The sequence below is a fragment of the Mytilus edulis genome, chromosome 8, assembly GCF_963676685.1.
Source record: "Mytilus edulis chromosome 8, xbMytEdul2.2, whole genome shotgun sequence".
NCBI lineage: Eukaryota > Metazoa > Mollusca > Bivalvia > Mytilida > Mytilidae > Mytilus > Mytilus edulis.
In genome coordinates, this window is record NC_092351.1 from 37,146,590 (window position 1) to 37,268,485 (window position 121,896).

At 32.4% G+C, this 121,896-nt stretch overlaps 2 protein-coding genes across 10 annotated transcripts; both read right to left on the bottom strand.

Annotated features, from left to right (window-relative positions):
* Nucleotides 1–7,923: 7,923 nt before the first annotated feature.
* Nucleotides 7,924–117,019, bottom strand: LOC139486791 (E3 ubiquitin-protein ligase MYCBP2-like). 9 transcript variants are annotated; one of them, XM_071271755.1, is made up of 86 exons: nt 116,756–117,019; nt 113,933–113,999; nt 112,655–112,879; nt 111,732–111,885; nt 110,989–111,170; nt 110,122–110,266; nt 109,548–109,654; nt 109,175–109,240; nt 108,531–108,627; nt 107,575–107,645; nt 106,274–106,415; nt 102,242–102,318; nt 101,006–101,216; nt 100,133–100,306; nt 99,340–99,498; nt 98,227–98,292; nt 97,670–97,781; nt 96,595–96,785; nt 94,924–95,031; nt 93,625–93,753; nt 92,991–93,072; nt 92,244–92,358; nt 91,184–91,280; nt 90,601–90,732; nt 89,860–89,938; nt 89,379–89,453; nt 88,608–88,777; nt 86,778–86,903; nt 84,734–84,861; nt 83,277–83,368; nt 82,274–82,408; nt 81,530–81,613; nt 80,723–80,819; nt 79,876–80,068; nt 77,202–77,479; nt 76,286–76,303; nt 74,292–74,522; nt 72,660–72,851; nt 71,302–71,505; nt 70,955–71,089; nt 70,400–70,578; nt 69,128–69,368; nt 68,402–68,590; nt 65,274–65,508; nt 64,764–64,882; nt 64,422–64,509; nt 62,454–62,509; nt 61,710–61,882; nt 60,861–61,194; nt 60,224–60,395; nt 59,645–59,733; nt 59,187–59,303; nt 58,575–58,791; nt 58,014–58,138; nt 57,028–57,304; nt 56,483–56,548; nt 55,509–55,823; nt 52,692–52,802; nt 50,803–51,292; nt 50,422–50,568; nt 47,859–49,467; nt 47,258–47,465; nt 46,525–46,733; nt 44,208–44,381; nt 42,391–42,531; nt 39,664–39,804; nt 36,163–36,253; nt 35,491–35,624; nt 34,325–34,390; nt 33,653–33,892; nt 32,921–33,076; nt 32,372–32,475; nt 31,822–31,972; nt 30,921–31,207; nt 25,659–25,746; nt 25,109–25,228; nt 24,604–24,711; nt 24,148–24,276; nt 23,501–23,627; nt 22,784–22,893; nt 21,667–21,852; nt 21,054–21,161; nt 19,622–19,831; nt 18,095–18,202; nt 16,904–17,069; nt 7,924–8,189 (listed from the first exon to the last, which is right to left on the bottom strand). In XM_071271755.1, exons 1-86 carry the CDS (start codon nt 116,875–116,877, stop codon nt 7,996–7,998), a joined length of 14,373 nt encoding a protein of 4,790 aa, XP_071127856.1. In that variant the 5' UTR covers nt 116,878–117,019; the 3' UTR covers nt 7,924–7,995. The 9 variants fall into 9 exon arrangements, with proteins under 9 accessions (XP_071127856.1, XP_071127860.1, XP_071127857.1 ...); XM_071271759.1 differs by having other exon boundaries at nt 96,610–96,785; nt 109,548–109,651; nt 116,756–117,014; XM_071271756.1 differs by having other exon boundaries at nt 109,548–109,651; nt 116,756–116,996.
* Nucleotides 117,020–120,286: 3,267 nt separating this feature from the next.
* LOC139484068 (uncharacterized) lies at nt 120,287–120,736 on the bottom strand. Its single transcript, XM_071267789.1, has one exon. The coding sequence runs from the start codon at nt 120,734–120,736 to the stop codon at nt 120,287–120,289; it is 450 nt and encodes a 149-aa protein (XP_071123890.1).
* Nucleotides 120,737–121,896: the final 1,160 nt, after the last annotated feature.

Here is a 121,896-nt window from a genome sequence, read left to right on the forward strand (position 1 = left end):
GGGGATTTTGCTTATATTTCAAATTCAGTAACATGGATAATTAGAATTGATTAGGTAAACTGTTATTGTATCATTAATTACATGAGTAATCTACTTTCGAAAACGATGGTGGTGTGTTAGTGTTTTCATATAATTTTTTAAGTAAATTTCTGAACAACCTTATGGGTCAACATTTTTTATAAACTTTTATTCGTTTCATTTTTTTGTCATCCACAACAGTCCCATTTATACAATTGTGTGTATATACATGTAAATGTTTTAATGAGCATTTCTACTAACAATAAAAATGTGTACATAAATCTTGTACATATTTTGATACTCATTAATATTTTTACTAACAAATAATTTTTTTTACATAAATCTTGTTTATATTTTGATATGCATTTTTGTACATAAATCTTGTATATGTTTTGATACACATTTTTACTAACAATTTCAAATTCTTTATTAACTTTGAGCCTTACAGCTTATCAGTATAAACAAGTACATGTACAGTGTATACATATGGCATATTACACACAATATAAACAATATGCATAATAAACAATAGGTGATGTCAGAACGATAAAAATGTGTACATAAATCTTGTATATATATGTTTTGATACGCATTTTTACTAACAATAAAAATGTGTACATAAATCTTGAAAAAGGAAAAAATATTTTCAGAACTTAACTTCCAAATTAATGATAAAGAAGTAGTTGCAGCTATATACACATTAAAAAAATAAGAAGTCAAGTGGCTTTGACATGATCTTAAATGAAATGTTAAAATGTAGCCAGTCATTTCTAATTATCAAGTTTTAAAAATTTATTCAACCATATTCTTTAAACCGGCTTTTTCCCTGCTATATGGGAAAAAGGATTTATAGTGCCAATATTCAAAAGTGGTTCTACCGATGACCCCTCTAATTACAGGGATATAACCATTGGCAGTGCACTAGGAAAAATATTTGCAAAAAGATTAAACATAAGGCTAGAGAACTTTTTTATCAAAAAGAAATACAAGATGTACAGAACAGATTGGTTTTTGCAAAAAAAAAGAATAAGTGACCATATGTTTGTTCTCAAACCATTAATAGAAAAATATACTCAAATGGGTCCTAAGCTTATCTTTTCTTGTTTCATCGATTTCAAAAAGACATTTGATACAGTTTGGCATATAGGTCTCTTCTATAAACTAAGACAATATAGCATAAGTGATTTATATTATAATGTTTTTAAAATCATGTATAAAAAGACTGATTTGAATGTGAGAATTGACAAATCTCACATGACAGACTCCTTCTCATCTAATATAGGGGTTCGCCAAGGGGATAATCTTAGTCCTAACCTTTTTAAATTATTCATTAATGACCTCCCTGAAATATTTGATAAAACTTGTGGCCCAGTTCAACTTGAATCAATTCAGTTGAACTGCTAATTATATGCTGATGATGTAGTTTTGCTGTCTGAAACTGCAGAAGGCTTACAAAATAGTTTAGATAAGTTATGCCTGTACTGTAATCAATATGGATTAGAAATTAACCTTATGAAAACAAAAAGGTTGGTTTTCAATTGTACAGGAAAAATAAATCACTCATCTTTTAAATTAAATAATTGTCCTATTGACAAAGCTAGACATTATACATACTTAGGGATAAACTTCAGTACCTCTGGAGGCTTTACAGATGCAAACATGATCTATATGAAAGAAGAATCAAAGCCTGTTTTAAAAATTTATAAATATTCAAATGTCATAAACCCAAAATTAAAACTTTACTTCATACATTTGACCACACAGTAAAACCAATTTTAACTTATAGAAGTGAAATTTGGGGTGCTTTAGATTAAAAAAAAAGAGCTGAAAAAGGAGATTGTTATTTTGAAAAATTATGTAAAGAACTGCAAACTGAATTAGTTCATTCAAAAATCTGTAAATTTTTATTGTGAGTAGGAAAGAGAAGCACAAATATGGCAGTGATAGGTGAGCTAGGGAGATATCCTTTATTTATTGAAGTTATAGTTTATATGTTTTCATACTTATCTTGTTTAACAAGTACAGAGGACAACTTATTGTCTGAAGCTCTCCTTGTATCAAAATACTTATCAAACCATAGTGAGAAAAGTTGGTTTAATTCTATGAGTTCATTAGCAAAATCCTTAGACATAGATTTATCGCAAGTTTTTAATATGAAATTATATTTGAAAAGATTTATTTTAAACAAACTAATATTAAAGTATAATAAGTTGTGGTATTCATCTTTAAGCGATGACAGAAAAATATGTCATTTGGAAATAAACTTAGAACATACAATTTTTTTAAGAGAAATATAAATTTTGAACCTTATTTGTCTATAGGCAATAGGAATCTGAGAATTTGGATGACAAAATTCAGAATTAGTAACCATGATCTAGACATAAAGAGAGGTAGATACAGGGGACTTCAGGCAATGGATAAAATTTGTAATCTTTTTAAAAAAGAAGTGGAAGATGAACTCCATTTTTTACTACAATGTTCATCTTTAGAAAGTGAGAGAGTTTCCATTTTTTCAAACATAGTTAAAAATTATAAAATATTTCACAATTTAGATTATCAATCACAATTTATTTGGCTAATGTCCAATGAAGATAGTCACAAATTTAAACAAGTAAGCAATTTAATTAATAATTTAAATGTTGTTCGAAAACAACTATAAGAAACTTAGTAAAGTTATATATTTAACTGCCAAAAAGACAGAGGCATATTTAGATATTTGTAATTGTAGCTTCTTATTGTATGATAATAAAAGCACCAGGGGGGAAATAGAATATTTAAATTCAGTTTCCTATAGGTTTTAGGATCACTTTATTTGTTAAAATTGAAACATATTACATGGTTTTATAAATATACATTAATGTGTCTTTCTTTTCTCTTCATTGTAATCATTGATTTAATTATATTCAACTCATTGTAATCATTGATTTATTTATATTCAACTCATTGTAATCATTGATTTAATTATATTCAACTCATTGTAATCATTGATTTATTTATATTCAACTCTTTGTAATCATTGATTTAATTATATTCAACTCATTGTAATCATTGATTTAATTATATTCAACTCATTGTAATCATTGATTTATTTATATTCAACTCATTGTAATCATTGATTTAATTATATTCAACTCATTGTAATCATTGATTTAATTATATTCAACTCATTGTAATCATTTTGTAATCATTTGTATCAAATTTAACTTGTGATTATTCTGCCTGTAATGGGCTTCTTTAATTGACAATAAGATATATTTGATTTGATTTGATTGATTTGTATATGTTTTGATACACATTTTTACTAACAATAAAATTTTGTACATAAGTCTTGTATATGTTTTGAAACTATTTTTTATTAACAATGAAAATCTGTACATAAATCTTATATATGTTTTGATACGCATTTTAATTAATAACAATATAAAAAAAAGAAATATTCAATTGACCAAATAGGTCAAATTTTCGAAATTTTCCATCAAGGTAGAACATTTGACCATTCAATGCAAACGACTTAAATTTTTCCATTGCAGTTACACCCCTCTATTTAAGAATCGACTAAGCTCTCCATCAGAGACTTTTTGTCCTACATTCATTAAAAAATGATTTAATAAAATAATTTATCAATATTGTTATGCTGAATATGGTGGCTCATCATCACCATCATTATTTAAAATAACCTCCCATAAATTATTTCAGTAAAACCCCTTTTTGGCCCCAAAATATAACAGTTTTACAAAATTGTTAAAATGTAAACTTTTAGTTGCTAACTTTAAGTGGCAGTGAATACTCTCAGATCTGTACTTTGTGTCTGTGTTGTTTTATTGGATTTATGTGTGCATAGAATCGATCTGATGAGTGTAGCCCTTTTGAACTGATTTTTATAGATTGTTTGCATGTTGTGCTGTTACACCACTGTCTAATGTTTGTAGAGGTTGCGCAAACATGGTTTTCTCTCCAATTCTGTATGTGCCTGTCCCAAGCAAGGAGCCAGTAAACAGTGGTTACTCTTCTTTGATGTATATCATATTTGTTTTTCATTTATTTTTCATAAATCAGGCCAATAGTTTTCTTTTTTTAAGCGTTTACATATGTTTCTCAAGGGCCTTGAATACCTTTATAGCTTGCTTTCTAGTATAGGTTTATGTCATTTTTGACGGCCTCATAGTGACCTATAGTTGCTTACTTCTATCAGTAACTTCAAGTATTCTTAGATTTGAAAGGAGTAGGTCCGGTAAGACCCCTTTTTGGCCCCAAAATATAACAGTTTTACAAAATTGTTAAAATGTAAACTTTTAGTTATTTATTGGACAGTTGAATGCTTCTGCTACATAAATATGGGCTGTTTTTGACAATACAATGCACATATATCGGGTTGTAGCACCATTAAGTCATGCTAAATTACTGAAATCTTCAAAATTCTATCATTTTAGTTAAATTGTAGACAGTTTCCTTGTAAAACGAAAGTGGCCGCATTCGTGTTCATCCTTAATATTGAAATGTAACTTGTATTTTATGATAATACATAACATATATAAAGGTTGTGGATGAACACGGATGCGGCCACTTTCATTTTTGACAAAAACCATCTGAAAAGTGACGTGTTTTGGCATATTTGAGAGATTTTTCATATTTGAGCTTGAATCGGATCGTTTTTAATGACTAAATCAGTTAAAATCTTTCACTTATACTAATTAAATCAAGTGAAATAGACACTTAAGTCTTTAAAAAGTGGTCAAAATCTTTCGTCAGATGAAACTGAAATTTGAGGCCAAAATGAGTCCTTACCGGACCTACTCCTTTGTGTCTTTTGTCTTTATGTTAGGTATAGCCCTTTCCAGAATGATTTTACAGATTTTTCTTATTTTGGAATGTAATATTACTGTCTCAGGTTAGTGGAGGTTAAGCTCAAAAACTTGTTACACCATGCCTCATTCTTGAGAAGACTGGAAATGAGTGGCTGTAACTTGTTGCTGCCTGTCATATTTGATTAATTGGTTTTCCATTTTTGTCATGTCAGCACCTTTTATAGCTGACTATATGGTTAATGTTTTACTCATTTCTGAAGGCTATAAAGTGACTTATTGGTTGCTTACACCCATGCCATTTTGACTCTGGTGGAGAGTTCTCTAATTGGCAGTCATACCAAATCTCCTAACTTTTATACTGTAGAACATTATTGCCCCTATGTTTGTAACAAAATAATCAAAGGGTCTGCACTAATCATCCTTCGAGTTTCGAACAAGATAATCATGCCCAATGACATAAATTGCATCTAATTCCAAAAAGAAAACTAGACAAATAAAATATTATATTTAATAGCACAGATCAAACAAAGTAATTATTAATATGGCACTAAGTTACACATTTAAAACATTCATTAACAAACAAAATATGGTTTTCTGGAACATGCTTTAAATTGTATTTTGTCTAAACTGATTCAGACTGTTCAGGTCATATATTCCAAAAAATTGAATAAGTGTATAGCTCCTAACTCTGCTTTCATTTGTATTTTGTTTCATAATAAGGGAGCTTATAATCAATCAAAATTTAAAATAGAAAGTATTTCAATGTTTTTCAAAATGCTTAAAAATGCTTCTTAAACTTGATATCCTAATCATACCAGTTTCAGGTAAATATCGGTCTGAATTATTTGAAGTTTATGATTAATGCTGGTTTCAGCAGGTATTACAGTGAGTTGACTGTTAGTGTTGCTCTCCACCAATTGCAACTCATTCAAAATTTTGACCAAATTGCAATTTGTTTTATTAAACCAAATTGTTCAACTGGTCAGAAAATTGAACAAATTGTTCAGTCAAAATGTGAAAGTGCAAGGTGATAAAATAAAATATACTTACAATCCTATAAGACTTTAACGCCACTTTAATGATGTTGTGACAAAAATAAGTTTATCAGTTTGTATAGTTATATTATATTCATTTCCATGCTGAAGGGGAAATGTTTATTTTGAATTGCTATTAAATTGTCCAAACTAAGCTTTCATATAGTTTTTCTTTCTAAAAGTCTTCTATATTTATAAGAATCAGATATCATTTTAAATAAAACATCATATATTCAGTAAAATATGTGTGAAATAACAATATGCTATTGATAAATTTTCAGGGGAGATAACATAAAATATTATTCTTTTGAATAAAGACTTTTTGAAAGAAAAGTTATTATCTCCCCCATGGAAACTTCCTACAAACATATATTGCAATTTTACACATATTTTACTGAATATGAAATGTTTTAATTCACATAATGTCTGATTCTTATAAATATAGAATACTTTTTTGAATTGCTATTAAATTGTCCAAACTAAGCTTTCGTATAGTTTTTCTTTCTAAAAGTATTCTATCTATAATACTAAAATTACGAGGTCCAATTTGTCAGCCGTCATCACGTAAAAACGACGAATAAAAAAATTCAACTTTATATATAACTAATATAGTACAAAGGTGTAGATTAAAAATTACACCACTCCAAGACCTTTTGTTTTCCACGTAATTAATATTGCCAATAATTAAGAAGTTCCGGGTCGAGTCCGATACCGATACCAATAGTATATTCACCTGTTACCGATTACCTTATCTGTACGTTCCGCATCTGACAGGCGCACCACCAAAAGGTGTATTCAGGATTAATATGTTATATAGTATTACACGGGTCATAATCACAGGGTTGACACTACTTAATTGTCAAATTGTTACCTATTGTAGTATTTTAATCAGTTAGACTTTCTAAGATAACAGTACGAATACTAAAAATCTGGACTAAAATAAGGCGCATATATATATATATATATATATATAGGTACAGTTTTTAATTTGTTAGCGGGCATGACGTAAAACAGCGAATCAAAGAATTCAACTTTATTTATGACTAATATAGGACAATGCTGTTGATTAAAAAGTACTACATTCCAGGACCTTTTGTTTTCCAAATAATTAATATTATCAATAATTGATAAGTTCCAGTTCGACGGGTTCAAACAGAAAGATTTGAAAGCAGAGAAAACTGTGTATCTTATAATCGGCATGACTTTATCAAATGACAATACTAATACTAAAATAAGGCTTGCGCATAGTTATATACTTTAATTCAGTCACGGACCTGCGATATCACGGGTGTGTTCTAGTATTAATAAGAATCAGACATTATGTGAATTAAAACATTTCATTTTCAGTAAAATATGTGTAAAATTGCAATATATGTTTGTAGGAAGTTTCCATGGGGGAGATAATAACTTTTCTTTCAAAAAGTCTTTATTCAAAAGAATAATATTTTAGGTTATCTCCCCTGAAAATTTATAAATAGCATATTGTTATTTCACACATATTTTACTGAATATATGATGTTTTATTTAAAATGATATCTGATTCTTATAAATATAGAAGACTTTTAGAAAGAAAAACTATATGAAAGCTTAGTTTGGACAATTTAATAGTAATTCAAAATAAACAGTTCCCCTTCAGCATGGAAATGAATATAATATAACTATACAAACTGATAAACTAATTTTGTCACAACATCATTGAAGTGGAGTTAAAGTCTTATAGGATTGTAAGTATGTTTTATTTTATCACCTTGCACTTTCACGACTTGACTGTGGTTTTCTACAGCAGTTGGTTCAAATTTCTGACCAGTTGAACAATTTGATTTTAAAAAACAAATTGCAATTTGGTCAAAATTTTGAATGAGTTGCAATTGGTGGAGAACAACACTAACAGTCAACTCACTGTAAGCAGAACAATAAATATATAAAATAACATTTTATAAACTACAACTTGATTGTTCCTATAAAAGAGAAAACATCGCTTGTACTTTTCACCAATAACGAATGCTAATTTCAAGATACTGTGATCAAATATTTTTGTTACATAATTTTCAATAAACAAGAAATTTCTCTACATCGTAATTATAGACGAACTGTGTCTAAACATTAAAATTTCTTTCAGTACCAATACAACTTGCATATCAAAATTCATTTAAATCTTGTAAAACATAATTATTGTCCACATATATGCCATCATATACTGATTTAGTTACTGCACAACTAAAATGTATGTGCATTCCTACAGACTCCACACCCGAGGGCAAATTCTTCTCCAGGAGGGGGGTGTTAACATGTAAGGGACACTCATCTCCATCCATAAGTTTACCTCTAGGCCCTGAAATGAAATAAAAAATTCTTTATTTCCATCAACATTTTAGAATGTTTGCAGATGTTCTACAAATAACACATGTTTCAGACAAAAATTCTCTACTGTAAAGTTTTTCTAATTTGCAGAATCTGTGCTTTGCAAAATGTGGTCATATGCAGTAATGAAAAACTTGGATATTAAGTGTTTTTATTTATCAATTAAACTGCTGCACAGTGAGTGTTGTATTGTGCATATTGAAAAAGTTGGAAGAATAAAACTAAATTTGGTAGAAAGCATTATAACAAAATGATAGTATAATGTCCCTGCAGATAAATTTGCTGACTGTGACTTTGAGATGAAGAACAGCAATAAAAGTGCTCTTCCTTTGCTTCTTCTGTGTTATTTTTACTGTGCATGTACTGATTTCATGCCATGGATTGATAAACCATATTTTTGGTTTTTCTATCATATCCCAAATGGACATAAAATTTGCCATGAATTTCACCGTTAAAGTCCTGTTTATTTAAACCTGTTGTATGTATAATCAGTCTGTATTATAGTCTTATATTGTAATTTTCTGTAGTCTCGTTATCTTTCTAAAATCTCATATTCTCTAAATATTCCCTGTAGTTTAATGAGGTGGTTGTTTGTTATTCGTGTCTGAGTGGTATGCAAAGACTTTTGTAAATGTATAGTGTCAGTGAACAAAACATTGTAGGTCACTAATGGCAGGCTTACTAAATATTTGAGTTATTTATATTTTCCTATCCCAAAGAGCAAAGGTTTCATAATGTAAGCCTTCCATTGATGAAATGAAAAGTTTAATGATCACATCAACCTGTTTTTTACAGCTGTAATTTAGGTAAATTATTTTCTGTGTGTATCGATAAGAAGTCCTGATTATTTCCTGTGTGTATTGATGATTAGTCCTATATGTCCAATATTTAGTACAAGTAACTCTCCTGGTTGAGCAAATCTCAATTAAAGTCAAGACAGCAACCCACATATTTTAGCATTGTAATCAATGACCAAATCCAAAACATAATACTTGCAAATCACACTGGATAAAGCAGGGAGATATGTTAAAATAATAATTTTATTATAAAATAATCAAATCAGTATTGGCCCTTGAGAAACACTCAGCATACAAAATAAAATTTTGAGTTCCTGCCTGAGTAGGTCAGCTTGCAACCTTCATTGAAAGGAAGAACCCGCCTGCCCGACAATGCGCCAGCCAGGAAGTGGAGTGTCTCCACAGAGAGGATGAGAATAGACATCTCATCTGCAGCCGGGTTTTGCAAGGTCTGCATCAGGGGATAGCCCATGTGGTGCTATTACAATTAGTAAGTAGCATGGTCTATCAAACTGGCGCTGGAATAATTTTGATCAAATTAGTCCCCGAAATGCTTGGGGATGAATGAAATTTTAGAAATGACCAGTGATAAAATTCCATCAAGGTCCAACAAGAGGCTGTCACAACGACAGCAAACCGGATTTATTAACATTTATTTGTGTCCTGGCAATATCACAAGAACCATAACTGATGAATGCTGAAAGTGAAAATCGTCAATATCAAATTTGACCTCCATTTTGTAGTCAGTATCAACATATTAAAATTTGAAAAGCTTAGATTGAATGGTTCATTAGTAAATGCAACAACGTGAATGGAAACACCATTTTACGATCTTTCAAGAACCATAACTCCTGAACGGTAAGAGTCAAAATCGTCATTATTGAACTTGACCTCTATTTTGTCATCAGTAACAACATATAAAAATTTCAAAAGCTTTGGTCGAATGGTTTATGAGAAAATGCACGGACACGACTGGAAACACCATTTTTTCAATCTTTCAAGAACCATAACTCCTGAACGGTAAAAGTCAAAATCGTCATTATTGAACTTGACCTCCATTTTGTCATCAGTAACAATATATTAAAATTTGGGAAGCTTAGGTAGAAAAGTTCATGCGTAAATGCACGGACACGACTGGAAACTCCATTTTTCAATCTTTCAAGAACCATAACTCCTGAACGGTAAAAGTCAAAATCGCCATTATTGAACTTGACCTTCATTTAGTTGTCAGTAACAAGATATTAAAATTTTAAAAGCTTTGGTTGAACGGTTCATGAGTTAATGCACGGACAACACTTGATTGCCGCCCGCCCGACAGACCGACAGCACGGCCGCCCGCCGTACATCCCCAAATCAATAACCGACATTTTTGTCACAAAAATCCGGTTAAAAACACAGATGGAACAGCTGAGTGCCCCAAAGGATTTAGGAGAGTGGACTTATTCACCTTCAATAAAGTCAGGAGAAAAAGAATGATAATAATAAAATAATGATAAAATACACATATTGACATATAAAATCATAATAATAAAATATACATTTTGCAATGATATCATAATGCTTTGTGTTAAGAATTACCTAACAAATCTTGTGCATACTTAATTGAAGAAGATGACACTCTTATATACCTGCAGTAACTATCAGAGGACCAGCGTCCTAGTACTTTGACCAAATGGTCTTCAATATGTGCTTTATCTGCAGTGGTGGCAGCTCCAATGCGTAGGCTATGACCATTATAGTGATCGGGATTGAAGCTACATAAACTAAGTACATGTTTAATGCAATTAATGAAATAATTTCTTTCTTAAGCTGAAGAATTTTGTGAGATAAAAAATGGATCAGAAGGGAGATTAGGAATTAGATTTTTTCGAGTTCGAAAATATTTGATTAAAATTTTATAAGGACAATTCTGATTTTGTACTTTATGAAGTTGAATATCTATACCCTTCCTGAAGGGATCTGTTTTTGACTGTTTCAGTTTCAAAACGGTCATATCTTTATGAAATGTAATATGTTAGAGTGAGTAGACCATATTCGCTGCATAATTCGTTCATATCCGCTTACATCCAACCTATATTCGAAGATTTGATATTTTTAATGTAGGTTTCAGAAATTTTAGTATATGAAAAAATTGTTTGATAAAGGAATTAAGTATTGTTTTAAAAATTGAAGCAAACTAAGAAGGAAATATAAGTTGTTCATGTACCATGGGGGACACATTTTCACCGCAATGTATGATATGACCATCCTCATTATCCTGGTATATTATAAAAATAAATATATGTAATTTCATGAATAAGCTTCAGGCATTTTCATGAATAAGCTTCAGGCATCATTCCCATGAGATTTTTCTCACAAATATTTACTTTGAGACTGCACACGATTGCCATATAAATCTTGCAGACAGCCAAACATTGTTTAAAGCACCTGCATATTTCTTTATATGTGCCAATAACCTTGAAAATGGGGCAAAGATGAATATCAACTGTTCGAATATTACAAGCAGCCTTTATCGTCTATTTAGGCAAGAAAATGGCAAAAAATGTGTCAATGGCAAATATGAACCACCCACTCTACTCTGGAAAAACAGTTTTGAAAGTGTTTAAAATCAGACTAGAGCTAACAATCACAAATGCCAGCAATGATATAAAATTTGTAGAAATGGATTCATGTATAAAATAAAGGATTTCAAACTTCAGGTCAACACCTTTCCTTTCATGGGGGATATCACATATTGAAAGTTGGCAGGTCTGGAAGTCATATTATTTCTTTCTCTTTACAGAGAAAAACTCGTATATCTCTTAAAACGTGATATGAATAAACAGCTGCGCCATGAGTGCATGATACGCCAGTCGTCTTGTGTGAAAGTTTTATGCAACAATCATAAATAGTTTCTGAGAAAGTTTTAAGCAATAGCCATATATTATTTTTGAGATACGGCGGGACATATGACACCACCCCCACCCCCCCTTCCCTCTTTTTGTTTACAAAAAATCTAAATATCACTAAAACAAAATTTTGAATCAAAACCAAAAAGTATACAGATCTTTAGATTAATATAGCAAACAAGTGTGTAAAGTGTTAAGCAATAATCATAAATTGTTTTTGAGATACGGTGCGACATGTAAAAAAAACTCCCCCTTTTTTACAAAATACTCAATAACTCAAAAATAAAATGTTGAATCATCACTAAACAGTGTACAGATCTTAAGATTAATATAACTAAGTAGTGTGTAAAGTTTTATGCAATAATCAACCAGATGCTCCGCAGGGCGCAGCTCTATACGACCGCTGAGGTCGCACCCTGAACGGTTAGGGCTAGTATGGACACAACATTCAAACTGGATACAGCTCTGAATTTGGATTGTCATTAAATAGTTGACACAGCATAGGTTTCTGACACAGAATGAATGTGGTCTAATGAACTTGAAATGGTTTTTTTTTTGCTTTTGAGCAATTCACTATGCTGTTGAATATTAATCCTTTGAAATTTGAAGAAATTTTCTGAAATCTGAAATAAGAAAAATTGAACCCCACCAATTTTTTTTTCACCTCCACCTTTCCTTTATTCCAAAAATGATCTCAATTCAAATTTCTAATGGAGTTTTCAACAATAACAACTCATTTATATACATTTTAAAATATAAAATGTTATATAGTCATGATTTAAGTTGATTTGACTACTATTCTGGACAAAGAAAGATAACTCCAATGCAACATTTTATATTGGCAAATTTCCAATGAAGTTCATTAAACTAAAGTTTTTTTAGCACTATGCATAAAGATAGAATTTGGAGGCACAAGGTAATGATTTCTATTGGTTACTTCCAGTTCCTGCTTCACAAAATTTGTAAACATTAAATACAACCTTTTTTTACACGCCAACATTCAAGAGAATTCGAGTACTGCAATTGGTCATAAATGATAATGTTGGAATGGGTGCGACATCAAACATTTTTTATAGATTTATGTCTCTTGGAAATATTGGTTATATAGAAAAATACATTATTAGCTCTCATGTGTAAAATTCTTGCCAGAATTTTATGAAAATTATAGCATAGGTTTATATCGGTATTTGTTTATGACACTTTCAAAATTAAGTGCAGATCAAATATTTTTAATGAGGTTACTGGTATGGAAATCAAATTCCATTTGCTTTGAAGCCTTCATTTCTCTATTATTTTTATAAATTTTTTAAAAATAAATCTTTCTTTCAGCTTTTGGCCATGGATAGATAAAATATGTGCAACAGAGACATTGGAATTTTTATTGATTTGCATTTACTATTTTGTTTATAAATCAGACAGCTAGTTTTCTTTTTTTAATAATTTTTCATTTTTCGTTTTAGGGAGCATGCTTTGTGGTGAGGTTTTAACTCATTATTGAAGGCCTTACAGAGGCCTATATTTTCTAACTTCTATCAGTAACTATGAGTATTCTTAGAACAGTACTTTTTGCCTTATGTCTATGATGTTTTTTTAGACTTCATGCAATTCTTATTAGTCAAACCCTTTCCAAATAACTTTTACAGATTGTTCTAATTTTGGGATGTATTAGTACTGTTCCAAGTTAGTAGAGGGTTTATGTTAAACCTTGTCTCATCCCTAAGAAGCATATAAATGAGAAGTTATAGATTGTCACAACTTGTCACATGTGATTTGATTTTATTATTTGGTCACACATCAAGCCATTGGTTTTCCATTTTGTCATGTCAGCATCTTTTATAGCTCAGAATATGGTACAAGTTTTGCTTATTGCTGAAGGTTTTACAGTGACCAATGGTTGCTTACATCTATGACATTTTATCTCTGGTGGAGAGTTGTCTCATTAGCAATCCTACAAAATCTCTCCAATTTCATAATGTAGAACATCATTGCCACTTTTTGTGTTACAAAATAATCAAAAATATGGGAATGTCTGCAAAGGGTCTGCAATTATCATTTGAGTTTCAAACTATATAATCATTCCAAATGACATAAATTGCATCTAATACCAAGAAGAAAACCAGACAAATAAAATATTATATTTAATATCACAGATCAAACAAAGTAATTATTAATATAGCACTAAATTACACATTTAAAACATTCATTAACAAACAAAATATGGTTCTTAGGAACATGTTTCACATTGTATTTTGTCTATACTGATTCAGACTGTTTAGGTCTTATATTCCTATAAATTGAATAAGTGCATAGCTCCTAACTCTGCTTTCATTAGATTTTGTTTCACAATAAGGGAGCTTAATCAATCAAAATTAAGAATAGAAAGTATTTCAATATTTTTCAAAATGCTTAAAAATGCTTCTTAAACTAGATATTCTAATCATACCAGTTTCAGGTAAATATCTGTCTGAATTACTTCAAATTCATGATTAATGCTAGTTAATGTCTTTCAGCCTTAATTAAGCAGAGCAATAAATATATAAAATAATGTTTTATAAACTACAACTTGATTGTTCCTATAAAAGAGAAAACATCGCTTGTACTTTTCACCAATAACGAATGCTAATTTCAAGATACTGTGATCAAATATTTTTTTACATAATTTTCAATGAACAAGAAATTTCTATACATAATAATAAAAGAAGAACTGTGTCTAAACATTAAAATTTCTTTCAGTACCAATACAACTTGCATATCAAAATTCATTTAAATCTTGTAAAACATAATTATTGTCCACATATATGCCATCATATACTGATTCAGCTGCTAAATAATTAAAACGTATGTGCATTCCTACAGACTCCACATCCGAGGGCAAATTCTTCTCCAGTAGGGGGATGTTTAACATGTAAGGGACACTCCTCTCCATCCATAAGTTTACCTCTAGGCCCTGAAATGAAATAAATAATTTTATATTTCCAATTATTTTAGGATGATTGCAGATGTTCTACATAAACACATGTTGTAGACAAAAATTCTCCACTATTGAGTTTTTTTTAAATCTGAAGAATCTGTGTTTTTAAAAATGTGGTCACATGCAGAGTAATGAAAAACTTGGAAATTAAGTGTTTTTATTTATCAAATAAACAGCTGCACAGTGAGTTTTGTATTGTGCATATTGAAAAAGTTAAAATTTTAGTTGAAAGCATTATAACAAAATGATAGTATAATGACCCTTCAGATAAATTTGCTGACTGTGACTTTGAGATGAAGAACAGCAATAAAAGTGCTCTTCCTTTGCTTCTTCTGTGTTATTTTTGCTGTGCATGTACTGATTTCATGCCATGGATTGATAAACCATATTTTTAGTTTTTCTATCATATCTGGACATAAAATTTGCCATGAATTTCACCATTAAAGTCCTGTTAGAGTGAGTGGACCATATTCGCTGCATAATTCTTCGTTTCCACTTACATCTGACCTACATTCGAATATTTGAAATTTTTTATGTAGGTTTCAGAAATTTTAGTATATGAAAAAAATGTTTGATAAAGGAATTAGTTAATTGTTTTAAAAATGAATGCAAACTAAGGAGGAAATATAAGTTGTTCGTGTACCATGGGGGACACATTTTCACCGCAATGTATGATATGACCATCCTCATTATCCTGGTATATTATAAAAATAAATGTATGTAATTTCATGAATGAGCTTCAGGCATCATTCCAATGAGATTTTTCTCACAAATATTTACTTTGAGACTGCACATGATTGTCATATAAATCTTGCAGACTAGCCAAACATTGTTTAAAACACCTGCATATTTCTTTATATGTGCCAATAACCTAGAAAATGGGGCAAAGAGGAATATTACAAGCAACCTTTATCATCTATTTAGGCAAGTACTGGGTAAAGGCACACAAATTTTACAGAAAAAATTGCAAAATGGCAAAAAATGTGTCAATGGAAAGTATGCACCACCCACTCTACTCTGGAAAAACAATTTTGAAAGTGTTTAAAATCAAACTAGAGCTAACAATCACAAATGCAAGCAATGATATAAAGTTTGTTGTAATTGATTCATGTATAAAATAAAGGATTTCAAACTTCAGGTCAACACCTTTCCTTTCATGGGGGATATCACCCATAAATATGGAAAGTTGGCAGGTCTGGAAGTCATATAATTTCTTTCGCTTTACAGAGAAAAACTAATATCTTAAAACGTGATATGAATAAACAGCTGCACCATGAGTGCATGATACGCCCGTCATCTTGTGTGAAAGTTTTATGCAACAATCATAAATAGTTTCTGAGAAAGTTTTAAGCAATAACCATATATTGTTTTTGAGATACGTGAGACATATGACACCCCCTCCCCCCTCTTTTTTTTTAACAAAAAATCTAAATATCACTAAAATAAAATTTTGAATCAAAACCAAAAAGTATACAGACCTTCAGATTAATATAACAAAGAAGTGTGTAAAGTTATAAGCAATAATCATAAATTGTTTTTGAGATACGGCGCAACATGTATAAAAACCCTCCCCCTATTTTACAAAATACTCAATAACTCACAAATAAAATTTTGAATCATCACCAAATAGTATACAGATCTTAAGATTAATATATTAACTAAGAAGTGCGTAAAGTTTTAAGCAATAATCAAAAATTGTTTTTGATATATGGTGCAACATGTGAAAAAAACCACCCCTGTTTTAGTTACAAAGTGCCGTAACTAAAAAAGTTTTAATCTTATTTTCACCAAAAAGTATACAGATCATTTGACCATCATAAGAACTATAATAAGTTTCATGAAATTTGGATAAGTCGTTCTCAAGTTACAGTGCGACATGTTAACACCGGACAGACAGACGGACAAACACCGGACAGTTGTATAACATAATACGTCCCTATAAATTTTGACGGGTGTATAAAAATTATCACAATAATAGATCAAAGGAAAAATTGAGAAATAGCAATAAATGCTTTCATTGCATACTTACCAGCTGGGCATCTTGGAAGTTCTAGTTTAGGTATGTTTGTGATACGTTGGAAGTCGTCATGACAGGCATTACAGAAATGTGTTGTACCAAAACAGAAGAATACAGCCACGGAACAGCAGTAACGACATTTGTATTCCAGGAAATCTGTTCCATGCTTTGGACAGACCTGAAAAAAAAAAGATTGTAATTTATTAATACGTGTATTGCTGCAACTTTCATAATTTCCATACTGTGAAAGTACTTTTATTGGTGGATACCAATTTATGTGGTTTTCATGGATGGCTTTACCCATAAATTTTAGTGTCCAAAGAATTAAAACAACTGTTGTCCAAATCAAGACATGGAAATAACTCCATGCAGGTTTGACTACTTAGGAACAGGCATGTAATCAAGAGCAGCAAACACACTATGAATTTCATTTACAACTTCAGATTTATCCATTTCATCTTTTAAAAAATACACCTTTGACTTTTAATTGTCATGAAGAATTACGTTTATATATGCTTCAGACAAAAGTTTTCATTGTGTGTTTATTTTGTAGATGTATCATTATTTACTATATGGTTTCATGGATTTAATTTTCAATCCATATGGAATCATAGATTGGTCTGAACTGACCTCCAAACCTTTAATGATTCTGTAATGAGGAGTACCCAAATTGCATCCATGCTTAAATTCACATCATCAAAAGTCTAATAACAGAGCTTTTGTTTAATTTCTTCAAATATTTTGAACAATTGGATATTAGTCCATGCTTACTCTTCATATTTTAAGAAATGGATACTTGTAACATATTGTATTTGCTAATTATAAAAAGATCATGTTTTGATGACGTTGCATGGTGACTTTTCTGTACATTTTGATTTTTCAGTAAACAGCCAATCTGTTGATAAATACTGTGAACGTTTGTGTGTATCTAAATATTTTTACCTCTGTTGAAAGACGTGCATAGTATTAACTCATACAAAAACAAATTGTTTAGTCTCTAGGAAATCTTGTAAGATTTCCGTTGCTATTTTTGCTAAATAGGTGCAATTTGGGTACCCTCACTTTATAAGATGAAATTTACTTGGGTACCAGTAGGTAAACAAAACAAATTATCTAAGAATATTAATTATCTTCCCAAAAGAGGCATGGTTTGTGAATCAGCTGTATAAATAAAGTGCCAACATATAAGTTAAATAAACTAACCTGAGCCCTAGAGACATCAGAACATCCCCCACACACTAACTCCTGGGGATCATACTCCTCTACAGCTCCTGCCTGCTCTTCACATCTAGCCTCTCCACCATAGTATGCCTATAATTATCAAACATCATGTTAGTTTTAACAAATGAGTACAGTGTTTTCCATTCGGCATTTAAGCCGGGTGTGCCGACCACCTTCTTTTGAAAGCCGACCACCTTTCGATTTTAGGAGGTGGTCGGTTTTTTTTTCAAATTTCGGATTTTTTTCGGTTCCGTACCGTTAAAATTTGAATACTAATCGCGCCTCGCTGATTTGTTTTCATTGACAAAGATGGCGTCCAATCGTCAAATTTCAATGTTTTCATTTATCAATCGGGGTACAAGAAAGGCAGATGACGATGATGATAAAGAAAATACTCGACCAAATAAGTTAAATAAAATTAATAGTTATGTTGAAGTTGTGGAAATTGAACAAAAATCAACCAAACAACGGAAAAGACACGCAAGTGAAGACAAATATGAGCAAGACTTCAAATGGCTTATAGTCACAGAGGAAGGATACTACTGTTCTATGGGCCAAAAATACGGCACAAAAGCAAGAAACAGGACATAAAATTGTAAATGAAAGAAGAGAGAAAAGAGATAAATTGTTGAATAAATCAAATCAAAGAATATTTGACAATTAATATGACTACGTCTATTTATGTTTGTTCAACTCCATTAAATGTGAATATTATACTAATCTTTATTTTTGTGACCCCCACGTGCACCCACAGTAAATTAAAAAAAAACGGGTGGACATTTAAAAAAAAAAAAAACCACCCGGTTGCAAGTGATTTTTTTAAAACACCCACCTTCCCTTAGTGAAAAAAGGAAAACACTGGAGTAAACTACATGCATGCACAGCTAATAAGTATTTTTTACAAATGCCATAATTCTTTCAAGGGTCAAATTTGAAATATGTTAATATCTCATTATGCAATTACATTGCAAATTTCCTGCCAAATACCAGCATGTAATATAAAAATGTCTTGAAAACTTTACATTATAAAATTACAGAGGGACAGAACCTGTCAAAAATCAAATTATATGATCTGACCACTTAGTGACAGAGGTATAAAACCTAGAAGGATTGATAGTATATAGAAAACTGGCAACCAATTCAATACTAATTCTACTAAGAATCAGATGTAATAACATATCAACTTCTTCTGTCTCTATACAGTATATTTTCTCTGATAGTCATTTGCTTTTTCTTGTTTTCATTTTGATTTTTGCTTTTGTGGCAATATAGATATATTGCAAAAAAAAACCAAAACAAAATGGAAAAAACAAAATGACAATCAGGAAAAAATGCTTTATAGAGACAGAAGAAGTTGGTTTTGTGTAATGGCTGTTTTATTAAATTTTCTGTCATTATGACCCACTGAAGTATTCAGGTAAGCAACTATAAAGCCTTAATCCAGATACTACAGTAAAAGTTACTTCTGTACAATGAAGAATGTATGAGTTATAAGGATCTAATACTTACTTTGTTACACTTATAACAGACATAGTATGCATATCTATCCATAGCAAATCCTGCAGGATCTTGATAGAATCTTGCCCCTAGTGTGGTAATAGCCTCTGCCTTGTGTAGACCTTCATATTCCAGCCTCATCATGGCCTTCCTTCTGACATCCTCAAATAATTCCTGGATTGGCTTTAGTAAATCTCTTAACACAGGATGGTCAATTGTTGCCTAAAATGTGTGATAGACATTTTTCATTTAAAGAACCGATACTTTGTTTATTATTATATTGCATCAGTATCCATCCAATTAAAATTATTATATGCCTACGTTAGATTTTTAATTTGAAACTTTTAAATAAAAGAAACTATTTCAGTAGGTAAAATAAACATTTTTAAAGAAAATTAAGCCTTCAAGATATACGTGTACTAGTACATGCATGGTGCCTTTCTATACATCATATATTTTGCATGTATTGACCAGATATATTCTTTTTGAAATTTGTATTTTTTGTTTAGCTTTTTCAATTATAAATTCATATTGATTGCCATAGCGCACATCTACAAAGATTTTAATATTTACACATAAAACAATCAATATCCAGCCATAAAAATCCAACTTGTGAGAATTTAACAAATTGAAAATAATTCTTTCAATGCATCCGTCCTTAAAAATCAAAACTTGACATTTAATCCTTGTATACTTAAGTTTAAAACCATTTACTGTAAATTCATTTAATTTCACGGGTACCATATTTCATGAGTTGTAAAAATTGTTACATTCTTGATATCATGGTTTGCCAAATGTTTGTAAACAAGCCTATAGACAATTCATTCTTCATTCAACATGTAACTTTGTGGTTTCCTTATTCAAACAAAAACAACAAAATTGGTTTCTTCCAAATGATAAGGAATCCACAGTAAGTTAAAACTGTCAAGAACATATTTTGAAAGAGAAAAAAAAACTAAGGCAGAGCTACCACAAATCTAATTTAAAGTTACAAATACTGATTTACACATTCCATTCAATTGAAATATTGCAAAAAATTTATTAAGTCAGACTAAGCCGCTTCAAAAATAGTTCCAATGTCCCATTGCACATCTTTTATATGTACACAGGCTACAACTAAAAAAAGTACTCTATTTTTGTTCTTTAAAACAATTTATAAATAATTAATTATCTTGATAAAGAAAATAAATTACATTTCAAACAGACATTCAAAGGGCATTACTTAAAGTATACTATAAGTTCGATAAAAATCTGGCAAGAGTTGTACCCATGAGAGAGCCAATGAGGCCATTTTCCATTAATTTAAATTTCCAAGGGGCATAACTCTTTTTAAAAAGTTGATTGCCCGGTATTTCTATGTCCTTGCAATGCATTCACAAGGGACTAAAATATATAAGCTACTCTTACTTTCAAATTTATACACTACTTAAATTGGAATACATACCTTACAAATTGGACAAAGTGAGAAACCAAATGTTATCCTTGGTCCAACCCATCTCTTACTTAACACATTTCTCACACAGTGCGAGTGGAAGACATGGTGACATTTCAACTGAAAAAGTAAATATATTATCTGTCTGATAAAATACTGAGAATAAATGTATTTTTACTTAAAATGACAATAATTCTATTATTGCTATAAAATTTCAAATGACAGTCACAGGATTTGATGATTTCCAATTTTTTATTCTATGCAATCTACTTTTACTTGAATCAATGATTGAAGAATTATCTAATAGATCATTGGACAGACTTCCAAGATTACTATATTCTGCCCACTTTAGAAAGCAGGGGGTTTATCATACTAAAGCCATATCACAGTTACTGAAAGTAATTTGTTTGATAATATTTAAATCAAGTCTTCTTTGACTCACATATATATATATATATATATATATATATCAGCTCCTCTTAGGCTCTACTTCTAAATAGATTTAATACAGTAATGTCATGAATGCAAACTTCATAACAAATTTGTGCAAAGATTTTCAATATTGAAAGAAAATGATCAACAAAAATTCTTGTTTCAAAAATGTTTTGGATATCAATATCAATACCTGTATAGCTGGAGCAGCTTCAAGAGCTTCAGTGAAGCAGATCATGCACATGTCGTCTGCATCCTGTTTGAGAGAGTCCTGTTTACCACACCTATGTAAACATGGCAGGCATGGATCTTCATCTTTTATACCTCGACATGGATGACCACATTTCAATGTTTTTATGCATGCTGTCTTAGCATATTCCTATAACCAATAGAATAAAATTACAGTAATTTAACAAGAATGTGTCCATAGTACACAGATGCCACACTTGCACTTTCATTTTCTATGTTTAGTGGACTGTGAAATAGGGCTCAAAACTTTAATATGACATTAAAATTAAAAAGATCATATTTTAGAGAACATGTGTACTAAATTTCAAGTTGATTGGACTTCAACTTCATCAAAAAATACCTTGACCAAAAACTTTAACCTGACGCGGGACAATGGATGAACAGACCGAAAAAACAACATAATGCCCATTAATTAGGCATAACAAGAATGTCTTCAAAGTACATGGATGCCCCACTCACACTATCATTTTCCATGATCAATAAACCATGAAATTGGGGTCAAAACTTTAATTTGGCATTTAAATTAGAAAGGTCATATCATGGGGAACATGTGTACTAAGTTTCAAGTTGATTGGACTTCAACTTCATCAAAAACTACCTTGACCAAAAACTTTAACCTGAAGCAGGACGAACAGACGCATGGACGAATGAACGAACGAATGAATGGACAGACAGACGGATGGACAAATGGACACACAGACCAGAAAACATAATGCCCCTCTACTATTGTATCGTAGGTGGGGCATTAAAAGTGTTATGTATAAACCTCAATTATTTGGTATACATTGGAATCATTATAAGATATAAATCTAACAATACTGTTAGAGAAAATAATTACTCACAGAAAACCCATAAACTGTTTGTATTCAATATGGAGTGCAAATTTTTTAAAACGTAAGTCCCAAAATCTCATATATATGAAGTTTAGCTGCATTCCTATTTGCGGTTCTTGATCACATATATAGAGTAAAATTTGCATGTTCCTCAGAAAACGGAAGTTAATTTTGTTCAATTTTTTGAACTTATTACAAAATTTTAATAATTTTTAAATCATATTATACCTGACACTCTGGATCTACACAGACATTTCCTATAGCTAGTAAACCTGTATTACTGGTAGTGCCGCAGAATCTACACACACCAAGACCTGATTTTGCTGTTGACTGTTTACCTGTCAGAGAGTTTACAACTCATTACTTTATTTAGATGGTTCTAAAAAAATCTATATAGAAACATATTTCTTACTTATAACCAGCATTATTATTTTGAACGAAATGGATTTAAATAAGACTTAAAGAGTACACTAGTTTTCTTTTTGTATCAGAACACATCTCTCCCATTTAAAAAAAATCAAAATGGACTGTGGATTCATTTTTAATTTTAATTTTTTTTGGGGGGGGGGGGTACCAAATTTTGGTGGATTGAGGAAAAAAATATAATTTCATGGATATTTGATTTCATGGTTTTGGCAAAGTCTCCATACAAAGCTAAGGAAAATTTGTACTTTGTTGCAAACTTAAATCTGTGGTTATCCTTGACCAACGAAGTCCACGAAAATTGATATTCCACTAATTAAAATGGATCCGCAGTATTATAAACTTATTATTGTAATTGACTTCATGGTACAGGTAACTATAAAACTTTCAACCCAACACAACACAACTTACCTTGAAAAATTAATAAACAGTAAATACAACAAAACTATAAAAACAGTTAATACAAAATGCATGTAAAAATGCTGTGACAACTTAAACTGCATAAAGCTCCTTAAAACTTACCCTCTCTGAATTCCACCATAGCTTTGAGTGTCCTGGAATCAGCTAAAGCCATCAACCAGAATAACTTAGTCCGACCACATCCTTCATGGAGGTCAACTTTAATGGCTTCTTCTTCTTCCTTAAATACCTGTAAAGTAACAGAATATGTGGTAATTTCTTATAAATTCTACCCTTAAATTTATAGTAAGAATAAATATGATCACTCTTTTGATTCTTGTTTATTCAACAGCAATCAAACAGTTCATGTATCATAGGTGGGTCCAGGGGGCCCCCCTTTTGTGGGAAAAATTTGGTTGATTATATAGGGAATCACTGAAGCATGACTGGAGCCCCCCCCCCTATAAAATGTTCTAAACTCTTTAGATGATTTTATTCTTTTTTATAGATACAACCGTGCAAGGACTGTTAAGCCAGTCAAGGTCATTCAAAACTTCTATCTTCTTTTATAGATATTATAATGTAATAATTTTAAACTTACCAATATTACTGCAACAGATACACATTTCGACAATTAATGTCTTTTCAGTGATATTGATGCCAAAGTAGTTTGAAAAAAAAATAATAATAAAACTTTCATTAACTAATGTAACTGCAAAAAGAATGTGTAGCCAAAGTGCCTTAACCTGGTACCCATTACTGGTACTAACCTGTCTCTGATGATTTCTGTTTTTCCTTGGTAAATGTAAATATCTATCACAGTCAGCACACAAATTACCACATTCTGTACATAGTATGATGGCTTGTGTCTCTCCGTCATCATGATTGTCACAGGTTGGCTGAAATAAAATGAAATTTGGCAATAATAATAACATTTCCCAAAATGCAGCAATGAAACCTGTATCAGTTTTATTTTTCAGAGCAGTAATTAGCAGATGTGGAATTCTGATTCCCTTTAAAATATTTGAATGTCAGAAACAGCAAGATATGTTATAAATAATTCAAGAGTAAAGGCAAAAAAAACAACAATAAAAACAGATAAGAAGGTACATGATATGCTTTAATGTTCTGCAAAAACATTTTATTCAAAGGGCCATAACTCTACACCAGAAATTGATATGATCAATTCATTTAGAAAAGGTATCAAAATTTAAAGAACTACTTACCCTAGGCTGACCATGTTGACCATTAGGACTACTAACCCACTGACCAGAGGTCAAACGTTCTACATGGTCTTGGTCTAGTACACAGAGAGATGACAAGGACAACCACATCTGTAAAACAATCAGAATGAGTTACTATTTGAATTAGGAATCTCAAGGTATGATAAATTGATTTATTTTACATGGAATTAAAATTTTACTTTTTCTATGGCCATATCTGTTCGCAATGTTTTATTTACCCATTTTTTCTTATCCTAAATTCTAATCTTTTGTAAATTTACAGGTAGAAATTTTTCATAACTTCATCTCAATCCAGAAATTTACAAAATTAAACCCCCAAAATTCCTGACTTTACAGAAATGTGACAGATTTTTAATAAAACAAAGGAAGTTTTAAACAACACCTACTTACCAATATAACAAGATAAGAAGAAAAAGGCCAAATATATCTTTTCATTATTTTAATTAAATATTCATTGAATACTTGTAAAATATCCTATACAACTTACAGTGGGTGTTTTAACACATGCTTGAGGAGCTCTAACATTTTCATCTAACTTAGTCAATGCTAATATAGCTTCAGCTACTGCTGCCTTGGTAACTGTTGCCCAGGTTTCTGACAATAATCCCTGAAATAATACAATAAATCATTTTAAATTGAAGTACACACATCTTATATTTTAAATTTAAAAGAAATTAAGCTATTCTTTTTTTTATTCATTTTGAATATCGATTTGTTTTGGCATTAAGCATCACTGAATAGACATTTATAGTTAAAATTCACATCTGGTGCAGTAAAATTGGTACCTTTAATGTTATTTGCATATCAAGATATAAATACCAAGAAAGTTAAGATAACCCTACTACATCATTAATTCCCCCACATGAAATTTCGTAATAAACTCCAGTTAAAACTTTCACATAAAATTTGAATTAAGTTCAAATGAATCCTTTTCAAAAATTGCAGATTTTCACTATTACTAACTTTGTCACAAGTACCACATTATTACAAACAATCAGTCTACCCTTGGAAAATAAAACAGTGAATAATGATCTTACAGAAGCCATATCCTGTATAAGACTGATAATCTTATTTGCCATGGCGGAATCCATCTTCCCTCTCATCCACCATCTTGATCCAGTAGAACTATAAAACATAATTTTATGAATTTCATGTTTTGTACATGGCTTCATTCTGAAGTTGTTTTCTCCATAAAATACACTTGCTTTTCATTTTGTGTTTGCTGATTTGATTTTGTGTCATTGCATATACCACATATTCACTGTGCTTAAACGGCTGTGGGTAACTTAAGTTACCCACAGCCCAAGATGGCGGACTCTAAACTTGTTGATATTTAATTCATACAAAATGTACCTTTTGCGACGTTTTTCATGCAGAATGTAAATATTTATAGGATTATTGAATAAAGAAATGACTAACAATTACCATTAATTTGTTAATATAGAGTTCACTAAAGCGCAAGGTCAACTTTAAAAAATGCATAAGATGTCCGTAACTTTTTTATTGAAACTAGGCAGACTGTCCGTAACTTTATTTTTAGATGTGGGTAACTTTTGATTTAAAATTTTAAGAATTATAATTTCAACAATTGGAAGACAATTAACATCATATTTGTAACATTCGCGGCCGTTTATACTACTCATTCACCACCAAATGTGATTTTATTAACGCATCATACTTACACCACAGAAGTTTTATGTGGGGTTTGTGGTACTCCATCCTGGTTATGGTTTGAACTTTTATTTACTGATGTGCGTCTTATCGACGTTTTTCGCTTGTCAGACCAAGGCTTTTCCATACTCTTTAATGTTTTGAGTTTAATTATATGTTTGCGTTTTACCTTCACCTCTGTTTCTTTCTATGTGTATTTTGATGAATACTCTTTGACGCGGCTCGGTATTTATACATCCCACCAGTTAGTTTTAGTGTTATGATTTTTTGAATACGTTTGCTAGTATGTTTTTTTTCTCTCTTTGTACGTTATCAGGGGTTGTTAGACTATTAAATTACCCTGTTGTCCTACGTAGTTATTTATATTTTTATATACTGTGTCGAATTGTTACACTATGTTGACTGCTCTTTTCCTTTTAATGTCACTGACTTTTACCTATTGTGTCTTTTAGTTTTATTCAGTTTAATGAGATTTAATGCAACTTGCATACAAATGAAATATGCAGCTAGCTGTAAAACTAGGTTTATTCATTTATACAAAATGTCCTTTCTTTAAGTTTTCCCATTTACTGTAAATCTTGGCCAGAGTGCCGCAATATCACCGTGCGCAACGTCCCAGTGTGTCCAGATTGACACCCCTTTTATTTTACTGTCAATGCAGATGGGATTTGTTTTTGTGGGGATGAGAGAAAAGTATTTTTGGCTTTTTCAAAAAAGACGGAAAAATTTTGTGCACTTAAGTCTCATATAGTCTATCCACTGCATGCCTGTGCAATTTGGGTTCCCCTCCAAAATCCTGGATTCACGCTACCCTTGTCGTTGCTGGCAGAAAATCAGTAAGTGTATACATGCTACATGTATGTGTAAAAAATACTTGTGTAGTCTACTTGTTCAAAAATAAAAACGAACTAGAGGCTCTCAAGAGCCTGTATCGCACACCTGATTCTACTTGGGTTTTTGAAATCATATAAAAAAATATAAAATTTGGCTAAAAGTGACAACACAACCTCATTTATAAGGAAAGGAACATGTTTAATTTCATTCAAAAGTCCCTAACTGGCGGCCATCTTGGATGACGGATCGGCTACAAAGTAACAACACTTGGTCAGCACCTCATAAGGAACATTCATGCCATGTTTGGTTTTATTCCATTCAGTGGTTCTCTAAAAGAAGTCATTTGTATGCATTTCCCATAGGGTCCTATGTTAAACTAAGTCCCCTGCTGACGGCCATCTTGGATGATGGATCGACTACAAAGTAACAACACTTGGTCAGCACCTCATAAGGAACATTCATGCAATGTTTGGTTTTATTCCATTCAGTGGTTCTCTAAAAGAAGTCATTTGTATGCATTTCCCATAGGGTCCTATGTTAAACTAAGTCCCCCGCTGGCGGTAATCTTGGATAATGGATCGGCTACAAAGTAACAACACTTGGTCAGCACCACATTAGGAACATTCATGCCATGTTTGATTTCATTCCATTCAGTGGTTCTCTAAAAGAAGTCATTTGTATGCATTTCCCATAGGGTCCTATGTTAAACTAAGTCCCACGCTGGCGGCCATCTTGGATGATGGATCAGCTACAAAGTAACAACACTTGGTCAGCACCACATAAGGAACATTCATGCCATGTTTGGTTTCATTCCATTCAGTGATTCACTAAAAGAAGTGATTTGTATCCATTTCCAATAGGGTCATATGTTAAACTAAGTCCCCTGCTGGCGGCCATCTTGGATGATGGATCGGCTACAAAGTAACAACACTTGGTCAGCATCCCATAAGGAACATTCATGCTATGTTTGGTTTCATTCCATTCAGTGGTTCTCTAAAAGAAGTCATTTGTATGCATTTCCCATAGGGTCCTATGTTAAACTAAGTCCCTGGCTGGCGGCCATCTTGGATGATGGATCGGCTACAAAGTAACAACACTTGGTCAGCACCCCATAAGGAACATTCATGCTATGTTTGGTTTTATTCCATTCAATGGTTCTCTAAAAGAAGTCATTTGTATGCATTTCCCTTAGGGTCCTATGTTAAACTAAGTCCCCTGCTGGCGGCCATCTTTGATGATGGATCGGCTACAAAGTAACAACACTTGGTTAGCACCACATAAGGAACATTCATGCCATGTTTGGTTTCATTCCATTCAGTGGTTCACTAGAAGAAGTCATTTGTATGCATTTCCCATAGGGTCCTATGTTAAACTAAGTCCCCGCTGGTGGCCATCTTGGATGATGGATCAGCTACAAAGTAAAAACACTTGGTCAGCACCACATAAGGAACATTCATGCCATGTCTGGTTTCATTCCATTCAGTGATTCACTAAAAGAAGTGATTTGTATGCATTTCCAATAGTGTCCTATGTTAAACTAAGTCCCCTGCTGGCGGCCATCTTGGATGATGGATCGGCTACAAAGTAACAACACTTGGTCAGCATCCCATAAGGAACATTCATGCTATGTTTGGTTTCATTCCATTCAGTGGTTCTCTAAAAGAAGTCATTTGTATGCATTTCCCATAGGGTCCTATGTTAAACTAAGTCCCCGGCTGGCGGCCATCTTGGATGATGGATCAGCAACAAAGTAACAACACTTGGTCAGCACCTCATAAGGAACATTCATGCCATGTTTGGTTTCATTCCATTCAGTGGTTCTCTAAAAGAAGTCATTTGTATGCATTTCCCATAGGGTCCTATGTTAAACTAAGTCCCCCGCTGGCGGCCATCTTGGATGATGGATCGGCTACAAAGTAACAACACTTGGTCAGCAACCCATAAGGAACATTCATGCTATGTTTGGTTTTATTCCATTCAGTGGTTCTCTAAAAGAAGTCATTTGTATGCATTTCCCTTAGGGTCCTATGTTAAACTAAGTCCCCTGCTGGCGGCCATCTTTGATGATGGATCGGCTACAAAGTAACAACACTTGGTTAGCACCACATAAGGAACATTCATGCCATGTTTGGTTTCATTCCATTCAGTGGTTCACTAGAAGAAGTCATTTGTATGCATTTCCCATAGGGTCCTATGTTAAACTAAGTCCCCGCTGGTGGCCATCTTGGATAATGGATCGGCTACAAAGTAACAACACTTGGTCAGCACTCCATAAGGAACATTCATGCTATGTTTTGTTTCATTCCATTTAGTGGTTCTCTAGAAGAAATCATTTGTATGCATTTCCCATAGGGTCCTATGTTAAACTAAGTCCCCCGCTGGCGGCCATCTTGGATGATGGATCAGCTACAAAGTAACAACATTTGGTCAGCACCCCATAAGGATAATTCATGCTATGTTTGGTTTTATTCCATTCAGTGGTTCTCTAAAAGAAGTCATTTGTATGCATTTCCCATAGGGTCCTATGTTAAACTAAGTCCCTGGCTGGCGACCATCTTGGATAATGGATCGGCAACAAAGTAACAACACTTGGTCAGCACCTCATAAGGAACATTCATGCCATGTTTGGTTTCATTCCATTCAATGGTTCTCTAAAAGAAGTCATTTGTATGCATTTCCCATAGCGTCCTATGTTAAACTAAGTCCCCCGCTGGCGGCCATCTTGGATGATGGATCGGCTACAAAGTAACAACACTTGGTCAGCACCTCATAAGGAACATTCATGCCATGTTTGGTTCCATTCCATTAAGTGGTTCTCTAGAAGAAGTTCAAAATGTAAATTGTTAACGACGAAGACGACGGACGACGACGACGGACGCCGGACGCCAAGTGGTGAGAAAAGCTCACTTGGCCCTTCGGGCCAGGTGAGCTAACAATGATGTTTCAACAGTTTATCTGCTATGATCGGAAACAACCCTCCGAACTAGGCGATTCGGGTACCCCGACGTTATAAAAAAATGAGACCCGAGTTTTGCGGATTTATCGTGATTTTTTTCATATTTTTCCCAATTTTGTCTTCCATCGATACAATGAATTATATCATACTAGACATCTACTTCGTTTTGTGAATATGTATTCGATGCAATCTCTATCATCAGTTTAAACATTACATCCGCGTATGTCGATTCTTTGAAAGTTACGGACATCTCTAATGGTATGATGAAAAAAGTTACGGACAAGTTGTTTTGAAGTTACGGACAGCCTAAGTGTTTTTTAAAATCGTGCTGTGATCGTTTATTTTGTAGAATTTAATCACCTTTCCAGTTTAGGGGTTTCCCTAAACGATTAATACAACTTTTAAATTCAGTTGTTTAATTGATGCATTCGTGGTATTGTTATTCTATAGAAGAAAAGTATCTAACCGACGCAAGGCGGCTCCATCTTGGGCTGTGGGTAACTTAAGTTACCCACAGCCGTTTAAGCACAGTGATATTATTTGTTTATCTATTTAATATGTATTTCAGTGTGAATTCATTATGTCTATTTGTAATAAATTCCATGGCTTAACAATCCCTTATTCTCAAGGTAAAACTATCATATTTGATGAACAAACTAACCATGAGATAGAAAGTACTCTAAAATTTCTCTGATTTGCAGAATTAAACTGTTAAATTGAAGAGCTCCAATGCAAAATGTGAAATTTGATATCATGAAGTTGTAAGCAAAAAAAAGTTCATGGGAGATTCTATGATGTCCTGTAATGGTGGACAAAACAAAAATAAGATGTAATTTACCTTGCAGATTTACTATCTAGTTGACATTCAGACAAGGTCATACTAGTAACCCCTTTCTGTGGACCACTGGCTTTGATCTTGGTCTGGACAGTCAAAGCTTTACCGATACAAGCCAGTAAAACATCTAGGATTCCTGGTTTGTTGACATCATAGACCTCGTTCTCATCTTCCCTACTAGCCAGACTAACAATACTATACTCTGATGGGGGAAGGTTAGGGACAGACAGAATACTGGCTAAGGTAAGTGGTTTGGCTTCTGGCAAGACTCTACGCAAGACTGATATAACCTGAAATATTGAAGATATTTTGTTATCTGCCACAGTTATTTACATAATCAATTTAATGAAGTCCGTACTGGTAGTGATTCATTAAACTATCTCATTTGAAATCATTGAAACGTTTTCATTAATTCTAATAATGCTACTGGGTGATTATCACAAAATTAAGAACTCACATTCTGAATTTGATAGATATTTTTTTTCTTCAATGGTATTAATTCACCATGCATTTTTGTCCATTTTTCAAAAATCCCAATAACTTCTGAATTTACAGCATACTTCTTAGTCCTTTGACCCTAATTTGGTACCCCTCTTTCAGTTTTTTTATTCTTTTTTTATTTGATTATATGAAATTTAAATATTTTACCTATGTCATATGTCATAAGATATCTCATAAAAGCTGCTTTCCCATTCCTTTAACTATTTATTTTGACCTTTAATATCAAATCTTGAAGTCCAATACACAGTTGAGTATGTTTGTTTTTATGATAAAGCTGTCAATATTATCAGAGTATGGTTATGATACCATATTACTTTTCAGTTACCGGTTAAAACAACATTTAACTTTTTTTCATTTCAATATACGAAATACATGTACATTTACAAATTTTGTTTTCACTTACTTGTCTCTGTATCCTAGGAGTTCCAGTGTGTAACAAGCTGAACAGATCCTGTAACAGGGGATACTGTTGTGCCAGATAGGTTCTTCCTACTCCTGAACCACTTAAAGCTAATACCATGGATAACAGCTCAAAACAATAGGCATCCTGGTCACTGTCAAATGAAACATTTAATTAAGTTATGTACATATATTTAAATCTCAAATATAAACATAAACTTCTTAATACGTTCATATCTATAAAAGTATTTGGGTTTATGGTTTGTGGTGAAAAAATATAACTGCTTATATAAAACCTTTTTAGATACAAAAACTGTATATTTTATTCATTAAGAATTCCAATAATATCCAATGATTGATCAAATTTTGACCAATTCATAGCTTTAACATGCTTTTATATAAATTAAACCTTAACTTAGAAAGAAGTCAATTTTATCATGGAGATAAGAACTATTGCTTTAACATGTTTCAATTTACCAGATTCCTCTCCATAATAGTGAGATATGTGTGATAAATAATTAGAAAACTGTTTTAACACTGTTACACTAACATACCTGTTTTCAGAAAGTGTAGGAGTTTTACCAGTCAGTGAGCTCTCCCATTCTTCTCTTATCTTGGAAGTTTCCTTTCTTATTCCTTGTACTATGTGTGAGCAAACCTTTCGAGTAAAAAAAACATATTTATAAAAGATAAGATATTTGAATTTTTAATAAATATCTACTGTAACAATCATTAATCGAAGTTAAAACTACACTAAACAATGAAATTAACTTTCACTGTTGCAGCTGATTCAGCCATTTACAGTATTTTGTTGTATTCATGTAGTGAGAAGTTAAGATAGCTATAAAACCCTTTTCTACAGAAGAAAATGTCTGTACCACGTCAGGAATATAACAGTTGTTATCAGTTTGGTTGATGTGTTTAAGCTTTTGAATTTGCCATTTGATGCATGACTTTCTGTTTTGAATTTTCCTCGGAATTCGGTATTTATGTTGTTTACTTTATACTGATGTCATCAGTTCATTGAATATTTTAATGTTGTGTTTTTTTCTGATTTAGAAAAGTGTTTTTGTTTGAAATACTCATTGAGATCATGGTCATACCTGTTTCTGTAGGTGTGACAGTTTACTTCTAGAGAACAGTATTCCCACCATGTGTTCTTTTAGGTCATGGTCACCATCCATACTGTCTGCAGGTTCTAATGATTTCTTCCTTTCTTCACTGTCAGCTTCTTTGTCAACTATTAGTTTGCCAAATACCTAAAAATATTATAATAGATATTTAAGTGTTTCTGTAACATAATGTGTATTTTTTATCCATTTATCAATTTGGTGCACTCTAAAATGCTGTGTATTTTTCTAGAAAACAGTGTAGGGTTTTACAATGTGCATCTGTTATCTCAAAAAGAATATTAATATTGTACATCATACATGTAAAAGATTTACAAAAAGAAAAATGGGGGTTACCGGGCAAATTTTTTCAAGGCATTCAAATGGATAAAACCAGAGGATTCCGAAAATCTGACAAACTATCCAAAACATGACAAGCCAGCTTCCTTAATTTTAAACAGTTTATATATCTAAAGTAGTAAAAAGTTTAATAAGGAGTTTTTTGAGCCACTTGATTTCATTTTCATATTATGTGAAACCACCCTTAAGCATTATGAATATATTTATTTGTGAGTTCTAATAAGAATCTCTACAGCAAATATTTTACAATTTTTTTCTTTCTTTCTTTGTTGTCTACATTGGCTTGTTTTCAAATCAAAGAATATTTGTACTCTTTATACAAATATCTCACTTTAAAACCATCTGCTTTAAACCATGATTCCATACCTGTGATGTCAGCATTCTGAAAACCCGAAGTGTTTCAGTCTCACAGTTCTCCTGTTGTAAATCTAGTGCACTCTTCTTTACAGAGAGGTAAATATTCTCCCCTTCCATCTCACCAAGGACCTTCACCTGACGGACCCTTAGATTATGGTCTGGACCTTTCAACTCAAGGTGGACACATCTACATTTGGGTTCTGGTATGTGACAACTGAGCCACCCTGTAAATCGTGTGTCCACATCAACCTAAGACATTGTAATGAATATTTCATTTATGTTCAAACAGATTAACTTTTTTTATTTTTCAATAAACATAAAAATCACACACGACTCTTGAACATATTTTAACTGATTTTGTCTCCCAATGACCTTAGTTCTTTGAATAACCTTTTGACGTCAAGCAACAATCACTTTTTAATTACCAAATAAATTTTTTTAAATTATGATGTTATATTTTAAGTGAACTTGTGTGATTTTAAAGTAATGACGGACAAGTGTAAATATGTCTATTGCCAAGCATATTTTATTTCATCCTAAAATACTTCCCATCTGGTTTTCAAAAGAAAAAAGTAGTTAAGTGCTTTCATTACTGTTGAATGAAAGGCACATTTAGAATTTTTTTATCAGCACACATACACGTTTTCTGTGCCAAAATCAATAATGTAAAAAAAACTTTACCTGTTCAAGTTTTGTTAAATCATCTGCACTAGGTCCTGCATTAATTGTTATTGATGCTACTTTATTCTGGAAAAGAAAATAAGCTGTCTCTTTGAGTAAAAGTTATATGGGCATAAAACCCTAAAAATTAAAGAGTGTTTGGCTAAGAAATAAAATTTATCATTCATACACAAATCCATAAAAGTTACAGTTTTTAATAAATGTCTTAGTCAGTTATGAAGTATTTTACATTACCTGGCAATGGAGTATAATCAAAATGTAAAATTATTCATAAAATGATATAAATTTGATATCAAAATACTGAGATATCTGTAATTATATAATTGTGCAAGTATGTGACTTAAATGCAACAACTAATTAAACAACTGGATCATGATATCTTGAACTATTGCTGCCTTTTTGTTCTTTTTCATGTATTGCCATGGCATTGTCAGTTTGTTTTTAACTTATAAGTTTCAATATCCCTCTACCATCTTTCAGCTGTTTTATTTGAAGTAATTTATACAAAATTAAAGGACTTCTTTGTATGCCACAATATTCCAATAATACTTTCATTCTATATCTCTGTAATTAAATCCACTATAACAGGGTAAGTTCAGTGATGATTTTGTTCATTTGTTGGTAGGTATGTATGTCAGCTCTGTGTTTCTGATAATTCTCTTTAACCAGTATTAACTTTCAATGATGCTTTCAGAAAATTGTTAAAATTTACTAAAGGTATTGTACCATTGTATATTTTTTATCCAGATGATTTTGAGGTGTCCTAAAGCAAAATAAGTTTCAAGTTCATTTGGACTTCAACTTCATTAAAAACTACCTCGACCAAAAACTTTAACCTGAAGCGGGACTGACAGACGAACTAACGGACAGATGAACGAACGGACGCACAGACCAGAAACATAATGCCCCTCTACTATCATAGGTGGGGCATAATAATACTTTGTATAATTTCTATAAATAGGGAGAAAAGATACAAATTTGTGAGCTCTATGATATCACAGATTTCAAATTGCCTTCCACTCAAACCTTCATCAAACATATGGTGGTTGTCTGACTTTAAATAAAAAAAAATATCAAATAAAAGTCTGTATCCTTTGCTTTGGACATTATGTAAGAAATTTGTGCCATAAATTTCTATACCATATCCATTTTCCATTCGTACTTACTGCTAAATCTCTGGTGTTGTCTATGTGAATATAGATTACTTTTGGGAAGGCCTTCATAAAACATGTGATGGTAACTGATTTAGTTTTATTCCTGTCCTCGTCTCCACTCTCCCAGAATGTTTCAGTTGAGTTATCTAAATAAAAAAAAGGAAACATTAAGAAAATAAATGGGGAATGTGTCCATGCTATACAGGTGATGCCCCTGCTTGCATATCATATAAAGTTATAAAGGGACATTACTGAAGAACAGCAAAAGTGATGCTACCAAAATTTGTAAAGGGGCATAACTCTAGAACAGTAAAAGTGACACCATCAAAAATCAAACTTGATCTGTATATTATGGTAATAAGCATTTTGTATAAATTTCATAACATTTGGTAGTGGCAAACTAAAGTTAGAAAAAATGTTAAAAGTTCACATAGTTATCTTCCTTATTTAAAAAGGGGCACTACTGTAAACTAACTAATTTTGGGAGTGATTTATTTTCGCGACTTTCACGAGTAGAAACATAACAGGAAAATAAATTGCCACAAATATGTATTTTTCCTTATCTATCTATTGAGACAATTTTAGAATCGCGAAATTGAATTGACGCAAAATGGATTAGGATAAACTTAACACGAAATAAAGTTTCCACGAAAATAAATTGGTTGACAGTATATAATAACTTACCTGTAAGACTTGATATCATTGCCTGTCTACTAGAAACCTTGATATCTGCTGAAGGTGTCAAATCTTTTAGGTTACAGATGGTGTAAGTAGCCTATAAAATACAAAATATATAATTGTAAAATCAAATATTTATATTGATTTGATGCTTGATTGATTGGTGTTAAACACCACTTTCATCACTATTGTGTTATTTTGTTGCAGTTAATTTTTATTGGTGGAGGAAGCAAGAGTGCTCAGAGAGAACCATCTGCCTGCAGTAGTAATACTGACAATCTTAGTCAATTAAGATTAGAGTTATGCACCTACAACCAGCCAGATTTGAACTCAAAACCTTAATGTAGCCAGGCTAGTGATACAGTAGTTAAACTGGTAAGATCACTTGGCCACTGAGGCCACAAAACAAGAATCTTAATAGTATATGTAATAAAACTTTTAGAAATATTTCTGATTTTACTCAGATTATTCAAAGCCTATGATGGTAACCTAGTCACTTAGTTGGTCATATTATAATTAAAGTGTTGAATTATTGTTGTGGAGAGAAAAAAATATATATATTTTTGTACATTTCTGAATGAACAACATATATCATAGGTCATTATTTTTTTTTTATCTTCCTTTGATATCAATGAAATTTGAATAAAATATAGGAAGCAAATACGATTTGATTGTCAATAACTGACTTATTAAAAAAAAGACAAACAGAATAAACTCTTGCTACAGCTAAAAACAAAGCATTGTTTGGTTGTTTTTATGCCCCACCTACGATAGTAGAGGGGCATTATGTTTTCTTGTCTGTGCCTCCGTTCGTCCGTCCGTTCGTCCGTCCGTCCGCTTCAGGTTAAAGTTTTTGGTCAAGGTAGTTTTTGAAGAAGTAAGTCCAATCAACTTGAAACTTAGTAGACTTGTTCCCCATGATATGATCTTTCTAATTTTAATGCCAAATTATAGTTTTGAACCCAATTTCATGGTCCACTGAACTTAGAAAATTATAGTGGGAAGTTCAGGTTAAAGTTTTTGGTCAAGGTAGTTTTTGATGAAGTTAAAGTTACATCAACTTGAAACTTAGTACACATTTTCCCTATGATATGATCTTTCTAATTTTAATTCCAAATTAAAGTTTTGACCCCAATTTCACGGTCCACTGAACATGGAAAATGATAGTGCGAGTGGGGCATTCGTGTACTGAGGACACATTCTTGTTTGTATTTGTTTTGGGTAGCTGTCAAACTGATATATACGACATACATCATCTTTGATACATTATTAGTAAATTTGTATTTTATACAAGTTAAACACATTATGATTTTATATGTCATTTGACCATGATCTTCCATGTTAAAGACATTCCATTGCCACTCAGGTATATAAGTACAGATATATAAGTGTATGCATGCCAACACCACAAAGGTAAATAACTATTATCAAACACTGGTTCTATAAAATCTCCTTTCCCAATTTTTGAAATCCAATATAATAAAAAGCACCACTAAGTATTTCACTTGTTTAATTAAATTCTTAAAATCTTATATTATTTGTCATTTCAGAGTTTAATATCAATAAAGAAACTTTTTTTTTAAATGATGAAACAACTATACATAATATTCTATAAGCTGTATTGCTTCTGAATGAAGTATTATTATTGTATTTTAATAGGAAGAAGAGCTAGGTGCATTATTATGTTGCTGAGTATATATCGACTTAAATTTACTAGACAAAAAAGAATAAGTATGATAAGAACTTTAATCTCAAAGTTTTAATAATCTAGATCTACATCTGTTAAATATTTCATTTTGCTTAATAAGTGTATCCACTAATGCAAATTCATGATCCACACATTCAAAAAAAATTGCTAATTATATATATATTTTTCAATTTAATTCATACCAAAATATGTAAAGAAATGTAGCACTTTGAGGCTAACAATTCCATATTTATGCAAATGTTTACAAATTTTTCTAATATCAAAGATAGACCCAAAATTGCCCTGGACTATTCTGTACAAGAAAAACATTAAGATTAAATATCACTGATATATCCACAATTCCATACAATTGTATATATGCCTTTCACTTACTGGTAGGAGGTACTCATCAGAAGTAAGAGTAAGAGGACCATATTTTGACCAAAAAATTGACTGTAATTTAGCCTATAGATTACATTTATTTTAGTTGGGGCCAGGTTTGGGAGTGCTGGGTGCACCCTTGTATCAATCCACAACCAGAGCAGAATAATGATACATTCATGAAAACATTAATATGAAATTAAAATACAAAGCATTAGTATTATCAGTATAGTTATGAGTTGCATTTAGTTTTCAAATATCAGAAACTTTCATTAATATACCTAAATCTAAAACTTTATAACTGCTCATTTAATTTTCAGTTGAAAGAGCAAAATTAATGTGACCTATAGTTGCTTGAATTGGCTTCATTTGGACTCTGTTAGATAGCTCTCTCATTGGCAATCGCACAACATTAATATTGATGGGACATAATCTCATTTTATACAAGAAATAAACTGCTTTTTCAAACCTGAACAAGAAAACTTTGAAATAACAGTCTAAATTTGTGTTCTGCAATGGAATCCATCAAAGCACTAACCATCAAATTATTATCATAAGTCTCCACCATGGAAAAAGTAACCAATTACAAAACTTCTGTGAAACTGATGTAAGCCAGACAATGACAAAAAACTTACAGATACCGTGTTGAACATTTAAATAAATCACACTTAAAGATTAAATATTGCACACAGAAAAAACTTACCACCCAAGATACAATTCTACTCTTAGCAATTTAAGTTTGAATAAATAAAAGATGCATGTACAAGAAGATCAAAATACTTACACGTATCTTAGTCTGTTTAAATTATAATGCAAACTTTCAAATTAGTACTGTAATGCGTTCAATGGTGAAGAACAAAAATACTTTCTATGTGATTTGAAAAATGCAGAGGTGGATTTGTAGAAACTAAGTAAAAAATACATAACAGTTGCAGGATCTATCCTATCTAATGTAAAATGCATGTACTAGGGGAGTGATTGATACAGGCTTCTTTGGACTCAATATCAAGGACTTATGCCCTATTCATGTTTTAATTCTAATTCTTTGCAGAATAAATCTAGTAGAGAACCAATTCAAAAGAATATATATATATTTTGGTTCTCTCTATATACAAACAATACCACAGTGTGTTTAACTAGGCTGAAAATACCCCCCAAAAAAAGATTTGTTTGGTTGTGGCTGTTTTATCTCTGCTGAGTATATCCAATAATATCTGTAAGGCTGTTAATAAACTTTACATGAATGAATCAAAATAATTGCATGCAAGATTAAAAGTCAAAACCAACTACCTAAAGCACACAACTAACAAATGAAAATAAAAACAACATAAAAATAGGGGTAATCCAATTCATTTAGCTTTAAAAAGGTAAAAAACACCTTACAAAATTAAAACACCTTATTAAATCACTTATCACCACCAAATAATAAATGATCTTACCTGTGCTGAGTCTGCAGTTTCTTCACTCTCCTCCTCAGATTTACTGAGTATTCTACTGATGTTACTGAAAACATGACTTTCATGTAGGAACTGATGATCTGAGGGTCGGAAGTTCAAACAGAAACAATGGACGGCCATTTGCTGAAATGATAAACTAGAGGCTCTAAAGAGCCTGTGTCGCTCACCTTGGTCTATGTGCATATTAAACAAAGGACACAAATGGATTCATGACAAAATTGTATTTTGGTGATGGTGATGTGTTTGAAGTTCTTACTTTACTGAACGATTTTGCTTCTTACAATTATATCTATAATGAACTTTGCCCATTAGTAACAGAGAACTATATTTGGTAAAAATTTACATAAATTTACCAAATTAATGAAAATTGTTAAAAATTGACTATAAAGGGCAATAACTCCTTAAGGGGTCAATTGACCATTTAGGTCATGTTGACTTATTTGTAGATCTTACTTTGCTGAACATTATTGCTGTTTACAGTTTATCGCTATCTATAATAGTATTCAAGATAACCAAAAACGGCAAAATTTCTTTAAAAATTACCAATTGGAGGGCAGCAACCCAACAACCAGTTGTCCAATTCATCTGAAAAATTCAGGGCAGATAGATATTGACTTGATTAACAATTTAACTTCTTGTCAGATTTGCTCTAGATGCTTTGGTTTCATAGTTATAAGCCAGAAACTGCATTTTACCCCTATGTTCTATTTTTAGCCGTGGCGGCCATCTTGGTTGAATGGCCAGGTCATCGGACACATTTTTCAAACTAGATACCCCAAAGATGATTGTGGCCTAGTAGTTTCAGTGGAGATTTTGTAAAAGATTACTTAGATTTATGAAAAATGGTTAAAGATTGACTATAAAGGGCAATAACTCCTAAACGGGTCAACTGACCATTTTGGTCATGCTGACTTATTTGTAGATCTTACTTTGCTGAACATTATTGCTGTTTACAATTTATCTCTATCTATAATAATATTCAAGATAATAACAAAAACCAGCAAAATTTCCTCAAAATTACCAATTCAGGGGCAGCAACCCAACAACCGATTGACCGATTGATCTGAAAATTTCAGGGCAGATAGATCTTGACCTGATAAACATTTATATCCCCATGTCAGATTTCCTCAAAATGCTTTGGTTTTTGAGTTATAAGCCAAAAACTGCATTTTACCCCTATGTTCTATTTTTAGCGGTGGCGGCCATCTTGGTTGGTTGACCAGGTCACGCCACACATTTTTTAAACTAGATACTCCAAAGATGATTGTGGCCAAGTTTGAATTAATTTAACCCAGTAGTTTCAGAGGAGAAGCTTTTTGTAAAAGATTACTTTAATTTACGAAAAATGGTTAAAAATTGACTATAAAGGGCAATAACTCCTAAACCGGTCAACTGACCATTTTGGTCATGTTGACTTATTTGTAGATCTTACTTTGCTGAACATTATTGCTGTTTACAGTTTATCTCTATCTATAATAATATTCAAGATAATAACCAAAAACAGCAAAATTTCCTCAAAATTACCAATTCAGGGGCAGCAACCCAACAACCCATTGACCGATTCATCTGAAAATTTCAGAGAAGATAGATCTTGACCTGATAAACATTTTTATCCCATGTCAGATTTCCTCAAAATGCTTTGTTTTTTGAGTTATAAGCCAAAAACTGCATTTTACCCCTATGTTCTATTTTTAGCAGTGGTGGCCATCTTGGTTGGTTGACCAGGTCACGCCACACATTTTTTAAACTAGATACCCCAAAGATGATTGTGGCCAAGTTTGAATTAATTTGGCCCAGTAGTTTCAGAGGAGAAGATTTTTGTAAAAGATTACTTTAATTTACGAAAAATGGTTAAAAATTGACTATAAAGGGCAATAACTCCTAAACCGGTCAACTGACCATTTTGGTCATGTTGACTTATTTGTAGATCTTACTTTGCTGAACATTATTGCTGTTTACAGTTTATCTCTATCTATAATAATATTCAAGATAATAACAAAAAACAGCAAAATTTCCTCAAAATTACCAATTCAGGGGCAGCAACCCAACAACCGATTGACCGATTCATCTGAAAATTTCAGGGCAGATAGATCTTGACCTGATAAACATTTTTACCCCATGTCAGATTTGCTCTAAATGCTTTGGTTTTTGAGTTATAAGCCAAAAACTGCATTTTACCCCTATGTTCTATTTTTAGCCGTGGCGGCCATCTTGGTTGGTTGACCGGGTCACGCCACACATTTTTTAAACTAGATACCCCAATAATGATTGTGGCCAAGTTTGGTTTGATTTGGCCCAGTAGTTTCAGAGGAGAAGATTTTTGTAAAAGTTAACGACGACGGACGCCGGACGCAAAGTGATGGGAATAGCTCACTTGGCCCTTCGGGCCAGGTGAGCTAAAAAAGCTGCATTTTATTCCCTGGATAATTATAATCAGCTGCTAAAAACTATATTAAATCTTATTTCTTTGAAGAAATGCAATAAGTCATTTAATTTGTGCAGATTAACATTTTTTTCAAATAATCAAATCTGTGCTTCTGAGGTTGTTTGCTAACATTTTAATTATAAGACCCTCAACAGTTTAAATACAATATATATGTACACAAACAAATTGATATACTAGTTTATTTTATAACAATAAAAGAGATGCTATATGGAACACTTCTTTTCCAAATATTACACACAAGAAAGCATACATTTAAAACATACCTGTATAGGTGATCCCCATGGTAACTGCATCATGACATCAGCAGTCGTCTGCAGTAATGTATGGAACACTTCCAACAATGGTTCAACTGCTTGGCCTGCTACAGTAACATCTTGTAATGGATGTTCACATACTGGTGCGTCCTGGAATATTCAAAATGAAATGTTTACATCAATTAAATAATGGGCAATCATTCTCAAATAATCAAAATTTGCAAATGAAGTTTGTATCATAAAAAGTCACATGAAGAAAAAAAATATATTATAAATTAGAGTTGCATATCATAGTAAAGTGAAGCTGACAGAAGAGAAGAAATCAAAATAAAATATTTGTTCTAAGAATTTAGATATCTATTTGGCTATTGTTTGCTGAAGATATATATTCAGCTAACAATAGATATAATTATATTCAATATACTGTGGATTCATTATTATTCTTGGATATTAATTTTCGTGGATTTCGTGGGTACATGGAAACCACAAATTTAAATGTTTAATGGATTATAAATTTGCTGCATGATTATATGCAGACTTTTGAAAACCCACTAAATCAAATATTTCCTTAACCCATGAAAATTGGTACCCATGAAAAATGGTACCCATGAAAAATAAAGGGCTGCGCTTAGGCGCATGATACGCCCGTTGCTCTTTTAACTTGTCTTTTATGCTTTAAATGAATTTATATGATCAACTAGAAATAGTGTGAGCCCTGTCAAATACAATAAAATGCACAAAAAAATTGGCACTATTAAGGCTACCTCAAATTTAACTAAGTTTGTTTTCTTAATTTTTCATCCATACATAAAATTTTGTGAAAGTGTTAGTTATAGTCCCAAAATTGGAAAAATCCCCCCTTTTTTAAGCATAAAAATTCATAACACAGAAATGTAAAATCTGAAATTTATAAAAATTGAAAGGGAGCTTACATTAATAGATATAAACAATTCACCAAAGTTTCATGGACATTAGTGAAAGCATTTTTGAGTTATTGTCCGAAGTGTTAAAAATCACCCTTTTTTTTATGAATAAAGCCCCATAAATCCAAAACTTAAAATCTGAAATTTATAAAAATTGAAAGGGAGCTTACATCAATAGATATAAACAATTCACCAAAGTTTCATGGACATTGGTGAAAGCCTTTTTGAGTAATTGTCCGAAGTGTTAAAAATCCCCCTTTATTTATGTATAAAGCCCCATAAATCCAAAACTTAAAATCTGAAATTAAAAAAAAACGAAAGGGAGCTTACATCAATAGATATAAACAATTCACCAAAGTTTCATGGACATTGGTGAAAGCCTTTTTGAGTTATTGTCCGAAGTGTTGAAAATCCCCCCTTTTTTATGAATAAAGCCCCATAAATCCAAAACTTAAAATCTGAAATTAAAAAAAAACGAAAGGGAGCTTACATCAATAGATATAAACAATTCACCAAAGTTTCATGGACATTGGTGAAAGCCTTTTTGAGTTATTGTCCGAAGTGTTGAAAATTCCCCCTTTTTTTATGAATAAAGCCCCATAAATCAAAAACTTAAAATCTGAAATTAAAAAAAACCGAAAGGGAGCTTACGTCAATAGATATAAACAATTCACTTAAGTTTCATGGAAATTGATGAAGGTGTTTTTGAGTTATTGTCCGAAGTGTGGACGACGGACGGACGGACGGACAGACGGACGGACGGACGGACGGACGGACAACGGTATACCATAATACGTCCCGTCCCGGGCGTATAATAAATGAATCCATAGTACGATTCTATTTGCAATCAAAATGATGTTATATATCATAATTCTTTCTTTATAGTAAACCAACAACACTTACCTCTTGATCTTTCTTGGGTTCTTTCTTCTTTTTTTCTTTCTCTTTCCCTTTCTCCGGTTCTTCTTCCTCTTCCTCTTCTTCCTCAGAGGGAGGTGTAAGTGAGGCCACGAAAAACCACATCAAATCATGTAAACAAACAATCTGTGTCACACTTCTCAGTAACCAGTTCAATGCCTGTAATAGTGTAAGTGATATAATAGAAAAAGCTCTAAGAAACTAATTTTGTTTGACCTGATATCACAGACTTTTGCATTCCTACACTTTATTCAAGGCTCTTTAACACTAGAGGAAGCATGGTTTTATTTCTCTAAAACTTATATTCATAACAATTTGATTTAATACAAATAGTAATAAGATTTAAATCCTTCACAATTTTAGTTTTAAATTTTCCTCCTAAACTGTTTACATGAAACTTTATTCATGTGATCTTTTATATGATACATTTTTGTGTTATAAATAATAAAGAGCAAGAATGTGTCAATGGTACATGGATGCACCACATGCACAATCATTTCATATGTTCAGTAAACTGTTAAATTGGGGTAGAAACTATAATTTGGCATTAACATTAGAAAGATCATATCATAAGGAACATGTGTAGTAAGTTTCAAGTTGATTGGACTTCAACTTCATCAAAAACTACCTTGACCATTAGAATCATTAATACAAAAATGGATTCTCTCTGATAAAATGGAATCCTCCAAACCTATGCATTCTTTTCTTCTCTACTTGCTGTAACCTCACCATGTTTTATAGTATTATTATGTATGTCTATGTATTTCTGTATACCATTGTATCAACATAGGTTCTTCAGAATAAAATATATATATATATAACCAAAAACTTTAACCTGAAAAGCAACAGATGGACAAAAAAATTAACAGACAGACAGACGTACAAACAAATGCACAGACCAAACTAGAGGCTCTAAAGAGCCTGTGTCGCTCACCTTGGTCTATGTGAATATTAAAGGAAGCAGATGGATTCATGACAAAATTGTGTTTTGGTGATGGTGATGTGTTTGTACATCTTACTTTACTGAACATTCTTGCTGCTTAAAATTATCTCTATCTATAATGAACTTGGCCCATTAGTTTCAGTGGAAAATGTTAGTAAAAATTTACAAATTTTATGAAAATTGTTAAAAATTGACTATAAAGAACAATAACTCCTAAGGGGGTCAATTGACCATTTCAGTCATGTTGACTTATTTGTAAATCTTACTTTGCTGAACATTATTGTTGTTTACAGTTTATCTCTATCAATAATAATATTCAAGATAATGACCAAAAACAGCAAAATTTCCTTAAAACTAACAATTCAGGGTCAGCAACCCAACAACGGGTTGTCCGATTCATCTAAAAATTTCAGAGCAGATAAATGTTGACCTGATAAACAATTTTACCCCATGTCAGATTTGCTCTAAATGCTTTGGGTTTTGAGTTATAAGCCAAAAACTGCATTTTACCCCATGTTCTATTTTTAGCAATGGCCGGGTCACCGGACACATTTTTCAAACTACTAACCCAAAAGATGATTGTGGCCAAGTAGTTTCAGAGGAGAAGATTTTTGTAAAAGATTAGTAAGATTTACGAAAAATGGTTAAAAATTTACTATAAAGGGCAATAACTCCTAAAGGGGTCAACTGACCATTTCAGTCATGTTGACTTATTTGTAAATCTTACTTTGCTGAACATTATTGCTGTTTACTGTTTCTCTCTACCTATAATAATATTCAAGATAATAACCAAAAACAGCAAAATTTCCTTAAAATTACTAATTCAGGGGCAGCAACCCAACAATGGGTTATCCGATTCATCTGAAAATTTCAGAGCAGATAGATCTTCACCTGTTTAACAATTCTACACATTCAGATTTGCTCTAAATGCTTTGGTTTTTGAGTTATAAGCCAAAAACTGCATTTTACCCCTATGTTCTATTTTTAGCCATGGCGGCCATTTTGGAAGGTTGGCCGGGTCACCAGACATATTTTTTAAACTAGATACCCCAATGATGATTGTTGCCAAGTTTAGTTTAATTTGGCCCAGTAGTTTCAGAGGAGAAGATTTTTGTAAAAGTTAACGACGACGACAGACGACGGACGACGGACTACGACGCCAAGTGATGAGAAAAGCTCACTTGGCCTTTTAGGCCAGGTGAGCTAAAAACATAATGCTCCTAAGTGGGACATGAAAAAGAATACTTTACACGAACGGTTTCAGTGTAGGTATTAGTTACATCTATTTTTCTTTAAATTATTTGGTTATTTTTCAATCAATTTTCATATTTTTGTTCTACAGTACTTATAGTTCCTTACCTGCATGCCAAATACTCTACAAGCTGCCTTCCTAAGTGCTTGTCTCATGGCGAGTTGTAACCCATCAAGGTCATGTCTCTGGACTATGAAGGACATCACAGGTCTCTGTAATGTTCTGTCACCATCATTTTCTGAACCGCCCTTGTCTACAGATTTTATAAGTGCAGACATGGCAGCTGAGGGGTGCTTTAACAGGGACATCCCACCATCTACAAAAATAGAAAAGTGTGTTGAATAATAAACCTAAAACTTTCACGCTATGTACAAGCAGCAACTAAGCTTTGCATCTTTATGTACATGTTGTAGAATCTCTCTTTTAAATTGTTGTAGAAAAATATAATTACATTTTATTAAACTGAATTAAATACCCCAGCAATAATTTATTTGCCCTGATGATATCAGTTTTATTCTCTTTGGCACACCAATCCATTAATTCATTAAAATTATAAATATTCAACATATGTTCAACAAATTGTGCAATATTATCACATGAAATGTTTCAATTACAGATGTTTTTGAGGAGTAGGTTTCAGGGATAAAATTTAAGAGTTCTACTATTGATGCTAGAAAGTTTCATGTGAAATTGAACTTAGCCTCTATTTCCTGATCCCAGTACAATTTTCCAAAGCATTCAAATGCAAAACAGTTTTGACAGGCAGATGGCCTACTGGTTCCATTTTTTATTACTTTCCCAAATATTTAAAGAAGAAAAAATGATTGTGTATTACAATACCTGTGACACCTCCACTATTATTCCTTCGTCTACCAGAAAACTTATTTCTATCATTATTATCATCATTATCAGATACATATTCTGATATACTTCTTTGGAAGGCTGTTTTCTTAGGAGCTTGATCTTGTTCTGATTCTGGACTGGTACCAGCACTTCTGGGGGTCAGTTTGTTGTCAGAAGCATTGCTGTTGTTTTCTATATTAAAGTCCTTTTAAAAAAATAAAGTTATTAATGCAACTTTGTTGTAACAGTTGTATAATGATTTGGTGTATTAAAATTTTCTTTCAGACTTAGTTTACACTATCTAAAATTCCATGTTGTATTCCTTTTCTTTTATCAAGTATCAAGAGGTCTCATTAAATCACTGCAGACAGAAAAGCTAGTGGCAATTTTAGAGTATTCAAAGCAATAATTCATTAGCAGTACATTTATGAAGATTTTTCATAAGGATTTTCTTTTAAAAGAAAGTATCAGTACAGCCATTCAAATGTAAATAAAAAACATACAGGTATATTAATTTTGTTTTAGATTTGAAGTATTATTGCCTCAAAAAAAAGCTTTCAGAAAAAAATATACAATAGAAGATACACAACAACTATACCTTAGGACTAAGTGGTGATATATGTGACAGAGCTGGTCTCATATCCTGTCCCAGTGACCCTGACCTAGCTAATGGGCTGTGTCTAGGTTCTGTAGGTAGTCTAGGTCTGGTGAATGACACATTTTTAGTTGCTATACTCATAGAACCAGATCTTACAAATACTCTCTCGTCAGCATCAATGTAGAAATCATCAGCAAAAGCCGAGTCAGAGTTCTGTGCCCCTTGTCGTACAAGAAATGTGAAGGGAACAGGTGGAAATGGATTTAGTTCTTGTCCATACTCTTCATTCACACTAGGAAGCAGTAAATCAGAGTTGTGTTGGTTATTATGTTTTTTATGTGACTGGACTGGTAATGTGAAACCTGATGCACTAGCTAAATCTAATAAAAACATGGCATTAGCTTTCAATACCACATGTGGATCCTGAGGACTCAGAATTGCTTGAGCTCTAGACTGTGCATTTTTCTTCTTTAATTTCTTAGCTTTGTCCTTTTCTTTCTGTTGTTGTTTTTTATCCTTCAGATATTTGTCTCTACATGTTTCACATATCAAATACCATCCACTTCCTCCATAACCCCCTTCCCCACAGTTTCCAGCCCATCCACCACAGAAGTTTCCACTACTGTTGTATCCCTTGCCTCCTGCATGTCGGCCACATCCAGGGTGGGCCTGTCGCATATGGTATGTCACAGGATGTGGGAAAGTCCCACCACATAATTCACACCAGGTGTCGCCTTTATATGCAGCTCCGCCTCCTCCTCCACCACCAAAGATTCCAACCATTGCTTCTCCAATAGCATTTCCTCTCATTACTTGTTTGTGCTCTTTCTTTTTCTTATTTTTCTTTTCCTTCTCCTTCTCTTTGTCTTTCTTTTCTCCTTTCTTAGCTTTCAATGTCACAGCAGCACTTGGGTAGACCAAATCTTGTAAAATTACTCGTAATATTCCACATGACAATTCTTCCCAGAAATACACCAAATGTTGTAGAGTAAGGGGAAGGGCTGATGATTTATCCTTGTCCTTGTCAAGGTCATCTTGTCCAAAATGGCTGACACTTCCTTCAGACTTATGTCTTTCTACTGGTTTCTTGTTATATTTCAATTCTTTGGCCAACACAGGTGAGTCAGCCTTGTCACTTTTGTCTGATTTGTCTGACTTATCTGACTTCTCAGAATCACTCCTTAAAAACTGGGGTTCTAAATTAAAACGAACTCTTGCCTCATTGATATTAATATTTTCTCTTGTTTTATTAAGATCTTTGCTTGAATCAGTAGCATGCCTGACTCGAATATTTTTCTCCTGTTTTTTCTTAGTGGCAAATTTTGACATTTCTTTCTTCAAATCAGGATGAAATTTCAAGAACGAGGCACACGCCATAGCGTCATGGACAATACCTTCATGCCAAAGGAAGGCAGCAAATACAGCTCTCAAACATTCTGCTACAGATGGGGATAAGGCCTCTTTCACTGGCTCTTTAGGTTTTTCAAGGATGGTTGAAGTGGAGGAAGATCTATTTCTGGCTACAGGAGCTACATCTTGGATAGAAGGTGAATTTGGACGTTTTGACCGTAGTTGTCTTCTATCTTTTCGCCCTGGTTTAGGAGACATCCTAAAAATATATCATGGTATAAATAACTTTTGATTATTTCTGTATTCAATTTGGATTCATTTATATTTTGTTGATTGAGGAAAATGGTATTTTTGTTGATTTTGAATTTTGTGGTTTGTCAAAGCCTACATACAAACCAAAAGAAAATGTGTACTTCCTTCAAAAGGACAAGGTACGATAAGGCCTGTTTTTGGCCCCCCTTTTTCTCATTTTTCAAATTCGCAAGTGGGTGAGGTGAGGGGGGGTAACTTTCTGTTTTTATTCAAATATTGTAATTATAATTCATTTTGTGGGTGATTTTACAACAAATATAAATTTTTTAGTGCCTGCGCCAACGTGACCCAGGATTTTTTTATTCCAATGTCATGAGAACTGTTTTTGCTGTCTAAATCACCATAATTTTTCCCAGGTCACGTAGGCGCACGCTATTGAATTTTAAGAAACAATAGCCAAAAATCGTTATTTTTCCTTCTTTCAACATTTTTGATGCCCTTTTACCCCCCTTACCTCACCCACTTTCTAAAATTAATGGTTTTGAAGTTCATCCAAACAAACTTCAAACCTAAGGGAATATTTTAATGTGATAAGTAGCTTTCCAAAACAAAATTAAGAAAATGAGAAAATAGGGGGGCCAAAAACGGGCCTTATCGTACCTTATCCTTTAAATTTGTGGTTTACCCATGAAATCCACACCAACTGATTCAAAAGAATAATAATAAATCCACAGTATAACAAGAATGTCATTACCCTTAAAAAAAATCCTAAAGCCTCATTTTGAAAGTCAACAAGCAGCTTAATAAGGTAATGAAAATTTCAAATCCATTGTCCATTTATTCAGAACCATATTGAAATCATTATCATACTCTGTTCTAATTTAATCAAAATCATACTGAATGTATGGTTAATATGGAACTAATCTTTTTGATCATATAGAAAAGTGGATAAAAATTCTACCTTGGTGATTCATCTTTAGCTGATCCAGTTCCTATGTTGAAGTATTTATCAGCAGCAGTCTGGTCTGACCCTAGTACAGGAGATGACCTTGGGGAATTGTGATACAGCAAAGGACTGCTCCCTCTCCTAGGACTTCCTCTCTGTGGACTGAAATCAAGAAGAAAGACATTTTAAAGACAAGTAATGAATCAAGTTGAATCAGATACAACTATGTATAATGTGTTATCGGATAAAACAATTTGATTGAAAAGTTACTCATGTTGTATAATTATATTGAAATTAAAAGTATTAATTCTAAATAAATCAATTCAGCAAGAAACAAGTCTTTTTTATTTTTAAAGGAAATTGCACAGTAGTTTTCAAAAAAGTTTAATAGCATACCTTATGGTTCTAACAGGAGAAGTGTGCCTAGGACTTCCAAAACTTTCTCTTCTTTGTGGTACAGGACTTCCCATACTATCCTTCCTCCCAGAGAGTGTCGGAGGACTTCCAAAACTGTCTCTTCTAGCAGGTACTGAACCATGGCTGGTACTCAGTAGACTCTCCCTCAGAGGAGATGACCTGCCATCTCTTGCAGCATCTGACAATCTCCCCTTCATTTGAGGAGAGCCAGGAGGTGATTGGGAGAAACGATCAAACGATGGTTCCTTCTTTAAATTCTTTTTTCTTATAGGTATAGGACTATTTGGGGGTGTTGTAAAAAGTTCCTCTTTCAGTGAAGCTTGTGATGAAGATTCAGACACCACAGTCTTAGAATCTGATTTAGAAAGTCTGGGACTGAGGCTCCTAATCGGGGAGCCTGTTCTTGGGGAATCTGATTTTGAATGTTTAGGACTGACGCTCCTAATAGGTGAGCCTGTTCTTGGAGAATCTGAAATAAGAAGATATAAACATTTTTCATGAATTTATGACAATAGCAATGGGTTTCTCTCCATATTAATGCATCTTTGACCCTCAAAATTGAAATACCCTTGAGCAAAATTTTCTTATTTTTTACGCCTGAAATGTACCTGATGAAAGTTATTCCAGAACAACTGAAGTGTTAATTAACCCATTCCTCCATAATGACGCTTTTTGACGCCACCCCCTTTACTTCATAATGACGCCTTTTGACGCCTGTGCAGTACCTCAGTTGAAACGCTTTGATTACAAAATGTCTGCATCAGACTTAAAAAAGTTTGTATCCAATATGAAAAGAATATTCATGAGAATATCTGACTTGAATTTCATTGATGAAATATTCGTTTTTCACAATGCATTATAACTTTAAACCTGATGATTTTTTTTTATTGAAAAAATCCTATGCAAATCAAGTATGTGAGAGAAAAAAATCCATGGAGGAAAGGGTTAATTGTAATACGGGTGCTGGATTTTCTAGCTGTGTTGAAGACCAATTTGTGGCCTTTGGCTGTTTTCTGCTCTTTGGTCAGGTTGTTGTTTCTTTGAAACATTCCCCATTTCTATTCTCAATTTCCAATAATGATTTCTTTTCATTTTTCTTGTTACGTTAAAAATAAGACTACATGAAGATGCATTTGACTTAGTTTAGAGGTGAAATTTTCCACATTGAATACAGCTAATTTTTTAAAGTCATAAGAAACCTCAAATTAAAAAAAATAATGCATATGTTTTTTTATAACTCAATGGATAGTTTTCATTATAAAACTTATGTACATATACTTTTTTCTGAAGAAAATTCTTTAATTTACTCATATTTAGAAGAAGTTTACTTTATTTTATTTTTATTTCCCCAACATTTTCTGTATGCAAAGTGACCTCAGTGTGACCCATCTCGTAAAAATCCGGTGATCGCAATACGCATGGATGTCCTTAAAATAAACTATTATTTGAATTTACATGTTAAACACGTGCTCAATTTCCATGCTTTTTTGTTTATTTTTTGTCAATTGTTGACAAACAGGTGACAATTAATAAACTTCGGCTTCAAAACATGAACTTTAATTACCTGCCATATTTTCACAATAACACTGACCGATTGAAAAAAAAATTGACGATTATACGAAATTTACATGAAAAAAAAACATAAATTCATGCACAGAAGACTAAGTTTATGATGTTTGTATGCATTGGTTAAAGAATTGTAAGAACTTTATTTTTCACCGGTCACTCATTTCTTATGACTTTAAATCAAAATGCTTTTAACTTAGTCTTGACCAGCTTAACAAATTTTTTGAATACCTCACATTTTTAAATTAAATAAATGGAAATAAACTATAATTATTAATGACAAGCTAATAAAAGCTCATTACCTGCCACATCAGGTGCTAAGTGAGGACTAGAACTTCTTGATCCAGATTTTTTAGGGGTCCCTGGAGGGGATGGTACTGGTGTTGGACCATTTCCATTGGCTCTACTCTCACCTGGAAAGATAAATTGGTAAATATTTATCTGTATTTCTATATTTGAGAAAGTAATCTTAGGCTATGAAATCTATTAACAAAGCATCATAAATCAAGTTTAATACAGTTAATTCTGATATTTTAGTTGTGTTTTTATGAAGGTGAAAATTAAAACAGGACATGTTTCGTTTTTTTTCAATTTTGACCATTACTTTTAGCAGTATTTCCTGAAATATCAATAACTATCTTTTTAATTTTTGTCCATTCCAACACACTTTTTGGGGAATTTACAGTGAAACTGATACATAAATACCGAGTTAAATAAATTCCAATGGTAAAGAAAACCAGAAAGTGTATAAAGATTCCTAAAAGATTTCTTCTGATCTTATAAATTAACCATTACATATACATGTATACTATATTGTGAATATATTACTAAAATTGAAATCAAAAAGTTTGAATAGCATGAAATAAGAGAATAAAAATCTAGAAAACAAATTTAACATGCCCACTTCTCTACAGTGTTTTAAATCAAAGTTACTGTTGCTTTAAATAATTAAATAAGTGACACTTTATTAACTCCCCTGAATGTATGTTTTCAGCTCATATAATGATGAGCTTGCAAGTCAGATTAAGGTTGAGTACAGTGAACGGGTTATGTCACAGAATTTGGTACTTTGGCCCATTGAACTATTACTGAAAATCCAAAAAATTAAAGCATTTATCTCTTATATTTTCTAAATCATTACTCTTTTAATTCTTTTAAAGTAGGTGACAATATGATTATTTCATATCATCAAAACAGAAATGTATGTATCAACAACATTATTCAAAAAAAATAATTATAGATTTGAAATCGGAGATTTGATATGCTTTTAAAACATATTTTAGATTCCATGTGCTTTCTATACAAATGCATGCCTTTTTTGAAAGAATTTAATCAGTAATATATCAGAAAATAAAAGAGATAAATGCACCATTTTTTTTTAGAATAATCAGTTATAGTTCAACAAGTCAAAGTTGTATGCGAATTTTCACCAAAATCTCTGACATAGCCCATTTACTTGTACCTTGATCTTAACTCTTTTCATGGAGTAAATATATCATGAATCTGAGAAATTGGCAGGTCAATAAATTGACTTGCATCATCAATTATCCAATTATTTAAAAATCTGTGATTGATCAATCTTTTATTCTTATTTTGTCTTTCTTTGGTTATGCCTTTTTTTGCAGATTTAGGTGAAAATTCACTACTAGCTATGGTAGCTAAATCAGTAAGTGAAACTTTATTTGTGCTCTGCTATGGACAAAGAACAATAAAAATAAAAATAGTTTAACAAAAATATAAGCTACAACACACAATATTCAACTAAATAATCTCCATAAAATGACATCCTACAAAACAACATTTATGTTACCATGACAACATCAATAAGCACTATCAGCCTTGTTACCTATAATGGCCGCCAGCCTTTTTATAGATGTACTCCTAATAACATCTAACTCTTCATGCCTAAACCATGTGGACACTTGCTTATAATTTTTACTTGAAGGTGAACACGACTTCACTGAGCAGCAAAACAAAAATTAAAAACAGGCAAAATCATTAATTATTGGTCAAAGCACCATGCTAACTTAAACAAAGCATAGTTTAACATGACTGGTATACAAAAAAAAAAATTGCAACTGAAAATGAACTGGATACGTAAAAATCTAAACTCAAATATCATGTTCAATTTTGTTCCTGGGCACAAAACTGAAGCTGTACATTATTTAAATGTTGAACCACTGCACATTAAAGCGAATTACACGGAATGAATATCATGCTGTGGAGTGTGGAGAGCAAATCATGTTTTTAAAGCCAAAATGTGTGCTTATAAAATATCCTGCATAAAGTAACCAGACAACATTACAGGACTCATTCCACAAGAACCACTCACCAACTAGGTGACTTAGTTTCATAATATCCTTGCAGCTACATACTAAAGTTTTATTAAGATTATATAACACCATGCTAAGCCATTATGATATCCCTTAATCCTTGATTAAACAGTTAACATTGTCTGGGGTTGTTAATTTCAATTTGTCTTTGAATCATTTAAGTTAAATTTCAATCAAAGTAATAAATTAAACTGCTGTTTGTTGGTCATGATGTCCCAGAAAAGAGAAAATTTCATAATTCTGAAAATGCTTTCCCTGACCTGTTATGTAAAATTGTACTATATAAAAATTAAGTTAAATTGCTATTCAATTTAATAGTAGTCTTCAGGTAGCATTTGCTCAAAAAATCTTGAATTCCAAATGCAGTTGACCTTGTTAACGTAAATATAAATGAAAATAAAGGTAAACAAAATATTCTACCATCCGTTTGAGCATAATCAATTTTGTTTTGATCTACAAAAAGTCAACATAAAGATAGTCATCTCAAAATCTTCCATAATGTCAAGGACAAATTATTCAAACCTCACTAAATTCTAGCTCTTAAACAATTGAATTATGCTCATATACATTAATATTATTTATATACAATAATATTATTCATATACATATGCATACATGTATATTATGTTCATATACAGTACATGTACATTACACTCATATACATTTACATTAGGTTCTTACACATTTACATTACACTCATATACATTTACATTAGGCTCTTACACATGTGCACGACTTATCTTACAAGCTTTAAGTTAAAACCTTCTAACTAAACATAATACAAACCTAAAGCCTTGACTAAATCTTTCACTGATACGCCCTGTAACTCTGGTGGTATTCCTGGGTCACGTCTGGATGATTTAGGTGACCCTGATACAGGTGACCTTGTCGTTGACATCGGTGACTTTGATCGTACTGAAGTGTCCATCTTGGCAAATGAAGCAGAGCTAGGGGTGAAGGGTGATTCTGATCCAAATGAAGGATGTGATGTGGTATGCGTCATGTCTGATGATTGGAAGGAGCTGTCGAAACTGGCTCTTCCTGCATACCCTTCACTGATTGGTCTCTGTCCAAATGTAGGGGCTGGGGATGGAGTACTTCCTATAGATGAAAAGAAACATAGTGATATTACATTTAATTCTATTAGCTAACAGACTTACAAGAATAATGGATCAGACAAATATATAATAAGATTCTGTCAATTTTGGTTGGATTTATATATAATTTCAAGCCAAATTAGCTTGTGAAGCTATTTTCTTTATTGATTAATGCATTTTGATTTGGTGATCAAGAATTGCATCAATAATTGCACAGCAATTCAAGGACCCATAGTTTTACTGGCTTTCTTAAGCAATTCAACTGACTCAACTCTCATTGTGCAGTAAAATTCAACTGACTCAACTCTCATTGTGCAGTAAAATTCCACTGACTCAACTCTCATTGTGCAGTAAAATTCAACTGACTCAACTCTCATAGTGCAGTAAAATTCAACTGACTCAACTCTCATTGTGCAGTAAAATTCCATCAATCATACAAACTCAACCAAAACAAAATTCAGAAAATTTGGGCTGTCTGTTTTGAAAGCGAAAATATCTAAAGATTTTGTAATTTATTTTACCCCATAATTACCATGCTTGTGTGTAATTTTTTTAACAATAATCATAGTTTTTTTCATCTTTTATCGTACATGCTAGCCCTCTTGTTTGTATCTAAGTGTTGTATTTTATAATGTAAAGCTAATCTTTCCTACTAAATTTTACCTTGGAATCCAAAGGAAAATACATTTGTTGGTAGACTGGCACTTCTTCCAAATCCTCCAGATGGTGCTAAAAACAAAATAAAAAGAATACTTAAATCTATATCAATGTAAATATAATACCTAGGATGACATTGACTTGATAGTTTCCATATCTTTTCTGCATAGCATGAACTTATTTTCAATTTAACATTTTGTCTTCATTTCCAAGCTCAAACTCAACATTACAGTGTCAAGTATTGAAAGGATTTTTGTGTAAAATATGGTATAATTTTTTAGCTTTTATTTTCCTAAATTGATGTCAGCCTTTGATTTAGGTTCATGAAAAAAAGTTATTAAATCTATAAAAATCTATTTAATAAAATAACAATTATTGTACAAAATCCAAATCAGATGAACATAGAAATAAAGCATATGAAAAATATGTCATATAAATTCAGTTCATATTTCAAGGCAAACAGGCACTTAAAAAAGAATGAATATTTTTGAGGTGCTGCTGAAATACTGTTTCCTTGCGATTAAAAAACAATAAATGTAAAAAATAAATACCTGGACCTAACAAAGAGCCAAATACAGAGTTAACAGATGGAATCTGAGTTGATGCTCCAAAATTAAACCCTCCTGTGGCCCCATTAGGAGGGGAACTAAAGGAAAAGGGTTCATTCTCTACAGGAGTGATGCCTTCTTTAACATCACTTTCATGCTGGAGATAGACTATCCCTTCTTTGCCCTGAACCAAGGTCCAGAACTCTCCTTTCTTTGTCTGACAGAAATTCTCAGCACTCTCTGGATCAAGTTTTATCCAATAACCATCTTGATTAGTTTTCTACAAAACAAAACACAAGGGTCATATATATTTATGTCGAAGAATAAAATTGCTTGTTCATAACTTTCAAAACAAGTGAAACTGCGAGCTACTGCTCACTGATGATACCCCTGCCGCAAGTGGATAATATTAATAGTGTAAAAATATGCAAGTGTTCAGTAAACAGGAAGTTGTTGAGTGATGAATCTGAAAACACATCATATGGTATAGCTGACTTATATAAACCTTAAAACCAAATTTCAGAAATCCTGGTATTGTAGTTCCTGAGAAAAATGCGATGAAAAATATTCATGGGACGGACGAACAGAGGTAAAACAGTATAACCCCCCCCCCTCTTTTTTAAAGCGGCCTTTTTTAAAGCGGGGGTATAATAAAACAGACAAGTTTTGTTTTAACCAGCAACTGATAACATCAGTCTCAAATTATTATTCATAAAAAAAAGTTATCTCCCTTGAATTATAAAGATCAAGATTTAATTATTTATAAATTGTGAAGAAGGAATATTGAATGGATAAATTTTGCTGAGACTTACAATATCAACAGGGTTTACTTTAGTCATTGTAATTCAACTTTTTTTGTCCAAAAAATTATGAATCATAAAATCCTAGGTCCCCGAGTCCCTGAGAAATTCAGAATTTTGTAACAGGTGCCATTTAATTTCCATTACAAAAATTTCTCTGTAAAACAAAAGTTTCTGTTTACTACTTACATCTGCAATGGCTAAAACTTTATCTTCTAATGTAAACATTCCAACAGGTGTAGATTTCAGTCCTGCTCCACATCGAATGTTGTGTCCAAAGGAGCCACATTTTATAACTTGATAAACACCAGGACCTATAGTAAAAATTTAAGACAAGATTTAATCTTGCATGTTTGACTGAATGATTGGATTAATAAATGCATTTATTTATGGACCGTTTTCTAAGTTCTTTAATCAATAAAACTGACTTACAGGATGTATCTAAATCCATATATCATATAAACAAATACAACCATAATTTCAACAATAAGGCTATTTTTAATGTGAAAATTACCTTTGCTATAAAATGACAATGATTGTGTGTAGCCTTTTAAAAAATGACAGGAGAACATTGCTAACTTATTGCTGACATGGAGCAAAAACAACTATTAAATTGATGATACAGTCCCATTTAGGCAGTTGTAGAAACTAAAGCTTCAAGAACTATTTTTTTTATAACTTTGAAACTTTTTGTTCAATAACCCCCCCCTCCCCCCCATTCCCTTCTCCTTTGTGTTATCTTTTACTTACCTCTTCTATGTTTAGTAGCCTCAGCTTTGAGATTTCTCCTGATAGTTTCCTTGATCATTTCCTTTGCTATAGACTTTGGTTCCTCCACTGGTACCAGTAGAGTTTTGCCGAGATGTTGGTTATACTGTAGAACCCAGCCTTCAATGTGACCATTTGTACAGTGCTCTCTGATAGACTCCTGGCTAAGTCTCAGCCATACACCATCATCATTGTGGATCTAAATTAGTTAACATTATAAATAATTTAGTCCTTCCAATTAAGTTATTAAATTTTTACAATACTAACAATGTTAAAGTTACAAAGATAAACAAGTTCAGAGTCTTTCAAATTCAATGCTTAAAGTTTTTCCATATGCTACTGATACACAAGCATTTACCCTTAAACATAATCCATTTCATTTTTACTCAAAAGTTAGACATCAGAAACATTTATTTCAATTATTTAATGTGTGTCTGCTGTTGTACTGGTGTATAGGTTCTAAGCTGTCTTGTAAAATATCTAAATACGGATTTGAATGTCATGTCACATCATTTTCACTTGTGTCCTTTAAACGAATTCAATTTACTATGATGTCATGACACAAAAAATTCCAAACTTGTCCGTATCACTTACCTCATCAACAAATGCAATTATTCCTTCAGGGGGAATAACTCCTATCTGTTCACTTTGCAGTGATGGGTTAGTTCTAGCTCTCAACCCAGAACTATATTTCTGTACAAACTTTCTCAACTGAAAATAATGAATATTATATCATAAAAGGAGAGAGTGCAGTGAGCCATCATTACCTGTAACCACAAAAATACAAGAGGATTTAAAATGCATTTGGATACTATGTCTAATTCAACAAATGTGGTATGTTGTACTGTCCAACAGTTCTGGCAATTCCTGTGATCCTTTTAATGTATTATTAGCTATCTTGATAATGTTTGCAAGAATGAGCAATACCAAAAATGATTTTGTTTTGTAAAGGTTATAGGAAACCTGTCACAGCATCATATACCTTAAATCTCTCTTTTATTAATACTGAAAGTAAATTAATTACTTTTGATGCATTACTCTTATATACATACTTTGTTAGTGTGATGTGGTTTCTTCTCAGTCTGACTGGGTGGTGTAATGCCCTGTGGTGGATCTTTTACGTCTACTTTGTACACCTCGCCTTGAAATAGTAATACAAAAAAGTTTATAAATGTCATCCTCTGAAATATCTGTACATAACATCATTGTCATTTTTATTCAAGAAAAAATATAAATGAAGAAAGAATAATTATTACAAGTTCTGCCTGTAATACGTTTTTATGGCTCTAATAGTTTCCTCATACATTAAGAAGTTAGTCGTTGATTGGTAATAGCTAAAATGCTTCACTAAAAAGTAAACTAGATGTATTGACAAGACTATTTTGAAAAATATATTGAAAAATAAATTTTTAAGTGAAGTAATTTATTTAGAGTTTGCTAGAATATGACGAATATTTTCCCTATGTTAACCATGTCTGTTGTAAAAGATTAACAGAAAAATCCAAAATATCTATGTTTAAAATTAACAAAAAGTCAAAAATTCACTAAAAAGTCCACAACTTCAACAGTTGCCAAATATGAGTAATTGTCTTGCAATAAATTGGCTGAGGGCCTATCATGCTCTTTCTTACCCGTATCAAACCCATCAATGGTGACATGTATACTGTAGAGTCCAACACTTCCTGGAGTCCAGTTTACTAAATATGTCCCATCATTATTACTTCTAACTAACATGTTCTCACTTGGACGTGGCACAGCTGGGGCTGCCACCCGTAATTCTTCAAAGGAATAGTTTTCATATGGCTGAAAAAAATCATTTGAAGTAAAACTAAGCATGATTATTATAAAGAAAAATAAAGTTACTTTCTTCTTAACTGCAGGTGATATAAAAAGAACTGATTGTCACTTTATATCAAGGTTATACTAAATTTCCCATTTTTTTATTTCTCATTTAATGAATGCACACAATATGTCTGAGGGCCTCTGTGGCCGAGTGGTCTAAGTAGTTACTACTGTAATCACTAGCCAGTCAACACTGAGGTTGTGAGTTCCAACCCCGCTCGTGCAGGTGCACTTGACTCCAATCTTAATTGACTAGGATTGTCAGTTTTCCTATCGAAGGTTTTCTCCGGGCACTCCAGCTTCCTCCACCTATAAAAACTGACGGCCAAAAAATAGCCTAAATGATGTGCTTAAAATTGGTGTTAAAACACCAAAAATCAATATGTCTGAATTTACATTATTTACATACTACATGTATAATCTTACCTTCATCATACAGATAGCATGAAATATATCCTTTTTGTCTTTAATTGTAGGTTCATAGGGCACATCTAAACAAGGAGGAGGGTGACCTCCAAAGGTCATATTACTGTTGTCAGGACGACTCAGGCGTCTCATTTTTTTACTGTCATCTCCCATAATTCCTTGATCGACAGGTATAGCTTTGACCTCAACCTTTAGATTACTGACTTGCACAAGATTTCCATACTGGTCTTTGGTGTTCACTGTGAGAAGAGCTGGCCAGCTACATCGTAGGTCTTCCTTATTATATACAAGTTCACATTGGCTTGGGTCTAGATATGAGTCTGGTTGAAGCCATCTAGAAAAAAAATGACTATCAGTTATTTTCCTATATAGCTAAGATGGTCATAAGTCTGATTATTTTTTGAGGAGAATGACTTAAATATAAGATTAAATACCAAGAAACTAATTTTTAACACACCAGCAAGATTTACAATAGCACGTTGGAGTGGGCTAAGTACTAACAAGAAATGTATGACATCAAGAAGAACTTTAGTTTGATGGTGTTTAACTGAAATGCAATTTTCTTATAACTTTTACTTATAGAGAAATCTGTGTACTAGGTGTATTCCAGTTATTCAAATATAAATAACTATTAGATTGAACCTAGAAACCTTTTCACTCTATATCAAAGCTTACTTTCTATTTTAATGACCTTCAATTCAAAACATTGGCTTTTAAAAGTCAAATTGCAAATTCCCTTTTAACCTGTTTAGTAGTAAGACACCTTCAAAGTAAACACAATGTCTATCTGACAGTACATGCACAACTGGTTCCTGAATAGTTTAAATACAAAGTCAGCTCATTACTTACCTGGCTATTCGCCCACCACTGGTTCCTGGATTACAGGCAATAAAATCCTTCAGGAAAGATCTTTCATTGGACTGCCAACAGAATGGTAGATTGCCTTCTAGTGCCTGCATGATTGATGGTGGGTGTGACAAGGCAAATCCTTTACCTAACAACTTTGAATGTTCATTGAATACCTGTAAGGGAAGAAAAAGTGACATATCCATCTTTAATCATGAAAAATCAACTTCGGCTATTTATATATGTGTTTACTCATCCCATTTTGTGTCTATATTGTATTCAATTCGATTCAAGATTTCGTAAACTTAGTATTTGTTTTTTGTTTATCTACAGAACTTTCTAGTTTGTGTTTGTCGTCTTTTACATTTTTCTAACTATAAACATTGTCTCAAGGAACAGTTATAGTTATTAAGAAAGAATGCAGTTCAAGTCTATCTGAACACAACTTATCATTTAATAAACAAAATAATGCTTAATCTCTTCATAAACCTCACTCCTTAAAATTATCAATTACTTAGATCAATTGGCATATTTTATCTTCTTAATAATTTCCACCCTGATTAATTATTGATTAATTGAACAGAAATTCTTGAAATAGATGTACCAGTAGAAAGGGCATTTTATCATTTTCCCTATGGTTATGGCCAATAGAGACACTTGTTTTCAAAGTAATGCATCATGACAAGCCATATCAGTTGCAATAAAATACTTATTACACAAAAAAAACAGACAAACAGATAGACATACCATCAATGAACCTTCTTCTATGTATTCCATGTCTTCTTCTAACTCCTCAACTGTTACTATGAATAGACAAGTAATTGTACAAAGATCAAACTATATATATATAGATTCTATCAAACCACTCCCTCGATAACGATATTTATTTACTCTATGTAGGCAATTTTTCAAAACTTTAAATTTGGAATCTGTTTCTCTATTGATTTAAGGGAAAATGCTATGTGCAATGATCCAAGCATGATCCAAGCAAATATGGTAGGAAATTAATCAAGTTGAATTCAATTGTGAAGTTCATCACAAATTAACAACAAGAGGCTCTCAAGAGCCTGAATCGCTCACCTGAATTTTTTTGGTTTAATCTCTCATCAATGATTATTTTGGCTTTTCAATTTATTTAAATGTTCTTTGAATCGTCCTATTTTCTTCAAAAGCAAAAAAAAAATCATTTTCTCCTGTTCTATTTTAGCCATAGGAGCTATGTTTCTTGACATACAAGGAAATGAAATATAAAATTTATACTAGATACTCTGAAACTCTAAAACTCATTTAGCCTAAGTTTGGCTGAAATTGATACAGCAGTTTCAAAGGAGAAGATTTTTTAAAGTAAGTCAACATGATGAACAAATTGTGAAAAAAAGTCTTTAAAGGACAATAACTCCTTAAGAGGTCAATTGACAATTTTGGTCAAATTGACTTATTTGTAGATCTTACTTTGCTTAACATTTTTGCTATTAACAGTTTATCTGTATCTATAATAATATTCAAGATAATGACCAAAAACTGCAAAATTTCCTTAAAATTACCAATTAAGTGGCAGCAACCCAACAATGGTTTGTTTGATTCATCTGAAAATTTCAGGGCTGATAGATCTTGACCTAATGAACATTTTTACCCATTTCAGATTTGCTCTAAATGCTTTCGTTTTTGAGATATAAGCCAAAAACTGCATTTGACCCCTATGTTCTATTTTAAGTAACGGCGGCCATGTTTTTTGACGGATCAAAATTCGAAGCACACACTTTGTGCAGGATAATCTAAGGAACAATCATGCTAAGTTTCATCCAAACCCATTCAGCAGTTTCAGAGGAGAAGATTTTTTAAAGTTAGCAAATATGATGAACAAATTGTGAAAAATTGTCATTAAAGGACAATAACCCCTTAAGGGTCAATTGACAATTTTGGTCATATTGACTTATTTGTAGATCTTACTTTGCTGATCATTTTTGCTGTTTACAGTTTATCTTTATCTATAATAATATTCAAGATAATGACCAAAAACTGCAAAATTTCCTTAAAATTACCAATTAAGTGGCAGCAACCCAACAATGGTTTGTTTGATTCATCTGAAAATTTCAGGGCTGATAGATCTTGACCTAATGAACATTTTTACCCCACGTCAGATTTGCTCTAAATGCTTTCGTTTTTGAGATATAAGCCAAAAACTGCATTTGACCCCTATGTTCTATTTTAAGTAACGGCGGCCATGTTTTTTGACGGATCAAAAATCGAAGCACACACTTTGTGCAGGATACTCTAAGGAACAATCATGCTAAGTTTCATTCAAATCCATTCAGTAGTTTCAGAGGAGAAGATGTTTGAAAAATTGTTAACGACGACGACGTCGACGACGACGACGACGACGGATGCCAAGTGATGAGAAAAGCTCACATGGCCTTTTAGGTTAGTGTTAAACATGGCCTTTTAGGCCAGGTGAGCTAAAAATGGCCAGGATGCAAATGCCATCAAAATAAAGAAATGGAAATATTCATGCAATTCAAATAATTTATAACAGTGATTTGTAAAATTCATGTGTTAAATATAAGATCCTGAGTTATATTTGAAATTTCAGAATATGTTCTACATTATCTGAAAAAAACTTATTCCACATAAAATGGTATTTAAATTTTCAGATTCAGGTTTCTTTATATTAAAACTATGACCATTTATTCAAATTATCCTTTACAATGTATTTACCTGGAGGTAACAAGATGTCTTTTTTTATCAAAGATCCTGCACACATTCCACCAAGATAAGAAAGTTCTCTTTCCAACTGAGCAATTATCTGAAAATATAAGAAATTGTCTTCTTTAATAGCAAGTCTATGGTACTTTAATCCAAGATCCGTCACTAGCACACATTTGTAAGAAGCAAAATAAATCTACTACTATTGATGTACATAAATGAGCAGCTAACTATTTTTTTTTTCAAACTATAACAAAAATCATTAAAAAAAACATTTTTTCTAAGATACAAACTTCATGGACAATGTCATGGTATAAGATTGAATGTTTTTACTTCCTGGTTACTGTGTCTTACCTCTTCTGGTCTTGTTTTCCATTCATAACCAACAACAACACATTTAAATCCAAAGAAACAAGCTTTCTCATCTTTAACATAGTCTGATGCTGTCTCTAGTGAAAACACAACTTTGTTACCTGAAAAATACACATTTTCTTGAATATAGTAACACAAAAAGCTTGTATTTAACCTGAAAATTCTGATATTTATGCAGCAAACTGCTATTAAAACAGCAATGTTATAAAATTCTTTGATCCATAACCTTAAAATTTATTTTCATTCTAAGATATAACTATCATTGTCCAAAATAAAGTGTCATTGCCGAACACATGAACATTCATATTTCTACTGGTTTAGATTTTTCAGGTGTCAACTCTCTCAGGCAGCACTGAAATTAGTTTATTTTTGCCTATTCTTTTTAGGACTCTTTGGTCATCTAGCTCAACAAGCAAATAAATCTTTGGCATTCAAATGTTTGGTTTTAAGACATCTGATTTCAATGTAAGGGTAATAATCAAAAGATCATACCTGGCAGAATAAGTGCCTGTTTAGGCCAATTGTCAGCTCCAGAAAACTTTTTAAATACAGAACAGTATTTCCTATTGGTTTTAGTTTCTTCATTTCTATTAGCAGGTGGTGATGAAACCTCCTCAGGACCTAGCCTGGTAGGAATCAACAGCTGTAAGACATCCTCAGTCTGTGCTGTTCCACACCCAGGATCAAACTCCACTGCCATCCATTTTACTTGTTCAGGAAAGGTCACCTTGAAAAAGTTATATAATTTATTATTGTTATCTCGAATAAATAAATAACTAGAGGCTCTAAAGAGCCTGTGTCGCTCACCTTGGTCTATGTGAATATTAAACAAAGGACGCAGATTGATTCATGACAAAATTGTGTTTTGGTGATGGTGATGTGTTTGTACATCTTAATTTACTGAATATTCTAGCTGCTTACAATTATCTCTATCTATAATTAACTTGGCCCAGTTGTTTCAGAGGAGAAGATTTTTGTAAAAGATTACTAAGATTTACGAAAAATGGTTAAAAATTGACTATAAAGGGCAATAACTCTTAAATGGGTCAACTGACCATTTCGGTCATGTGACTTATTTGTAAATCTTACTTTGCTGAACATTATTGCTGTTTACAGTTTATCTCTATCTATAATAATATTCAAGATAATAACCAAAAACAGCAAAATTTCCTTAAAATTACCAATTCAGGGGCAGCAACCCAACAACGGGTTGTCCGATTCATCTGAAAATTTCAGGGCAGATAGATCTTGACCTGATGAACAATTTTACTCATGTGAGATTTGCTCTAAATGCTTTGGTTTTTGAGTTATAAGCTAAAAACTGCATTTTACCCCTATGTTCTATTTTAAGCTGTTGCGGCCATCTTGGTTGGATGGGTGGGTCACGCCACACATTTTTTAAACTAGATACCAAAATGATAGTTGTGGCCAAGTTTGGTTTAATTTGGCACAGTTGTTTCAGAGGAGAAGATTTTTGTAAAAGATTACTAAGATTTACGAAAAATGGTTAAAAATTGACTATAAAGGGCAATAACTCTTAAACGGGTCAACTGACCATTTCGGTCATGTTGACTTATTTGTAGATCTTACTTTGCTGAACATTATTGCTGTTTACAGTTTATCTCTATCTATAATAATATTCAAGATAATAACCAAAAACAGCAAAATTTCCTTAAAATTACCAATTCAGGGGCAGCAACCCAACAACTGGTTGTCCGATTCATCTGAAAATTTCAGGGCAGATAGATCTTGACCTGATGAACAATTTTACTCATGTGAGATTTGCTCTTAATGCTTTGGTTTTTGAGTTATAAGCCAAAAACTGCATTTTACCCCTATGTTCTATTTTTAGCCATGGCGGCCATCTTGGTTGGTTGGCCAGGTCACGCTACACATTTTTTAAACTAGATATCCCAAAGATGATTTTGGCCGAGTTTGGATTAATTTGGCCCAGTTGTTTCAGAGGAGAAGATTTTTGTAAAAGATTTCTAAGATTTACGAAAAATGGTTAAAAATTGACTATAAAGGGCAATAACTCTTAAATGGGTCAACTGACCATTTCGGTCATGTGACTTATTTGTAAATCTTACTTTGCTGAACATTATTGCTGTTTACAGTTTATCTCTATCTATAATAATATTCAAGATGATAACCAAAAACAGCAAAATTTCCTTAAAATTACCAATTCAGGGGCAGCAACCCAACAACGGGTTGTCCGATTCATCTGAAAATTTCAGGGCAGATAGATCTTGACCTGATGAACAATTTTACTCATGTGAGATTTGCTCTAAATGCTTTGGTTTTTGAGTTATAAGCCAAAAACTGCATTTTACCCCTATGTTCTATTTTAAGCTGTTGCGGCCATCTTGGTTGGGTGCATGGGTCACGCCACACATTTTTTAAACTAGATACCAAAATGATAGTTGTGGCCAAGTTTGGTTTAATTTGGCACAGTTGTTTCAGAGGAGAAGATTTTTGTAAAAGATTACTAAGATTTACGAAAAATGGTTAAAAATTGACTATAAAGGGCAATAACTCTTAAACGGGTCAACTGACCATTTCGGTCATGTTGACTTATTTGTAAATCTTACTTTGCTGAACATTATTGCTGTTTACAGTTTATCTCTATCTATAATAATATTCAAGATAATAACCAAAAACAGCAAAATTTCCTTAAAATTACCAATTCAGGGGCAGCAACCCAACAACGGGTTGTCCGATTCATCTGAAAATTTCAGGGCAGATAGATCTTGACCTGATGAACAATTTTACCCGTGTCAGATTTGCTCTAAATGCTTTGGTTTTTGAGTTATAAGCCAAAAACTGCATTTTACCCCTATGTTCTATTTTTAGCCATGGCGGCCATCTTGGAAGGTTGGGCAGGTCACCGGACACAATTTTTAAACTAGATACCCTAATAATGATTATGGCCAAGTTTGGTTTAATTTGGCCCAGCAGTTTCAGAGGAGAAGATTTTTGTAAAAGTTAACGACGCCGGACGCCAAGTGATGAGAAAAGCTCACTTGGCCCTTCGGGCCAGGTGAGCTAAAAAAGCAGTGAAAAGGAAATCATTTTAATAAAAACTACACTGTTTTAAAAATAGATTATTTCTTGGTTTTTTTATATAGATTAGACCATTAGTTTTCCCCTTTGAATGATTTTACACTTGTAATTTTTGGGGCCCTTTTAAGCTTGCTGTTCGATGTGAGCCAAGGCTCCATGTTGAAGGCAGTACCTTGACCTATAATGGTTTACTTTTATAAATTGTTACTTGGATGGAGAGTTGTCTCATTGGCACTCATACCACATTTTCCTATATCTATATACATAAAATAGTTTCTCTGACCATTATGAAAAGCAACAACCACTCAATTTATATTTAGTTTTGAAGATTTGATAGAAGAAATTTTGCATATTTTTGCCATATTTGGGCCACTAAATGTACCAATGATGAAAAACTTCATTTAAATTTAAAGTATAAAAATATTTTGAGATATCATCATAACAAGGCCATTCTGGTCATATGAAATACCCTTCCTGGATTTCTTACAAGTAATACTGGTACAACTTGATGGTTAGATGAAGTTTCTTAAAATATTTATATACTTTTGATCCTTTACCTTATAGTGTGACACTGTAGCTGGTTTGTATGGGTGTTCACTCTCAACAATAGCATAATGTTGTGATGTTGTCCCACCATTTATTTCTGTGGCAGGTTCGTCCATTTCTGGGGCAGGAGATATGTGGTTGTTTAGTGAGGCTACAGCTGGTAATATTTCCTGAATCATTCCAAGGACCTGCACTGATCCCTGCAAAAAAAAAAAAAATTAAATTAAATGTTTTCAATATCTAAAACATTTTTTACCAGGCCTTGAAGGCATAAAACTTTGCTCAGTGCTCGGAGCACAAAAATCATGCGCGAAACACGAAATCCAGCAATTTGATTGCTTGATTTTTGAGTCTGAGTACAAAAATCATGCTCAAAAGTTTTATGACCGTGAGGCCAGGTTTGATTTAAAAAAAAATTCTTTTCTATTTTTTCTAAAAATATTTAATAGTACTTATGGGTGTATTGACATAAAAGGTTCAATGCAAATTGAATGCTCTGGGAAAGAAAAAGAGATGTTTTACAAACTATCTTTTATAGTTTGTGAGAGAATTTTTTCTTTTTGGTAAGTTGTACTTTTTGTGGATTGGTGAAAAAATTTACATCTGTGAACTCTTTTTTTCATCTTTAATGTTTTTCGAACAATTTTTTTAGGTGTAAACATTTCAAATTTTTATTTCAAATTTAATTATTGTAAATTTTCTATGATAAACCGCACATTGTCATTATATAAACATACCCTTGGGTCTTGTGAAGCAACAGGTCCTATGTGTGCCAGAATCATTGGTATCAGGGAAGAGAAAAGATGTGAATTGCCAAGAATCCTGGTAACAATTTCTGGTGGTAGACTATTGGCTCTGTGTAACATATCTGTAGCCATTCTACATATAGCCCCTACAATATCTATGGCATTCTTCCTAGCTTGTAGCTCTGCTAAGGTCTTGTTGCTTTGTTGTTGATTTTCACCATCTTGAGGAGCACTGCATATGAAAATGATTATTTAAGGAAAGTTGGTAAGATAACCATTTCAAACTCTGGATGCATAAAAACTAATAATCTTCCATTGATAATTATGGTTACATAGACGGCTTTTATGAAATCTTTCTCTATAATGCATTGGTGTTACATGGGCATTTACAAAGGGAATTGTAACAATTCAAGGGTCCTGAAATGGTTATATTTGCCAGTCATGTCCTAAGATGGTAGCTATATGTCCTAAACGAGTAATTGGGATTTAGGCAAATCTTATTTTTTAACAGAAATAATTTCTGCATTTCATTGACTCAATGTTTGAAATAATTTTTCTTGATCACCTATTTGCACTTGTGATCACTTCATTTTATTTATAATCCCTTTCCTGTAATAAAACTGGCACTCCAGTAGTTTGATAATTCTGTTATACTGTAAACCAACTTATTTTCGCCGATTCTTTATTTCACGTTTTACCCTTTCTAGACCACTTCGCGGCTATTTAATTTCGCGATTTAATGACTTTCTTGATGAAGTTTAATAAGGAATGATCCAAATTTCACATATTCGTGATGATTTATATTCGCATTATTTTTCTACTCGCTAAAATAAATTGCTTGTGAAAATTAGTTGGTTTACAGTATTCAAACACTTTTAAAGTAATAAAACAAAAAAGACAGTGATTTTCGGTCAATATGATAAACAAATGAAACCAAGAAATACGGGAATTAACCATTCTTTAATATTATTGAAACTTTTCAATCATCTCATAATGGCTGAAATTGTGTGAAAAAAATTGTGGATCCTTGGAACTGTTCCAGTGAATAAATACAATAACTATTTAATTCAATTCACAGTAGTATAATAAAGACATACAATATTAATACTGATCTTACAAATAAGACAGAAAGTGTCAAATATATCAGAATGAGTCTTACAAGGCAAAGTAAGATCAAAGGTTGATAATTAACCAATAAAATTAAGTCTTAACAACATTGTCAAATTTGCTTTACATGTAAAGCTATAGTACATTTATACATACCTGTAGTACAAAATTTGTGGTATTTGTCCCCTCATATGGTTAGTACCATTACTACTCAGAGAACATGCTGAGAAAGTGAAGATGGTACCATCTGGACATTTAACCTTGTTCATACCTCCATCACCGTTCAATGTCTTTGGACCATGATTTTTCAACCTCAGTGTATACTTTAATCCTTCCTGAGGACATAACATAATAAAAAAAAAATCAAAACAATACAGTGAGAACTATTTTATTTAAATTTATTGCAAAAAACATTCAGTTTTGTATAGAGGTGTTTCATGTGCTTTTTAATAGTTATTTCTCAAAGAAAATAAAGAAGTAGATATCCATTATAGGAATATATGGTAATTTGGACATTTATCAGTGATCAAAGGATTCATTCTTTATTGTTCTATTGTGTGCATGTATCTCTATGACTTAAGTTACTTCTGTATTTTGAGTTAGAGTATCAGACTAAAAAATCCCCCCTTCACCTGTTTATATACTACATATACATCTAAATTCTTATGGTCTTGCAAAAAATTCTGTATATTTAAAAAAAAAATCACTAACCTTAATAGATACTGGTCTATCAAACTTGATTTCAGCTATATCATTGACACAATCTTCAGGACCATAACAACCTTTTACTAACTCTAAACTATTCCATCTCTGTGCTGGAGAAGTCTCACTCTGTCCTCCAGATATCTGTCATATATATTTAGTTTCTGTTTTACAAATATCTTGCATATTCATTCTCAAAGGTTTTGATCATCAATTATATTAGTATAAAAATTATTCAAGATAATTAATTTTCATAGATTTTGGGCTCATTCAAAGTAAATCATGTTGTTTAAATCAAGTTTAATTCTTTTATTCACATAACTATATCCATATTATAATATCAATGGCAAACTTACATCATCTAAGAGTTCCAGTTCATACTGGTATTGTCCAGCTCCCCCATAGATACACACTCCAGCAATAACAATCCCAGACTTATCCACAGAGAAAGCTATAGCATCAGGACTACCGTTCCCTGTGTTCCAACTAGCACTCTGACTGGTTCTGGTAAAACGGTTTGGTGTTACTAGTAGTGGTGTGGGTGTACTGGATAAATCCATCTACAAAATATTTGCAATTACATACTGTAAATTCATAAATTATAGCAATGTTTTCATCATAACAAAAATGCAACATGATATGCTTCACACAAAAGACTCCTTTTATTATCATTGCAATGGCATGATTTGTATGCAGAATTTCCTTAAGATGGTACCCAACACCTTGACTAAAATTTATTTGGCTTGTTTAATTTTCATAAAATTTTGACAAAATATTTACTTTGACCCTTTGACAAAAATATAAAAATTTCAAAAAAATTGAACCAACCAATTTATTAGAAAAATTACACTGGTTATATAGCGGTTTGACAAACACTGATTTTGATCATTGAGAAGCTTAATATTCCCTTAACAACGACAACATAATTAAAACGTTTAGCTGATTTTACAGAGTTATCTCCCTGTAGTGTTAGGTACCACCTTAAATCCCAATAATTAATCACCTATGAAAATGAGATCAAACCTTTAACTTAATCCACTCTAACTGCATAGTAGACAGAATATTCCAAATAAAATGTATATGTGTAACACATAAATTCCAACACTGCAACATAGACATTTTATGACATTTGTCAACTCAAGACAATTGAATTCTGATATATAAAGTGCAAGGCTTGCCGAGCATTTTAAATTATTAAGATTTAACTGTTGAGAGTTGAGAAATATGTAATAAAAAAAAAGAGTCATACTGGTGGAATCTGTTTCTCTAATGATTTTTATCATCACTTTTCAAAGATTTGCAGAACGTCGTGTTCTTTATATGTGACGAGATCAGGCATGGTCGCCTTTTTGCATAACGGCACAAAAATCAGAAGAAACCAAGAAAAATTTTACATCATAATTAAATTTCAACTTATCATTTGCCGAGACGATTTCTTACTAGTGAGGAGAAACTTTTTCTCACACTGATCAATAAATGTGAAAATAGCTCACAAATTAAGAGAAGTAAGTTGAAGTAGATTTCTTCAATTATCCATCTTTTTTTCTACTTTGGTTGAATTTAATTCCTCTTGATATATCTTTTGTACCATACAACTCAAAATATTAACAGTTTATTTGTTAATGCGCACCAATATTTTTTCTCAGCAGAAAAAAATGGTACATTTGGAATTAACATGCTAAATAATTTGAATAACATTGACCTATAACCTTACCTCTAAACCAATGGAAGTAGCTGACAGTTCACTGATAATAGTAGACAGTAAAGCACATGTATTATCCACTAATACTGAAGGGTAGGAGGGTTTATCCCTGTCCAGCTCTTGTCTCACAGGTAACGTTATAACTGTCAATAGTTTATCTAACACTTCACGAAATGATACCTGGTTACCACCTAATCCAGCCATCTGAAATGAAAACAAAATTTTTGGAATTTCTAAATTGACAAACTTGCATTGTTAGAGTGGGGTGCTCATTTTCGCCGGGGACACAATTTCGCCGTTTAAGGATTTTGAGGTGTAAAAACTTCAAAGGATGGCTAAAATGGAAGAAATGTACCCGTAAATTATATTTTCATAACAAATATAATATTTTTTTAAACTGAGACAAAATTGCGGCTCCTACCAAAAATGACCGAAAAACGGACAACGATTTTCGGACAATTTCCTGAATAAAAAACACGATTTCAAAGAAGTATTCCTAAGTAAATATTTGACTGAATGCCCTAATTTTGAATTCTTTATACCTTTGAAATGTCTGCTATTCATCTATAATGCAATTGATTTGATAAAAATTGTTAAAAACTGCGGTTATTTGGTTTTAAATAGATGTGTAAAAACGGCGAATATGTGTCCCCCATGGACAAAACATCCGGAAATTTCAAACACCCTTTGATCTAACTTTTCAGATGATTTTCTTACAACAAACCGCTTTTCAAGCTTCAGTATATTTTGCATTTGAAGTTATCTTCATATAAAAATATTAGTATACTTCAAAAACATTTAGACCTGAACATAAACTGTAGAAAACAGGGAAAGATGTGGCGAAAATGAGCACCCCACTCTAATTATTTTTTTTAAACATGATTGTTCAGATTTATTTTTTTTGCCTCTTTCATAGATTAAATAGTCTACTGATCTGAAATGTGAATCTATTATTATAGTTTTCCTTTCTAATATTGTCAAAAGTCCATAGGCTTTACCCAATTTTTTGGAAATTTATGCCTATAATGTCTGCTTGTTTTGCTCTCCCAGTGTTGTCAATATAATGGAATTCTGTGTAACTGTCATACAAGTGAGAAGTTGAGCAACATATAAAACCAGGTTTAAAGCACCATTTTCTATGTAAGGAAATGACTGTACCATGCCAGGAATATGAAAGTTGATATCCATTCGTTTCATGTGTTTGAGGGTTTGTTTTGGAATTTGATAATTGATAAAGTACTTTCCGTCTTAAATTTTCCTTGGAGTTCCATATTTTTTTTAATTTAATTTTTTATTTCATGAATTGTTTGCAATCAGGATTTTTGTTAAGGGGTGCAGTAAATGTGTAATAGCATTTTTTTCAACATAAAGTTTAGTGCAAATCTTTTTCAAACTAAATTTCTATTGTATTTCATATTTTATTTTTCATAGTTTTACACAATCACATACATAAGCCTATAAATATAATGGTATTTCAAAATATTTTTCCAATCAAATGATGTTGTAATTATTTGGCTTTGAGCATTCATGATGAAGGTAAATCAAGAGAAGCGCTTTGGAAGCATGAAATTCATAACATGTTGTTTATATTTTATTGTATTATTTCATATATTTTCATGCTTGTTGACATTTTTGGACACAAACCTCCATTCTGTATGTCATATGTGAAACCAGTAGAGGAAATCTATGTTGATCATGGATTCTTGCCATACTGTTTGTATTGTCATCCATGACAACGGACTGCCGTCTAAGAATCTCCTCCGTCATCGGTTCACTGTTGATTGGCATTATGTTGGTAAGTCGGATGGTTGGATGGCACATAGCTTCCATTACAGCAGCAAGCAATCTACCATAACCATTTATGTTCAGCATTTCCTACAATAATGGTAATATGAACTATCATAGTTTTATTTGTAACTGCAATTATTAAGATAAGGTTTAACTTTTGGAATTTTTTTATCAATAAGTTACAGAATTGATGTTAAAAAGATGTCTATTTAATGTTAAAGTGTCATTTTCATTAAAAAAAAAAAAAAAAGACCAGTATCAAAATGATGACATTGTACAAAAGAATGAACTTAAAAATCATAAATTAGTGTAAAAAAATTCTACAATCAACCATGATTATCACGATACTGCATTTTTTAAAATTATTTTATATACATTTGAGTTAAAGGAAGTAAACTGCTTTTTATTTCTGATATAAATATGAGTTAAAAGGAAACATATTGTTATCATCTGTGGAATAACTACGGATCATTGGGACTGGAACATAAACAGATGATGGGGATTGCGTTAATTGTTATTTTTTTTAAATGAGATATTTTGATATAATGATAATAGGTACTACATGAGTCAAATTAGTTTTACGTAAAAGTTTAAAAATAAGGGTGTTACTTCTTTTTGTCCTTAAACTTTCTTACTCATGATTCAGATGTACTCACTTAGAAAAAGCACACATGGAAATGGACTTTTTTTAATACTATGTATCTAAAGATCTAAAAATCATTTTGTGCCTGTATCAAGTCAGTCTGTCTTAACCATTTGTTGTTTTTTGTTCATACATCAATTTTCCGGAGGAGTCAAATGTTTATTGTTGGTGTAGTATGTTGTATTGTGCAGTATTTTTGGTGGCCATGTTATCTCATCATACATAATTACATGTCTTGGAAATATACTCATATGAAATTATTATTGCAAATGAATGAGCTATCAAAAGTAGTGTTTAATGCTATTATTAATTTCTGTTATGTACCTATATATTTCAGAGGTAGTTTAATATAATTAATGTTTATTGAAATCCACTGTCCCTCGACAGAAAATGAAATGATGATTACATGCTCAATGTATAGGCTATTATTTTTGAGGCTCAAGGAAAAAATAATACAACTAGGTATAAACTAGGATCAGAGATACATGAGTGCTATTACATGGATGTTCTTTAACAACCAATGTATTAAATTAAATGTCATGACAGCAATTCCTTAAATTTTTTAACTTTCATCATATCTAAATTAAATACCAGAACTCTACTTTTACAATCTCTGGAAAGGCTTTTCTTTAAATCATTCAATAAATATGTATGTGTGTGGTACACACATTAATGACACATAATTTGATATTTTTTAATTCCTGATACAATTATAATACTTTTTGAATTGAACAAACTTTTCCAGTTCCATTTGTCTGTATTTGAGAATTACTGCTTAGTTTTAAACTAAACTACATATAATTCTATTTGTTCCTAAAAAAATATCAACTAATGAATTCTGGAAACAATACAAAAGCAAAACTATTTCTAGACTATAACCAATATCACTATTTGGCTCTTTTCATTTTTGCCTTTTATATGTGTAAATGACAGCCTCAAAAGTACACTAAACAAAAAGTTAAATTCCTATTTTGTGGATCATTTTAAAAATAAACCTAAAAGTTTATTCAGTTGCTAATAACTGGCTACCGTATTTAAATGAAGCATAGCACAGAAGGTTAAGCATGGCATTAAGAATTTAAGCATGGCATCCCTCCCAAAATATGTCATGATCCCAAAACATCCATTTAATATCACTATAACAATATATGTCAATTAAATAATAATAATGCTGAAACAGTTTAATGATATAACTAAGAACATATACCATATGTTTGAAGTGCCCCTGGAAAAGAAGATATTGACAATAAATTCACAAGTAAAATAATTTCAGTATTTACATTTAAATAAATAGTTGTTGCCTAAATTATCTTACAGCCGATGTCAATGAGTGTGTAGGTAAAGGTAATTTCTTTGGCTAGCTTGCTTGCTAGCTGAACGGTGAAGTCATTGTTAGGTAATGTATACTACCCTTCTTTCGAAGTAACCTAGTCCTACAGACAGATAGATTGGTTATCTGTCGGACTAGTCTACTCTTAAAGGAGGGTAGTTTACCTAACCGAACAATGACTTCACGGTTCAGCTAGCAAGCAAGCTAACCAAAGAAATTACCTTTGCCTACACATTCATTTAGATCAGATGTAACTTCATTGTAAAATTGCTAGGGACAATTTTTGTCATTTTGACTGAAATACAGGTTCTGAGATCTTACTCTACTTACAGGCATCTAAATTGCTCCATACATTTTTTTTAAAGATAATTCTTAAATGTCTGCATCCAAAATTTGAAGGTATGTATCATTACCACAAATAACTCTTAAAATCAAAATGAAGAACTGAGCATTGTAAAATTTTTGTGATTGAAGCCTGGTCATGGCTCCTGTATTTTACTCATATTACATTTTTTTTTCATTGTCCTTGATAAAGAGTACAGTATTGAAATACTGATGAAACGCATCAATCCATAAGACCCTTTTTGTGTAAAAATTTACGAATGTTATTTTCAAATAGTATGTAGAATCTAATCACACTAAGCGAAGAAATTTTCAAAACTTTTGTTTACAAATTAAACACTTTCGTCATAATCTTTTTGGCTTGGGTTACCTTCTTTGTTAGATGTAAAACTTCAGCCATAATATGTACAACATATTTAACTTTGCATTTTAGGTTATAAATTGTACTTACAGGGTCCAACATTCCAAGGAGATCACACAAACATAACCACTTCAGATTTCCCGTGGGATAAAATGCATGGAAACAGGCTCTGAATGTGATGTGGCATTCATTGAGTACTTCCTCTTCTAACTGATGGAACAAGGAATGACTGCCTGGCTCAGAGAGGTACACTCTGACCTTCGTTGAAGGTTGAACTTCCTCCGCTAAAATTGTTCTAAGTAAGTCTTGTGTTTTGCCTATACATTCTGCTAATTTCTCTGATTCGGTCACTGTTCTATGTGAAGTTGCTGAAGAAAGGGAAGTTACAAATTTAAATGAAAATAAAAACAGATTTTTATCAACACATATTAGTTAATTGATAGTTGTTGTTAAACATTCAGTATTATCAACATATAAAACAGACTATCATTATACTTAATCAGACTCAGGGTATTTAAAAAAGAGAATATCATCTGATATGGTCAATATCACCTATATCAACTAGATACACTAATATAACCACAAGAGCTCAGCTCGAGGGATTATATAGACTGAGATTTTTGTTGCTGTAAACATGTTCACTTTAAAGTAGTCAGTAATATGATTTATTCTTTGAGAATCACATAGATTTGAACAATCTCAAAATTGTCATATTTTGTAACCTGATATTTTCAAGCTAAATGACCCTTTAGGCCTAAAATAAAATTTCATTTGTTTGGCATTGCCGCCCGACCCACTGAAAAACTTGCCGCCCAAATAGTTTTATTTGCGTTTCAGAAATTATTTTTTTTTATTTAAAAAAGCTCGAAATTGTGCCGGAATTTGATCGTATCCGCCGAGTTTGTTCCTGGCTTTACTTATTTCAAATCACGATCTTAAAAGCGCTTGCCTTACACTGTATTGGGAGCAAACATTTAAATGACATGGAATAGAAAAAGTCTGCCAAAGTAATGTCAAAGAGGCCGGCAGGGGAAAGCATGTCTCTATGCTGCAATGCATTTGTTAAGGGAGATGGATTTTATCAAAAATCAAATTTTCAGCTATTCTTTGAAAGAAATTGTCTGAAAGACCTTATAGAGGACTCAAATTTTATCTTTTGTAAAGCAGAAACAGATGATTTCTGCTAGAATTTGTCGCTTCATGCGATAGAAGTTTTTCACAGGGACATCACAGAACAAAAATTATGCGTGGCTCTTACATTTGTTGAACTTATTAAATATTTGAAATTAAAATATCATTGACAAATTTTCCCTTGAACCAGAGAACAAAGTATTCACTATAGTCAGAACCACATTCAAGATAATTATGGCTGTAAGCACCAAAGCTTAAAGACCAAAATGGTCCCAGATTTATAGTGTTTTGTACCAGTAGATGCTAGCCTGGTACAAAACATACATATTTTAAAGACTAGCATCTTGTGTCAATTGAAGTACTTCCCCCTTTCCAGTCTTGCCTTTCTTCTTAGGTAGCAACCATTTGATTTTCGGGGGGGGGGGGGGGCTATATATGTTTTTTTTGGAAAAAAAAGTTTGTTTCCAGTTTTTGGAGAAAAAAATAATTTGTTTTTGATTCTGAGAAAAAAACATTTTTGTTTCACCCTCAGCTGCCACTATATGTAATGCTAAAATTGAAGAAAAAAAATGTTTTTGACTTGTCGCGAAAAAAATAGATTGTTTTTCGCCGCAGGCTAAAAATATTTGTCCAGAAAAAAAAACCATCCTCTGCATATTTCCATTTTGAATTTATCATACGTTTTAAACCTAGCCCTGAAAAACCTTTCACTTGGATAATATTAGTAAAAACACCATGTCTATTTGTGCCAACCTTCCAAATTTTTAATATTTTGCTATCCTAATTTGGTACAGATCCTTTATCCTCAAAACTTATCAGGGGCAGTAGGCGTGTTTGTATGGTAGTTCGTCACACCATACATGTTTGATTACTAGCCTCTAGGTATTGGTTTGAGCCCTAGTTGGGCAGTTGCAAAATTAAGGTTTGATCTTCATGTCATATGTGATAAGGTTAGTCAGTTTCCTCCCGCAGGTTGGCGTACGCCACTAAAACTGACTGCCATGAAATTACCCATATGGTGTAGAAAGTGATGTTAATATAAAACCAAAGCAAACAATCAAAGTTTTAAATCTGTGTCCATTTGTACAAGGAGCCGTAGTGGTTGAACCATTTAACTTATGGTAATTTTACCAAACTGTGACCACAACTTCAAGATGTGACATCAGGCCTCTGTTCAATGGGCAGTCCCACAATAAAAGTTCAATTTTCACGTCATACATTTTATATGGTTAATTTGTCAGTTTCCTGCCTCAGTTCTGTGTTTTTATCTGGGTACTTTGGTTAACTCTGCCAATAAAACTGACTGTCTTACATGAAATTATTCATATGATGTAGAATGTGACATTGACGGTTGACCCCTTTCAAAGAAACCACCAGCATGTACACACAACAATGCTGCAATGCTTTAGACAACATTGATCTAGAGACTTCATGATTTACATGTATAAAGCTTTTAAATGTAAAAAAAAAAAAAAAATCCCTACCTACCTACCCACCTGCTGATAGTGTGGGTCGGCAATGCCAAACAAACAATTTTTTAAGGGTGGCCTTATATTTTATTACAAGAGAAATGTTTACAGCAGCAAAATAACTTTTGAACAATCAAAATTTGTTCAGCAGTACGTAGACTTACTTCCATCAGGGTAGATTTGTCCTACATAAGTTCTAATCAATCGTAGACAGGCCTTGTTGACGTAGACTAATTGTTTGATGTCTGACAAAGCAGCGTTGTAATTATCTCCCTTTATGCCGTCTGCTTCAATAATGGAAGAATTAAATGTAGTCCACGACCATTGGATCAATGAGAGAAGAGCTTCAAAACATTCCTGAAAATAAAGCAGAAAAAACCTCATATAAACCTTTAATACATTAAATGAACTGAATGTATTATGATTCCTCAAAATTAATTTGGAGATATGTTAGACTTAAAAACCAAAAAAAAAAATCATTTTCATTTTTTTATTTTCATGATAGAGAATACATAAAATTCAAGGTTAAAATAAAAGAAATATAAAAGCATTCCAATGCCCAATTATGCACATATCATATTCATCTGTTAAATTAGTTGAATAGCATTAATAAATGACTCATTTAAATTTCAAAAAGTTCTGATTTGTAGATATAAATTCCTTTATTCATAGCCCCATTACCCTTATGTTAAATTCTGCAATTTCCAGCATTTATGACTATTTTGTCACAAGTTTAATTAAAGTGGCAGTCATTTCATATCAAATCTATACCTTATCCTGACTATGCTGAAAGATCAAGCATACCTTTAAAATTTAATTACATTGGCAATCGCACCCCATCATCATATATTTTTTATGCGTTATCATTTTCATTTTGCCTTAAATGGAAATTTTATACAAGATGGACAAGTGGATAGATCATTGGACTAATAGATGGACATATAACTTAATGCCTAATGGATGAGTATCTCACACTATGATAAATATACACTGGTAATAACACCAACTTACAGGGGTTACTGAGCAAGAGAAGTCCTGACCAAGGATATGTGCTGGTTCAACATAATCTACTTTTCTGACAACACCACTGTTCTCTCTAGATGGTAATCTGTAAAGATGTAAGCATTTTTAATTATAAATGTTCTAATCTGTTAGATAAGAAAGGACATGGGGTAACTTTCCATGACAAAATATCTGGATGTGCACAGTAAAAAGCACAAAAAAGCAAAGGAACAGTGCTTTTATTGCTGATCTTCATCTCAAAGTTACAGGGAGGACTTGTGAATTGCATGTTCATAAATCCATAGCCCTATGCATATCACAATTTCAATTTGTTAAAAAATATGACACCCCTTATGTATTGGTGGCATATGTACATACTAGCCACAAATTAGTATCAATATCTCTAATGGGACTTTTACTGTCAAAAGTTTGTTGCAACGGTCTATTGTATTCGTCCTCCTTAGGGTCAATGTTGATGGCAGGAGGTGAAACTATATTTTGGACATGGGTAAATGACATTTATTGTTATCTGTCCTTTTGATGAAAGCAAATTGGTTGTTGGAGGATTATGTAAAATGTTAACTTACAATTGAACAGGCAAAACATGACAATTGGTAAACTGTAAAGGACTTCTTTGCACAAATTCTTTCTCTTTTTTTTGTATTGATAATTGTCTTTTTTTGTATGAAAAGAAATTTTACCATGGTCCATAATTCAGCTCTATTATAATATTTTTTGCCGTTGTTCCCTGAAAGTTACTATACAATACTTGTCTTTCCAGTGTTCACAAATATTAATGCAATACTTCAACCTTACCTGTATAATAATTGTGGTATTTGTCCAGCATTCACATCTGTTCCATTGTTGGACTTTTTAGAACTCTTAAATTTAAATACAACTCTGAAAATAAATCAAAGAATATCCAATTCAAAATAAATCTTTATCCTCATATTTACCTTACAAAGTTAACCTTTAAATGCTAACATTCTTCTTCTTTTTGCATGTTAAAATGTCAGCAACTTCACCAATTAAAGGTCTTAGTACATTAACACATAATTATCACTATTTTAAAGAAGCATTCACTTATTTAAAATTTATTTTAACCTGGTAACTAAAGGTAATTTAAGTCCTGTTAGTATCAGGAGCTACTTTACTGTAGTTTAAACTTTAAAAAAATCTGCAATAAAAAGACCAAAAATAAGAAAATATGAATTAGGTAATGTCAAATCATTTTTTTTTGAAAATGGTTAGTTTTTCTATCCTCATGCATAGATGACCTTAACAACATTTGGCACAACCTTTTGGATTTTTTAATTTCAATAATCTTCCATAATCATTTTGATTTGAGATTCTATTCTTGAATTTGAGAAAAACTAATAATGAATTCCATATTGTCAATATGACAATAGAAAAATACAACACAAGTCATTTATTAAAACAAACAAAACTTACTATAAGTTGATCTTTTTAAATACTGTAATTTTATTGTAAAGGATCTAAGCATTATATTTACTTCTATTTGTAATTTTAATTCTGTGGCAAATAAGTCTCATAACTTACTGGTCATCAGTGGAAATAACTGGCTGACCATTGGATCCACAGTCACTGCTTGGACCAGAAATTCTGGCCCAGGCCACATACCAACATTGGGCCTGTATCTGGATGGGTTCATCAAACATCATTGCATATTTTTCCCTAAAAAAATAAAAAATAACTAAAAGGTTTGCGCATCATTCTAAAAGCAAGTGACTGCTATAAATTTGTCACTGCATGAAATGCATTTTTTTTAATTGAAGGTGATCAAAATCAAGTGATGTGTAAGAAGTATTGTTAATTCAAAATTGCAAATTAAAATTTCACTAACTATGCCATATACAGGTTTCTTATTAAAATTAAACCCAGGTGTTCCGCAGGTCACAGCTTTATACGACCGCAGAGGTCGAACCCTGAACAGTTGGGGCAAGTATGGACACAACATTCAAGCTTGATACAGCTCTGAATTTGGATTATGATCAAATTTTTAACATAATATGAGTTTCTGACACAAAACAAATGTCAAGATCTTAGAAATCTATTGCGCAATATTGTGCAATTAAAGATTTTTTTCTCCAAACTTTTCAAAAATTTGATATTTGAGAAATTTGGAAATTTTCATATACTTAAACACAAGTTATTGTTTGAAAACTACAAAAATGCTTATTTTGGGCCGCCCTTTTTGGTCCCTTATTCCTAAACTATTGGGACCATAACCCCCAAAATCAATCCCAACCTTCTTTAGTGGTATTGAACCTTCCGGTAAAAATTTATAGAGATCCATTCACTAAAACTATAATTATTGTCCGGAAACTAATGCGTCTTCAGACGACGCAGAAGATGACTTCATGATAGCATTATACGACGCAAAAAATTAAATGAACTCCTTTTTCATTTTTACCTGATATTGAAAATGTGCAAGCGTTAGATTATTTAAATTATGAAAGCTACTCCTAGCATCAAATGATTTTTTTTAATCTTTTTTTAATGTAATCTATAGACCTACTGGTATCTGACAAGAATGCCCTACCTGGCTCCACACTCATATACCACCTCATCAGATTCACCAAGCATTTCTCCATCTGTCTCATTGTCCCCTCCGTCTGGGCCCAGTTCAAACAACTAGAAAATAAACATTCTTTTGCTAGAATCATACATAATGCAAAATAAACTTGTTTATTTGCTTTTATTTTGGTTATGTAAACCTGAATCATCTGTTTTAACCCTTTCAACGCTATACACGGCATATGCCGCGATGACATACGCTGTCTGCCACTGCTATTCGCGGCATATGCCGCGATGACAACGGATTTTTCATAAGGACTCTTAAACCATTAGGTTTTCATTCAGGTCCTCTCTAATTTTTCCTAGTATGAATCGAGGATATGCAAGGTCTCATTTGCGCTTGAAATCCCGCCAATTTTTATTGTAAAATCATGCAGTAGAAGGAAAATTGAAGGAAAATAAAAACAAATATTTTGACAAATACAAATGGCGGAAATCGGAAACTAAGCTGTAAATATGGAAATATTTCAGCATTTCTATGGCGAAACTGATGACGTGGATTAGTTAAAAGGTTTCTTGTTATCTCAATGTGTTTATTACATTCAATTCGTGTGGTAAATATGATTAGATCGATCATTAGGAGACGTAGAAAAAGGTGGGAAAACGGAGGTTGACTGAAAATTTTGAGGACGGAGCCACTGATTTGTGCCATGATTACATAATATGTTGTGTATGGTGCAATACGCTACGGAATCAAGCAATTGGTGTCTTCTTTATTATATGGCAGATAAAAAACAAAATAGATGAAGACGAAAAGTAGTTTTTATTCAAAATTCAACACAAATGTAACAAATTACACCTTTTACCTGTTAATTACCTGAAAATGCAGGTAACCTGATAAAAATTTTACTGAAATAACTGCCTAACATTACAGTTCATACTCTCCTGAGCATTTTTCATGCAATAACTTTTTCTGTATCTCTTATAATAAAAAAGATACAGCAGTCTGAAAAGGAATATACTGTTCTAATGAATGAACACAAAAAAAAATGCAGCAGCAGCAGCCATTTTTCTATTTTTTTGTGTAGCGTTGAAAGGGTTAAGATTGTCAATAAAAACAAGAGTGAATGTTTTATTGTGCCAAGCAGACCTCCAACTTTCATTCATAATATTGGAAAAACAAAATGAAAAGAGAGTTTGTGGAAAAACATTCTAACTCTGAGCTGACCAGTCTTTGCTCTTTTCTAAAATGCTGTGTGCTAAGCAGAAAAGCAGTAAATATTAATTTTGTAATGTTGGCTAGTCTCTACCAGGGTTTAACCCACAACCTCCATTACATAAGACAAGCACTCAAGAAAATCAGATACAGATATAACTTTTAGAAAATTACAAATCAAACCTCTAAAATGTATATTTTCAGATCATAACTTGCCTTCACAACAATAAAAGTCATAAATGTGATGTCATGTATATTTTTCTTACCTTGATTCTGCCATAGTATTCACCACGTCCTCCGAAAAGACCAAATCCTCCCAACAAGACATCAGTATCACACATAAATCTGACAGCCTCCATTGAATGACCTGAGTATCCCCACCCTCCTCCATGACCTGCAAGAAAAAATTAAACTGAATGTATCCATGAAATATAAATAAATGACATACAAAGGAGTTTTATAGTGGTAATATATTGCTGATTTTTTTTTACAATTCCATAAAGAATGGAAATAAAACAGAGAACCAACAATACAAAGACCAAAATAAATTTGATGATCTGTTTTGAATTTAAATTTTTGTTTCAACAATGTCATTAAACTAAGTTTCATATCTTAAAAGACTAAATTTGGTGTGTATACACTAATTCTACCAGGCTTCGTTAACATAATGATGATGGAAATTTTTAACGACCTTGACTGGCTATACAACCCTTGCACAGTCAGGGGTTAACATATACAACTACAGCTGGACATAGAATCAGACACAAGTAGTAATAAATGGGGACTGTGTCCAATCAAATGATTGAACATTGCATTTAATGTTTTAAATAAACATAACTCAAGAATGATAACTAGAGGCTCTAAAGAGCCTGTGTCGCTCACCTTGGTCTATGTGAATATTAAACAAAGGAAGCAGATGAATTCATGACAAAATTGTGTTTTGGTGATGGTGATGTGTTTGTAGATCTTACTTTACTGAACATTCTTGCTGCTTACAATTATCTGTATCTATAATGAACTTGGCCCAGTTAAGTTTCAGTGTGGAAAATGTTAGTAAAAATTTACTAATTTTATGAAAATTGTTAGAAATTGACTATAAAGGACAATAACTCCTTAGGGGTCAATTGACCATTTTGGTCATGTTGACTTATTTTTAGGTCTTACTTTGCTGTACATTATTGCTGTTTACAGTTTATCTCTATCTATAATAATATTCAAGATAATAACAAAAAACGGCAAAATTTCCTTTAAATTACCAATTTAGGGGCAGCAACCCAACAACCGGTAGTCGGATCCATCTAAAATCTAAAATTTTCAGGGCAGATAGATCCAGACCATATAAACAATTTTCCATCATGACAGATTTTCTCTAAATGCTTTGGTTTTTGAGTTATAAGCCAAAAACTGCATTTTACCCCTATGTTTTATGTTTCGCCATGGCAGCCATCTTGGTTGGTTGGCTAGGTCATCGGACACATTTTTTAAACTAGATACCCCAATGATGATTGTGGCCAAGTTTGGTTTAATTTTACCCAGTAGTTTCAAAGGAGAAAATTTTTGTAAAAGATTACTAAGATTTATGAAAACTGATTAAAAATTGACTATAAACGGCAATAACTCCTAAAGGGGTAAACTGACCATTTCAGTCATGTTGACTTATTTGTAAATCTTACTTTGCAGAATATTATTGCTGTTTACAGTTTATCTCTATCTATAATAATATTCAAGATAACTAAAAACAGCAAAATTTCCTTATAACTACCAATTCAGGGGCAGCAACCCAACAATGGGTTGTCCGATTCATCTAAAAATTTCAGGGCAGATAGATCTTGACCTGATAAACAATTTTACCCCATGTCAGATTTGCTCTAAATGCTTTGGTTTTTGAGTTATAAGCCAAAAACTGCATATTACCCCTATGTTCTATTTTTAGCCATGGTGGCCATCTTGGTTGGTTGGCCGGGTCACCGGACACATTTTTTGAACAAGATACCCTAATGATGATTGAGGCCAAGTTTGGTTTAATTTGGCCCAGTAGTTTCAGAGGAGAACATTTTTGTAAAAGTTAACGGGGCCAGGTGAGCTAAAAAGGATGCGACCCAAACTCATACTTTTTTTTATAACTAGCATCTTGTACCATTTTCTATAGCATTTGGTTGAGGCAAACTAAAATAAGAGAAGGGAAACCAATTTCGGGACATGGATATTGACAGACAGACATACAGATGGACAAGGATGAAACTAAATGCCCTCTCCGCTATGACAGGGGCATAATAAAATGTTCTAGAATGAACTTATAATTATACTTACTAGCAAATCTATTGACAACAGCATAGTCCTCTTTGGAGTAAACTTTAGCTGTAGACTGTTTCTCCTTAGCCTCTTCTTTCACTGTTAGATTTAATTGCTGGGCTAGATTCAGAGTGTCTAAACAACCTGTTGGTAAAAGTTACTACACATTACACATATAGTTGAGCAAATGAATCATGTACTTTTTGGATAGTGTGTAATATTTGATAATATCAAGTCTTCAAAATGAGTTTGTGTGTGGTAGCATGCTAACTTGTAACCTGGCACATATCTTATCCAATTTAGTGCAATAAGCGGATTTATACTGCAACTAGTTGTGTTTATTTTCTAAATATAGGTACATAGCTATATTTTGTATATTGTCAATTTCATCATGGAACCCTTTCTCCACAATCAGAGGTCCATTAAGGGATGAAAATAAGTTTGACATTTGTTTTACGATTAACAAGAATGTGTCCAAAGTACACGGATGCCCCACTCGCACTATCATTTTTCATGTTCAATGGACCGTGAAATTGGGTGAAAAATCTAATTTGGCATTAAAATTATAAAGATCATATCATATGGAACATGTGTACTAAGTTTCAAGTTGATTGGACTTCAACTTCATCAAAAACTACCTTGACCAAAAACTTTAACCTGAAACTCCCACTTTCATTTATTATGTTCAGTGGACCGTGAAATTTGGGTCAAAAAACTAATTTGGCATTAAAATTAAAAAGATCATATCATAAGCAACAAGTGTACTAAGTTTCAAGTTGATTGGACTTCAGCTTCATCAAAAACTACCTTGACCAAAAACTTTAACCTGAAACTCCCACTTTCATTTTCTATGTTCAGTGGACTGTGAAATTGGGGTCAAAAGTCTAATTTTGCTTTAGAATTAGAAAGATCATATCATAAGCAACAAGTGTACTAAGTTTCAAGTTGATTGGACTTCAGCTTCATCAAAAACTACCTTGACCAAAAACTTTAACCTGAATGGACGGACGCACAGACGGACGCACAGACGGACGCACAGACGAACGGAGCCACAGACCAGAAAACATAATGCCCCTCTACTATCGTAGGTGGGGCATAAAAAAGCTATCATTTCATTAATTTAAGTTGCAGTATAAAAACAATATTAGGTCAATATCATAAAAATAAATTTTGGACTCAGCGCAAAACCTCTCCCTTCCCCAGTTTCTCAGCCTCATACAAAAAAGTTTATATTTTCCTGACATTGACCTAATATTGTATATCAATTCATACTACATCAAATAAAATAAAACTTTATCAATTGAGTGCTTCTGAAGCTATCTTCTGGTATACCTTCATCAGAAAGACTTGCCCAAACATTTGAAAGCCAAGGATGCACAAGGCTAAAACACATGAAGAGCTATATGACCAAAAGGGGCATAACAATAATCAAAGTCATCTGAAGTCCACTTTGCCTGATAAAGTTAGAACCTTACTTCCTTTAAAACTTCTCAACAGAGATGTTACAAAAAGTTTGTTACCACAAATCATGTCAGTATCCACGTGCCTTTCAAAACAATGACTTAAAGAAAACCACTAAACATCTTTCAACCATAAGTTAATATACTTTTGACAACTTCTTGGAATAATACATGAGTGTTTGCTCATATACAGCCAGATTTTGTTTTATTTATTTCCTTTTTTTCATATTTTTCAATCAGAAAAACAAAAGAAATTTAAATAGTGTAAACATATTATAAGGCAATGAGATTATTCAGTACATTTTTCAGATACAATTGTTAAAACTTAAAAACTGGAATGAAATGTGCAAAGTTATAAAGTTAAAATTACAATAAATCTATTTCATACCTAAAACATGCAATGCACAATGTGACCTTGTAGCTTTATGACCCATTTTAACAGGAACAGCTAATTCTGGTTTAAATAAACCACATTGTTGGTGACCTTGTGAGGTCAAAGGTCGTGCTTCTGTCACCAAACTGTTAAAACAGCTTACTTCCCTGTTTTCTGGACTGTAACTATAATGAAAATAAAATTTATATATATTTCAAACTTTTAATATATGTGAAACATCAGAATATAATATGAGTTGCACTATGTTGAGGCAAATGTGTTATTCTTGCAAGTCTCATACATGTGTGATACATATAAGTATTGAACAGTATAATTTTATTTGCTTATGTCATGTATGTGCTTTTAATATCCTGCTATAATGTATGTATGTTTTGTTTGCATGTTATTTGCATGTGTGTAATTTATTATAATGTCGATTTTAAAAGCTCACTAGAGCTTGTGTTACTTTTTTTACTATGTATCGACAATAAATAAAATTTTGATTTGATTTGATTTGATCAGTAAAAATAGAAGTCAACCCCACTTTGAAAACAAATAAGCACTGTTAAAGTTGTTTTTTTACTTTCAAAGTTGAAATTTTGTTTAAACTGTTAGTCACTGTAACAATCTGAAATGAACCAAAAATGTTTGATTTTGTGATATGCATCTGTTGTTCAAAAATATTATATATTTTTAATTATCCATTTATAAATTGTAATAAGATTGTCAAATCTACTTGACTTTTACTATCCAATCTTTATTAATGTGCATCTATAAATAACTTGCCTCCATAAAACATCATACACAGGATCTAGACATACAGCTTGTTTAGAAAGATCTATCTGGTCAATGCCTCCAAAACTGAAATAAAATGAGTGAGACTTTTTAGCCAAACAATTTTTAGATTGATATACAAGATACAAAGGAGTTGGCTCACTGATCATTATTTTGGCCATAAAAATCTGGGGTTTTGTCACTGCGAAAATGATGTAAAAATTTACTTTTGCTAAAATGTCCAATACTTTTGCAGGTAACAAATCTTTTCAACAATTGCATCATAAGTGATATATTTGTGACGACATAGAGATGAATTTTGTAAAATCTTGACTTTTGGCAAAACTCTGCAAAATTTATAACAGTTTTCTTTCAAATTAGCTGTGACGCAACCCTTTGAAACCTTTTTCCTTCAAATTTTGTAGTGAACCTTATAATTCTAACCTTTTGAAGTCAATATTGACTGTACCCAAAAACCAGACATAAGACTTACCTTCTACAGCTGCCATCCACTTTGTTGATCATCAGACATTTCATAACAGCTCTATTCTCTTCTCCAGTTGGTATCAGACCTGGCGAAGTAATATAAATCAAATGAAATATTATAATTCAAACTTTTTTAACAAATTAATAAATTAACTAAAACCAAAGTAAAACAGCTTTTAATATTCAGCAAACAGGAAGTTGATCGATGTAAAATAATATTTATTCCAAAATTCCGATAGCCTTGAGTAAATAAAAGTGATGAAATTTTTAACTATTGAGTTCAAAGCGAACATTTATATTATACTCTCCAAAAGTAAAAGGATCTTGGGGAAATCTGGGTGCTTTACATCAGCCAAGCTTATAACTTTAACCCTTTCCTCCATAATGACGCATGTGTAGTGCCTCATTTGATACTTTTCACTTGATCAGACTTAATAAAATTTGTATCTAATATAAAAAGGATATTCATGAGAATCTATGACTTAAATTTCATTGATGAAATATTTGTTTTTGGTAATGCATTAATACTTCAAACCTGATGATTTTTTTTTATTGAGAAAATCCTATGCGAATCAAGTATTTAAAAAAAAATGTATCCATGGAGGAAAGGGATAATGTAATTATTACTAAGGATACATTTTAGCCGTTTACATACTTTGGTTTTCTGCCAAACCAACTTATTTAGTATGAAGTAAATACAAATTTGTAGAGAGAAAACAAAATGATCTATTATTGTTTCAATTCTTACCAATACTAGTTTGATTGGCAAAGACTTTGGAAGCAGCCAGTATATGAGCATTAATCAGGGACTCATCAATTCTCATAAATGTCTGGTCACCACTTGCTCCAATCCATGTAGCTCTTCTACCATATCTAGCTCCTGTAGGACATACAAAATTATTTTTTAAGTCACTTTAACATTAGAGTTTTATCCTTAAGCATTTTTTTTATCCTATAATACTGCACAATATAAATTTCACAATCAATGTACTGTGAGGGAAAATGCAGATAATTTAAATTTTTATGCTACATTTAGTCTAAGTTCAACATCCTAATAGAACTTTTAGTCATTCAAAAGTTGTCTTTTTGGGCCTCTGTAGTTATATCTGATTGATAGACTTTCAATTATAGCAAAATACAAATTTGTAAAGGTTTGAATGCCATTTGTACAAAACAAACTCATTGAGTCGTGTCTTGTTTATTTTTTTTCATTTCCTTCATCTTCTCATCTTGCCATTTTTTAGTCAATAAGGTTATCAAATAAAAATTCCACATAAATGGCCTTGCCCTTGCCACATGTGATGATTTTTGGTAATAAAATCAACACTTACCAATGCCTGGTATGGGGCCTGGTAATGCATACCATGATGTTTTTTTATTCTTAACCCCTCCGGCTTCATCATGACCTATTCTTCCTAATGCTCCAGACTAAAATAGAAAACGTATCACATTCATAATGATGAAAGAGGAATGTCATGACTGTCATGAATCTAACATCTCGGTTGATATTAAAATTCAAATGATCTGAAAATTCTGAAGAAAAAAAATTGTATTACATATGTAGTGACAGTATAAAATATCATTATTTTTTTTCAAAGATTTTTCAGTAGTCAGCCAATCATGCCAAATATATCTACAGAAAAGTATTGGAAATTAGGACTTCAATCTTACAATACAAAATTTATTCTTTAAATCTTCTTTTAAAGTATTTGAACTAGATATCATTGAGATGGGAGCCATCTCTGTGGGCCCTGCTGTGAATAATGTGCATTAAAAAATTGTATCTTTACCATAGGACATGGGTTTGTCAACTGAAATCAAAGTTTTTGACCTTGACCTTTGACCTAGGAAGTTGTAAATAAATTATGACACACCCTTTGGTGTTGGTTTATAAACATGTCAAGTATAAACTTTGAAATGATAACGGTTCTCAAGATATAGAGCGGACACGATCTTTACCATAGGACATGGGGTTGTCAACTGAAACCAAAGTTTTTGACCTTGACCTTTGACCTAGGAATTTGCACATAAATTATGACACACCCTTTGGTGTTGGTTTATATATATGTCAAGTATAAACTTTGAAATCATAACGGTTCTCAAGATATAGAGCGGACACGATCTTCACCACAGGACACAGGGTTCTCAACTGAAACCAAGTTTTTTGACCTTGACCTTTGACCTAGGAAGTTGTACATACATCATGACACACCCTCTGGTAGCGGTTAATAAACCTGTAAAGTATAAAGTATGAAATCATAATGGTTCTCTAAATATGGAGCGGACACAAAGTGTTACGGACGGACGGACGGACAGACGGACGGACGGACGGACAGACTGATCACTATAGGGGACCCGCCTTTGGCGGGGCCCTAACTAATCCATACATACCTTATGGTTACCAAATGTATAGACTTGACCATTGGACAAAAGAGCAACTGTATGCTGTGCTCCTGCTGCTACTTGTGTAGCTCCCATAGGTAGCTCTACCTTAACTGGTGCCCCTCTGTCAAATATAACAAATGATACTAAGTTGTGTCAATTTTTCTTTGTGTTTCATGTATTTACAAATATACAGTACACTATTATCAATATTTGAGTAATGTAGACACTGATTGATGACATTAATAAATATAAAATTGTCAATTTTGCAAATGCTCAAACATTCATACATTACAAGCTTTCAATTGATCACAAGCAAGTATTTTCTTTATCTATTTCAGGATTGTGTTAGGAAATGGTATTTTTTTTTATATTTGCTAGCGTTATATTTTAATAATTCCCAACATAACAAATTATTAAAGATTAAATATTTCAAGATTACCATTTAAGTATTTAAATATTGCAAGCATATAGTTCTTTCCAGCAAATGCAAATTACAGTTATGTCTAATAACACATAAATATGTTAAAAAGAGATCCAAGACTCAATGGCAATAAACTGCAAACATCTTTGCCAAACAAATAAAAATCATTAAATCATGTATTTCTTTCTTTTTTTTTTGAAAATAACAGAGACATGCCCTTATAATGTTGATATATAAGTGCCTTTGCGTTTTTCTATATTTTGAATAATTTTTTTCTACATTCAGTCATGGTATTATTTTCCTTATATGTAGCATTTAACAAACAAATGTACCTTATGGTTGTATCTCCTTGCCCAAGCTGACCATGGTTATTATTACCAAACACATAAACCTCTCCATTCTGCAACAGTGCAACTGTAAATAAATAACAAAAATACTATGTCTGTGATAGAAAGGTTTTTTCAATTTATTTCAACGAAAAAAAGAAAATTTATTGAGCACGCCCAGAACCTTCTCAATGTATTAACAGTAATCATAATAAACGAAAATCAAATTTTGTCCAGAGCCACTGATATTCACAAATCTAAGTGTAAAATTAAACCCTTCAACTAGAAATAATTAGGATGACTTGTAATGTATGTTCGAAAAAACAGGATTATTGATTACATGTAAATATACAGGGGCGGATGCAGGAATTTCGAAAGGGGGGTGCTAACCCAGGGCACCCAGGGCAAAGGGGGGGGTGCAAAACATATGTCCCGATACAAATGCATTGATCGGCAAAAATAAAGGGGGGGTGCGCACCCCCGGAACCCCCCCCCTGGATCCGCCACTGATATATTGCAATATGTATAAGATTACAGCTGATTACAAATATCTGCATAGAAGGTTCCTCTTCTAGGACAAATGCAGAAATGTTTTAATTATACATGTATCAAGACAGGGAAAAGGACATTGTAAGAATACCTGTATGATGTTGTCCACAAGATATCTGTGTAACAGTGATCTCCCCAGTACCAATACAGATTTCTTGTGGGGGCAGACTGACTACTTTGTTATAGTCCCCTTCTGGGTCATTTCCTTGAGGTTCAGCTGCTGTAAATAAAAAGCAAACATTGTCATAAGGACTAAAGTAGACATGGATATGTGTCGAGACAGCAAACCAAAAGATACAAATCATAAACAGGAAGTGAACAAACAGTCATTAATTATGTTTTCTTCCTTGAGCTTAATCAAAACTTTTATGGAGAACTATACGGTATGTTGTTTTTTTCATTGTTGACGGCCAGACAGTTGCCTATAAATGCTTAATAACGTATAGCAGGTTATTTTGGCGGGTGTAAAATTTCACGATTTTCATTTAAAAAAGGTTTGCGAAATATTTTGGCGTTTATTATTTTGGCGCTTTTTATCAATACCTTTGCACGCATACTTTAAAATTGGTGGAAGTTATTTTCACGATTTTGTTCTATTTCGACAATAAGTGAAATTTTCAACCTGCGAAAAATAACTCGCTATACCACTTGTATTAAGACTGTGATTCACATCATATCTCCTCATTTTTATTATCAAAATAAAAAATTTAATAAAAATACTGTTCATATTCAAATGGACTATTGCCTAACCAGTTGTGAATAACTTTTAAATCACAGATATTTCATTAAAGGTATGCTATAAATCATGATCTGCAAAAGCAAAAAGTTGTGATAAAACAGTCTTCATAAAGACTAAAACTCAAAATTTGTAAGGGTTCTGCAGAACCTAGTGTCTCGCCTACTTTTGCTGTTAATCACAGACTCAACAAAAATGAGTACGGAAAAAAATAATAATATTTCTCTTGATACTTCTCTTGTCTTTTGATTGAAATAAGCTTCTGTCCAAGTTTGGTAGAATTCCAGGATAGTTTAAGAAAGTTATTAAAACTTTAAAAACTTTAACCACAGAGTGAATGTTATGTTTCCTGCAGAAAGTCCATTTATAAGTAAAATACGGAAGAAGTGGATTTTTTTTTTTTTAATTTACTTCTGGATACTATCTTATGACCATAAACAAGCTTCTGTCCAAGTTTGGTAGAAATCTAGGATATTTTAAGAAAGTAATTAAAATTTCAAAAACTTTAACAACAGAGTGAATATTTGTGGACACTGCTGATGGAATGTAGGATCGCTATGTCTCGCTTTTTCGACAAAAGTCGAAGGCTCAACAATAATTCTTTGAAATGTACATTTCTTTTTACTTGATTCACAGGTGAAACTAATAGGTTACCTTTAGGTTGATTTTTGGCAGCATCTTTCTTCTTGGGTTCTTTTTTGGAAAGGAGTCGTTTAAAGAACTGAGCCAAAGGACTGTCAGGCAGATCTGGTACATGGTTCACTGTATGTCAAAAAAATCAGAAAACTATTAGTCAAGAAAAGGACTATACAATGCATGATTAAATGCACATAATGGTTTACTTTTATAAATTGTTACTTGGATGGAGAGTTGTGTCATTGGCACTCATACCACATCTTCCTATATCTATGAAAAAGACTGAAGTCCCAAATCTATACCCATTTAGAGATTAATGAACTATATGGAAGTATACTGAAATTAATTCAATCTTAATTGCCTTTATACAAACTTTGTCAGTAACAAAAGAATACAGATGATAACAATAGCACGTTTATCTTTTCATGTGTTATCATATTAGCCAAATCTGAGAATTAAGGCAGATTTTTCAAGTTTTAACTACCTAAAGTTTGCCAAAACACATGCATTGTTTATCCCAAAACTAATGCTATTGTAAGTAACAAAAATCAAGAACAAATGTGAAAAAATAATACAAAATTTTTTGCTAAGTTATACTAGAATAAAAATGACTATTTTCTAGTGTTGTCAAATCGTACGCTTTTGCCTAACCAGTTACTCGGATAATCGTTCGACCGATTAACCGGTTAACCGGTAATTTAAGTTGGTGTTTGAAAGCCTTATCAATGGAACCCTACACATAGATATAAGATGTGGTATGAGTGTCAATTCGACAGCAAGTCATAAATACGCTTTTAGAATTGAAGTTTTTCCTTAGCATTATAAGGCTTGTCTGTGAGGATTCCTGGCGAAGTTTGACTTTTAATAATCAAATACACCGTATCAACTATAGCGTTTGTACCAACTTCAGATTAAAAAATCCAAAAAAAAATCTTAATCTCGTAGAATTGAATATGTCATATGTCTGAAACTGATTATTCTTTCCTTTTCTCTTGTTGTGTCCGAAAATTATGGGGTGTGTTTCAATTTGAAATGATTAATTATAAAAAAAGAAGATGTGGTATGATTGCCAATGAGACAATTCTTCACAAGAGACCAAAATGACACAGAAATTAACAACTATAGGTCATTGTACATGCTGTACGACCTGTTTCTTCACTGTGTTTGCTTTTTTCTTTAAGCATGTTACTCGTACGTATACATTGAGTACATTCACATTGGTTTGCATTTCACAATTTTTGAATTCAACGCAAGACTAACCCTTGCACTACGGAGGTTGTACACTTAAATGTAGGTTTACACAATATTAGATCGAAAACGAAATAATGAAGTAATTAGTAAAATTAAATCTCATTACTGATTTAAAGTTACTGTTAAAAAAACATGTTTACTAATTATGTTTCTTAAAGATCCTGCCCCAAACTCTAATTAATTTATGTTTTTAGGATTAACAACAGCAATCAATATACTGGACAATTGGTCTGTCAAACTAATTACCACCATTTTTAAATAAAACAACTATTTAATGATTTGATTTTTAACACAAATTTATATCAAATCTATCGAAATTGAAAAAAAAGTCCGGTTAAACGGTTAGCGTTTTTGGTATTCGGTATTCGGTCGTTCGACCGATTAACCGGACAACACTACTATTTTCCCCTTTCTACATCTAAGACTTATATCAATTACCTATAAAACCCTTACGTTTTTCATTTCCACCAAGTAACTGTTCTACATCAAAAGGTAGATAATCTTTATGACGAGCCAACAATTCTAGTTGTTTCCCATGATCCTCCATTTCTAACACCTGTTCCCCTGCACATGTTCTACAGATACCACATTCTGAACATCCTGATTCACCTGCACCACACCCACAAAGCCTGAAAGATGAATGTGTATAAAAGTCATTACCAAAAGTTATACTTATTCTAATAGAATTTAAATCGAACAAAGCTTTGTGTGAGCTGCCTCGGATAGAAATAGACCTTATGAAATTACATGTATACATTAACATTTATAGGAATACTATTGATTTTGGAACATTCAACTACAAAATAAAGATGGTTATTCATCTGTTTCGTAAGGATCTTATAACAACTAAATTTCAAGCAGTTACAAACATTCTGTAGAGATTTTTTCAACCCAAAATAGATTAACAGATGTATTGATATTCATTTGGATTAGGTCGATTTCTATCCGACGCAGTTTATGTATATTATTGTATTACTATAGTTTCATTTATTTTCATAGGTATCAATTTCGTGGATTGATAAAAATAATTGTATTTTTGCAGACATTTGATTTTCAGCTTTTGTCAGAGTCTGTGAAGAAACTTTTAGAAAATTTATACTTCTATGATCTTTTACATTTGTGGTTCGTTTTTACCAATGAAATCAAAGGAAATTGATATCAATGGATAATAACCAATTCTCAGTACATCAATATTAGACATTTTATTTTATCTGCATTTAACATGTTCAGTAAATTTTTGAATTCAGTCTTCTGTTTCAAAATTGTTGAAAGACAACCAACAATACAAGTAGTGACGGCCTGCTTGAATTGATTGGAGTGTCATACTCATAAATGTAATTTTCTTTCTTGAACAAAAATTATAACAAAGAGTTATAAACATTATTTTCAAACATAAGTTGTTTTGATCAATCCTCAAAAACTATACTGGCAACCTTATCCAAAATCGTAATTGGTCATAAAAGTGAATGATGCCCACAAATCAAGTGATATTCTTAAGTCGGCTGGTACTTACATTGCAGATTGTCTTTCCTTATCTCCACTGTTGCAGCAGTTCAGACTGTAACCAGTACACTCCCCACATACAGTACAAACCATGCACTGGTCTCTCTTCCATTTATGTTTACCTATAGAAGACAGCAATTGCATAAACAGTTTCTATAATTCTTTAGCATTTAAACCTGTCATAACAACTATGGTAAATTTATAAACCACACATTGATCAAATTTGTCTCTTATTTTTTCCCACCATATTCGGATCATTGAACTTAGGATTTTCTATTAAATTATTAGAGAAAACGGTTCTTCCACTTTGTTAACAATAAGAACAACTGTTTATATAGTCCAATGAGGTAGCAAATTTGACCAAAAAAATGGAAATTCACAAATATTACCTATGCTTTTATAAATTACTTCTATTAAGGTCAATTTGGCTTTTGAAGCAATCAACCATGTTATATGTTTGGCCTTCTAAATTGTTGGTCTAAAGTTTGTTTGAGAAAGGTTTTCTAAACATTATAATATCACTTGTTTTTTTCAATTTCTGAAAATGAAACATTTTTTTTTACATACCATCAGGACATATGCCATCTTCTACCTCTGTTTCTTCTTCTTCCTCTGCCATGGTTACATTATTAGCTACAAAATATAAAAGTTTTATTTGTCAATTCATATATAATTAATTCGTTTATCTACAGTGATCATTAGCCTGTCATTCTAAGATTGTGAGTTTCAACATTGCTTGGATGGTGTCGTATTTCTAACTCCTATCTTAATGGACATGGATTGTCAGGTTTTTTTTTACAAGGTACTCAGGCTACTTTTGCAATAAAACCAAGGACAATAGTCCGTTTGCCAATTACCGATTTGATTCTGTTATTAATCACTTTTTAAACAAATTACTTCCCTTTGTCAATCGTAGACTGGTTCCAAACCAGACAAAATTAGATTTTGCCAATGCAAAGCATGATGAATTGAAAGTGATGTATCGGCGGTTTAACTTATTTTTCATGAAAAATAATTTCAGATGTCATAAGTATTTAGCTTAACAACAAATAAATGTGGTTAAAAGATTTGAAAACCTTAAAGATAACTCACATAACGCACAGGTAAATTTGCTCTTTCTGCTAGCTCTCCATTGTAAATAAAAATTAATGTCCCTCATAAGGGAGACAACTAAAAAATGGATTACTAACACAGGGTCAATTACAGGAATTGGCAAATAGCCTATTATAACCTTTAGTGGTATTTGATACCAAGGAGTAGAAAGACAAAGTTAATTAACATGGCTTTGATCATTCATTTATACATTTATATATGTGTGCAATACGTGTAATGTTTGTGTATTTTGTTTCAAATATTAAATATCTTATGAGTCATTTTCCTAAATATAAACATTGAGATTATAAGTGTGAATTCGAAACCACTAAAAATGTATTGTTCTTGCTAATTATTTTTAAAATATAACTTCCATGGACAGACCAACAAACTGAGTCAAGAAGTAACTAGACCTGCTTCTGTCTTTGGTGACGCAGGTAAATATCTATGACTTGGGAGTTGGTTAGAAATATGCAACAAAAATGTGTTAAAGACAGGGTGATGTAGAAAAGGTGGACAGAGATAAACCAGTATAGCCAAAAAAATTGGGTATAATAGCAATTTACAGATGATTGTTGTTAGATTTACCTTCTTTAACAGCTCCTCCTGGTAAGAAGTCTCTACCACACTGGCCTTTATTGTTGATACCAAATGTATACACCTGTCCTCTATCTGTCAGTACTACTGCATGGGCCTTTCCTAAAGCTATTTGTGTAGCTACTGTGTCTTTCAAATCTGTTACTTGACCTTTAATAAATATTTATATAAAGCCAATATCTTTGATTGAAAGAAAATTGAAAAATAAAAGACTTAAATAAATCTTAACCAACTGTATTCCATTTGTTTAAATGCACATTCATATCAAAACATTTTGAAAGGCAAAACGTATAAATGTTTAATTTCTTCTAGCTTTCTCTATTCCATATATAAAGTAACAGTTACATAGTTTTATTTATTAATGGTTCAATTTTGCAAGGTTAGTTTTCTCAAATTGTTTAGTTTTAATAAAGTAATTTCAGCAATCACAATGATTATTGTACAAATGAAACAAACAATGAATAATTTAGATTATGTGATAACTCATGATGAATGTTATAAGGTTTTGTTTTTAACATATTTATATTTTGTAGAGAGTCTTATATTTTATGTTCTTTATCATAACGACCCTGCATATCAGAGGTATCCACTTTAGGGACTCTACCGTACTACAGATTCACCAGGCGTTGGTTCACTTTCGTTTTTAATATATATATTTTGTTTTGAGGAGATTTTTGTTTGAAGGAACAGATTAAAGACCTACTCATAAAACATAAATGCATGTTTGTATTTTACAATGTACAATATTCCTCCCCTTGTAAATAAATTATGTCCTCAAAATTACCTGTGGCATGGTCGCAATGTGTTGTATCTTTTCCAAAAATATAGACTTCTCCTTCTTTAGTCAATATACCACTACTCCCATTATTACATGCTGTATATACCACATGCTTTGACATAGACTCCATCCGGATTATCTTTTTCGGTTTCATAGCTTTAGGTTGTCTCCTAGCCTTAGCTGTAAAAAGATAACAGCGATAGTTTAATGAATGTAAATAAATCAGAACTGAATATGAACGTTTCTTTTTTATCTACTAGTAGGAAAATTCCTATTTTGTTTCCTTAATTTTTTCAAAATTCAAATACTTGACTAAATACATTTTATTGTTCTTTTAATAGAAGAAAATAATTAAGGAAGTTCGCTACTCAGTTTCAAAATAACAAGCTTTTTATAACACAAGTATATATTGATAGGGGTTTAATAAAGGAACCAAAAGAGCAAAGTAAAATATAGGTCTATGTGCTTGTTTTTGAGATATTAGCCTTTGAACTTTATGCAGGAAAATGTTCTCTCTTGATTTTTCATAGCTTTATCATTGACAAGTTTAAGTTCTCAAAAACTATTAAAAAAAAACAAAGATTTATAAGACTTTTACAGATGGCTTTTAATTATACATGTGAAAGATTTATAAAAAGAAAAATAGAGGTCAATGGGCAAATTTTTTTCAGATGGATAAAACCAGAGGATTTCGAAAATCTGACAAAAATTCCAAAACTTGACAAGCAAACATCCTTAAAAGAGGAAATGAGGTACACTAGAAATAATAGTGAAACCACAAAATTTGATATCAAACAAAAGAGATGAATTATCAGTAGCATTCAAATCATAAATATCGAAACATTTAACTAAATAATAAATATTTTTCCAATGCCTTACAAGAGCTAGCATCTCCATCTTCTCCTCTTTTAGGAGTACCAACAAAGAACAAACTGCCATCTTCCGACACTAATAATGCATGTTGACCCTCGTGACCAGTAGAAATCTGTACAATCTTTGGTGACTTAGTAATAGGAAGCTCTCCCCATTTCCCTTGGGAAGGTCCTCCCTGCTTGATTCCTAAAGCTTGAGATCTTCCTGTGTATAGTACCTAAAATATTGAGTCATCATACATTTAATAGCATTATAAGAATGACATTTATCAAAATCTACATAAATTTATAAATTTTCAAGAATGTCATATTGGTACTTGTTTGACTGTCCCTCTGGTCTCTTACCCCGTCTTTTGGTCTTTAAGAAAAGCTTCAATACTCAATTATGGTAGAGTGGGGCGCTCATATTTGCCGTGGACACAATTTCGCCGTTTTATGATTTTGAGGTGTAAAAACTTCAAAGGATGGTTGAAATGGAAGAAATATGCCGTTTAATTATATTTTTATAACAAATATGATTATTTTTGAAAATTAGACTAAATTTCGGCACTTACGGCAAAGGACCAAAAATGAACAACGATTTTCAGCCATTTTCCTGAATGAAAAAAAAACATTTCAAAGAAGCATTCCTTAGTAATTCTTTGACTGATTGCCCTAAATTTCAGTTTTTTACACTTTTCAAATGTCTGTTATTTGTCTATAATGAAATTTATTTGATAAATATTGTTAAAAGCTGCAGTTATTTGGTTTTAAATAGATATGTATAAACGGCGAATATGTGTCACCCGTTGACAAAAAATTAGGAAATTTCAAACATCCTTTAATCCAACTTTTCAGATGATTTTACTCAAAACAAACACGTTTTCAAGCTAAGAATATTTTGCATTTGAAGTTGTCTTCATATATAGAAATATCAGTATACTTCAAAAACATAAAGACCTGAACATAAACTGAAGAAAACATGGAAAGATATGGCGAAAATGATCACCCTACTCTAAATACTTTTCATTAAAAGTCGTTTGTCCTGTTTCTGATTTGTAAAGATTAGTTAGTACATTTTCCTCAACTGAGCTACATAAAATACATCTGTTATCTGTTAACCAACTTATCATTGCTATAATAAACCTTAAATTTTCTAAAGTAAAAAAGCATCACTTTTTCATAAATCATGCTGTTATTTTCTCACTTAAATTATTTTATTGCACCTGACAAATGCATTTCAATATCAAATCAGTTCATATACCTTGTTTCCTGATGTTCTAACCAAGGCAAATTCTTTTCCTGATACAATAAACACAGAATCTTCATCAAAACCTGTATCTGAAAAAATCAAAACATAAATGAGAGAGACAGATTTATCAAAGTTTTTCCAAAAACAAAAATTCCATATTTGAACTTTATGTAACATTGTAATATATATCTTGTAATTTTTCATTAATAAATACTGTTTAAACTAAAACTAAATGTATACGTAAGTCCTGTAAATTTAAGATTCCTTGACATAATCATTACTTCTATATTTGGCATTAAGCAGAGATAAGTTTTTCAAAGTAACTGAGTAATAACATTCTTTAAGGATGAACTTAGGTGAGGTAAGGTGAAAAATAATAAATTAAGAATTTAAAATTGATACTATATGCTGGTAGAGCATCCATTAAGGATAAAGATAAGCTAAAAATATTGATAGGTCATGGACTTCCTTTTCGAGATATTTGAGATTTAAATTAAAGAACCTTAGTGAGCACGCTCACATACCCCACGTCCCCACATTGTCATTGGAGATAAGAAAAAAAAATTGTATAAGAAAAAATATTGAATAATAATTTCCTGTCAATATACATAGTATGTCCTTATTATCTACAAAATTTCATGAAATTCTGTTGTGTGTTTTCAGAGGAGTTGAGATAACAAACTGTTGCAGAAGTACATTGAAGCAAATAAGTTCAAAGGGGCATAACTCCTAGAAAAAAAATTGAACCGTAATTTCCTGTTGACATGCACATCTACATAGTATGTCCTTATTATCTACAAAGTTTCATGAAATTCTGTTGTGTGGTTTGAGAGGAGTTGTGATGACAAACTGTTGCAGTAGTACATTAAAGTAAATAAGTTCAAAGGGGCGTAACTCCTAGAAAAAATAAAGGGCTGCGCTTTAGCGCATGATACGCCCGTTGCTCTTTTAACTTGTCTTTTATGCTTTAAATGAATTTATATGATCAACTAGAAATATATATACAAATCAAAAGGGATGTTACATTAATATATTCACCAAAGTTTCATAAAAGTTTCCCCCTTTTTAAAGTATAAAAATTCATTACTTAAGAAAACGTAAAATCTAAAATTTATAAAAATGAAAAGGGAGCTTATGTCAATAGATATATAAACAATTTATCAAAGTTGCATAAAATTTTGTGAAAGTGTTAGTTATTGTCCCAAAATTGGAAAATCCCCCTCTTTTTTAAGCATAAAAATTCATAACACGGAAATGTAAAATCTGAAATTTATAAAAATTGAAAGGGAGCTTACATCAATAGATATAAACAATTCACCAAAGTTTCATGGACATTGGTGAAAGCCTTTTTGAGTTATTGTCCGAAGTGTTGAAAATCCCCCTTTTTTTTATGAATATAGCCCCATAAATCCAAAACTTAAAATTTGAAATTTATAAAAATTGAAAGGGAGTTTACATCAATAGATATAAACAATTCACCAAAGTTTCATGGACATTGGTGAAAGCCTTTTTGAGTTATTGTCCGAAGTGTTGAAAATCCCCCTTTTTTTATGAATAAAGCCCCATAAATCCAAAACTTAAAATCTGAAATTTATAAAAATTGAAAGGGAGCTTACATCAATAGATATAAACAATTCACCAAAGTTTCATGGACATTGGTGAAAGCCTTTTTGAGTTATTGTCCGAAGTGTTGAAAATCCCCCTTTTTTTTATGAATAAAGCCCCATAAATCCAAAACTTAAAATCTGAAATTTATCAAAATTGAAAGGGAGCTTACATCAATAGATATAAACAATTCACCAAAGTTTCATGGACATTGGTGAAAGCCTTTTTGAGTTATTGTCCGAAGTGTTGAAAATCCCCCCTTTTTTATAAATAAAGCCCCATAAATCCAAAACTTAAAATCTGAAATTTATCAAAATTGAAAGGGAGCTTACATCAATAGATATAAACAATTCACCAAAGTTTCATGGACATTGGTGAAAGCCTTTTTGAGTTATTGTCCGAAGTGTTGAAAATCCCCCCTTTTTTATGAATAAAGCCCCATAAATCCAAAACTTAAAATCTGAAATTCAAAAAAAACGAAAGGGAGCTTACGTCAATAGATATAAACAATTCACTTAAGTTTCATGGAAATTGGTGAAAGCGTTTTTGAGTTATTGTCCGAAGTGTGGACGACGGACGGACGGACGGACGGACGGACGGACAGACGGACAGACGGACAACGGTATACCATAATACGTCCCGTCTAAAAGACGACGGGCGTATAAAAATTGAATCCCAATTTCCCGTCGATATGCACAACTACATAGTATGTCCTTATTATCTGAAAAGGTTTCGTGAAACTCTGTTGTGTGGTTTGAGAGGAGTTGCGATGACAAACTGTTGCAGTAGTACATTAAAGTAAATAAGTTCAAAGGGGTGTAACTCCTAGAAAAAAAATTGAATCGCAATTTCCCATCGATATGCACAACTACATAGTATGTCCTTATTATCTGAAAAGGTTTCGTGAAATTCTGTTGTGTGGTTTGAGAGGAGTTGCGATGACAAACTGTTGCAGTAGTACATTAAAGTAAATAAGTTCAAAGGGGCATAACTCCTAGAAAAAAAATTGAATCGCAATTTCCAGTCGATATGCACAACTACAGAGTATGTCCTTATTATCTGAAAAGGTTTCGTGAAATTCTGTTGTGTGGTTTGAGAGGAGTTGCGATGACAAGAAACAGGACTGACGGACGGACGGACTGACTGACAGACGGACTGACGGACGGACGGATGGGTCAAAAACATTATACCCTCCCCAACTTCGTTGCGTGGGGTATAAATATGGCGGGTAAAGGCTGACCTTGACTTTTACCTTATTTTGCATTGGTATTATTTGGGTCTCAAAACAAAAGAAAGAAAATCCAGAATCTAGCAGTTCTAGCAATGATTTCATTAAAACAAGTTTATAAATTTAGATATTGGTTTAAACAAATATCTATATGGACCAATTCAAGTACACCTTCTAGGGTGCGCTCGAATTTCATGACTTCAGACGAATTTTTTTAATTTACATTAACGGTTGTCTAGGACTTTTTGTAAACAATAAACGCAAGCACATCATAGAAAATCCAGTGAGTAATCTATGCTTAAAATTTTATAACAAAAATATCTGTGGATTTTCTACAAAAAATCTTGGTTTATTTGCCACAAAATCCCGTTTAACTTTTAAATGCAATAAAACTACAAATAATAATGCTTGATCAAAGTTTCCTCATTGTAAATGTACAAAATGGCCAATCTCTACTATTCATTATCTTTGCTGTTTTTATATTATTGCAGTATGAAACATTCGTAATTCAAAGGCTACAGAAGAGGTCATAAACCTTATACATACACATAACTGGATTTATAAATGAACAGAGTAATTGACTGAAATAAAATTGGCAAATCAAACACACCTACAACATGCTTGTAAATGATCTTATACTTATCAATAAATTTTAAATTTAGATTGAAAACTTATTTTTAAACTGACTTGTAAAACAAGTTTTACAATGTTTATATTCTGTCACTTGTTCTGATTGGTTCTCTGTTTAACTATTGACTCCACCCAAAGGCTTGTGTACCTTACCTAATAATGATTTCATGGTTGAGCTAGCAAGGAAGCTAACCAAATAATCTACATTTAGCTTCATACTCATTGGAATCTGCTGTAAGTCTCATATGAAAAAATAAATGGGTGTTATGGGGCAAAATATTTTACATTGTATTGTATGGAAAAACACCAAGGAGTCCGAACATTTGACACAAATTCCAAAACCTCACCTAAGTACATCCTTAAAACATCCACATACTATTCAGAGAACAAAGGGAGTTAAACTGATAATGGTTTAATTTAGGAATACATTTTGTCCTCCCTCAAAAAAGGACAGCAAACAAATTGAAATGGTCAAATATTTTTATTATTTTTCAGTATATTGTAAAAAGCATGCCTTTTTTCCCTGAAAAATGAAGCAGTATTTAAATGACAATTTCACATGGTATAATAAAATTTCTTACTGATAGATCTTTTCTCTGTTTCAGGATCATATTGAGCTGATCCAAACACATCCATACATTTCCTGGTCAATTTGAGTGGTAACTCACTAACTACTGACATTGGAGAAACTGATGGATTATACAATCTTACTACAAAACTATCCTGTGGGAAAAGCAAATATTTGTTACTAAATGTGCTGTGTTTTCATTCATGAATTAAGTATGTGAGATGTAAAATTTGAAAGGTTATGCTAAATTTTATGACTTTTATTCAAGGCAGTTTCATATGAAAATTTTAAATTTATTAATATTAATTTGATATTGAATAATATTATTAATTCGTATATTTTAACAAATTTGATTCGTTTAGGGATAGTCACATGTTAAACGATATTTTCGAAGGTAGAGAGAAAACGGCGGATAGCAAAACGCATATTGACCTGCAAAAAGCATATTGCATGGTTATTTTTAGAATATCTAAAAACCAATATACTTTGTGACGTCATGTAATGAATTTCAAGATATTGTTTAACGTTTGGAACACGTGATCGATTATTTGACGAAAAAAATCTTCAAATACATAAGATGTCCAAAAAAAAGAGTAAATGAAATAACAACTAATATGTTGTTATTGTCAAGGAGACAATGTAATATCTATAAAATTCCAACAAACCTAAATGACGATTTTTATACAAGTAAGGTCAGAAATTAATAATATAACATATATAGCCTTTGTATGAGGTCAATACAGGATATATCGACCCAAAGAAGAATATCGACCTTGGACTTCGTCCTCAGTCAATATACTTCTTTCAGGTCAATATCTCCTTGTATCGACCTCATACAAAGGCTATATTTGTATAATAATAACTTATGAATATGGATGAGGTATAAATATTTTTTGAAAAATGATAAGAGCGCCCTCTACAATATCAATAACAAACCTCAGGAAATTTGATTTTTGGCTCTTATTTCTTGCTTATTGTACTCTATAGTTCACACCCCTGCTGGCAGGGCCAATTTTGGAGAATAAAAACCGTAGACAATACAAGCCTTTTAGTGGTATTTTGAATTCTTTGATTTTTTTTTTTATAGAATTGAAAATAGTTTCCTCTTTTTTTTTTAATTACTTATTTATTTGATACTCTTGGGGAAAGGATTATATGAAAACAATCCATATGTTGTTTGTATGTATTAATTATTTTTTTGAAGAGTTGTTGGTGGTGAAAGTGGTGTGTTGTTACTATCCTGTATTTTGGGGTATTTCTATTATTGCTTTTTTGTAATCTTCTTATTAGAGACAAGTGTAAATACCAACTTACATCTTTAGCTGAAGCTATCTGACCTATGTAATCTCCATCACTGAACAAGGCACAAGGACCATGACCTTTACCTAGGGAGAAAAAATGGTATTAATTTTAAATATTGTGTTTTTTTTTTATATCATATGTGAATGTCTTTTACAGTTTGTAATGTTAGTCTTTCTTTCTTTTTTTTCAACAGATAAAAATAAGAACTTGATCTGTGCTCCTTTTCTATATATCCCTGGCTTCTTTAGGTTTTGCATTATTCTATAATTTATCAATTAAATATTTTTCGTGCCCCTGAAAAATATTTTAAATCAGTTTCTTCTAACAAGACATGCTGCTGATTCAATCTGTCTATTCTGTAACAACTGCATGTAATATATAATAAAGGAAAATTTTGATTCCCAAAATAATGTAAGATTGGAAAATTTTCTATTTTTCAAAAATTGACAGTTGTCTTATGAATTTCCAAAGCATCTATGGTAGTTTTTAGACTGAAAATTGTAAATATAAATTTAATATCAGTCATATTGGACAACCTTCACAAACGGTAAAATGGTGTGTCTTCTGACTTATATGTACAACCAGGTGCTCCGCAGAGCGCAGCTTTATACCACTGCAGAGGTCAAAACCCTGACTAGTTGAGGCAAGTATGGACACAATATTCAAGCTTGATACAGCTCTGAATTTGGACGACGACATCACACTATTATACGAACGCAAAACATTTTTGCGGTCGTATAAAAAAAATATGTTGGATCAAACAGTCTACGGTGAAGGATAAAATGATAATTTCTTCATCGAACAAATTTTTTTTTTAGAGTTTTTGACCATGCATTTTATATACTTGAAAGTGTTTAAATTGAATGAAGACCTTCAGAAAAATAACTATTTCTTTCTATTTCAATGTTTATCTATTGAATTTCTCTGCCTTTTTATAAACAATTTTTAAATATATGCATATATCTCACCATCCAAGTGAAATGAATCTTTCAGCTCAAATGTTTTACTATCAACAACAGCCAGACAAGGATGTGTGTTGTCATCTGTTCTACAAAACAGCTGATCCTGAAAATGAAAGTGAAAGTAAAATCAATTTCTGAATAAATAACATTGCAATGTCCTGTTCAAATTTGTAGTTTACATTTCAACAGTATATGATGATGAAAAGTTATTAAATCCCTGCTAAAATAATAATAAAATTCTCTTTCATATCTTAAAAATATATTTCAACAGGTTAAAATACCTTCTCCTATAGAATATGGTTAATATTTCAAATGTGCATTTTGAATCCTTTTGCTTTATCTGTCTAATCCTGCAGAATTCTTTTCCTCTGTTTAGACCTTTGCTGAGTTCTTTGAGATTTTATTTTCATGATTTTTAACCTTTCTTTGTGTATCTATATTTACATGTTCATAATTATTCATATTGACATTTTTTTTAATCATTAAAATCGTAGTTTGGTTAACATTTTTCTTTTGTAAACAAATCAAGTGAATCTTTCTAGAGCTTACTTTGAGCACTTTAACTCATTGACCTATTACTCACATCATATTCAATTCATAACTGATTTAGAAGAGAAAAACACTTATAAATATGAATACTCTTTACTTACACCAGCACATGTCAACCATGAATTAGCACTGTTTGGAAAATCTTTACTGTATTGGTAAACATGACTCTGAAATAGAAATATGTCATATACTGCAAATTCTGTATTTTCAACCACCAACATCCATTGAAATGGAACAGCCATCATGTTTATAGTCTTCACTTTTCTGTTGGGCTTGTGCTTTCATAGCCATTTTAAATAGGAAACAGCTAAATTCATTATAGATGAAGCCTATTTTTCAAATGTTTGCCAAAATAATATGTAAAGAGTAATAATAATTACTCAATTTTTCCTCTAGAAAATAAAACGCTATCTTTATACAAAATGTTGGACCAAATCCCATTAAAAAAGACATTCTTGAGTGTAATTTGCATACCTTAATTGTTCCTTTGTAACCAGACCCTACTTTAAATATCCCTTCTTTGTTTAGTAGGTATAAATATTCTCCATCACTAGCTATGGCACAGTTCTGTGTAGAATCTGCTAAAATAACAATGAAAATATGCATACAAACTTAGTGGATTGTACAGCGAGACAGTGACCTAACAAAATAAACCCAAAAAACATCTAATATTATTACATGTGTATCAAATTCAAATCATCAACAGTGTCCTTCTCACTTTAAGAAACTAAAATAAAAGTGAAATATATATAACATTCTGATTGTTTTACTTTTGTTCTAATATGGTCAACAAATTGTCACTAACTATCAAGTTGACCTTAAAACTTTTCTGTGTTCCTCATATCAAAAGTTCCTCCAAACATTTATCATCATGAATAACAACTACTTGTTTTTCATTTGGAACTTATATTATAAAGTAAATTTTATTCCATGACAGATCAAGTTGTTGGGTTGTATAAGTTAATGTACTTATACCTGATATTTCTGGAAAATCTTCTGTAATAGATCTATATATTTATGCCCCCATTTTAATTCCTAGATGTAATACCTGCTATTTCTGGAAGATCTTCTACTATAAATCTATTTATTTCTGCCCCCACTTTGATCCCCTGGTGTAACCAATCAGGAAGTATAGATTTTCCCAGTAAAACAGCCTGCACACTCTTCTGTAGTCCTGTCAATATGCCTGGTACCTAAAAATAAAAATAACAATTCTAAAAACTTAATGATTGATTGTCTACCTTTTAGAGAAGTTCCTTGTGGAAAAAGTTGTAGAATCTCTTTCTTTCTTATTCAAAATCATTTTATTATAGGTAGATCTTAAAATGTTCTAAATATAATATTGCTAATAAAAATTACATTTCAGCTTAATATTATTTTATTTTAATTTAAGTTTTTTGAGTGCAGAAATATTGTTATTAACAGTGGTAGAATTTTATTTTTTTTAGGAATAAACCTACACAGTAAACTTCAACAAGGTAATTTATACCTGCATTGATATCATATTGGCTTATATGTTCTGAACAGCTTGGTACTTAACAAGCAGTCTATAGTGGAAAAATATCATTGATACATTACCATAGTGTCTTAATGTCAATTTGAATTTAAAACTTCACAAATTATACTTGAAAGGTAAAAAGTTGACTGTCCTGTCGAAGCTGTACATAAATAATCCTTTGAAAGACACAATCTAACCGACACATTGGGTGCCACATGTTGACCAGGATTTGCTAACACTTCTTGAGCACCTGGGAAATAATCAAGTGTTGCTCAGTTTTAAGTTTTCTATGTTGTATTTTGTATACTATTGCTTGTCTTAAGAGTTTTTTTGCTATGGCATTGTCAGTTTCTTTTTCGATATTTGATAATCCTCTTGGTATCTTTCACCTCTCTATTTTCAGTGTAAATTACATACCATAATTTCTTGTGATGACAATGAACCATTGGCCATTAACATTGCCATTACAGCTGTCAGAAGTTTCCCTGTGTCTCCAAGGGCCACTACCAGACTAAGCAGAGAAGAACATGCTAAAGCTGACAAGTCTTTGTCTGGTCCTGGCTCAGTCGATATTTCCATCAACAGACTGAAGAAGTTTTCTGAAACAATACAATCCTTTGCTTGAAATTCTTTTCTAATACGCATGCATTGAAACTTAAATATAAAGCTTTAATATGGTTAACAAAACATTTAAGAACTATCATATATCAAATTTTTACCTAAAGTCTTAGGTTTGTTTGGCAACCATTTGTTTTATTTAGAAGGACATGAAACATATCATCCTATTTTTCAGTTTAAACACAATTATTTTTCAATATCAAGTTTTCTTAAAAAGGAATTGTGATTGCTACATATATATCATGGAAATAAAATTAAAAAGGAGAGGGAAAAAGTTTTCAACTCAAGAACAGGTTGACTGACTCAACTGCAATTTTATCAATGGGATCTTTGAATTAGCAATATGAAGTTATCTCCCTTTGCACACCAGCTAAAAATTCAAAACAGGATATATTTTTCTTGATACAGCAGTCTTATGGCCTAAATTTTAACTTAAGCAATACTTTTTTGTGTACCAGCAGAAAAAATGTGTGCAAACTTGGAAGAATGATATATTAAACACTTTTGTAGATTTAACAAATGACTCGAAATACAAAATGTACCTATCACATCAGCTGGTTCAGACTTCATGCTCTCAGGCTGTTGTCCCTGTAACATATCTAGCAAGGCAGTCAGAGCTCTTACACAAAGCTCTGGATACTTTTGTCTTGTATCTTTGACGAGTTCAAAAACACCAGTCAATCCAAGACCAACAATCTGAAACAGACAATTTTATAAAATACTTAAAACTCATAAACACTTGCAATAACAATAAAAAAGCATGCACTTGGTAGAACATTCATATCTATTTTCCTGAAAACTTAGTGTAAAATTGGTCACATATGACAATTTCAACATGTTTTGAAGTGACAGTCACATTGCATGAAATTTCTGCACTTGATAGTCCATTTGCCAATTACCGATTTGATTCTATTATTACACACTTTTTAAACAAATTACTTCCCTTTGTCAATCATAGACTGGTTCCATACCAGACAAGATTCCCTTTTGCCAATGCAAAGCAGGATGAATTGAAAGTGATGTATTGGCGATTTAACTAATTAACTAATTTTTCATGAAAAATAATTTCTAATGTCAAAAGTTTTTAGCTAAACAACAAATTAATGTAATTAAAAACCTTATAGATTACTCACATTACACACAGGTAAATTTGCTCTGTCTGCTAGCCCTCCATTGTAAATATAAAATAATGTCCGTCATAAGGGAGACAACCAAATTAGGGATCACTAATTACAGGGCCAATTACGAGAATTGGCAAAAAGCCTATTAACCAGATTATAAATTATAAATTATAAATAAAAGTGGCATAAGTGTAATACTTTTGCAATTTTAGGGGCATACTTCCTCTTTTTGATAGGATTATTTGTATGCCTTACTTCCTGATTAATGAATCTCAAATTATTTTCCACAGCTCAACAACCACGTCCACGTCCACAATAATTATTTACAGTATAACATTGTTTACCTTAGGAAGTTTGATCGGTCCTTCTCTACTTTTCTCCTCTCGTTCTTCATCTGTTTCTGAGTCTGATGGTAATGACTGACTCTGGTGGTAGATCTGTGTAGCCTCTTTCATACATTGTTCCAGTATGGATTGTCTGACAGTTGAGTAAACTGTAAACATTGAAGGATTTCCACATATCTCTAATGTAGGTGGTGCTGATTCAGAGGTTTCTGGGCTTTTATCTCTCTGCAATTTAAAACATATTCACTTTTTTATTTGATTTAGATTTTTGGTGTTTTAACACCACTTTTAAGCACCACATATAGGCTATTTCGTGGCGGCCAGTTTTTGATGTAGAAGGAAGCTGGAGTGCCCGGAGAAAACTGACAATCCTAGTCAATAGAGATTAGAGTCGAGTGCACCAGCTTGAGCAGGGTTTGAACTCACAACCTCAGTGTTGACTGGCTAGTGATAACAGTAGTAATTAACTACTTAGACCACTCGACCACTGAGGCCCCTATTAATTTTTTGAGGCAAATATAAAAAGAAGATGTGGTATGATTACTAACTCTCATTTTGATACCAAATGACACAACAATTATTAACAATAGGTAACTGTATGGCCTTCAACAATGAGAAAAGCCCATACAGCATAGTCAGCTAAAATAGGCCCCGAAATGACAATTGTAAAACAATTCAAACGAGAAAGGTAAGGACCATATTTATGTACAAAATAATTATGTCATACAGAAACAAACTACTAAATAACAGACTGCAAACCTTGGAAATGTAGCGGGGGCCAACACTTGCCAAACCCAAGACAGTGGTGTAAGAAGCCTTTTCTACAACAGTATGTATGTTAACTAGTCTGAATTTTTTGTGAGACAATCTATTTCAGCAACAATGTTTATTTGAAATTTTTCAGAGGATAAGTAGTTAGTGAGCTTAATCTGTTAAGCTACAATAACTGTGACAGTTTGAGGAAATAGTTGTACTGAAGTGTAATTGATGAAGACTTGCAAACTTTGCTCAATTGGATTTGTGTTTCATTTGCACCATAATTAATTTGTCCCAATGTTACATTCAAGCAAATAATCTCTCCAGATTGCATTTTTGGTATTAGCTACACCAAAAATAAAATCATCTGTTTGAGCAATATACACGTACTTACACTATACAAGGAGGAATGTGGTTGGATTAAACATGTATATGAGCACTCAACCCTTCCGAAAACCTGGTACAGTAATGTAAACCTGCCACTGGAGAACAGTAGTTAGTGGTTCTATCTGAGAAACTTACCTTAGATTTTTTTTCTTTAGATTTTGATTTTGATCTCTTCTTTGCCTTCTTCTTTTCTTGTTTCTTTCTGATAAAAAAATTATTGAAAGTAAATGAGAAGATTATTAGTAAATAAGATTTTATTGTATTGCTTGTATTGTTAGTTTCAATATATAATATATGCAGTTCAAGCAGGACAGATTCACTTGGGACAAATTTCCAAAAAGCTATCACAATCCTTTAGAAGCAAAAAAATTGCTGTAAATTTGTATCTTATAACCAACAAATTAAAAATGTGTCCATGGGACACAAAAGATGCCCCCGCTTGCATATAAGATTATAACGAGACATAATTCAATAATGGTAAAAGTGACGCTTCCCAATTTTGTACTTAATCTGTGTTTTGAGTTAAGATCAAGTGTGTACATGTATATGATTATAACATATACTTGAGGCAAATCCGAGTAAGAGAATGGGTACAAAAACAATTTAGCTCTTTTTTCATTTGTAAATGGGCATAACCCAGTTCTAGAAATCTATGAATTTTGTAACGTTAACGAATTTTGTAACAGTTACCAACTATATTAACTAAATTATCAACAAATTCTTTAACTTCTGTGTTTATTTCATTTTTGCTTTAAAAGATACATATAAAAATTATATGGATTTTGGATCATTTGCGTTTTCATCAACCCCTGCATAGATTTTAATTTTATCAGGCAGAACTCTAGAAATTTGTCCATAGTTCCGTCTGAAATTGTTCCCAGCATGCCATTTTTTATTTATAAATGCCAAAAACCAAATAAACACTGAAGTTAACAACTTTGTTAAAGGTTCAGTTAATTAATTTGGAAACTGTTACCAATTTTGTTAATGTTACCGAATTCAGAGATTTCCAGAACTGAACTCTAGACATGCTAGAATCATGTCTCATGGTAAAAGTGATGTTACCCAAATTCAAACGTGATCAATGTTTTGTGGTAATCAGCTTTTACCATTGTGTATAAATTTCATAACATTTTGTTGATGTGAACTTTAGTTAGAAACGGAAACCAATTTTGGGACACAAGTACAGAGTACAGACAGACGAGGGTAAAACTTGATGGCCCTCTGATACGGATGGGTCATAAAAAGTACGAGGACAGGGCTTTCCATTGAAGCCGGTAGCAGGCGGAAATCCGCCGTTTACAGTGGCTTCAAGTGCCGGCTTCTTCACTGACAAAAATATAAATTCAAAAAGAAAAAAAAAATCTTTTTCAAATGTTTACAGGCAGCCGAGAGACGTATTTCCGCAAAGTCGCGGTCACGATAAACAAGGATGAAAAGTCAGTGTTTACCTTGGGCTAAATATAGTTCACATGAATTCAGGTCACTGATTGGTTGTCTATTTAAAGTCAGAATGCATCGTTTCTTTTCAAAGATAACAAGAGAGACGTTCCGGTGGTCATTGAAGGATAACAATAGAGACGTTCCGATGGTCATTAACTCGTTTGCTTTTTTTTACTTTAAAAACATGAAGACAATCAAATAGGATGACAATCTTATGTTATGGAATAATATCAGTCAAATTAAAGAAAGTGTAGTAGATCATATTGTTCAGAATCTGGAAAACAGTATCTTTTGAAATTCATTTTTCAAAGTCCACGTGGTGTTCAGAGAATCAAGGTCAAAAACGAAAGTAGAATATTGTGGCCTCGACCTCAAATAAATAACATTTTCAAATGATTTATGTATCCGACTTATTGAACAGTTTACAAAAAAAGAGAAAATCAGAGGATATATCAATTTTCTGTCAATGCTTGAGAAATAATTGTATGATTTAGTTACGCGTAACAGTCTTTAGAGAGAAAGGGGGGTCATTTGTTTACAAATGCACGTAGTTCTGCAAAATAAATCGATCAAGATTTTTAACAAACCGTATTATTATATAAATAAATCTCCTTTAAAAGTAAATGAATTTTAAGCATAAGGTAATGAAAATAAAAAACTATAACATAAAAATAAATGAAATTTCTTTGAGATTTTTTTTTCCTTCTTTAATTTCATACATAAAAAATGGTCATTTGAAAGATGAAATTAGGTGCCAGGAGATTGCGAGAATGCAGGATTTTGCTCTATTTATGCCAGAGCTTCTGGGGCCTTGAGCGGCCCCCAGACCCCCCTGCCGTAAGGCACCAAGCTGTAGGTGGGCAATGCTGCGCAGAACGCATGTTACAGCCGCCTATAATTTTAATTGAGCCTTCTACTTCAGTTTCAATGGAAAGCCCTGTGAGGATATTATGGGGACGAAGTCCCCAATAACAGTAGAAAATTCAATAAAAAAAAAATTCGGGAAAATTTCTCATTGTAGTAATGAACTCAAAATTGTTCAATTTTTTTTTGTCATGTTTTGAAATCCCGGACCTGTACAGAAATGTACAATGTACTTCCTTTTTCCGGTCTCGTTTGTATGAAACTTTGAGTAAAATATATATTTATCAGTCTAGTATAAAATAGGAAGGAACGTGCAATACCAATTTCATTTATAATAATTCTTTGATATGAAAAAACGTTACCTGATGATAGCGTTTACATTGCACATGACGTCATAATTTAAATAACGTCACAACTAAAATCCCTTACAACAGAACCAAAATCGGAAACGTTACGGTATTTTCGTTTCTTTTTTTAAACAAATATTTAAGTTACAAAAAAATAATTCATATAGACTTCGTCCCCATTTACAGGTAATGCCTGCCTCATATTAAAGCAAAATAAAAGATCAAGATTCAACAAACACCAGATACAAACAGATCATTCTTTAACCTGCGTTAAACCCATTTTTTAATCAATTGAGTTATTTACTTATTGTCAGCCTGAGAAATGTGATATGCATCAAACAAGTCATGAAATTTCGTCCTCAATTCATTTCCCTTCAGGTAAATGTCCAATTCGCTCCTAGACGAAGGCAACACCTTCGCACTCATCTTTTCTGTAGTTCGCTGCTACTGACGAGTTTGAGGATTAAGCAACAGTTGTAATTCGAAAAAGCTTTTAAAAATCAACTTTCGATTTTCTTCCATTTTCATTTTCCATTTGGTTTAATTTGGTGAAGACAAATTGCACAATAATCTTGTAGCAGCAAGAATAAACGAATAAAATACTGTATTCCTAAAACTTGTTATATCTTGTCGGTAACTAATTTAAATATACATAAATTCAATTTTTTATTTATTTTTATTCATTTGTTAAGCAGATTTTAAAATTTTATACCCCCAAAAATATTGTTTTTTGGTCATCTATAAATTCGTTTTTTAGGGAAATTGTATAAATGCTATTAAAAATAGAACTATGCCGGAGAATACAAGAACTCGTTCCGACTAGAAAAAAACCCTTATAAATCGTCTTTTTTCACTGTTTATAGAATATATTTGTACATAATTATAATCAACAGTTATGGGTTTTTTTATCCTCGATAACTATTTTTCAAGAGTCACCTATTTGACCAACACCACTGTTTACTTATTACCTATTCTGTACTTTCCGCCTGTTTTAGGAGCTCCGCCAATCATGCAGTAAGATTCGAAGTCAAACACAGTCACACCTCAACAACATGTTTTGGGTATTTTAAAATAAACAACTTGAATTTTATGTACAGGATGTATGTATGATATAGTACTGTACGACACAAATATACAACCAAATCAAGTAAAGCCAATACGAGGAAAGATTTTCTTTTGGAAAAAAGCTAACATGAAAGCAATTAAAATTTCTCTTAAGAACTTTGGTGAACAATTCTGTCAATCAAGGACCAGACAGTGGAGGCCATTTGGAAGACAATTAAAACAATCCTATCCTGTAACATCTTATCGAAAATCATGTACCAACAAAACAAACAACGAACAGACACACACATCCATGGGTAGAAACACCCAGATAAGAAGAGCAATGAGAAGAAAACAAAGAGCTCACTCCAAAGCTAAACGTGCTAATAACCCAATCGACTGGAAAAAGTACAAAAGACTAAAAGCAAACACCCAAAAGGAGACAAGAAAAGCTCATAGAAACTACACCCAAGATGTTGTCAGCAATGACTTCAGAGAAAATCCTAAGCGCTTCTACACATATGTAAAAAGTAAGAAACAAGAGTCATCAGGTGTTTCTGCCTTACCAACAAAGACGGATTTTTTACATAGTGAAAGCTCTCAAAAGGCTGAAACTTTAAACGACCAATTTCAATCGGTCTATACTAAAGAAGACATGACTAGTATACCAAACAAAGGCCCAAGCCGTTATCCCACCATGGGTAAAATCAACCGCTAAACAAAAATGGAGTATACAAGCTGTTAAAGAACCTTATACAACACAAAGCAACATGACCAGGAAACATTTCAGCACTAATACTTAAAAATGCAGCAAATGAGATGGCTCCCATCCTTTCCCGTCTTTACCAAACCACCATTGACAACGGTGAAATACCAAACGGCTTGACAGAAGAAACACTAGTTAGTCCAACTATTAAAAAAAAAGAGAAAATCATATAGCAGTAAATTATCGACCAGTTTCGCTATTTTCTATTTCATGCAAAGTTCTCGAACATATCATCCACAGTTCAGTCATCACATTTTTGGAAAAACATCACATCTTGACAGACAGTCAGCCTGGATTCAAAGCTCGTATAGATCCTGTGAGACACAACTAATTTCAACAATAGAAGGAATTGCCAAACAACTGAAATCAGGGAAAGATCAAGTGGATGTAATCTTACTCGATCCGGCCACGTCCACTTGTATTTTTGTCCATCTGATGAGTTAAGCCTTTTTCAACTGATTTTTATAGTTCGTTTTTATGTTGTACTGTTATACCACTGTCCCAGGTTAGGGAGAGGGTTGGGATCCCGCTAACATGTTTAACCCCGCCACATTATTTATGTATGTGCCTATCCCAAGTCAGGAGCCTGTAATTCAGTGGTTGTCGTTTGTTTATGTGTTACATATTTGTTTTTCGTCTGCTTTTTTTTTTATATATAAATAATTAAGGCCGTTAGTTTTCTCGTTTGAATTATTTTACATTTAATTGTCTTATCGGGGCCTTTTATAGCTGACTATGCGATATGAGCTTTGCTCATTGTTGAAGGCCGTACGGTGACCTATAGTTGTTAATGTCTGTGTCATTTTGGTCTCTTGTGGCGGACAGTTGTCTCATTGGCAATTATACCACATTTTCTTTTTTATATTTGCTAATGCTTTTGACAAAGTCCCACACTGCAGATTACTCAACAAACTGAACCACTATGGCATTAGAGACGAAAACCTGAAATGGATACAATATTCTTTCTAAGAAAACAGGAAAAAACAAGTGGTAGTTGAGGGCTGTAAGTAAACACTGGGAGACGTACTTTCAGGTGTCCCACAAGGGACTGTGTTAGGTTCCTTACTCTTCTTAGTAGTTATTAACAAATTCCCAGTACGAAGCCAAACTAAAACAGGATCTTTCAGCACTAGAAGACTGGGAAACCAAATGGCAGATGAAATTCCACCCAGAAAAACTCACCTTCATCCGCATTAGCACCAACAGTAAATCCCCAAAAGAGACATACTATAAATTATATGACCACACTCTCGAAACTGTACCAACCAGCAAATATCTAGGAGTAAATTTCAGTGAGGACCTACAATGGAAACATCATGTTGACGTCACTGCCAAAAAAGCATCCAAATCCCTCGGATTCCTTAGGCGCAACCGTCGAGAATGCAGCAAGAATATACGAAATGCAGCCTATATCTCTCTGGTCAGACCAACACTAGAATATGCAAGTGCGGCATGGGACTCTCATACCACCGAGGACATAAACCGCTTAGAACAAGTGCAAAGGATGGCCGCCAGGTTTGTAACAAACAACTACACCGATAAAACACCTGGATGTGTGACAACTATGGTCAAGAAACTAGGATGGGAACCACTAGCTAACAGACGAAGTAACCATCGACTCGTAATGCTTTAGTTTAGTTTAGTTTAAACATATTTATTTATACAGGATTGGGAAACAAGTTTTGCAACTTATATTAATCCCTTTCCACTTTGCGGGTGCGAGTGCTGCCTTGTAGCGGCATTAGCCTGCTCTTTTTCGAAATCTACAAGGGTGTCTTTAATGTGAAAGAGATATGGCTCTCTCTTAACACGGGTCAGCCATTTATCGTCCCCTTCCGACGGACTATCATCGTTTCTTCTTCTTCTTCCAGGTAAGGAACCGGATTCAATACTGAATGTTCATGGTTCCGAGCGAAAACTTTACGCAGTGTCGGGCAACACAGAAAGCTTTCTCTTGGCTATTTACAAATACATTTAAAACGTTCGCAAAAATATACAATTAAAATTATTTACAACTGGGTTTTCCTACTTCCTTTCAGAGCATGCCTTCAGGGCAGCTCTGAATCCCTCAACGGTGTTGGTCGCTGTAACTGTTGTTGGTAGGTTGTTCCAGTCCCTGATTGTCCTCGGGAAGAAAGATTGGCCGTAAGTGTCTGTACTTGTTCTTTCTTGGAAAAAGCGGTTTTTACCTTTGGTCCGGTTATCATTCGGTGTCAAATATTGGTGACGGTCTATATCTATAAGATCATGCTGGATCTTAAATAGCATGCATAATCTATTTGTTTTCCTCCGTTCTTCGAAACTTTCCCATTTAAGATTTTTAACCATATTTGTGACACAGCCAGGTGTTCGGTCTGTGTAGTTGTTATTCACAAATCGTGCAGCTCTTTTCTGTACCTGTTCAATTGCCTTGATTTTATTTTGGGTTGTTGGGTCCCATATTGTGCTTGCGTATTCCACTGCAGGTCTTACCATGGATACATACGCAGCTGCCTTTACATGTTTTGTACAGCCTTTGAGGTTTCTACGTATAAATCACAACGTTCTGTTTCCTTTGCCTACTGTATTGTCTATGTGTTTATCCCAGGTTAGGTTGTTGCTGATGGTTACTCCAAGATATTTACTTGCTTCCTCTGTGTCTAGAGTATGACCGTGTAGCTGGTACGATGTTTGTATCACTGGTCTATTTTTTGGGGATATTCTGATGACAAGGCATTTTTTGGCATTAAAACTCATCTGCCATTTGTTTTCCCAGTCTTCCAATGCTGTTAAGTCCTTTTGAAGTAGTTCACTGTCAGCTTGGTTGGTGATGGTACGAAAGAGAAGGCTGTCATCCGCGAACAATTTGGTCTCTGATGTAGATGCTGTTTCTGGCATGTCGTTTATGTAGGCCAGGAACAGTAATGGACCAAGGACTGTGCCTTGGGGTACACCAGAGAGTACTGGTACTTGTGAGGAGACAGCACCCACCCTCTAATATCACGCTCTGCTTTCTGTTATGTAAGGAAGGAGCGAATCCATTTATTGGTTTTGGGGTTGACGCAATAGTATTCCAGCTTGTGTAGGAGGCGGTGATGTGGTACCTTGTCAAATGCGTTTGCAAAGTCTAGCAGGATGATGTCTACTTGGCCGCTGCTTTTTAATTTTGATGCAATGTCGTTGATGGTTACGATTAGTTGGGATTCGCATGATCGTCTTTTGCGGAATCCGTGTTGTGCATCAGTTAGTATTTTATTTTTGTCAAAGTGGTCCATGATGTTGCTATGTACAATATGTTCTAAGACCTTACACGTGATGGAAGTTAGAGATACTGGTCTGTAGTTAGATGCTAGGTGCCTTTCGTCTTTTTTAAAAAGTGGAACTACATAGGCATCTCTCCAATCTTGCGGGACTTCACCAGTGTTCAATGATGTTTGGTATAGGTCTGTGAGTATCGGAGCAAGTTGTTCTGCTGCTGTTTTCAGTATAAAGGCTGGTATTGAGTCGGGACCAGTAGCTTTATGCGGTTTCAGGTTTTTTAACAATTTGTGGACTCCGTTGGTACTAATTTTTATGTCCTTCATGGTGTAGTATGGACTTTTTCCTTTATCTGGAAAGTTATTTAGGTTTTCTTTGGTAAATACTGACTGGAATTG

Excerpts from the sequence above, each read along its gene's own strand:
- LOC139484068 (XM_071267789.1), bottom strand. The coding sequence starts at position 120,736 with ATGGTAAGACCTGCAGTGGAATACGCAAGCACAATATGGGACCCAACA.
- LOC139486791 (XM_071271755.1), bottom strand. The coding sequence starts at position 116,877 with ATGAGTGCGAAGGTGTTGCCTTCGTCTAGGAGCGAATTGGACATTTAC. Across the intron at positions 62,510-64,421 it reads AGACATCTTGTTACCTCCAG|TAACAGTTGAGGAGTTAGAA; the intron begins GTAAATACATTG and ends GTCTATTCATAG. Across the intron at positions 47,466-47,858 it reads TATCACCACTTAGTCCTAAG|GACTTTAATATAGAAAACAA; the intron begins GTATAGTTGTTG and ends TTTTTTTAAAAG.